General features: G+C 36.6%; 5 protein-coding genes across 14 annotated transcripts; 2 read left to right on the forward strand and 3 right to left on the reverse strand.

Annotated features, from left to right (window-relative positions):
- The first annotated feature begins 27,859 nt into the window (after window positions 1–27,859).
- LOC131157338 (uncharacterized) lies at window positions 27,860–64,747 on the forward strand. 2 transcript variants are annotated; one of them, XR_009137249.1, is made up of 21 exons: window positions 27,860–29,033; window positions 32,659–33,142; window positions 34,291–34,378; window positions 34,493–34,674; window positions 34,911–35,047; window positions 43,753–43,819; window positions 44,482–44,647; window positions 44,757–44,871; window positions 45,084–45,159; window positions 45,265–45,447; window positions 45,980–46,140; window positions 50,324–50,429; window positions 50,770–50,974; window positions 51,081–51,367; window positions 51,518–51,639; window positions 56,812–56,956; window positions 57,046–57,138; window positions 61,228–61,301; window positions 63,423–63,476; window positions 63,562–64,358; window positions 64,456–64,747. XR_009137249.1 is itself a non-coding variant. In XM_058111404.1 (20 exons), the coding sequence occupies exons 1-20, from the start codon at window positions 28,057–28,059 to the stop codon at window positions 63,860–63,862; spliced, it is 4,023 nt and encodes a 1,340-aa protein (XP_057967387.1). In that variant the 5' UTR covers window positions 27,874–28,056; the 3' UTR covers window positions 63,863–64,747. The 2 variants fall into 2 exon arrangements, 1 of the variants encoding a protein (XP_057967387.1); XM_058111404.1 differs by having other exon boundaries at window positions 27,874–29,033; window positions 63,562–64,747.
- Window positions 64,748–65,067: 320 nt separating this feature from the next.
- LOC131157339 (actin-related protein 6) lies at window positions 65,068–69,915 on the reverse strand. 6 transcript variants are annotated; one of them, XR_009137251.1, is made up of 9 exons: window positions 69,087–69,915; window positions 67,841–68,051; window positions 67,704–67,767; window positions 67,211–67,295; window positions 67,071–67,121; window positions 66,910–66,972; window positions 66,680–66,827; window positions 66,362–66,458; window positions 65,704–66,265 (listed from the first exon to the last, which is right to left on the reverse strand). XR_009137251.1 is itself a non-coding variant. In XM_058111407.1 (8 exons), exons 1-7 carry the CDS (start codon window positions 69,782–69,784, stop codon window positions 66,698–66,700), a joined length of 1,302 nt encoding a protein of 433 aa, XP_057967390.1. In that variant the 5' UTR covers window positions 69,785–69,915; the 3' UTR covers window positions 65,068–65,434; window positions 66,680–66,697. The 6 variants fall into 6 exon arrangements, 4 of the variants coding, with proteins under 4 accessions (XP_057967390.1, XP_057967389.1, XP_057967388.1 ...); XM_058111407.1 differs by lacking the exons at window positions 65,704–66,265; window positions 66,362–66,458 and adding an exon at window positions 65,068–65,434; XM_058111406.1 differs by lacking the exons at window positions 65,704–66,265; window positions 66,362–66,458 and adding an exon at window positions 65,068–65,443.
- Window positions 69,916–70,721: 806 nt separating this feature from the next.
- On the reverse strand, window positions 70,722–73,327 carry LOC131157341 (putative clathrin assembly protein At2g25430). The gene is made up of 2 exons (XM_058111409.1): window positions 73,106–73,327; window positions 70,722–73,022 (listed from the first exon to the last, which is right to left on the reverse strand). Exon 2 carries the CDS (start codon window positions 72,991–72,993, stop codon window positions 71,086–71,088), a length of 1,908 nt encoding a protein of 635 aa, XP_057967392.1. The 5' UTR covers window positions 72,994–73,022; window positions 73,106–73,327; the 3' UTR covers window positions 70,722–71,085.
- Window positions 73,328–74,892: 1,565 nt separating this feature from the next.
- Window positions 74,893–88,253, forward strand: LOC131157342 (BRAP2 RING ZnF UBP domain-containing protein 1). Its single transcript, XM_058111410.1, has 11 exons — window positions 74,893–75,358; window positions 75,544–75,652; window positions 75,757–75,871; window positions 76,043–76,140; window positions 77,601–77,707; window positions 77,992–78,241; window positions 78,596–78,649; window positions 80,156–80,299; window positions 80,455–80,519; window positions 87,619–87,673; window positions 87,758–88,253. The coding sequence occupies exons 1-11, from the start codon at window positions 75,006–75,008 to the stop codon at window positions 87,914–87,916; spliced, it is 1,509 nt and encodes a 502-aa protein (XP_057967393.1). The 5' UTR covers window positions 74,893–75,005; the 3' UTR covers window positions 87,917–88,253.
- A 34,209-nt stretch (window positions 88,254–122,462) lies between these two features.
- Window positions 122,463–142,479, reverse strand: LOC131157343 (topless-related protein 4-like). Of its 4 annotated transcripts, none has more exons than XM_058111411.1 (27): window positions 142,192–142,387; window positions 141,894–142,060; window positions 141,592–141,771; window positions 141,333–141,446; window positions 141,045–141,203; window positions 140,753–140,930; window positions 140,535–140,658; window positions 139,985–140,097; window positions 138,208–138,379; window positions 137,964–138,073; window positions 137,790–137,856; window positions 137,588–137,661; window positions 137,340–137,432; window positions 137,095–137,190; window positions 132,524–132,651; window positions 132,181–132,415; window positions 131,930–132,094; window positions 131,762–131,854; window positions 131,435–131,581; window positions 125,379–125,489; window positions 125,122–125,301; window positions 124,595–124,723; window positions 124,401–124,496; window positions 123,760–123,948; window positions 123,336–123,502; window positions 123,032–123,220; window positions 122,463–122,945 (listed from the first exon to the last, which is right to left on the reverse strand). In XM_058111411.1, exons 2-27 carry the CDS (start codon window positions 141,971–141,973, stop codon window positions 122,942–122,944), a joined length of 3,393 nt encoding a protein of 1,130 aa, XP_057967394.1. In that variant the 5' UTR covers window positions 141,974–142,060; window positions 142,192–142,387; the 3' UTR covers window positions 122,463–122,941. The 4 variants fall into 4 exon arrangements, with proteins under 4 accessions (XP_057967394.1, XP_057967395.1, XP_057967397.1 ...); XM_058111412.1 differs by having other exon boundaries at window positions 138,208–138,376; window positions 142,192–142,386; XM_058111414.1 differs by having other exon boundaries at window positions 122,463–123,220; window positions 138,208–138,376; window positions 140,535–140,649; window positions 142,192–142,479.
- Between the last annotated feature and the right edge of the window lie 1,700 nt (window positions 142,480–144,179).

Consider the following 144,179-nt stretch of genomic DNA (forward strand, 5'->3'; position numbering starts at 1 on the left):
TGTCATTCTCATTTTCAGAGTTACTAGAATAATAAGAAGATGATGAGAATGATGATTGTACCTCAAGGTCATCATGTGCCATTAGACATAGATTGGCAATCTTGTCATCACTGGATTCAGATTCTGAACAGCTTGTGTTGTGCGTATCCCAACCGACTTTTAGCGTCTTCTTCTTTTTCTTGGAGGCTTTCATTAGTTTGGGACACTCAGGCTTGATGTGTCCAACCTCTCTACAGTTGTAGCATGTTGGTGGATCTTCCTTTTTTTCTTCATGCTTGACTCTCCTCTTTCTAATTTTGAGTTCTGGAATTTTCTGTTGAACTTTTTATTATTCTTCAAGAACTTTCCGAACTTCTTTGTTAGCAAGGCCATGTTGTCATCTGATTCAGAATCACTTCTTCACTGGAGCAGTGAGATGATGCCTTAAGCGTTGTGGCTTTCTTTGCTTTGCTTTGCTCATTCTTCCTCTCATTTATTGCAAGCTCATAGGTGATGAGCGATCCAATGAGTTCATCAACAGACATCTCTTTGAGATTTTTCCCTTCTGCTATTGTCGTAGCTTTTGCTTCCCACACTGGAAGTAGTTCCCCGAGTATTTTCCTAATCAACTCATAAGTAAGGTAAGATTTTCCAAGTGCATTTAAAGAATTTGTGATGTGTGTGAATCTTGTGTATATGGATTGAATAGATTCATCAGCAGTCATTCTAAATGCTTCATATTCACTGGTGAGTATGTCTATCCTACTATCTTTTACTTCCTTAGTGCTTTCATATGTAATTTCTAATTTTCTCAAATTTCTTTAGCAGAGTTACATGCCATTACCCTATTAAATTCATTTACATCTAATACACAGAAAAACAAGTTCATCGCAGTAGCATTTATTTGTACTGATTTCCAGTCCTCTTCAGTATATTTATCTTCAGTTTTAGGTACATTCACCTCATCAATTATTTTCATAGGAACATGATTTCCCTTAGTAACTATTTTTCATACCTTCCAATCTACATTTAACAGGTATATGCTCATCCTATGTTTCAAATAGGTGTAATTTACACTACAAAAAATTGGTGGTCTAGTGGATGAGTGTCCTTCATCAGATGGAGTTACACCGATGTGTGCCATGTGATCATTTTACAAATGAACAATTACATCTATGTAAACCTGCTCTGATACCAAATGTTAATTTAAGTGTAATCCCAAGAGGGGGGTGAATTGGGATCTTTCAAACTTATTTACCACTTAATCCCGATTTCTAAGTTGAACAAATTAAATGCAAGAATTTTAGGCTGATGTAAATTTATTTTATCAATGAATTCTTTTTATCCAATTAATTGCGTGTGAGATTATTCAAACATACACACATAAAATATGAGTAATAAAATGCAGTGCAGAAAATAAAAAAATAAGGGAAGAGAGAAGGCAAATGTGATTTTATGAGGTTCAGCCAACCCGGTCTACGTCCTCGCCTTGAGCAACCCACTCAAGGATTCCACTAAAATCTCTGCTCCTTAAATTGGGACGGAGCTTCTCTTACATCCGCTGCTTACAAGAGGTACAACTTCCTCCTAATCTGCTGCTTACAAGAGATACAACTCGCTCCTCACATTCGGTTCACAACTCGAACTATAATTACAATATAATATCAAATCTGTAAAACACTCAATGTTACTTCTAACAAAGCTAAGTAAGTACAATTGAAATTCCTAATACATAATCATATGATGAAACTTAAAGCTCAGTATGTATGGAATGATACAATCGTTGAATGAATGATATATGCTTCAACACATAATTTCCCTTTTTATCAAAACTCCCAAATAATGATATGATTAAAAGCTTTGGAGAAAATATGATTCGAGTTCAACTTCTTTAATGCACAAATATCAAATATGATCTTGTCAAAAACAATCTCTATATGTATATGAACACTCAAGATCAATCTCTTTAATGATATTCAATAATAAATGATGAGATGAGAAACTCTTAAAAATAATAAGTTGATTTACCAAACCTCAATACCAAGTTGAAATCAAAATGTGTAAATGAATTCCCTTTGATTTTTTGAGTTGATTTGCCCAAGCTTCATGAGTATAAGTTGGAGTGCAGGCAATCGTATAGCAATATGTTCAAGTCTCTTAATTTTATGTCAAAAAGATGTTCTCTTCTCTTCTCGTTGATCTTGGCTTTCGCACTAGGGTTTAGATGTTCAATATATAGGTATCTTGCAATTAGAATAAATCTCGATCGTTGGATAAAAAAACTAGGTCGCGTGTTCTCTCATTAAAAATCATATTTTTAAACTTTCCTACAGGTTCATACGACTGAGGTTAAAGGCCCAGACGACTAAGTTCCTTAGAGCTTCAAAAAATTAACTTGGATACAAGGTCAGACGACTGAAGTTGGGGTTCAATCTTCTGAAGTGTCGGGTTTAGACGACTGAAGTCTGAGTTCAGTCTTCTAAGGTGCTTCTGTCAGGTTCTGTGTTTCACCATAAATTCTTTAGATGACTGAACTTAATATTCAGTCTTCTGAAGAAATTCTTCAGACGATTGAACGTATCTTCAGTCTTCTGAAGTGCAATCTTTAGACGACTGAACGTTGAGTTCGGTCTTCTGAAGTGACTATTTCCTGAATTTTTTCTTTATAGTTTAAAAAAAATTGCTTTTCTTTCTTTCTTGGCTCTATTATAAAATTATTTTTCGGGGTTTTAAAAATATTTCTAAGTTCATAAATATCTCTTAATGATGTTCATGAGATACACGAGTCCTAAGGTCATTGTAAGGTATATGTTGAGCCTCAAGTTAAATCATATGAAACATGTGAATCCACTAGTTCTAAGTACCAATTCCCATGATGATCTTGAACTTGTCGCTTGCATCTTCATTTTTCAACTCTTTCAGTTCCATGGATTGTGCCAAGATATGTATACTTTAATTTTTATAGCTTCCATGACTTTTCATCCTTCTGTGCATGTTATATATTTTTCATGTTCACAATCTCAATGCATAATTCAAATACCAAGTGATTTGTCATTATCAAAAGTGGATTGGACTCAGAGTCAACAAGTATCTTCTTCCCTGTATTGATGACTTATTCGATCAGCTCTAGGGTACACGTGTTTATTCAAAGATTGATCTACGCTCTGGGTACCATCAAGTGAAGGTCAAGGCAGATGATATCTTCAAGACAATGTTCCGAACTTGGTATGGCCACTATAAGTTTCTGGTCTTGCCATTCAAATTGACAAATGCTCCTGCTGCATTTATGGATCCAATGAGCAAAGTTTTTCATTAGGACTTGGACTAGTTTGTAGTGGTTTTCATTGATGATATATTGGTCTATTCGAGGATTTTCGAGGAGCAGGAGACACATTTAAGGCTGGTACTTCAGATACTCAGAGAAAGGAAAATGTATGCCAAATTCAAGAAGTGTAAATTCTGATTAGAGAAAGTTGTATTCCTTGGGCATGTGATATCCGAAGATGGAATCTCTGTAGATACCAGCAAGATTGATGTAGTGGTAAATAAGGTGAGATCGAAGAATGTTCAGGAGATTAGAAGTTTCTCGAGACTGGCGGGATATTATCGCCGGTTCATAGAGGGATTTTCTAAACTATCAGGGCCTTTGACATGACTAACAAAGAAGAATGCTAAGTTTTAATGAAATGATGATTGTGAGTAGAGCTTTCAGGAGTTGAAACAATGAATAGTCACTGCATCAATTTTGACCATTCCATCAGGGGATGGAGATTTTGTGATCTACAGTGACGCATCCTTGAAAGGACTTGGGTGTGTATTGATGTAGTAAGGGAAAGTGGTGGCATACGCTTCTCGACAACTCAAAGAATATGAAAAGAATTATCTGAAGCATGATTTAGAGTTGGATGCAGTGGTGTACGCCTTAAAGATCTAGAGGCATTATATGTATGGTGGGAAATGTGAAATCTTTACAGATCATAAGAGTTTGAAATATTTCTTCACACATAAAGAGTTGAATATAAGGCAGAGGAGATGGTTGGAGTTAATTAAAAACTATGATTGCATCATCAGTTACCACCTGAGAAAAGTAAATGTGGTAGCTGATGTGTTGAGTCGTAAATAAGGGAGCGCATCTGTATCAGCGATAGTAATTGCACATCAGATCAGAATGAATTTAAAAAGACTCAGTGTGGAGCTTGTAGAGGGTAATCATCAGGCGTTTATCACTAATCTAGTGGTACAACCCACATTACAGGAAAGAATTAAAGTTGCTCAGGTGAAAGATGTGGAGTTAATGAAGAATATAGATAAGGTGTAGAGTGGTCAGGGAGCAGAGTTTAGTATTTCAAATAACGGAGCTTTGAGGTTCCGTACCAAAATTTGTGTGCCTGCAGATGCTGAGATTAAAAGAACCATTTCGTAAGAGGCGCACCGTTCCCTATATATAGTACATCCTAGGAGTACGAAAATGTACAAGAAGTTGAGGTTATCCTTCTAGTGGAACAATATGAAGAAAGAGATTGCTGAATATGTAGGGTAGTATTTGACATTCCAACAGGTGAAAGCTGAGCATTAGAGATCGATGGGACCATTGCAACCACTTCACATTCTCGAATGGAAGTGGGAGCATATTTCTATGGACTTTGTATCGGGGTTATCGCCGGCATTGCATGGATAGGATGCCCATCTGGGTGGTCGTTAATAGACTAACGAAGACAGTCCATTTTCTTCCCATTAGAGTGAACTACTCCATGGGTAGATTGGCAGAACTATACATACAGGAAATAGTCAGATTGCATGGAGTGCCTATATCCATCGTTTTTTATCGGGACCACATTTCACGTCTTAGTTCTGGAAAAGCTTACATAGATCTTTGGGATCCCAGTTGGCTTTTAGCATGACCTTTCATCCTTAGATCGATAAACAGACTGAGAGGACTATTCAGATATTGGAAGATATGCTACGAGCATGTGTGTTGGATTTTGGGAGCAATTGGATGCATTTATGCCACTAGTCGAGTTTTCTCATAATAACAGCTACCAGGTCAGTATTGGGATGGCCCCATACTAAGCATTGTATGGTGAGAGGTATCTATCTCTGTTATATTGGGATGAAATTGGAGAAAAGCAGATATTGGGACCAGAGATGGTACACTGGGCTTTTGAGAAAGTCAAACTTATTCAGCAAAGAATTAAGACAACTTTGAGCCAACAGAAAAGCTATGCAGATACCCGTTGACGAGCGCTAGAATTTGGTGTAGGAGATCATGTGTTTTTGAGAATTGTGCCAATGAAAGGAGTAATGAGATTACGGAAGAAGGGTAAGCTTAGCCCTAGGTATATTGGGCTGCTTAAGATATTGGAAAAAGTTGGCCTAGTTGCCTACATGTTAGTGTTACCCCCAGCGCTATACAGAATCCACGATGTATTTCATGTGTCTATGTTGAAGAAATACATCTCAGATCCATCTCACATAATAAGTTATGAAGTACTGGAGATTGGTGAGACCTTGTCTTATGAAGAAATACCAGTTCAGGTCTTAGATTATAAAAAGCAGCAACTATGCACCAAGAAAATCCCACTAGTGAAAGTACTGTGGAGGAATCATGCAGTTAAGGAGGCTTCATGGGAGTTGGAGGAGGAATGCATCAGAAGTACCCACACCTATTTAGTGGGGGTCCGGCAGTAGTCAGAAAGGAAAGGTAATGGTTTGGGTAAGAAATCATGTATGTAGTAGATTTTTGTGCAGGTTAATTAGTTGTATGTAATAGTTTTGTGTTTTGGTTCATTTTGAGAGAGTTTTGGTTTAGTTATTGTAATCTCCCAGAACCCTATATGTAACCACGGTATTCCTTCGCCATAAGTGAGGGTAATTAATAAAATTTCAGCGATTTTTTTTCTTAAGATTGGTACTATAGATAGATGACAAATTTCAATGACGAAAATTTTATAAAGAGGGGAGGATGTAAAGACCTGGAAAATAGGAATAATAAGAAAATCAGAGGAAAAGGGAGAAATGATTTAGTGAAGGACCAAACCGTCAATGATTTTTGTGGGAGCTCAGAAAACTATCGACGGTTTTGTGTAATCGCGGCCTAGTAACGGTAAAACAGTGAAAAACGGAAGGGTTAAAACCCAAATCGTCGACAATTTTGGGGAAACCATCGAAGGTTTCGTCTAGAAGAGGCTTATATGTTTAGTCCTGCAGCTCATTTTTCTTAAGGAAAATTTAATTCTTTTTTTCTCTCTCTTAGGGCTGCGGCTCTCCTTCCTTCACTCTTCAATTTCTCATCCAATTTTAGCCCAAATCAGTTGATAAACGTGATTTTGGGATCCAGACGGTGATTCTCCGTAGTTTGACTAAAGTAATTTCAAGAATTGGCAGTTCAGGCACAACTCCAAAATTAGGGTAAGGAGGTTGTTTTCGAGTTTTGTTGATTATTTAAGGAATATGCGTTAATGAATATTAATATAGAGTGTTTTAGGGTTGAATTGACTGGTTTGGGGTTTATGAATATAAGGGTTTTGCTTGTACACCACAGGCGCAGGTTAGGGTCCCTGTGGGTTTATCTTTAGGAATCAGGTAAGGGGATAGATTAAGTCAAGTATTTTCATAAAGTTAATTATTGAATATACAATATTTGATTTAGAAATTTACATATGATTTAATATGGTTTCTAAGATTACTGATGTTGAACTGAGGAAACTTTGAAAACAAATTTAATATTATTTTGTCAACAAAATATGTTTTCCTAGACCTAATAATTTATTACATAGTACTCACTTGTGTATGACATGAGTATAAATTTTATTGTAAATAATGGTATGTCAGAATATTTTATGAATTCACAGTACAAGCATGATTTGACCACAGTTTTTAGAAAAAAACTATAATCACTACATAAATTATATTTTCACTATATTAATATTCAGCCGGCCCAAATGTTGTGATATTCAGCCGGCGCAGATGCCGTGATATTCAGTCAGTGTAGATGCCGTGTCTAGATATATTTATAACAAATATCCAGAAATATTATTATTATGACAGATTTTACATAAAATCATGAAACAGTATTATTACAACTATTTATAAAATATACTATATGATAGCAAAACCCTGATGGACTAAGTATGTTATGAGCATGGTACCATAGCTAGCTAGCTAGATTGGACAGTGTAACCCCTGTGTGCTGACTCGAGAAATGTTGCGGAGAGTCGGATGGGCGGACTAGGTTAGTGTTAGCTGACAGTGTAACCCTTGTGTGCCGACCCGAGAAGTGTTGCGGCGAGTAGGATGGGCGGACCAGGTTCATGTTGACCGACAGTGCAACCACACTATTTAGAAAGTGTTGAGTTCGAGGCCGATTAGCCCTGAAGTGTTGCGGAGAGTAGGACACCCACTGTGTGTCAACCCAAGAAGTGTTCCAATAAGTTTTTCTTATCATCATAATACTATTCATTTTATTTATTTATTTAATTAAATATAATATTTATTTGTTTATTATATATATATATTTAGGATTACATTTACACATATTATTTTTGGAGTCGCTACATGATCAAATTGTTTATACTTAGTTTAAACCCTTTTGCTTATGTCAAAAGGGAGAGAATTTTATGAGCAACATGATAAATGATTTTATAACTAAAAAGGAAATTTTTTTAGGGCAAATTTTTTTTAAGGGGTAATTATCTGAGTTTTACTGTGTTTTAATGTTAAAACTAAATGCATGATTATTTGAAATGTCTTTTGTCTTGTGATATGCTCGAACTACACTGCTTATATTTTTTAGTTATACATATTGTTAGGGGGAGTCTTTTCAGGTTGAACCCATTTTACTCTCGTGTGCTTGTCATTATAAAAAAAAGGAGAGATTTTTGACTTTTTAAGTCTGATCACTATTTTGATGCTAACAAAGCACAATAATATTATGTGTATTTTTAAATGCTTGAACAGGTTTATAATTTTTGACTTTTTAAGTCAGATCCCTATTTTTAAGAATGCTAAGTTTGAATGGAATAATGATTATGAGTAGAGCTTTCAGGAGTTGAAATAGTGACTAGTGACAGCACCAATTTTAACTATTCCATCAGGGGATGAAGATTTTGTGATCTATAGTGATGCGTCCATGAAAGGACTTGGGTATGTATTGATGTAGCATGGAAAAGTGGTGGCATACACTTCTCAGTAACTCAAGAAATATGAAAAGAGTTATCCGACGCATGATTTAGAATTGGCTGCAATGATGAATGCGTTAAAGATCTAAAGGCATTATCTGTATGGTGGGAAATATGAAATATTTACAGATCATAAGAGTTTAAAGTATCTCTTCACATTGAAGAAATTGAATATGAGACAGAGAAGGTGGCTTGAGCTGATTAAAGACTATGATTGCACCATCAGTTACCACCAAGGAAAAGCAAATGTGGTAGTTGATGCGTTGAGTCGTAAGTCTGGGAGCACATATGTATCAGCAATAATCACTGCACATAAGATCAGAATGGATTTGGAAGGACTCGGGGTGGAGCTTGTAGAGGGTAATCATCAGGCGTTTATCGCTAATTTGGTTGTACAACCCACATTATAGGAAAAAATTAAAGCTGCTCAGGTGAAAGATGTGGAGTTGATGAAGATTATGATAAGGTGCGGAGTGGTCAGGATGTGACGCCCCGATTTTTCATACCATTTTTTCCCCATATAAATAACACATATGTCACATATCGGCCACATCAACCTCTGATACCACAATACATAACTCAACCCGAAAGTAGGTATCGGATATACAATCATACTCATATACACAACCCTAACAACGAAAGTCATTTCATATATATATATACATACCACAACGAATACACATACCAGAGTATCAACTATCCATAAATACAAGTCTACCACAAAACTCTAGGGGAATCAAACCTCCCTAACTCAAAATACTCACTCTATCTACCCAGGGTATCTGCTCCCTTCTATCTCGGAGCTCTGTCACTAGGCCTATCTTGGTTCCCTAAAATATTTAAATAATTGGGCGAGACACATCTTGGTAAGATGATATAAATTATCTACAGTGTGTGGCAGTATGAGATTCATTATATCATAACATATATTCATTTCAGTAATAATATCTTATGAGAAAATATACCATTTCCACAATTATAATCATATAGATATACAACACAAACTTTCATAAGCTTTTACTTTCATTTCCAAAGCCATACACACACAACCCATAATTACCAGAAAAGTTCCCAAGAATAAGGAAGCTTACCCGCCCACACAAGTAGCTTCCCTCTGCCCTGATATCGTTTGCATCCTAACCCGATTAACTCGGGTTCAGCTACAACTGATACTTATCAGAGCACTCACTTTACTCAGTAAGCCCTCAGGGGGTATGTTTTACTTCGCTTTAATTATTTATATTATTAACTCATGTTATTTTATTTCTCATTTTCTTTCTTATTTCCATTCTCATTTCATTTCCATTTTCATTTTCATTTTCATTTTCATATCTAGCTCATGAGTATCCTCGGCAACCGATCCATCCATGTCTGTAACTTATGGCTGCCCTGAGGATTTTTCTCCACGTCATGCTTCCCCCTATGAATAGGGTTGTACGGCCTGAAAGCTAGATCTAACTGCGATTGGCCAACCCAATTAGATCACAATATCATCTCATATATCCCATTTCTGTAGCACGACTGGCTGGCCAATAACTGTAATCCGGACTTAGCGGGCACAACAACTCTACTATACAACTGAGTCTACTGTCACGCCACACGCTCCACGAGTCTGTGTGGTATCGTCCTCAATATCACAACCCATCATTAGGGTTTTCTTATCCACCCATCAGGGTTATCACTACCACATACCAACAATCATTATGCAGTGTTAGCATTTCATCAATCACATTTCAATATTCATATTGCAAAATTTTACGTTGCAATATTCACATTTCTCATAATCATATTACAGAATTAATGTTGCAATATTCACACTTCGCATTTTCACATTTCTCATAACCATTTTTTTCATATTCACATTTCAATGGTATTTCATCACTTCATTATTCATTTCATCTCATAAATATATATACATTTCTCATTTCACGTAATTCAATATTTCTCAATAAAACATTTCCATTTTTCATAATCATCATTTCTTAGAAGATATACATTATTCAGTACACTTCACTTTCATCATTTTTCACCACTTCAAATCTCATAACTCGATTCACATTTCATAATTTTATATTCTCGGTATGAATAATTTAACCCAATTTCCAAAATATTTCAGTATAAATCATATGCCACACAAATTTCATCTGATATTTCATACCATAATAAATTTCTGGTAAAATAACATATTACCATTTTCACATAATAACTCAATCGATATTTCTCAAAATTGACTGTTATAATTTATTTCCCTTACTTGGCTTACTGAGATTTCACTAAAACACCCAATTTCTACTCCCTTCAACATTCGTAACCCAAAAACCTGAAATTCACATTTTCCCAAATTATTCAACTTAATTCCCAGAATAACTTCCATTTAACATTTCCTAAGTTTTGTATACTCCAAATTAGCTTAAAAACCCTAAAATACAGCATTTACCCTAGTTTTGGGATGGTGTCTCGGAACCCCAAACTGAAAATCTACTTCGCGTATGTTGGAGAGAATCTTCCCAGGAACCCCGTGGTGGTTTCTGATCGCCAATCTAGGCTTAAATGAGGTTGGAATCGAAGAGAGAAGGAAGAGGGGTCGTGGGTTTACATGAGAGAAAGTGTTTATGTTTTATTTAACAAAACACTTGTGGGATCCCTTCTAAAAATGCCCACTGCAAAGAAAATTGTTGTCGATTTTCTTCGACCCTCAGAAAATCATCACCAATTTTCTATTTAATTGGCCCGATTTTTATCCTTTACCCGTTACCGTTCCGTGGTAATTCCAAAATCGTCGCCAATTTTCTGTTCCTTCTAGAAAATCATTGCCAATTTTCTATTAACCGACTTCGTTTTTACCATTTACCTGTTACCGTTTTGCGGTAATTCCCATAACCGTCGCCGATTTTCTGTTCCCTTTAGAAAACCTTCGCCGATTTTCTCTTTTCCCAGCCAAAAACCACTTTTTCCCATTTTATTTTATTATTTTTTTTCCTGAGTCTCTGCATAAGAAATAGAGTTTACTATTTCAGATGATGAAGCTTTGAGGTTCCGTACCAGACTTTGCGTGTCAGCTGATGCTGAAATTAAAAAAGTTATTCTGGAAGAAGCGCACCAACCCCTGTATACTGTACACCTTGGTAGCACTAAAATGTATAGGGATCTTGTGGAATTTTTTTGGTGGAACAATATGAAAAGAGAGATCATTGAATTTGTGAATCAGTGTTTCATGTGCCAATAGGTGAAAGATGAGCACCAAAGATCGGCGGGACAATTACAACCACTCCACATTTCTAAGTGGAAGTGGGAACATATTTCTATGGATTTTGTTACAGGATTGCCGTTAGCACTTCATGGTCAGGATGCTATCTGGGTAGTCGTAGACCAGTTGACAAAGACTGTCCACTTTCTTCCCATCAGAGTTGGCTACTCCATGACTAGGTTGACAGATATATATATATATAGAAGATAGTGAGACTACATGGAGTGCATGTGTCCATTATTTCTGACCGAGACCCACGGTTCACATCGCAGTTTTGGAAAAGTTTGCAAAGAGCCATGGGTATACAACTGACATTCAGTACGACCTTTCATCCTCAGACTGATGGGCAGACGGAGAGGACAATTTAAATACTAGGGGATATGTTACAAGCTGTGTATTAGATTTTGGTGCTAGGTGGATCCAGTACATGCCACTAGTCGAATTTGCTTATAATAACAGTTATCAGGCTACCATTGGGATGGCACCATATGAGGCGTTATATGGTAGAGGATGTCGATCCCCGTTATATTGGGATGAAACTAGTGATAGATAGATTTTGGGGTTGGAGATGGTTCAACAAACTTCAGAGAAAATCAAACTCATCAGAGATAGAATCTGAATAGCTCAGAGTCTGCGGAAAAGTTATGCAGATACTTGCTAGTGAGAGTTGGAATTTGGTGCAGGAGATCATGTATTTTTAAAAATTACACCGATGAAAGGGGTGATGAGGTTTGGGAGGAAGGGTAAGTTGAGCCCTAGCTACATTGGACCATTCGAGATACGTGAAAGAGTGGGTCCGATTGCCTACAGGTTAGCCTTACCACCAGTTCTCTCTAGAATTCATGACGTGTTTCACGTATTGATGTTGAGGAAATACGTTCCAAATGTAATGACCAGCTATAATTTAAATTTTTATTATTATTTTTCCCCCATATATACTGTTATACACATATAAGTTGAAATTACACTACTCTGATACTTTCTATTTTAGGTCTAATTATCCACCCAAGCAGCGAGAAGCTGTAGTCATATATCCACAACCATACATAAAATCTTACAATACCAGAGAGCTAGATTATCCTCAAGTTACACATATATAACCGAATAGGGATACACAAAAATATTTTTTACCTCAAAAGACACTCACCCTATTGACAGGGCAGCATTGAAACCCTCTACCTGCGAGCCTGATCAACTCACCTAACTAGATCACTTGAAAAATATCAATTTAATGGGATGAGACAACGCTTAGTAAGACGAAATATGCTATTGCTAGTGTGTGACAAATGAGTTACAATACTATGAAAATCTAATTCTATACAAGCATGTATAACTGAATCTGCAAATACAGTACAAGTAATATAAACCACCACCTTTAACCATGTTGCTTAACATATTCGTATTTTAGGTTTCTATTCATAATATTTTTAATGTACATAAGTATATTTCCTGTTTATGTGAAACTGTACATACATAATAATAACTGAAAACTTCCCTAGATGGATAACTGTATGTCATGATTTAATCCCTCATGATAGGGTTGTGTAGCCCATAGGTGGGATTTATCACTGGCTGGCCTACTAGGATAAACCACTATACTCAGTCAGTCAGATCGACCCTTATCAACCCATATCTGATGGGGAGCCTGTCCACAACATAGACACGATCGACTTATCTACCACGTATTATCTAAATATGTGGTTGCACTTTGAACTGTATATAGTTACAGTACTCTATCAGTCAGATCGGCCCTCATCAACCCATATCTGATGGGGAGTCTGTCCACAACATAGGCACAATCGACTTATCTATCACGTATTATCTAAATATGTGGTTGCACTTTGAATTGTATATAGTTACGGTACAATGCTCTGTAAACTGTATCTATATAGTCCATTAAGGTCTGATACCATATAGTACGTTTCTATATATAACTAGTTGTTTTACCATGATTCTGTAATAGTTGTATTAACCATGACGATGAAATAAATTATTTCTATAACAACTGTATTTTTGAAATTAAATGTAATTCTGTATGTCATGGTACTGTAGATTGTATAATCATGGTATTCTGAAATTGATGTAAAACATATTTCCTGTCTATATATTCTATAAACATGATCTTGAAAATTACTGTAAAACATGTTTCTGGACTACACTTATATTCTCAAGCCACACAGTAATTTAAAACATATTTAACATAATTGATAAACTATATAAATTTCTACTGTGAATGATAATCTGGTAAAAACGTATAATTTATACTGAAAACATACTAGAGTTGCTTAACATAGCATATTTCTCTTACCTGATTCCTACTAAAATCCCCCCACTGTAACGGGCCTTACACCTGTAGGGCTCCCCACTCAGGACCCTGAAAACAATATTTTCTAGAACAGAATATTACTATTTCTTCACCTACTACATTTCTTACAACTGCTGTGAAACCAAATATTGACAAAAAGACCTTACCCTGAATCTGGGATGAAATCCAACTTCGTCCCACTAACGATCCGCTTCGGCAGACTTAGAAGGAATTTCCCCAGGAGCGTCGTGGTGGCCTCTGTTCGTCGATCTGGCAACTAACGGGGCCAAAATCGAAGAGAGTGAAGGGAGAGATCGTAGAGAGAGAAGAGAGAGGGTTTCGGTCAATTTTCCTGCGTAAAAACTAAGTTTAGCACTATTTATACTGTGGGTTTCGTCGATGAACACAATCTTGTTGACAAAATTCAGAGCTTAGAAAACAGCCTCTCAGTATCTTCTTGTGGATGAAACATGTCGTCGTCGATGAGACCCTCTTGTTCCCTCGTTAACGAATCCCCTGTGTTCGTTGATGAGGCCATGAATGAATTTCTTGGGTTATTATATTGGATCCTTCCCATGTGATTAGTTATGAGGCACTGGAGTTTGGTGATGCCTTATCTTATAAAGAAGTGTCTGTACAGATTCTAGATCGAAAGGAACAGAAATTACGCGCAAAGAGGATTCCACGGGTAAAAGTATTATAGCGCAACCATGCAGCAAAGGAGGTTTCGTGGGAATTAAAGGAACAAATGCGCCAACGATATCCACCTCTATTCAATGGAGATTAGAGATGATATATTAAGAGTAAAATGACTAACAATGTATGTATTGATGACTTGTATAGTGTAAGGCAGAATAGTTAGTACTTTTGGTTTTATGTTATAAATGGTTTTGGGAGAGTTTTCTTTTTCTATAAATGAGTGTAATCCCCCAGAACTCTTTCTTCTAACCATGGTATTCATTCGCCATAAGTGAGGGTAATTAATAAAATTGCAATATTTTTATTTAAGGTTGGAAATGTGATAGATAGCAAATTTCGAGGACGAAATTTTTATGAGGAGAGAATGTAAAGACTCGGAAAATAGAAATGATAAGAAAAATAAAAGAAAATAGGAAAATGGCTTGGTGAGGAAAAAAAGGGGCGGGTTAGAAACCAAACCATCGACGATTTTCTCAACAGTGCTAAAATTAAAGAAGTCCCACGAGCTTCATTTGTAAAATCAAAACAAAACTCTTTTTTTTTTCTCTCTCTCTCTCTCTCAATCCTATGGCCTTAAACCCTTTCTCTCTTCACTTTCGCTCTAATTATAACCCGTTTTGACAATCAGAAGCTATCACGAAGTTTGTGGGGTGATTCTCTACAAATTAACTAGAGCGGATCGTTGAGTTGGAGTTCCGGGGCACCACTCCAAAACCAGTGTAAGTAAGGTATTTTAGGGTTTAATTGTTAATTTGGAGTATATGAGGCCTAGGAAATGCTAAATGAGAAATATTCTAGGGGTTGAGTTTATTAATGTAAGGAAAATGTAATTTCAGAGTTTTGAACTTTGAACGCCGCGAAGCGTGGATTTAGGGTCATTAGCAAGCTTCTTAGTAAGCCAGGTAAGGGAATAGATTAAGTCAGGTATTCTTAGAAAATTAATTATTGAATATACATTATTTGATTTAGAAATTTATATATGATTTATTATAGCTTTTGGGAATACTGATGTTGAACTAAGGAAACTTTGAAAGCATATTTAATATTATTTTGTCAACAAAATATGTTTTTCTCAAGCTAGATAATTTATTACAGGGTAGTACTCACTTGTGTGTGGCTCACACTAGTAATAACATGTTTCGTCTTATTGAGCGTTGGCTCACCCCAGTGTTGAATTATTTTTTAGGTGAACCAGTTAGGCGAGCGAAGCAGGCACACAGGTAGAGGGGCTGTTAGTCTGCCTTGTTAAGGGTGAGTAGTATTTTTAGGTAGTATTTTTGTATGCCCTGACTTCAGTAGGGAATAGTTTTGAGGAGAACAGTGATATATGTATAATTTATAGGATATCTAGACGTTGTGGTATTGTAATTTATGTGGTTATGTTTATGTATGTGGCTTTCCGCTGTTTAGATTAATGTTTGATATTAAAATAGGGGAAAAGATTTTATTTTATTGTCAGGTTGTTACGATTTGATATCAGAACTTAGGTTGCTAGGTTTTGTAGACTTTAAAATGTAGCGGAAGTAACACCAGAGTATAGGAAATGATTTGAGGTTTGTTGTGTGGTCTGGGTACAGGATTTTTCGTGGCGGTTTCTGTGTTTTTCTTGGGGTGACAATTTCAGGAAAACCATAGTAAACTATCGTTAGGTCGTGTGTCTAGGTGGCAGAACTGGATTTTGAGTTAAGATTAGGGAGAGTAGTTAATTATAAATATGAGATTTGAGTAGAATGAAATAGATAGGGTTTGTGCAGAAGATAAGGTTCTTAAGTGTGTTCTTGTTTTTCAGGATGGATCCAGGAAGTAACGGTACGAACACTATGAGGGATGGAGCAGGACCTTCCAGTATGGGAGGTGTCGATACTGATGTCATTCTGCGCAGCGTCACCCAGCAGGTGATGGCTGAGATGACCAAGAGTTTAAGGGAGCGTGGTTGCACGATTAAGCAGTTTATGTGCATGAAGCCTCCATCCTTTACTGGAGGAGATAACCTGATTGTAGCTGAGAACTGGGTCTAGGATATTGAAGAGACATTGGCGGTGCTTCCTTGTTTGGATGAGCAGAAGGTAATACTTGCAGCATTTAAACTTACAGGTGAAGCACTGGTGGAGGTCAGCGCGACTGATAAAGGAGTAGAGGCCGGTTCCAGTACCAGTGACATAGGACCGATTCAAGGAGTTGTTCTTCGAGCAATATTTTTCTTCTGTCGTTCGGAAAGCGAAGATAGCAGAGTTTATGCATCTGGTACAAGGGCATATGACTGTATCCTAGTACACAGCTCGGTTCATCGAGTTGTCACGTTTTGCTCCACATTTAGCACCTGATGAAGAGAAAAATGTTAGGAAGTTTGAAGAGGGATTGAGGCAGAACTTATTTAAGCAGGTGATTGACTTCAGAGATCAGACATTTACGGAGGTTGTAGACAAAGCTACGATTATTGAGAGTGGTATTTAGAGGGGTTTAGCAGCGCAGAGTCAGAGGAAGAGGCCGGTGCCTCAGGGTTACCAGGCTGGCTCTAGTAGGGGTCCATGGAGAGGAGGTCGTGATAGAGGAGATCAGAGGTAGATGACAAGACCTCAGGAATACTAGGGTATGCAGACCTTTCCAGTGTGCCAAAAATGCTAGAGACGTCATTTAGGGGAGTTCCTGACAGGGAGAGCTGTATGTTACCGGTGTGGGAAAGCCGGCCATATGGCACGTGCATGCCCAAGGCCGCAGGACCAGGTTCCAGCTCCTAGGCCATATTGGGGAGGACATTAGGTAGCTTGGGGAGGATATCATGCGCCTCGTGGAGGCCAGCAGAGGAATGTAGTCCCAGCGCAAGTTTATGCTCTGACGCCGGGTGATGTTGAGATTACTGCGGATGTGGTGACAGTTACATTTACTGTTTTATCATATCCTGCTATTGTTTTGTTTGACTCAGGTGCCATTCATTTTTTTGTCTCTACATCTTACGTTAAATTATCTGGGAGTGAAACCTAGTCATTAGATATAGTATTGTCAGTAGATACACCATTAGGGTCAGTGATGAGATGTTAAAGGGTGCTTAGAAGCCATCCAATAGAAATTCAAGGGAGAGTGCTACCTGCAACTCTAATTGTATTTGATATGTGTGGGTTTGATGTAATACTGGTATGGACTGGTTGGTTGCTAATCACGCCAGCATTGATTGTTGTTAGAAAGAAGTAATTTTCAGACCCCCTGGTGAGTAGGAATTCAGATTCGTTGGTTCACGGGTATGTGCTCCACCGCAGCTGGTGTCAGTTATACAGGCGAGCAGACTACTCCGAGATAGAAATTAGGGGCTTGTGGCTTTTGTTAAGGAAGTGTCAGAAAATGAATCGAAGCTTGTCAGTACCCTAGTAGTATGGGAATTCTCAGATGTCTTTCCAAAAGTGCTACTTGGGTTGCCTTCTGTGCGCGAGATGAATTTTTCTATAGATTTACCTCTAGGGACCGCACCGATCTCTAAGGTTTCCTACCGTATGGCTCCAGCTGAATTGGGAGAATTAAAGTAGCAGTTGCAGGACTTGCTGAACAAGGGGTTTATATGACCCAGTGTATCGCCATGGGGAGCTCCAATGTTGTTTGTAAAGAAGAAAGACAGGTTGAGAAATCAACAAGGTTACTATTAAGAATAAATATCCTCTACCCTGTATAGACGATTTGTTTGATCAGCTCCAGGGTACACAAGTATATTCCAAGATCGACCTCAGATCAATGTATCATCAAGTGAGAATAAAGTCAGTGGACATTGCTAAGACAACCTTCAGAACCAGGTACGAGCACTATGAATTTCTCGTTATGCCTTTTGGTCTAACGAATGCCCCAGCTGTATTCATGGACTTGATGAATAGAGTTTTTCACCAATATCTAGATCAGTTTGTGGTGGTTTTTTGATGATATACTTGTGTGCTCGAAGAATTTTAATAATCATGAGGTGCATTTGAGGCAGATACTACAGGAACTTAAAGAGGAAAAACTTTACGTCAAGTTTAGTAAGTGTGAGTTTTGGCTTGAGCAAGTTGTGTTTTTGGGCCATGTGATCTCAGGAGATGGTATTTTGGTAGATCCTAGCAAGATTGATGTGAATTAGGTCAGGCCGAGGAATGTGTAGGAAGTTAGGAGTTTCTTAGGGATGGTAGGTTATTACCGTCGATTCGTTGGGGGGTTTTCAATTTTATGAGGACCTCTCACGCGTTTGACTAGGAAGAATGTTAGATTCATGTGGAATGAAGAATGTGAGCAGAGTTTTCAAGAACTAAAGTAGCGGCTTATCACTGCACTAGTCCTGACAATTCCATTTGGAGATGATGGTTCTATTATCTACAGTGACGTGTCTTTGAAAGGGTTCAGTTGTGTACTAATGCAGCATGGTAGGGTGGTAGCGTATGCGTCCAGACAGTTGAAAGAATATGAAAAGAACTACCCTACTCATGATCTGGAATTGGCTGCGGTTGTACATGCACTGAAGATCTCGAGACATTACTTATATGGTAAGAGATGTGAGATATTTTCTAATCACAAGAGTTTAAAGTATTTCTTCACACAGAAATAGTTGAATATGCGTCATTAAGGATTACAACTGTACCATCAGTTACCACCCTAGTAAAGAAAATGTGGTGGCTGATGCTTTGAGCCATAAATTAGAGGATATAGCACAACTAGCAGCAATAGTTCAGCACTTAATTCAAATGAACTTGGAAAGGCTCGGCGTGGAACTAGTAGCAGATGATCCTCACGTGCTTGTTTCTAATCTGGTTGTATAGCCTACACTTTATGAAATGATTAAAGCTGCTCAAAGGAATGATCCAGAATTGGCAAAAGTGATAGCTAAAATACGGGATGGTCAGGGAGAAGAATTCAGTATTTCTGATGGTAGGGCATTAAGATTTCGCACCAGATTGTGTGTGCCTGCAGATGACATTATCAGGAGGATGATTCTAGAAGAGGCACACAGATCTCTATACACTATTCATCCTGGTAGTATGAAAATATATAGGGATCTGCGGGAGTATTTCTGGTGGAGTGGCATGAATAGGGAAATAATATAATTTTTGCAACAGAGTTTGACGTGCCAGCAGGTTAAAGTTGAGCACTAGAGGTTGGCTGGTCAATTGCAGCCACTTTTTATTCCCGAGTGAAATTGGGACCACGTATCCATGGACTTTGTTACTGGTCTACCGTCGGTGTCGCATGATCAAAATGTCATCTGGGTAATTATTGATAGGCTGACAAAGATAGCTTATTTTCTACCCATTAAAGTTAGCTACCCTATGAACAAGTTAGCAGAGATTTACATACAAGAGATTGTTCGACCCCATAGAGTGCCAGTATCCATAGTCTCGGATCGTGATCCATGCTTTACATCGTGGTTTTGGAGGAGCTTGCAGGAGGTATTGAGGACTCAGCTAGCATTCAACACCACTTTCCATCCTCAGACAAACGGCCAGACAGAGAGAACAATTTAGATACTTGAGGATATGTTGCGAGTATGTGTACTGGATTTTGGGGGTAGCTGGGCTCAATTTTTGTCACTAGTTGAATTTGCTTATAATAACAGTTATCATGCTAGTATCGTCATGGCACCATACGAGGCGTTATATGATAAAAGATGTCAATCTCCTTTTTTCTAGGATGAAATCGGCGAGAGGTGAGTTTTGGGTCCAGAGATTGTTCAGCAAGCGTGCGATAAAGTTCGACTCATTCGAGATAGAATCGGTGCAGCACAGAGTCGGCAAAAAAACTATGCAGATACTCACCGCCGGGAACTAGAATTTGAAGTGGGTAATCATATGTTTCTGAAAATAGTACCACTAAAGGGTATCATGAGATTTGGGAAGAAGGGTAAGTTGAGCCCTAAGTTTATTGGCCTATTTGAGATACTTGAGAAAATTGGGTCAGTGGCCTATTGGCTAACTCTACCACCATCTTTATTCAGGATTCACGACATGTTTCATGTCTCTATATTAAGAAAATACATCCCAGATCCTTCCCATATCATTACCTATGCAGAATTGGAACTCAGTGGTGATCTAGCTTACGAAGAAGCTCCACTGTGGATCCTAGATAGCAAAGAACAGGTATTGCGCATCAAAAGGATTTCGTTAGTGAAAATCTTGTGGATGAATCACGCAATAGAAGAAGCCTCGTGGGAGCTTGAAGATGAGATCAAACAGAAATATCCCCACTTATTTAGTGAACACATCGGTGATGTATAGATTAGAGTAGTAGTAATTTTATTTTGTTTAACATAGTGTAATTGTAATATAGTGTATAGGATAGGTAATATTGTAGTTTTGGGGAAAATTTTCTTTTATAGTTGTAATCTCCCAAAACTACCTATGTAACCATGGTATTCCTCTGCCTTAAATAAGGGCAGGTAATAAAATAAGTAGACCCTTTTGCCTTCTAAGAAGGAGGAATCATATGAATAATAAATTTCGAGGAAGAAATTTTATAAGGAGGGGAAGAATGTAACGACCCGAAGAATTATGGTATTTAAATAATAAAGAGGGAGGGAAATGAAAATAGTAATAGAAGGAAGCAGCCGAGCATTCGTCGACGACGTTGCACTTTGGATGTAATAACCTAAGGAATTTCCTAATGGGCTCGTCGATGAACACAGGGGATTCGTCGACGAGAGTACAAGAGGGTCTCCTCGACAAGGGCATGTTTCGTCGACGAGAAGATACCGAGAGGATGTTTTTTGGGCGATTTTGAATTTCGTCGACGAAAGGGAGAGCTCATTGACGAATTGCTTCTTAGACTCGTCGACGAGATGACGTTGCTCGTCGATGAAAACCGCAGCATAAATAGTGTAAACCTCGGATTTTTACGCAGGATTTTCAACAGAAACTCTTTATTTTCTCTCTCTATGGCCTCTCCTCTATCTCTCTTCGATTTCAGCCCTGTCAGTTGCCGGATCGACGATGAAAGGCCACCAAAATGCTCCTGGCGAAGTTCTCTCCAAGTTTACTGAGGCGGATCGTCAGTGGAATTGAGTTAAATTTCTTCCCAAGTTCAAGGTACGGTCTTTTATTCAAAATTAGGCTTTCCAGCAGTTGTAGGAAATGAAGTAAACAGAGAAATAATGATATTTTGTTCTGGTGAATGTTGTTTTCATGGAGTTGAGTGGAAAATCCTACAGGTGTAGGATAGATGTTCAGTAGGGGCTTTCCAGTAGTCAGGTAAGAGAAATATGCTATGTTAGGAAACTCTTTTACGATTTCAGTACGAATTATATGTTTTTATCAAATTATTATTCAGATTATATATATATATATAGTTTCCAGAACCTGATAATATTAATTTTTATTTGTGTGACTTGAGTTGATAACAGAACAATACTATATTAATAGAATTTGTGAATACCATGTTTATAGTTATTAACATAAATACCATAATGTTTGCATGTTTATAGAATGATGAATTTTTTAGTGTACAGTATACTCAGAAATATGCATTTTCAGTCATTTCAAAATAACATGTTTATCAGTACCATAACGCCCCGATATACAGATATTCAAATAGCAGTTCAGTTATACAGAAATTAGATTTTTAGTTAGTTTATTTAGAATTTCAGATAAATTCTATGGGGTTATGGTTATTTTAGAAACCACAATAAAAACAGTATATTACAGATAATAGTTACCTATATAGTATCAGACCCTGATGGATCAGACAACAGGGCACGGTACCGTAGCTACATATATTCAGTTCAGAGTGTAACCACTTTACTCAGACAGTAAGTGGTATAAGGTCGATCGTGCCCACGTCGGGATAGGCTCTCCATCAGATATGGATTGAGGGGTCTGATTAGATTGTCAGAGTTCAGTTGACTTACCCTAGTCAGTCAGCCAAGATAGGTCTCGCCTTCGGGCCTCACAACCCTGTCATGAGGGGTTAAATCATGACATACAACCATCCAGGGAAATTTCTTAGATATTATGAGTACTATCAGACTTTCAGGAATAGTAGTATTAATATGAAAAGTAATTTCATACAAATTGGCATGTTAAGTTATGTAGTTAATGGTTTTATTATACATTATGTAATATCAACATTTTCAAATTTAGTTATTTATACTATTCTTAAATCAGATTATTTTTACCAGACTATAGCTCAGTGGCCACACACTAGTAATAGCATGTTTTGTCTTACTGAGCGTTGGCTCATCTCAGTGTTGAATTTTTTTTTTTTCAGGTGAACTAGCTAGGCGAGCGGAGCTGGTTCGCAGGTAGAGGGGCTGTTAGTCTGCCTTGTTAAGGGTGAGTAGTATTTTTGAGTACTATTAGACTTTCAGGAATAGTAGTATTAATATGAAAACTAATTTCATACAGATTGACATGTTAAGTTATGTAGTTAATGGTTTTATTATACGTTATGTAATATCAACATTTTCAGATTTAGTTATTCATACTATTCTTAAATTAGATTATTTTTTCTAGACTATAGCTTAGTGGCCACACACTAGTAATAGCATGTTTCGTCTTACTGAGTGTTGGCTCGTCTCAGTGTTGAATTGTTTTTCAGATGAACCAGCTAGGCGAGCAGAGTAGGCTCGCAGGTAGAGGGGCTGTTCGTCTACCCTGTTAAGGGTGAGAAGTATTTTTGGGTAGTATTTTTGTATGCCCTGACTTCAGTAGGGAATAGTTTTGAGGAGAACAGTGATATATGTATAATTTTTGGGATATCTAAACGCTTTGATATTGTAATTTATGTGGTTATGTTTATGTATGTGGTTTTTTGCTATTTAGGTTAATGTTTGATATTAAAATAAGGGAAAAGATTTTATTTTATTAGCAGGACGTTATATTCTTAATTTTTCTTAAATTTTCAATCAAATCGACGATCGGGCACCACCATGGGGTCCTAGTAGCAATCATCGTCATTTTGGCTGGAGTAAATTTTCAATTTGGATTTCTTAGACACCATTCCAAAGCGAGAGTGAGATTTAAAGAATTAAGTAAATTGGTTATATTTGATGGTATGATTATTTATTTGGAATTTATGGGCTTAGAAAATATTAAAATAGTATTATTATTTATGACTGATTTAATGGAATTAGAATTTTTAATTCAAGGTCTGGGTGAGCGACACAGGCATTAGTTTGGGGTTTTTGTTGGCGTAGTTCAAGAAATCAGGTAAGGGAATAAATTAAATCAGTATTTTTCATGGAAATATTTACTATTTTACAGCATTTTATTCCAAGAAATTATATATAGCATAGAATTATGTTTAGGAAATTTACTGTTGTTAACAGAAGATTGTTTTAATACATTTAATCATAGAAAATGATTTCAGTGCATATTTTATGAGTAGAACATGATTTACTTTTGTGTGGCATGGGTATAAAATTTTATAATTTTATGTAATGACAAAATGCTATGTTTTCAAAATAAGCATGCTATCATTGTTTTAGGAAATTATTAAAAACAGTTCAGAAATATGTTTAAAGTATATTATAATGTAACGACGCAAGGGCCGTAATTTATATGAAATGGCGCAAGGGCCATAATTTACATGATATGATATGCTGGCGCAAGGGTCATGATGTATGATATGCTATTTTCATGAAATTATTATTATGTCAGATATTATGATGAAACCGTTATGTTCAGCATACGAAACATAGTATATGATATCAGAACCCGGATGACTTAGTTTAGTTCAGTTTTCAAGAGCACGGTACCGTAGCTATATATATTCAGATTATGATAGTGCAATCATACGATCAGAGTGTGGTAAGGTAGCAGTCGATGTGGCTTCAATGTAGTTTGGAGATGTTCCCCTGGCAGTCCGGACCAGGTGGGGCAGGCCCATCGTACTTACAGATCATAGTTTTTGATCTAACATGGTCAGCGAGCCATTACTAGGTCCCGCCTTCGGGCCGCACGACCCAGTCATGTGAGGGTAATACATCACACCAGCTAACTATCCATCATGAGATTTATTTCACGTATTATACCGTTGTATAAGATGATTTACATGTACAGAGATATAACATGACATGTATGTTACTTTTAAATATGTTTATTTAGTAAATTATCTAACAGTTTTCGTAGATACGATTTATATACAGTATATGATTATGACACATGAAAATACTCATGTTGTCACACACTGATATTAGTTTATTTCCCATACTGGGAGTTGTCTCACCCCAGCTCTAAAACATTTCGGGGAATCTAGGTACATGAGCGGATAGAGCTCCGCGGCGTTAGTGGTCGCTTGATCTACCTTGCTAGAAGGGTAAGTCGCTATGCTAGGATCAGATGGGTTTTTGGGTAGTGACCCTTATTTTGGGATGTGTGTATATTTATATGACTAGTTGTAAAACTCTGGTATTATATTTGGACGATTAGTTTGTTATGTATATAATGTATGTTTTCCGCTGCTAGGGCGTCAGTGATATATAATAGGTTTATTCCCCAGTACCCACAGCTCTGGGTGAATTATGTTTATGGTTATCATGATTACTGACATGCTATTATGTAAAAATATATATATGGTAAATTAGGCAGGTTGTTACACTTAAGGTCTGAAGGAGTCATCCTCGGATGAGTGGCCTTAGTTGGACTAACATCTTCATCTAGTTTAAAAAAAATGTGAATAAAAAAGTTTGGATTTTTCCAAAGAGGATGATCATAAATGAACTGATCATGTCTTTCAGAACATAATCTCAAAAGCTTTTCTTGGATGGGTTGAACATCTGGAGCAGAATAAGAAAGAGGATAGATTCTGTTTATAGGAGTGAAGGGTTTGTATTCTCTTTTGAATTTGATTCCTGAAGGGAGAATCCTTAGGGATTTTGAAAGACAGTAGACATCCCATCCGAGAAGAACATCTTTTTGAGGAAGTGGGCTACCAATAACATGCGTCCAAATGATGCAATTAGGAAGGAGTTTAATCCTAATTTTCTTTTTGGAAATCAGATAAGTGGTAAAAATCTAATCATTTGTAGCTCTGAAAAATTGAGTATGGGGAGACCAACAATTAGAAGGTAGGACTTTAGGATCAACCATGGTCTAATGAGAACCAGTATCAATGCATGCATGGACAGATATAGGTTTACCATATTTTTCGGTGAGAAGCTAGATTTTGACATGTGGACTTATCTGAGATTGTTCATAAGTGAGCAAAGTTTGAACATTAAAAATATCTTCTGAATAAGATTCTTCAGAATCAGACTCTTTTGAATCAGTGAGGACAAGGATAATTTCCTCAGTCATTTCTTCTTGTTCTGATAGGATAGATTCAACATCGGCCTCAAGATCTTTAGATTGCAATTGTTGGGCCAATTTTGTAGATTTTGCTCTATCTTCGGGACATTGTTTTGCATAATCACCTTTCTTCTTGCTGATAAAACATCGAGGAGATTTGTTATGAACCTGTTTTGACTTTTTCTTGAAGAACCTAAATTGCTTTGATTTCCTCAAACCCCTTTTGGATTTATCAAAACTGATTTCTTTGAAATGTTTTTTCTTCTTGGGACTGCAGATGCAATCTTTTTCTTTGCATTTGATATGCAGATAAGGCTTTTTGCATTATTTTGTAAACTTATGATTATGCTTCAACATCTTTAAGAACAACTGATGTGTATCACATAGTTTTTCGAGAGCAAAAAGGGCTAACTGGTGAATTTCTCCAATAGAGATTTCTTTGAGTGATCATGAGAGAGATGAAATCTTTCTCTGCAGTTCTGGTTGGATATCTTCTGGTAAATAATTAATATAAACTTATATGAGATTTTCATCATTTAAACCACCAAGAAGATAATATCGTCTGGACTTTCTCTGATAATGGAAATCAAGATCTTTTCTTTTCAAGGAGCAGCTTCTCATTTCAAAATACTCTTGTCTAACCTCGTTAGCACGAGCGTTAGAGTCTCCAATAAACTCTCGATAAAGAGTTCCCAAAGAATATAAGGGAGTCTGGGATTTAATGAATTGTATCTGTCTATAATCACCAAGACTTTGAAACCAGTCTCTTAATGTTCCAAGAAATCTGGAAGTGAATTCAATAAAAATTATTTCTAAAGTATTCACAAGTTTAGAGAGTTGAAGATCAATACATGCACCAAATTCACCAATTCGATCTCTCCATTTAATTGGAGGCAATTCTTCACAAGAGAACCAAGAACCATTGATAGGATTTTGAGGAATAAAATGTTGAGTAGTCGAATTAGCCTCATTAGGTTCTTCCACAATAGGAATTGTGGTGTCAGATTCCTCATGAAATTCTCGTGTTCTAGATGATCTAGGATCAGTAGAAGAAGCCATCAACATATAGGTGAGATCAGTATTCTCCTGCTTTGAGGAAGACAATGTTTCAATAGAAATATTACTGTTATTGTCATCATCAAAAGGTAATTCAGTTATTCAGGAATGAAGTCTGCAAGTAGAGATGGTGTTTGATCAGGAGGTAAAAAGGGCTTTTTAAGTTTTTGATCAATGAACTTGGAGGGCAAGGGTTTTGCTAGGATTGAAGGTTTTGAAGAAATGAGTTTTGGTGGGATAAGAGAGCGTCTTTTAAAGATTCCAGCCATTGATTTGAAATGCTTGGAATAATCTGGTAGGTAGGATGGAGATGGAGGTGACTAAGAAATCAAAGAGTAAGGAGGAGTATAGGGAAAAGCTTTAGGAATATAGGTAGATGGTGGGGATAGATGATGGTCTTGCTCTATCTGAGATAATTGGTCTTTAAGTCTTTTGATTTCTGCTTCTTTTTCATCAAACATTGTTTCATAGTATCCTGCAGAAATATATTACCTGAGCTCAGCATCAAGACTGTCAATTCTTCTTTTAAGATCAGAATACATAGCTTCAATTTTAGAATCAAGGTGACCAAGACGTTGGTCAATTTGAGTGCCATGATGTATAAGCTTATCAACCTTGTGATCAATGGCAGATAAAGTTGTATTCTGAGACCTGACATTATGAGTTTGCCAGTTCAAGACTTGTTCGGTTTGTGAGAGAAGTTTTCTAGAACCATCTGGTTAGATTTCAGAAGGTTTAATTATTACTAAATAAAAACTTGTAACTATTTTTGTAGTAAAGTGCAATACTATCCTCCTATTCTTTAATTTTTAAAATTTATATGAAAAATGGACATATTTTTAATTATTTTTTAGAATTTTTATATAAATTTTAAAAGATTAAAGATAAAATAAAAGATTTACAATTATTTCAAAATTTAAAATTAATATAATTTATTTGGAACATAATAATAGAATAGAATAGAACAGATCCTTATAGTTTTATATTTTCACCATATAATTTTTCTTGCCGCTACCATTCTATCAACTATATATCGAATTCCAAACACACCCCAATCCCGGTCCGAGCCGAAGACACTGGGCCACTGGTCTAACCGGCCCGGTTGTCCTATTGATTCATTGAATGCGAACGTTCCATTTCATCGCGGTCAGACGTACAAGTCGTTGATTTCACCCTTCAGCCGTCTCTCTGCTTGTCCTCACTTCCATCTCTCTCTTTCTCAACCCGCCATGGTCGCTGGAGAGAGATTCATCAGTAAAACATCCATTAACGGCGATCGCACCACAAAGCTCCACTGTCATATTCTGCATTAGTTCTGAATCTCTCTCTCTCTCTCTCTCTCTCTCTCTCTCTCGTATCGAGGAGACAATGTCGCTGCCAACGCAGACACCTCCCCCATCGCTGGAGTCATGGGACTGCATGCTTCCCGGCCCGCCAAGCCGTAGCAACGGCGGATCCGCCGACCTCAGCTCCTCCGGCCTCCTAGCATTTGCCTCTGGTAGCAGCGTCGCCGTTGTCGACTCCCGCTCTATGCAACTCATCTCCGTCCTCCCCATGCCCCCGCCGGCCTCCTCTGCCCTCTCTCCCTTCGTCACCGCCGTCCGCTGGACGCCCCAGTCCCTCCGCCGCGACCTTCTCACCCACGAACCCTCCACCTCCCACCTCCTCCTTGCCGCCGGCGACCGCCAGGGCCGCATCGCGCTCTTCGACTTCCGCCTCCGCTCCGTCCTCCTCTGGTTCGAATCCTCCGCTGATTCAGTATCCAAATTCGGCATCCAAGACCTCTGCTGGATCCAATCCCGACCCGACTCTTGGATCCTCGCCTCCCTTGTCGGCTCCTCCCTCCTCTCCCTCCACTCCGCCGTCACCGGCCGCTGCTTCTGGAAATATGACGCTTCCCCTGAATTCTTCTCCTGTATTCGCCGCGATCCTTTTGATTCGCGGCACTTCTGTGTGTTGGGGCTCAGAGGGTTTCTCTTGTCTGTGAAGGTTCATGGCGATACTGAAGACGAGGTCGCGATTAAAGAGCTTCAGATTAAGACTGATTATACTGAACTGCAGAAGCTGGAAAAAGATGCAGTCAATGAGTCTGTTTCGTCGCCGGCGCTGGCGGTGTTTCCTCTTTATATGGCGAGGTTTGCGTTTTCGCCGCAGTGGAAGCACATTTTGTTTGTGACGTTCCCGAGGGAGTTGGTTGTGTTTGATTTGCAATACGAGACGTCCCTGTTTGCTGCTGCATTGCCGCGTGGGTGTGGCAAGTTCTTGGATGTGTTGCCGGATCCAAATTATGAATTGCTCTACTGTGCCCACCTCGATGGGAGGCTCAGCACCTGGAAACGGAAAGAGTAAGCGCCAATTTGTCCGGAATTGTTTTTTTTATTTGAATTTATTATTGTTATTTTTCTGTGGATCTGTATGTTTAAATTTGCTAAAATTTGAGAATGCTTTGTAGACTCCATTAGCAAAACAAGTTTCACTTTGAAGTTTACTACTTTCACAAGTTCCACACTGAAATATTGTGGAGGATTAATTTATATTTTTAATGAATTTAGCCAGCACCCATGATAGTAACCACAACCATGGATGGCCTTGCCTATGCTGATGCCTTTTTCTAGACATTATAGCCTCTACTGGAATTGTGGTCAGCTGAATTGATGAGCCTGTGAGATCATTTGTTTCGCATCATCTAGTGGAAAGTATGTGTAAACTGCAATCTTCAGGACAAGCATTACTTAATATTTCCCATCCAAGCACAAGTGATGGGAATACTTCAACAATTTTGGATTTCTTGGGTGGTTTGTATTTCGAATTGGGACGTGTGTTGGTTGAGGAAAATATGAATGAAATAGTGGTAATTTATCATGTGTGATGAAATGAATTTTTGAATTGCTGTTCTTGGTGGGTGAAGCTAGATTGTTGGATGCACTTGAACTTCTATGCATGGCTGGGCGTCTTACAGTCCATTTGGTTAGAGAGAAGTAGAGAGGAGAAGAGGAGAAAAGAAATTGGTTTGTCTCCATTTCTCCAAGAGGATATAACAAGTGGAGAGAAATGAAGAGAAAATATAGTAAAAACCTTCCCCAAAAACTATTAGACCACTCAAAAGTATTAGAATAAAAATTGCTGCTTCAAAATACTATGTCATTTTTATTTACTTGGGGAAGTTCAAAAGGAAGTTAAGGCATTAGCAAATACAGAAAACTGAATGTTCTTGAATTCTTAATAGCTTTAAGAGATAAGTTGCATGCATTATATGTTTTTTTTAGGTTGATAACTTAGGAAAATGCTCATACAGGGTCAAATAGGGTTTATCTCAACTCCAATTGTCATGGACAGTCTCGAACCTTATTTTTCTCACATTTATTGCATACAAGTGGTTGCAAGTGAGTAATAAAAGTGCTAAAGTTTTAAAATATTGACCCAAGATAAAGCTTAGGTGGGGAACATGATAGTAAGGATTTAATAGCTCTTAAATTGTCGGAGGAAATTTCCTTGTATGGGAGTTGTAAGGATGCAAGAAGGTTATGGCACTCTCACTTTATTATAGCTCTTTTTTGGTTCATTGAGTGGTCAGTTAGTGGGTTTCTTCTAATTAATGTAGATGGTGCTTCTAAGCTTATGAGTTTATTCATGATATTTATATTTCATGTGAACTTGGGTTTATTGTTCATTAGAATGATATGGGGCACTTTGCAAGAGTTATATTAGATGCAAAATATGTTTATATACATACATACATACATATATATGTGCGTGTGTGTGTGTGTTAGATTACCACTTTGTCTAAAAGTTTAGGCTATTAGGTTGTGGGTCAACAGTGTTTATCAAGTTTTAACACTTCTCAACATGTGCAGCCTGATAGCATGCGGAGAGATAAAAACATGATAAATAGCGCCTATTACAGGAGTACAATAAATTTTTTTTAAAAAAAAAAACACCACACAATAAAGGCAGGCAATGAGACTAAAACCTCGGAGCTTTGGTAATCAACTTTGGTACTATGTTAGATTACCACTTCACCTAAAAATTTAAGCTGTTAGGTTGTGGGTCAACAATATATATCAAGTTTTAACAATATGTATGTATGCATATATGGATGTATGTAAATGTATTTGATTGAAAACACAGACCTTATTAAGAGAAGAAATAATGTACAAGGAGTGTAAGTAATCCTCCTAATTGGAACGATAAAAACAAAAAAGAGAAAATACCATGAAAACAATGAAGAAAAAAAGACTACAGCTGAAGCTAGCAAAGCCAACTATTCAAGATGGATATAAGAGAAACCCACATTCCCAAAACAACTTTTTGAGTAAAACTGCAATGAAGCCAACAATTCAACTGCAAACACAAATCAGAGTTTCAATAATATAGACATAATTGCACACGTTAAAATGCTCTATTATAATTCTGCTACCTTAACCCTCTAAAATCTATCAATAAGAACTCCTCTATGGACTTAGGACAGACCCAACAATCTCCTAACAAAAGAATTTGTTCCACAAAGTCCAAGCCACTGAAAATGCGTTTCATCACTAGCATAACACAACATAGAGTTGTCAGGAGACAAAGCCTTATACGGCCTTCTGACATGTAGTAGATTGTTGATGTTAATTGGCCATCCTCACAATAGCCTTAACCTTAGAAAGAGTCTTAGCTTTCCACAAATGATAGCAAGTGGGAAAAAAAATGCAAGGACTGAGTCAAGTGACTGAAAGAAGAACTGGAAGAAGAAACATGAGGGGGCGTCCAAAATCCAAACCTTGACATCCTGACTATAGGAGTGATAAACAGAATTCAATAAGAGAAGAAAAAACCTCATCTGCTTCTGTCATTAAGATCTTACAGAAATGAGAATCCCAAGAAATAATATGTTAACAAGACTCAAAAATGAAGAAACAGGTGCATTATGATATAAAAAGGAAGATGAAAAAGTGAAGAAAAGGCAACTGAAAACACTCTCCCCAACCTAAGATCCTCCCAAAAGTGAACCCTACAATCCTTTCTCACTTTGAATTTAGTACAAGGAATGAAAAGGGAAATACCCTATGGGCCTTCATGTGGTATTTGTACTCTAGTATTACCACCCATCCATTTGTTTGCAGGCCAAATTTGCTCTTGCTTACTTGATGCCAAAGAGTCTTAATTTCCAAAGGGAAATGCAATAACCATTTACCCATCAAAGCAATGTTCCTAGACACTAAGTTACCAAGACACAAGCCCTCTCTCCCTCTTAGAACTCCTAACAATCTCTTCAACAAACACAATGATCTCTCCTCTCCCTACACTTGACCAAAGAGAAAATCCCTCATAATCCTCCAATCTATCAGCAACCTGAACTGGAATCATAAACAAAGGAAGATTATAAAGAGGAATCAATTAAAGACAAGCTTGGATCAAATTTTTAAAATGGTAACAATTTCATTTTTTTAAAGCTATTTTTAAAAATAAATCAATAGCTTTTAACCGTGAAAATTTGTTTACTGCTTTGCAACAGAAATAGAGTGCCTTTCATCTGATATAAGAAGCAAATTGAAGCCATGCATAATATTTTTTCAGGTTCAAATCTTAATTTTTTTTGTTTTTTCAGAAAAAAGGTTCTAAATATAATTTTTTTAGTTATAGTTAAACTAAATTCTTTTTCACATGTCTTGTCTAATTTTTAAAAGACAAGGATGCTTTTTCCCACAAAATGAATTATACTATTTGTATTTTTGTGTCTGATATAGATTAGAGGGTCATCTGTACTGGCGTTGATATTTCTTGACAATTTTGTAACGGAACTTTTAATTATATATCCAATGCATGCTTCTTATTTTTGCCACACGTCTCGGAATGTTATCTGATGTCTTTGCGCATCTCAGCAACGGAAGTTTGAACTGAAACTGATTTGTCTGAAACTGAAAGCGAAGTCAATAATATTGTCTATTTTCAACTTAAGAGAGTATACTTATTTGCATATTATCACAGAGGAGAACAGGCACACATTATGTGTACGATGGAAGAGTTGATGCCATCCCTTGGCAGCTCTGTCCCTTCTCCTTCCATTCTAGCTGTAACCATTTGCCAGTCAGATTCCACCCTCCAAAATGTTGGCAAGCTTTATTCTGACGTACAACGGGTTTCTTCTCCTGATGTGGATTTCGATACTCCTTTGGATTTTTATGATGAATCTCTTCTTGTTTCTAAGACACATTTGATCTCCATATCTGATGATGGAAAAATATGGAACTGGCAACTGACTATTGAAGGGGCTGAAGCTGTTCTAAACAATATTACAGACTTAGGCATGGTTGCTGATGATAGTGAAGTGTCAGTTCAAGAGACAAGTACCAACAATGTTGTTACTTCTAGTGCACCTGCATTGGAAGCTGCTACACAGCTGGCACATGTTAATAGCAAGAGAAGTTGCCCATCTCACTCATCTTCAAGCCAGACAGACATGTCATTTAAGGTTGGTTAATGAATGTTACTTTTTATCATATGATGCATCATTTTTTTCTTGTCATTATTGGTGACAGAAACCAATATAATGAGATGAGCGAAGGAATTCCCTGATGTGTCAAGTGTTCTGTTTTCAAAACAGTGTGGAGTTTTATTGGTCAGCAGTGTAATTTATTTGCAGCTCCCCACACCCCAACTGTAAACAAAAAGGAAAAAAATAAAAATATATTTATTATGTGGTCTTACCTAGCTTGGGGCATCCTGATTATGCTTGAGGAAGTGCTAGAAGTGTCTGTTCTGACCACCTGAAGATAAAATCTCAAGCATGATGCATGTAAAATTCATGCAAGGTATGGCTGTTAAGGATTGTTGTGGGTCTTGATAGTTGTAGTTGTAGGCATCAGACATAAAACACAAGGTCTTGTCCATTTTTTGTTAAGCAAAATGCTCGAGTTAATGAACCCACAGCAGTGTTCCCCCTGCTACTCTTTCCCCTTCTCAGATAAGGATTTTACTTGACAACTCCTCTGATGTCCAATTTTTTAATTCTCTGATTATACCTTTTAGCTCTCTGTTTTAAAAAATTTACAAGCCCTCCTATTTTCATAATATCTACTTCTTCAGTTGGTTTTTGATTCTGTTTCATTTGGGATGGCCCTGATTTTTTTGAAGTGAAAGTCAAGAAAATGTGAAAGGCGCGTTATTTAGTAATCACCCTGCCTTGCAGGATAAGATGAGTGGAATATCTTTTCTCTTTTTGGTTTCTATTCCTACAAAATGCCTTAGCCTTCACCAGCCAGCCATACCTCTCCCCCCCCTAAAAAAAAAAAAGCCTGTTCAATCCCTCAATTTGGTTGCACCAAACCTAGGATATGAGAGCTTAGTCAACCCTGTCCTGCTTTAGCCTGCAAATAAACAGATAGTAAAATAAAAGTCTATTTGGAACTAAGTCATTTGTAATAAGATCATTATAATGGTATCTGATTGGTGTGTGTATCATTTATGATGGTGGCTTGATCTGATTGGTCATAGATTGGACTGTTCAATGAAGTGTCTTAATCGCTGACATGTGCACATGATTATATGCTCATAAACTTCATCAAAGTGTAGAATTATGATATATGACATGGTCTATGTTATTTCTTTTTTACTGTGCAGATTAGCCTAGTTGGGCAACTTCATCTTCTTTCTTCTACAGTTACCATGCTTGCTGTACCCTCCCCTTCTCTGACAGCTACTTTGGCCCGTGAGTTTCATTTTGGTGTTTAATTGTTAGTTTTAAAATTTTTTTACGATGTCACCTTTATTGTGAAATACTAAATCTAAGATCTCATCATTTGAATGACATTATTAAATGAAGGTGGGGGGAATGATCCTGCTGTAGCTGTTCCGCTGGTTGCATTAGGAACTCAAAGTGGGACAATTGATGTTGTTGATGTTTCAGCCAATGCCGTTGCGGCAAGTTTTTCTGTTCATAACAGTGTGGTTAGGGGATTACGGTTTCTTGGAAATTCTAGATTGGTCTCATTCTCTTATGTACAGGTATAAAGTATAAACTTATTGTATAACACATTATCATTTGTTGAATGCTGCTTTTTCTTTTTCTAGTTGATTTTCTTTTCTTTATTTTTCTTTTCTCAATTGCTTCTTTTCCCCACCCCACCACCAGACATAGAGGCACACTCGCAAACCCTTTTTATCTTGTTTGATTTTTGAGTTTGGAATTTTGCCTTGCTGGTGTTTTGATATTTTCTGCGCCAATGCATTGGCTTATTTAGGTGAATGAGAAAACTGGCGGCTACATTAATAGGCTTGTTGTAACCTGTCTTAGAAGTGGTCTTAATCGAACATTTCGGACTTTACAAAAGCCAGAACGTGCTCCCATAAGAGCTTTAAGGGCTTCTTCATCTGGAAGGTTGTTATCGAACCTTGACTCTTCATTGCTTGCGTGCATGTGTATTTATGTGTTAATGCCTGTCAGTTTATCGCCTTATCTTTATGGCGTATTCTATCGATAATGAGCTTCTGAATGCTTCTCAAGTATTACCTTCTTTTACCCATTTAATTGTGTGCACAAAATAGGGGCAATTGGTAGCTTGCACATGAAAGAAGTGTGTTTATGTGTAAGTTAGCATTTGAGCAAAAAGAAAAACTGAATTAAGCTTTTATCCATCTCTTTCTAATGTCTTTATGATGGCTAGGTTAGAATTTGATTACACAAGGGGGAAACTAGAATTTTTCTGGAATTATGCTTCTTTCTATGTCTTTCTAATATCTTTGTCATGCGTGTTATATTCTGCTTGGTGACCTGTAGCATATTTTGCTTTTGTTTAACATGTATTACTTGAAGATGTTAAGACAGAACCGTTACATGTTGCAATGATGGCACAGGTCATATTTTGCTTTTGTTTAACATGTATTACTGGAAGATGTTAAGACAGAACCGTTACATGTTGCAATGATGGCACTGTTAGGATCCTACTAATATTATTTATTGTTCTTTTTATAAATGTTTAAGATAACAAAAAATCCCATTAAAAGCTAAGCAGAAGTACAGTAGATGGAGGATAAGACATCCTCTACAGCTCAGCTAACTACAATGAGGCTGCCCTTACTTTGAAGATTGGACAGTGACATCCCCCCAAAAATTTCAAATGAATATGCCTAAAAAGAAGCAAAACAGTAAACTCTATCCAACAGTTTGGTGGAGAAGTCATTCTCAAGCCAGAGAGTCCAAATGATCGCATGCACTTGCATCATTCTAAAAGGCCCTCTGATGCAGGACAACATCAAGGATCAGTTGCCAAGGGAGAAATTAGAAGGAATTGAGGAGGAGGGAAGAGTAAAGAAGAAGGAAGAAGAGAGGGGAAAGGAGATACACTTGGGGAAAAAGAGCTCATGTTAACGTCAATTCAAATTCATCAATAACCTAGCTTTTGCATGGATTTCACGCCCTATTTATAAGAAAGCCTAAAACACATAAAATTACTCATATGCCCTTAAAGATACATAAAATTACAAAAGAACCCCTAAAATATACAGATATTACAACCCTCAAATACATGTAATCCTATATTAATTAAACTGAAAACACGATAAACTGTTAATTAAACCCAACAATCCCATGATCCAATACTTTTGAATTAGACTCCATCAATGGATTACCCATGATCTGGCTTCTTGTCTTACATCACCCTTCCTCTTCTACTTTCCTTGGAACCTTGAAATCTCACTAGCAAAAAATCATACACATTTTGCGGAGCAACCTGCACTTTACCAAAACAAGTGAAAGAGCATTCCAAATTTGTCTCACCTCCCAACAATGAAGAAAAAATGCACCCGACAATGAAGAGAATGGTGCAATTAGTCTATTGCACCTTGGCACAATGTACACATACGTGGGCTTACAGTCTTATAAGGCCTTCTTATGTATAACAAGTCATTTTTATTAATTTTGTTAAAAGTAAAGGTCTAGATGAAAGAAACCTTTGCCTTCCAAACAACATGATACATAGGAAAAGGACTAAGGGTGAGTATTTCCTCCCCTTTTTCCCTTAACTTTTCCTTTTTTAAAAGTAAAAGTTGGGTATAACGCATTTGGTAAACAACTTTTTTAGTTTTTAAAAGCCAACTTTTAACTTTTTTAGGGAGCTTTTAAAGTTAAAAACTAGCTTTTTTCCAATAATTATTCTATTCTATTGTTGTCCTCAGTTTTTTCAACTATTACAAAATTACCAAGACATTAATTACATTTCTTGAAAATACATATCCATTTTAATCATTTTAAATACTTTTAAACACCTTACAACTTTTTTACCAAATACTCAAGGCAAATTTTTTCTTTCTAACAACTCCTTTTTCACAGGGGGGCCAAGCAATCTTTACAACAATCTCAATAACTCCTTTTCACCAGTTCCTTTTTAAAAATCCTTTTAAAAGCCACAGTAGAGCCAAACTAAGCCTAAGGGTTGAAGGTTTCGTAAGAAAGGAACTTGAAAAGTCCCCTAGCAAAGCTTGAACATCTCCCTTTGTTTGAGGAGCAAAATAATCCAACATACTTAGTAAAGAAGTAAGTGCATCAACCTCTCTTTCATTAAGACTCCTAAAACTTTGGAAGTCCCAACAAAAAAAACTCCAGCAAATCCTCACCCACTTCATATCATCTGAAAGCAAAATCCTATTACCATTATCCACTTTACACTAAGAGGAAAGAACAAGCAAGCAACTTGGGAAACAAACTTCCAAGTACTCACATGAGAAACATTGTGACCTCTAGTTTCCCAACCATTCTGATGAACTCCATACGGACCATACTTCTAACGGTAACCTGGTGACATACGGAAGGGGAACCTTCATAACTATTTTCCAATTAAAGAGATATTTTTAGATTTTTAGATACTGAGTTACCTAGCATCCCTAGAAAGGTTAGGTCTCCTAACCACATCCCAACTTGCAAGATGATTCCTCTTATTCCCCCTAGTATTTGACCAAGGAAATCTCTTATAATCCTTTCTCAAACACGTGCCACACTTGTAGGAATTCTAAGAATGGATATATATATATATATATATATATATATATATATATATATATGGGAGTTTTAGAAAAGGGAAGCACTAAGTAAGCCTTCTTCCACCCTTCCAATCAACTTCCCACTTTCTTAATTACTGGGTCCCAAAGGCAACAAGCTGGGTTCCCCCTTGAAGGAAGGCCTAGATATGATAAAGGTCAAGCCACTGAAGCACAACCAGCTAGAGCTACCATTGGGTTGCAAAAGGCAACAGGCATAGGGTTACCCCTTGAAGGAAGACCTAGATATGATAAAGGCCAAGCCAATGATGCACAACCAGCTAGAGCTTGAAACTCTAAGTCACTTTAATCCAAAATGATGCCTGTAGACACCTTAATTTTTACCAAGCCTTTCTGAAAGGACTTGGTGTAACAAAGTTGACTTTGAGCCTAATTGAGCCTCGGTTGTCCCAAATTTTGAGCCCCTTTGATAACTGGAGTCCCATACTGCAATCCCGGTTATCTCAAGATAGTTTTGCAATTTCGAGTCAAGTCCCAGTGTTCTAGAGAAAACTGTTTGAGCCTTTTTCACTATGATTTTAAATTGAGTTTTTCATAAAATTTATTCAGTGCTAGGAAATGTTCATTCTTGAAGTTCAATTTAAATCTAAATGACAATCCTTGACTCAGATTTCAAAATTAAGTGATGTGTTGTTGAAAGCTGAGCTTTAAAGGTTTAATTGAATCTTTTAAACTTTTAATGAGATTTTCAATTGAATGAGTCCTTTGATTTTAAAGTTGGGGTTCTATTTGGATGATAAATTCATGCTTTAATCACCAGGCTCTTTTATGATGAAATTGTTCAACTTGTCCAATCAAAATTGGTTAATTTACTTGGTCAAAATTGGTCAACATTGGGATACATGCATCATTCATTCAACACTGGGCAGGTGTACATACATGCACACACAGCCCACGCGTACGGCAACACGTGTTGACTCATGGTCGCGACCAAGACCTTAAATTGGTTTTCCCCCCGTGTCGGTCAACGTTTGACCGATTCATCATTCCCGGAACCGGCTCACACCGACTCTCTCCATTTCACTTGTATATTATTATTTATGTACTCAGATAATCCACAAAAATCACAAAATTCTCAAAAATCCCAAAAATATTTTCATACTTTGATTTTATTTGCGCTATTATGAAGTTTGGGAAAAATCACAAAAATCACAAAATGTTTTCACACTTGGAAAAATCACAAAAATGTTGTTTTAGGCATAGAAAATCATTTTCATCCCGAACAAATTTCAAAAACTTGCCAAAATAGTAATCAAGTGTTCTAACCGCACTTCAAAAGGTTAGTGGCGACTCCATCACACATTGCTTTTTCACGAAAAATCACATTTCCAAAATACACATCCATTTTTTTTCAGTTTGCAGCCGCACCCATTTTCACCAAAGAGTGGTTCTCTGGGCAGGGTCCGGGACGTCGCGACAACTTGGTAACTCCACTGGAGATACTTGAGAGTCGAGCCGATGATTAATTGAGGATTATTCCAAAATCCAAATCTAATGAGCCTTCTTGATTGCTCCTTCCTTGTTATGTACACATTGTCCATATGATTATTTTGTTTGCAGGTACTTTGCGAATAAATCACAGTAAGTAATTGAAATAAATGCTCGACTTTGCTTGTGTTTTCATTATCTACTGAATGAGCATGTGATTAACTGTGAATGCCCTAATTTAACATGAGATGATAAGCATGTGATTACTTGATTCCATGACTTGTGTGAATAAAGCATGTGTTTAACTCTGAATAATGGATGGATTTGGGGTAGGGGGTGCAAACTGAAATTGTTAAACTCACACACTCTCACAGCTCTATACCCGGGCTTTCCCTTGTTAGGATTAGAAAGGAGTGTAATAGTGCCAGTTTCCATGTGGCATGGTCTATGGGGACCCGCGAACCACTCCGCTCAGTGCGAGCTTTGTCTGGACCTCTGTGAGGGAGGATGGAGTTTCAATCTGGGGACCTTTCTCAATAGGGTCTAGAGTTTAACCACACATGATTGTCCATAATCCCTTGCCTAGGGTAGAGCCTCAGAAAACCCTTCTTCCTCCAGCCAATGGGGGACAACCATTCCCAACACCCCCTTGCGCCAACTCTTCACTCCTCAGTCCTCTCTCAATTCTCTCAGCCTCTCACTCTTCACCCTTCAATCACTTATTCCACATTGAAAATATGAATTTGGGGGGTGCCTCTACTTCTTAATAAATACAACTGAAAGTTTATTTTATTCTGAAGAAAAATTATCCAATTATTATTAAATGTGTATTTATCTTTGAATATTAATATATATTATTAAAATTATTTTCATATTAATCAATTTTTTGGTTTTTCGGTTCGGTTTTTTTTATAAGACCAAAACTGAAACTGAAAGTCGTTTTTCGTAAAAGCCAAAACCGAACTGAATACCAAAACCGAAACACCTAACCAAATTGTCAAAAGGTTCGGTTTTGGTCTAGTTTCAGTTTTTTGGTAAATTTTGTACGCCCCTAGTCACAAGACCATTTCTTCACTCTTAGAAGGCTATGATGTTCTGCCATTGAGAAGGAGCCAAACATTCATTGGCTAAGGTGGTACGGGTGGTACTCATATTTCATTGTGTTTTGAAGATTCAAAAGTTGGTTTTTTGAGTAGTTTGTTCAATTATTATTATTTTTAGGTTAATTGCTTTTTTTTTTTTTTTTATTTGAGAAAGAATGTGCATGAAATATTATTTTTTTAATTGTTGATAAACACTGGAAGTTCAGTTTTGTATTATTTTTTCTTGATTCCTTTCTTTAAACAGCACAAAAGTTCTTTTTTTATTAATATTATTGACAAATTCCCGTACTTTTCATTTGTTTAGGGAAAGCATACACATGAAATATGACCCTTTCTTACTGTTAGAATTTAAATATATTTTACTATTTTGCTTGTTGTTTGTATATCAATATATGCATGTCATTTATAATTGATTTTGGGAATTTGTATTGAATCTTATGATTGAACAATGATCCTCGATACTCAATTCCCAAAATTGGAATTTCATTTCATGATTCAAATTCTGATTTGACAACTATGACTTAACCCATCAACCACCAAGATAAACAAGAAAATAGACAAGGGACCCTCCTAAGTTAATTCCCAAGAAGCCCTAAATCACTTGATATCATTCGGCCTACATATACTAAGTCAGAAACTATTTAAACAAAACCTTATATTTTCCATGCTTCTTATTTGTAACTGAAAGTCTTAAGCATATTTACATGAAGTGGGAACTGGCATGCAGAAGTGGGGAGACTTAAAGGTTAGAAGTGCAAATACATGGTATTGTCAATTTTTTTTTTTTTTTGGGATATGATAGTATTGGCAGAAATATGCACGTAAATACAAAATTCAAACTGACATACAATATTTTCAAGAAGTATGTCCTCCACTGATAGTCTGATACATAAATTAACCTAATTGCATAAAGACAATAATTTTGCACAAAATGCCTCAAAAGCTGCAAAAATATTTTGGAACTTCATCTTTGTTTAATCCATACATAACAAACTATTAAATGTGTGGCCTATGAAAAATATTTTGAGGTTTATAATGGTGTTCTGTCATCATGTAAGCGAGATTTTTTGTCATGATTTAAGCAAGACTTTACCAAAGAGTCTGAGTAAGTAGTGCTAAATTGAGGTTCTAAGACAGATGTGTTGCTTACACCATGTTTGTAGGCTGGACTCGAATGAATTAGGACTAGAATGGAATGAAAAATTGTATAGGAATACATAGGAATAAAGTGACCCCTCCCATTCTATTGCGTTGCATTCCTACTTACTAATATTGTGCTAGTTCCTAGTTATGTATGAAAGGGATTGAGTGATAGAGAAAACAACAGATTTTGAGAATAAGGGCAAAAATGTTTGATGTGGTTGCTATAGAAGTTTCACTCTCCCTAGAAGTCCAAAACTAAGGGTCCATTTGGTATATTTTTTGTTTTTTTGTCCCTCTGTGTGTTTCTGTATAGTCAAGAAACATATATGAAAATGTGTTTGTTTATGTTGCTAATTTTCTGTTTGCATTATCAATTTTCACTATTTTCAAAACAGATTTTATGGTTTTTAGTTATTTTGGCAGCCTGTTGCTAGCATACTTTAATATCCATAATTAACTTTTGTGGACAAAATCATTCATTTCATGCATAATTTTTAATTAAAATAAAAATAAAATGACCATGAGAATTTAAAATCTAATTAAAATATAAATATCAATATAATTTCTAAAAATTTGAAAAAAAAAAATGGTAGTCTTTAAAAAATATTTCACAAAATTTGAAGTGCCATGTACAATAATATTGTTCTTGTAGGCACTAAACAATGAGTTTTGAAATTTAGTAATTCAGTAGAATAATTAAAATTTACTTTTATTGTAATATATTTTTTTTAATTTGTATTTTATTATTTTAATTATGTATTTTAATTGTTTTTTGATATTTCAAGGCAATAAGCATTTGTTCAATCAAAATTTTAATTTGTTTTAGTTTTGGAAACATTAATCAAACAAGTTGCTTGTTTTCAATTTTGAGTTTTTTTTTTTTTAGTTGTTGTTTTTGGTTTCGTTTTCATAATTTTTGACAGTGATGCCTACCGGACTCCAAAATTTGGCCTGATTTCAATCCCAAAGACCTTTCATCCTCACATAAGTATATCTGGCACTTTGGGTCCTCAAGTTGATTTATCAAGGAGCCTTATTTTATTAACTTGGTCAATTGGACCAATTTTTTGTCAATTCATCATGAGTTGATTTGAGGAGACTTGCTTCCATTAAATACATGTTTTTATTCATATAATGCGTAATTATGCTTGTATATGTATGTTTGTGTCTGTGCAAGCAGTGAACTAATCTTTGAAAAAGGTTGTTTTGTTGGTCCAATGATTATGACTTTTAGTTATGAATATGGATATTATTAGGAATATATTACCTACAAATAATATGATACGCTGTGAGAATTTGGAATTTCGATAAATGTTGAACATTCTTGGAAAATGCTGAAGTTTACATAGAACTTTAGATGTTAGGTTTTTGTCAATTCTTGGGAGTTGTGTTGAAACTCTGAAGATTCGAAATTCTTGAGAACTGAAAATATTGGGGTTTCGATGTGATTGGTTTTTTGTAATTATTGGTGTTATTCTTAACCGATTATCTTTTTTGTTTAAACAACTCATTTCATCAAAAATAATTTAGCTTTGGTTATTTTTCATCCTTCTAATATTCAAGAAATTCAACATGTACCACGGAACTCATTTCTTCTAAAATGACAGAAATGTCCTGGTGTTAACAGAACTTTCTTTTTCTTTGTTCTTTTCTGGGGTTGGGGGATTTGTGTGTGCCCGCGTGTGAAAACTCATCAATCTGACTAGTCAATTTTGAGTATACTCACAAATTATACTGTATAAATAAGTGGGTGCTGCATTTTTTGGAGGACTTAAGACTTGGAACTAACACATTACATGGGAATTGTAATGCTCACAGGGGTTGAGACTAGGGAATTTTCTCAAATGAATGCATTGTACTCAAAGTTCGGAAGTTTCTGAGAATTCAGAATACCAGGGATAAAGAATAAGCGTGTTAGATAAGCACTATTTACATTGCAAAGGACTTAAAACTGTTATATTACAATAATAGAACACATTAGTGGCAGAGGTTTAGGGCCCAGGAAAACCTTGGGAAAATATTGAGAAAAATTCCAGCAAAGATTTTCTTTCTACTCTCTCTCTTGGTTGTCTTTCAATTAGTAGTGTGAGGATCTTTATTAATTTCTTGCAAACCAGCTTCTGGAACGTGCTGTGACTTAATAAGCACCCTGTTTTGTGAATCATTAACACCGATGTTGTTCTTAACTTTGTCCATATGAATGTTTTGAAGTATGTGTTTTTTAGAGTTATACTCGTGCAGTAAGACAGTCTCCTGTTTTTCTGCATTACATAGTATTTCATATCTAACTTTTCATGACTTCATGCACCTTTAACCCGTAACAACTGTATCCTGTATCACATTCGTAACTTTACAGGTATCTTCTGATTCTCTTTCGTGATGCACCTGTTGAGGTGTGGGCAATGACAAAGAGTCCCATCATGGTAAGTTGCTTGATTCCTTTTTCTTCCCGTTCTTACATAAATATTTTCAAATAAACATAGATCATCTGTCGGTGTTGTTCGGCTGCCTAGGAGCCAATTGAGATCATTAAGTATCTTGGATTTTGAAATCTATTTGGTGATTGGGAAAGTTTGCTTGATGTAATTAGAGATGGTACAGATTTTTCACTTAATAGCATCACCTGAATTTTGATTTTTCTGCAAAATTCTAGAAATCTCTATCTTCTTTGATAAGAATTGCCATAGAGATTTGATGTTGTTGATGACAGTATGAAAATATGCAACCAACATATGGCAACAACTTGAAAAGAGGTAGAGATGTTAGTTTGATATATTGAGATGCTGATATTCCTATTAACATATTGCGAACACGACAGTTCAATGAATTCTTACCGGTGCATACCAAGAAGCAAGATTTTGGTATATTTTTATTTGTGACAAGTTTTAGGACTACAAGAATTCACAAACTTGCATGTGCATATATGTATATGTATTTTTGAGTACACATATGAGTGTATGCAGGCATGTATATGTGATCAATATTGTAGTGTGGTTTTTTATTTTTTATTTTTTATTTACTGTTATTATTTTTGAAATACTTGATTTCTCTAATAGTATTTCGACAATTTTACTTTCACATATAGCTTAGGTCATTAGCTCTTCCCTTCACGGTATTGGAATGGACACTTCCAGCAGCTCCACGGCCAGTTCAAAGTGGATCTTCTGGGAAATCGTCTCTTTCTAAAGATCGTACAGCTGTGACACCTAGTGGAGCATCTTCCCAAACAACAGCACCTTCAACTGATCCTAGTGAGCTTGTTTCCTTTGAAATGATCACATAATCTCGGCTGCTTAGCTGTTGTTTTTAGTGCATGTTCAAAAAGGGTTCAAAAATGATGAAAATAATTCTTGTTTGCAGAAACTGTGACCTCTGATGGATCTCAAGATGATACTTCAGAAAGTTTTGCATTTGCACTAGTAAATGGTGCACTTGGAGTTTTTGAGGTTCATGGACGAAGAATTCGAGACTTCAGGTGTCTTTTTTCTCCAACTTTGGCCCCTATTTTAAACTCATTCTTTATTTTTTCTTATTTATTACAAAAAGGGGAAAAAAGGAGGAAAATTCTGATCAATGATCACTATGAATTATTATATGGTCCTACTTATCTCTGTTGATTTCTGCTACTTGAGATAGAATTTGATTAGGTTGCTTATCTCATGAAGCTTTCATATTACTCGTCTCCAGACCAAAATGGCCCTCGTCTTCATTTGTTTCATCTGATGGGTTGGTTACGGCTATGGCTTACCGCATGCCTCATGTAGTATGTATCAAATATTTTAGAACTACCACCTTTAATTGGCTGTCTCAGTTTTTTTCTGATCGTTTTCAGCTTTCTAAGTCAGAAATTGACTTTATTGTTTAACAGGTTATGGGGGACAGATCAGGGAACATACGGTGGTGGGATGTAACAACTGGACAGTCTTCCTCATTTTACACTCATAGAGAAGGAATTAGAAGAATCAAATTCTCACCTGTGGTCGCTGGTGACCGTAGCAGAGGGCGTATTGCTGTACTATTTTATGACAATACATTTTCAGTGTTTGATCTTGTAAGCATTAAAACGGTTCTTATTAGGTTTTTGTGCGTGTATGCATGGGTGCGTTTCCAATTTTTCTGTTAATTTGTTATACACATATGGTGGTACATATACTAATCGTTAATCTGCATAGTCTGCCACCTGATTAACAGCCAATGCTTTTTTCATCTTTTCCTGTTGGCTCACTTAGGAAACGAACTGGTAGTTTTTTATATGCATATTTGGCAACTTCTGCCTATTTGATGCATAAAACTTAAATCAGATTTCTATTTTATGCTTTTTCACAACTCTACTATTATGAATATTGTATTTACTGATATGATTTAGCCATTGTTAGAGAGTGGGCTGGAAGCAAGAGCTTCCTGTAAAGCTTTTGGCTTAATGTTGATAAAAATTCCTTATATTGTATATATAAAAGTTTATGTTCTGTCAGATGATATGGGTTTTGGGTTGGTTTGTTTAAAATAATGTGTTTTTGGCCCAAACACCTTAGAGATCTTTTCCTTCATTGGATCCTGAAAATAAATGTGTTCCTCATTTGCAGGATTCGCAGGATCCATTAGCTAATTCCCTTTTACAGCCTCAGTTTCCTGGAACCCTTGTATTGGAACTGGATTGGTTGCCTTTGCGAAGTGATAAAAACGACCCGCTGATATTATGCATTGCTGGAGCTGATGGTAGCTTTCGCCTTGTTGAGGTTAATATGTATGTGCCACAACTCAATGAATTTCTAAACTTTTTTTTTTCTTTTTTTCTTTCATTTACATAAAAATAATATTTTTTTGTATTTATTGTGAACCAAATGTCTTCAGGTACATTTGGTTGCAGGCTTGCAGTTAGATGATGGCATGATGCTTACATGACCTAGAAAGAAAAAAGAAAGAAGCCTGTGCTAATATAAGGTCTCTGAACTCCTCCCTCAGGACATTCCTATGTTACCCATGGGGATGGGGTAGCCTTGACTTCTGTGTGTTCTTGTTTCAACCTTCTAATGAGAATTGAGGTTGTATTGTATCCCTGATTAGTGATTAGTAGGCCAGGATGGGAAAGGCTTGAGCTAAGACACACTGCTTAGATATTGTGATGTAGGACAGCATCAAGGATCTGCAGCCATGAGAGAATGTGGGAGAGAGAGAGAAAAGAAGAGGGGAAGAAGAAGAAACAGAAGGAAGAAGGACGAGAAGGAGACACAAGGGGGAAATCATAGGTTCACTTTCAATTCAAATTTAACAGTAACCTCCTACATTGCTTTCATGCACTAGAAAGCCTCCAACACCTCAAATTACACATATACCCCTAAAACTACATCAAATTACAAACACACGGTACGTATCCCTAAAATACACAAATATTATCAACAAGCCCTTAAAACACATTATCCTACTACAAGAAAACTAAACACAAAAACAGCTAATTAACTAAGCACATTTGGGTTCAAGAGCCAATAATCCATTGATCATCTTCTTTGACATAGGTCTCCAAACGGGGTTGAAATGATCCATCCAAATACCTGCTTCTCATCCTTCGTCAATTCTCTCCTTCCAAGAAAATTCAACTCTGTTGAGTTGGTAAAAGTACCAAGGAGGCAAGGTTACCATCACCGTGAATGGAATCATCTTGCTTCATAAGAAAGGAACCAGTGGTACACTTCAACTTGTTGAGTGGAAGAGCTTGAGATGGCATCAATTTGTAAGGGCTGCAAATGAACCAAGTCGCTCATGAGTGGATTGAGAGCTTGGCTTGATTAGTGCTCGTTTGAGCTTGTCAATTCCCAAGCCCAATTTTTAGGCTTGTTTACTAAATAAGCCGATCATGAGCATGGATGGGTTTGACTCATTTCGGCTTTTGACCAGCTTGATTAAGCTCTGTAATGGGCTCGATTTCAATTTTGAGCACATTAATTTTTCAGTTACTGCTCATTTATTTAAATTCTGCCATTGCTTCATTACAAAGCAACAATAATATGTTTACATTATATTATTAAATTTTAAGTACTGTCTTATCTATAATTCCCCTTCTATATTAAATTTTTACACTACTAATTTTCAGCTCTTATTAGAATTAATAATTAATTATTTATTAAAATTAAATTTAAAATTACAATTACAAAGCGTGAAGTAGCTGCAGGGTGGGGGATGAGATTTTATAGAGATGGGGAGGCTTTTCCCCCTTAAGAATTATTGATGTGGGATAAAATGCTCAAGGTCAGTTGCAACTTGCAGGCCAGTCTCCATCCCATTCTTGTCCCACATCGGAAACTCTTTGAACATTCATCCTCTCCTTTGCCTATAAATTCAAGATTCTCCCACTCATTACCCCATCGATGACTGAGCTGTACATGGTCCCGGCCCCACATGGATTTGTCCTCCAATATTTGAATTAAAATAATTTAATATTAAATATGTGGACTAACCAAGCGGAGTCCAAGTCAAGCTTGAGCTAGTAATTTAGGCCCCAAGCCGAGCTCAAGCCCAGCTTCCAAATTTTACATCAAGCCAAGCCCGAGCCTGAGCCTGAGCCCGAGCATTCCTACTTAGCTTGAACATGCTTAGGCTCTGCTTGTTTGCCACCCTAGGCTTATCGTCAACAGAGAGGGAGTGAGAATTTTCATATCATCATGCTTAACCTTCCTATTAAGTAACCATGGAAGACCCAAAAGGATATGATAAATTTTGAGAGAGGAGTATGTCACATTGAATTGGCTCCACAGTCGAACCAATCATGAAGTTAACCAAGTAACAATCATGGACCTTCAAGTTGGTATTGTTTACCCAAGCAAGTTTGTGTTGGTTGGGATGAGGTTCAACTTCTAAATTTAACTTCTTTCCAGTTACTCTGAAAACTACATTTGTACAACTACCAGGATCAATAACCAAAGTACAAAGCTGCCTTTGACAAATCACCTAAGTTTGAAAATGTTGGTTCGACTCCAATCTTTTTTTTCTTCAACCTTGCAGGAAAATAACATATGCCAAAGCACTAAACAGATTCATGTTGCCATCATCATCAAAATCACTTAGTATTTCTGTTTTAATTTCAACTTTTCAACTACTTGAATGCCATCATCCTCATTATCATCCTTTACCCAATTGCTCAACTGTTTTCTCTCATACAACTCCACCACTCTTCTCAAGTTTGAGGGTTGATGTAGCTCTAGGATGATTATGTTGCATATCCTCTCAATTTACTGCCTCCCCAATTGTAATGAGATGAGTTTGAAGGCAATAGCTGGCTCAACCCTTCCCTATACAAAGCTATCATCACTCTTTCCAATCTATGTCGGCACAAGTAGTCAAATGATAGAACCTACTAGTGTATTTTGTCACTGTAATTTATTCTTTATTCAAATCAAAGAGTTGGAGATGAACACGCTACTGATAATTGAGAGGCACAAATTGCCCTAGCATGGCTCACTTCATCTTATTCCACACCGTAGTCACACAAAATCCCCTTCTTCTGAAGATCTCCTGTTGTTTAATCCACCAAATCTGAGCATTTACTTTCAATTTTGACTCAGCTAAATACTATGCCTCATTCATGTCATACTATTGGAAATAGCACTCCAAGGAATACACCCAATCATCAAACTCATAAGGAGAACCATCACCATTAAAATTTGAGACTTCAAGTTTAATTTCTTTGCTCCAATGATCATTTGGGCACCACACTACTCAAAAGTACAAGGGACAGCAGCTATACCACCTTCTTGTTTTGTAGGAAAATCCATGGACCTTTTACCTAAGGCTGCAACTTTGGTTGTTAGCCTATTCAAAGCATCTGTAATAGTCTCCAAGGCATTCTCCATGTTTTGTACTCTACTGGACAATAATTCCACCTTTTGCAGACAACTCAACACTAATCACCATGTTGTAGTTATATATCACCAAGGATTTTTACAATTTGCTAACAATCCTCAATCTGTTCATGCAAACCACAAACTTCACTCACAATTTCTTAAGAACAATCTTCAAGTAAAACAAACCCTCATAAACAACTTACGAATGGTGATTTGGTCTGATTCTTGATGTTGGATTTTAAATTTCTAGTCTTTTGCATCGAATTATCATGCTTGCTCACTTAATATCATGTCCATAATCAAAATATCGCACTTTAGATCAAAATATCATGGAAGAAACCTAAAAATATTGTGCCTGGAGGCAATTTCTCATGAAAATGGAAAATGCGGAGAGTTTGGGTTCAATCACACATGCTTCACCAGCGCGTGAGGTGTGTGCGCTGCTGGTTGTGACCTTCCAGCGATGGAACTTTAGATGGTGGTATATTGAGGGGTGCTTAGAACAGTGATGATGGTGGTGTGAAGAAATAAGTCCAAAGTGGGGATTTTGAAGAGGTGATGGCTGGAAGATGCTTGGCTGGTGCGTGGAGCTTTGCCAGTGACCGAACAGTGATGAAATTTAGGGGAAAGGGGTGTTTGAAATACTACTGATATCAAGGGCGTCAAGAGAAAATGATTTTACATGTATTTCAGGATAATGAAGATTAGAAAGAATTATCAGAAACCAGAACCTTCCCCCATATGAACATTGATGACTTAGTGCCTCCCATCTTGCTGGTATAACCATATAAGTTGGCTGTAATATTTGATTGAAAATCAATGTTGCTTCAATATGGTGGCATCGGAATTTTGAACATATGGCTGATCTTTGGTTGATTATGTGCTTTGCCATGTGTCCTTACAGTATTTCACTAACATGAAATTAGTGGCTGAACTAAGCGTTTAACATGAAGATGACAGTTTCATGCATTTTTTAGTATAACTGTATAACATTCACCTTCGTAACCCCTTATTCTTGTAATCATTGATATAGGTATCAAAAAGTTGCCCCTATTTTTTCAATACTAACCAGCTTGCTCTCTTTCCATGCAGAAATGACAAAAAAAATGGCTCCAGACCCCAGCCCAGAGCTATTAAAGAGAGGTTCAGGCCAATGCCTTTATGTTCTCCCATATTACTTCCTACACCACATGCCCTGGTAACATTAATTCTACACTTTCATTTTTTTTTTGACTTGTACAAAATCACTATAATTTTGCTTACTCCTATTGCCCCCTGGCAGTTGGGTGATTAATGTAACTAGAGTTTCCTTATTTATTTATTTCTTTGTTGGGAATTTAATATTTTTATGTGTAAAGCATGACATTTATAGGGAGGTGTTTGTCTTTATAATGTAGAAAGACATTCAACATCCAGGATGTTCGTAAAGTCTGAATTTACAGAACTGGTTTTGAATACAACACACACATTGAGTTTTCTGCAATTGTGGTATTTTTTTGAGATGAAATGCTGAACTTGAGTGAATTTTAATTCTTCAGGCATTGCGGATGATCCTGCAACTGGGTGTAAAGCCCTCTTGGTTCCATGCATCCAGAGCTGCAATGGATAAAAGACACTACCAAACTGTAGGAATTCCTTCACCCAGAGGTGATCTTCGCAGTTATATGATAGAATCACAGCCTGTTGGTGACCCTGTAGTTCCAGAGTTGCTCCTTAAGGTGTTGGAACCTTATCGAAAAGAAGGTGGGCTTTCAGTATTTGTTATGCTGGTTCTTGTTGTGATGGTGCTTGTATCTGTGCAATTGGCTAGTTTGTGCTTTCTTAAATTCCCCCGTTTTTTTTTGGCCAGGTTGCATACTTGATGATGAGAGGGTTAGACTGTATTCCACCGCTGTGAATAAAGGGTCTGCTGTGAGGTTTGCATTTGCAGCTGCAATCTTTGGTGAATCCTCAGAAGCAATTTTCTGGTTACAATTGCCTCGAGCGCTTAACTATTTGATGAATAAGTTAGCAAACAAATCTCAGCGGAAAGTCCCTGCACCGATACCTGTTTCAGAGGTTGATGACACCTCTATATTGAGTAGAATAACATCAAAGGGGAACTCAGTGCCAGGAATGGGCAAGAGGGATCCAGTGGTAAGTTGTTCTGCGTTTTGAATGCTTGTATGTGCCACAAAAATTTATTGTTCTCTCTTATGCTCGTCAACTCCAGATCTGCTATGTTTCTAACAATTATGTAGGAAATTGTTTCTGATTTTATTTGTAATTTGGGCTACTGGAAAGCAGCATCATGGTCAACTCAAGTTGATGGCCTTTGAGCAAGAAGATTTGTGGGAAACTGCTACTGAGCGTATACCCTGGCATGAGAAATTGGAGGGAGAAGTGGCTATTCAGAACCGTGTACATGAGTGAGTCTTCGCCTCCATATTATTATGCACAAGTTGTTGATTGTCAATTTTGCTAGTTTTATATTAGTGAGTGTATAATCTGTACGGATTGATGCTGTCTTATAAAGTGCTACAAATGGAATGCATAGATGCTTGCAAATTTTCTTTTTGGAGTATGTGGCATCCTACCCATGGCCCCCATAGGGACCACTGCAGCTAACTATCCCCAGTGCCTCCAATGCAACAACCCCCATCCTACTTCCCTTCTAAAATTTGGGGGAATTCCTCCCCAAAGGAAATGAACCCTTGTCTTCCCAATAGGGAGCCAGGAGGTGAACCACGTGGGCTCAAGGCCTGGTTTGATGCTTGCAAGTTATTGTATATTATTAGATATATTTTCACTCAAAATCTAAGTTTATTTGTTGTATGGACGTTTCTATCAGACTGACCCTGTAGGATGGAGGTCTGTAGTAGTGACTGATGGTTATATGTCAATACCCTCCTCCGTTCAGCATGCTGCCAAATGGATGTCATTTAGTTGCTTGGAAGTCATTGTTTGTAGCTTTTTGTCACAAGCAATTCTGTGAACCAAAACTGTATGTTGAATTGATGTATGTATTGTTATCAAATCGAGATTCATATCGTGAATCGAATATCTCAATTTTGGGGATTGAGAATCAAGAAATGAATTGAATTGTAAAATTCAGTACAAATTTACAAAATCAATTTGAAATGACATGCATATATTGAATATGCAAACAAGTAAAATGATAAAATACTTGTAGATTTTTTTAGGAGGAATTAAGAGCCATAGATTAAACTGTAGGGAAAAAAAAACAAAAACAGAGAATCCTTTAAAACAGAACCAAACAGAAAACAGACATAACAAAAGCCAGCAGAAAGTCTCAAACTAGAGACCACAGCCAATTTTTACAAACAACAAACCAGAAGAGAGTCAGATTGCTGCAGAAGAGTCGCTTCCTTTAGAACTTAAAATTTCAACTTCCTGAGCAATTTTCAGACTAATAAGACGAGTCTGGGTAGGAGCTCTATCAAACAGCAAAGCATTTCTGGGTTTCCGAGTATAGCAGATAGCAACTACTCAAACCAGTTTACTAATAGCAGCCAACTTAGAATTACTGTTACATGATGACCAAGACAAGTTTAAATTCCAATCCATATCATGTCCCAAAAATATTCACCTTCAGCAATGCTTCTTTGTAGATTTGCTTTGTAACTGAGCAACCAAAAAAGAGATGATCTCTAATTTCTATTTCATCATTACAGCTCCTGCAAATTGGATTTATAATATTCCCCCAAGAAACCATCCTGTCCATTGTAGGCAATCTATTTAGAATAGCCAATCATGCAATAAAGGAGAATTTGGGAACATAGTACTTAGCCCATAAGATATTATTCTTTCGAACAGGGCTACCTCTACTTCTTATAATAATATGCCAAGCAGTTTGTAAAGAGAATTTCCCATTTGCATTTATTTTCCTAAGGATTTGACACTGACATACACAATTGGGTAAGCAACCAATATTCACTTTTGCAGAATTCATGTTCTGAGTTAATCTTCTATTCCACACCCAGCTTCTCTCCCATCAATTATTGAATCCACTCTATCAAATATTTGAAGACCAAACTCAACAGGCAATTGCCTACCATAATGCTCAATCAAGGGAATGTGAGAATGCCTATTATCATAGAAAAAAAATGTTGAATGCCCATCTCCTATTTTATACCGAATATGCTGATAAGCAGTTTGTCACTTCTTTAAGATCCACCTCCATGTCCATGTATAATCAGTAGGAATCTGAATTGCCCAAATACTTTTACCTTTGAGTTTAAAGGAGTGATCCAAATGACCCAAAGAAAACTTTTAGATATACAGATAATTCCAAATATTTCTAATTGACATAATACTTTGCCAATCTTCAAGAAAAATCAAGCCCAGCCCTCCTTCTATAGGCTTGCATGCATCCTGCCATTTAACTTTACAGCTATGAGTATACCTATCATTTCCCTTCCAAAGAAAAAACTTAAATCTTTTTTCTTACTTTTTTTAACAATCTTAGGAAGAAATAGAGCAGAAGCCCAATAGCCATAAATTCCCTGCAAGATAGACTTAATCAATTGCAATCTACCAGCATAAGATAAGAATTTGTGAGTCCAAGCTTGAATTCTGGCAGAAATTTTATCAGTCAACATATCACAATCCCTTCTACTGATTCTTTTTGTAGTGAGAGGCACTCCGAGATACTTCAGTGGAAGATGACCAAGAGAGATGCCCAAAATTTGTTGAATTTCAGAAATAGTTTCATTTGGAATCCCAGAACAGTACATTTCTCATTTTTGAGGATTATATTTTCAATCCTGACAGTTTATATTTTGTAAAAGATACACAATGATCTTCTGATGCTATATGCAGAATATATATCACCTTTAGTCAAAATCAGTAGATCATCAGCAAAGCAAAGATTAACCTGCTTTATGTTTTTGCATTTGGTATGATAAGACAGCTGACCTTGACTAGCAGAGTGATAAAAAATTCTGCTAAGAACCTTCATGACTGTCACAAACAAATAAGGGGAGATAGGGTCCCCTTGCCTAACACCTTTTCTGCCTTGAAAGAAACCTTCAAAGAGCAATGAAAACTGTGTAGTAATACCCTCTTTAACCAGGCAGAAAAATCAGTGGGAGTTTCAACACAATCCAGTAACTGAATAACAGACCCCCAATCAACCGAGTTGAAGGCCTTCATCAGATCAATTTTAAGAGCCAATTTAGCTGCTTTACTATTAATGTGATTCTTATGAAGCAGTTCCTGAGCTAGAAGGATATTATCATGGATACTTCTACTGTTCACAAAGGCAGTTTGATTTAATGTGATAAAAGATCCAAACATTTTTGCAATCTATTGGCCATTATCTTAGTAACACATTTATATATCAGATTGGAACAGGCAATAGGCCTAAAATCCTTTGGATTTGAAGGATTTTTTACTTTGGGAACTGGTAAGCAGAGTAGTATTAACTTGTTGAGTCAATCTAGTATCCTTAAACAATGATGAAACAGCAGCAATGACATCCTCCCAAACTATGTGCCAACAGCTTTTGAAAAACAAAGCATTAAATCCATCAGGCCCCTGGTGACTTGTCACCAGAAAAAGAAAACATAGCTGTTTTAATCTCATTTCTGTCCAAAGGCTTACTGAGGATATCCTTCTCACTTCTCAGAATCATTCCATTCAAAACCAAACAATAATCCTTTTAAGATAGTCAGCATTGCTAGCCATAACATTGTTACCTCTTCTACCAAGCAAATCTTTGTAGTACTCCAACATTATCTCTGATATGTCCTGATGACTCACAATTTTTGAGCCATTTTCTGTTTTTAGGGATCTAATTTGAATCTTTGATAGTTTGATCTTCTATCATTAATAGCGAATGAATTGAGCTTTTATTCCTATCACCAAGTTTCAGCCAATTTATTATTTCCTTTTGCCTTAAAATCTCTTCTTCAGTATTAGTCAACGAATACATTTAAATTTTAACAATAAAAAATATCATATTTCATGTGACGCTTTCCCTAAACAAATGAGAAATAAGAGAATGAGTTAGGGAATATATATAAAATAATGAACTTTATGCTGTTTAAGGGAAGGAATCAAGAAACAATAATATAAAAATTGAACTTTGGTGTATCAACAATTTTAGAAAATAATATTTCATGCATATTTTTTCTCGGATTAAAAAGAAAAAAAATACAACAACAACAAAACCAAGCCTTAAGTCTCACTAGGTGGGGTCGGCTACATGAATCCGTTTCCGCCAATTTATGCAATTATGGACAATTTCTTTCAACAAATTCAGGGCTATTAAATCCTTACTATCTCATTCCAAGTTATTTTAGGTTTACCCCTACCCCTTATAATAACTAACTCACTCTTCCTCACTAGCATGCTATGTGGCCTATGTTGCAAGTGCCCAAACCATCTGAGTCGTCCCTCCCTTATCTTATCTTTTACAGGAGTTACGCCTAACTTACTGCGAATATGCTCATTTTTTAATTTATCTTTCTATGTTATACTACTCATCCATCTAAGCATTCTCATCTCGGCAATTTTCACTTTTTGTATATGTTGTCTCTTAGTTGCCCAACATTCTACTAAAAAAATTATAATTATTGAACAAACTACAAAAAAAACTAACTTTTGAATCTTAGCAGCACAATGAAGCATGAGTACTGCCTTAGCTGGTGAGTGTTCTGCCCCTTCTTCTCAATGGCAGAACACTTTACTTATTCTAAAGTGATGAATGGTTTTGTGAAGGCAGCATAAGGCCTAAAGTTCTATTTTCTCCTCTTCCTAGGCGCAAAATTGATGTAGACAAGGCATGGAAAGTAATCATGTAAAAAATAAAAGCAATAAAAAACCAAGAAATGTTGTTTTTGAGGTTTTAAACTAGTCAGGTTTGTCAGGATATGATAGGTCTAGAATCATGTGAATTGATAGGTTTGGATCAATTTGACAGATTCACAAGGTGAATTGATAGATTAGGCAATTATTCAGTTGCTTTTGGATTCGCTAGTAAGATTCGAATCGATTTGGTGTGAAATTGATGCAAATTGTACTAATTGAATCATCAATTGTAAAATTATAACAATTATGGATGTATGCATCATGAGTTTGCCATCTCAGCATGCCCATGTTGTGTCTGGAATGTATTTGGGCACATAGCTGCTTCTATTTTGCATGCACCGCTTCCAATCAACATCCTCAAGAGGAAGGCAGCCATTCTAATCTAAATTCCAATCAAGTAGACTGTATGTCCCTTCCCCCTTATGCGTGAGTCGATTTTGTTAATAGGACTGGGATAATAGGTAAAGTAGCACAAATCATGCATATCATGGTATTTCTTGTGATTTTTTTTTTGTCCATACTGAGGTTCTGAAATTGTTGGATACAATGATATCTTCCCTTCATAAATCACAACTGATATACTTTTTCTTGCATGTGTTAATTTCCCACTTGGAAGAATAGGTACATTGTAGTTGCCTGGTGTGTAGTCAGGCACTTGATGTTCTTCTCTTTCACGGGGGGGAGTTGTAGCAGATAAGCTTCAGTAATTTTTAGAAATTGTTTACATATTTTTTCTAATAATTTCACTTCATTTATTTCCTGCTAAGGCTCGTGTCAGTTGGCAACTTAGAAGCTGCTGTTAGTTTACTGCTTTCTACTTCTCCGGAGAGCTCTTTCTTCTATGCAAATGCTTTACGAGCAGTTGCCCTTTCTTCTGCTGTATCAAGGTCTCTGCATGAACTTGCTGTTAAGGTGGGTGCTTATTGAGAGTTGCTGCTTTTTCAACTTCAAAGTTTTCTAAGTTTTTGCTTTACTTTCTTTGCTGTTGCATGCTTATCTAGGTTGTTGCAGCAAACATGGTCAGGATTGACAAAACATTGTCTGGCACTCATCTTCTCTGTGCTGTTGGAAGGTACCAGGAAGCTTGTTCTCAGGTAGGGCTCTACTTTTTAATATTAAATTTTCTTTTTTGTTCATTTCTTTGCTATTGTGATTAAGATGTAGTTTGCAATCCATATGCATGACTTCTATTTTATTAGCTTGTCTATTCAACTCAACCCAGGTCGACTGGGCAGTCATGTCTTTTCTGCTGCCCCAGTCTGTGTTCTTTTTGGGCTTCCTTTTGCTGCCTTTGGCAAGTTCAACTAGAATCAGTAATTTTCTGATCATCTTCCTCGGCTTCTTCTGAAATTTAATGTTTCAAATATTATTTTTAAGCTTGTCCCACCAAGCCCTACGGCTCGTTTGGTTTGGTGAAATAGTTATTCATTGAATAATACGGAATATTGTTTAAATTTTGGGAATTAAGAGAATAGTTATTCTTTGTATATTCTTAATTTATTTCATTCAACATATAATAAGAAAGGAATAGACATCCCATGATAAAATTTTGGAATATTTATTCCTCGTCTATTCCTTATTATGGACTCATAAAATGTTTGATATTGTTATTTGCTTTATAGTGACAACTAATTGTAACTAACCTACTAGAACTCATCTATTCCAGAAAGTAGACATTTCGCAAACCAAATGTAACCGTAGGTTCTAAATTGCATAGGTCTTTTTGATATTATACAAACACACACGTGTGCATGTTTGTGTATATATGTCATTTTATGGACTTCATTCTCCTCAATTCTGTGCTTATTCATAGATCTGAATGCTGTTGTTAGGGAGACAGCATTATTTTTGTGGTCGGCATTTCTCCATTTCAGGCATTGTTGTGGTTTCCTCTTTATATGGTACCTCAAATAATTCTACAGACATGAGTTTCATTGAAATGGAACGATATAGCCCCGACATTTCTATAGAGGGTTTTGTGTCTGTGCCATGTCAACGTCAGACACTCCTCAAAACACATATTGAACACTATAAGTGTCCATAATTTAAAACCATATAATATCAGACAGTTTTCCAACACTAATTTTTTTAATGTGGTCTACACATTAAAGCACAGTAGAATGCTATATATACAAATTATTTTGGTAGTGTCATAATTATAAGAGAAGAAAAATAACAATGTTGGGTTTTTTTTTTTTTTTATATTACAATAAACTTGTTCATGAAATTTGTATCTTATACATGGGATAGGAAGGTGCATGTATTTATATTTATTGATTTATATTGAGATTTTATCTATGTATATTTGTATAATTTGCAATATATAATGTATTTAAAAATAATATTATATAATAATTAACCAGCATGTCCCTGCTTATTGTACCCCATGTTTTTAGCATTTTCCATGCCTCCATCTCTTTAATGTGTTGTACATGTGTCTGATGCCCATATCCATGCCTCGCAGGATTCCAATTTTATATATAGTTTGAGGCTATTTCCACAGCCATTTCAGCTGAGGCTGCAACTTTTATATGGAAAAAGTTTAAAAGACGATTTATCATTTTAAATCAAACTATATATATTTATATACACTATCTCAATAGATGCACGGTGGTGTAATGGGTCCAAAAATGGAGCTGTCATGTTGTGTGGTAGCGGCAGTGGAGGAGCCTTCACGAGCCACCAAATTGGTTTTATGTCGTCAAATTCCAGCCATTTGGTTGACAGCCTCACCTCAACATTGTTCAAATAAAGACCCAGATAAAATTTTCTCCATTCTGGGCGTACTGCTGGTGTTATGGCTATGGGTGTTGGCATTTTTAGTGCTTCTTGTGAATTTTTTCTTGAGTTTTTGCGTGGGGGTTCTTGTGAATGTTCAGTAGAGACATTGTTGGCCCTAGAGTAGAGTCTAGAGACGGGAGGGAGGGGGGGGGGGGGGTGAATGAACTCTTTCACGTATTTTTGCTTTTCCCTACAAAATATAAATCTTTGCAAGATACAAACAATTATATCACAATATATAAAATATAAATCATGCCCAAGACATAAATAAAAGAGTAGGGAAGAAAAGCTCGACAAAAAAATTTAACTTGGTTCAGCCTCTTGCCTACGCCCACGCCTTGAGACACAGTCAAAGATTCCACAATCCACTATAAGCCTCCTTCACCGGCGGAGATGCCTTTACAAACGGGAGCAAATCCCTATCGCTCACCAAGAGCTGCAAGGTTCACCAAGAACCTTCACATGGGAACCAATCCCTTTTGCTCACCAAGAGCTGCAAGGTTCACCAAGAACCCTCACACTTTGTTTCACCAAGAACCCTTTTACAACTTGAGGATGAAAATGATTTACAACAACAATGCTCCTTGAATGAGCTGATAATAAATACAACCAAAACCTCACACAACTCTCTCAAAGTAATGATTCATAACAAAGTTAAGGAGCAATAGAGAAGTTGAGCACTTGAAATATGAACTAAAATATGGTGTGCTTGGGAATGATATATGAACTATTAAATCAATCTATAAAACAAGTCTTTGGACTTGTATTTGTAGGTAAAATGGGCTACTTGCTGTTTTATGGCCATTGGGCTTGTAAAATAATTGTTTAATTTGAAAATTAGTCATTTATAGCCATTGGGGACTGAATCCCGACACCAATCATCGACTATTTGACCCAATTCGTCGACTAATTTACCCAATTCGTCGACTAATTACCCTAATTAGTTGACTGTTTCAGCTGGACTACATTCTGCCTGAAATCGTCGATGAATTACCCCAAATCGTCGACTAATTACCCAAATCAGAAAAAGTCATCAGCATGAAAGTTGTGTGATTTTTTTTTAGCTTTCCATAGATACCAAGTTTGCCCTTTTTGGATTTTTCTAGCAAAAGTTATGCCCCAAAGGGTGTTCAGGAAATATGAGAGTAGCATAACTTAGGTTTTAAACAAAACCAGGACCAAGTTTTTAAAAGATTATAACACTAAAATGATTTAAAACTTGTCCCATATAAAAATACATTTGAGTAAAGGATATTTTCATAAAAGTCTTTGTTGTGTTTGAAAACCATAACTCTCAAACTATGAAAAACTTATTTTTCATTTAAGTGATATCCTATATACTCTTATGAACTAATATGCATATGCAATTTGCTCAATTCTTGCTCAGTCATCATGCGTGAAACAAAACCGCAAGAGTTACAACAAATACTACCTCAAACACTTCCCATTACATATGATTCTACATTAGCTTCCTTGGATGTGCTTGAGTTCTTCCGAGTGAGTGTCATTTTGATCTTTCTTACTCAAATGTCTACTCAGTCCGATCTTTGCTTTTGATCCAGTACTTTCATGCATTCGTCACTTGTACCTGTACTTAACTTGATCTGCAAAGATAGATTACACTTGGAGCTACAAATAGGTTAATATCATCAAAACACATTAAATATAATTATGTAGCCACTAAGGCTAACAGACATGTCTCTTCAAATCACATTGCAGGCAGGGCACACGCTTCCTATACTTGAAAAAAATGCATAATGATGTCAGGAAAGTGAAAGGCATGAGAACTCTATGTGGTGTAAATGGCTATGCCCCTTTGTTCTGCAAAAATGAAGCATAACAAAGTCATATTCTTTCATGATTCTCTGAACCGTCTCATATGAATGGCTGACCACTCCACTTAATGCAGCATTGATCCCAAATTTTCATTTTTTATTTTTAAAAGGAAAACGCTTTCATTTTCATGACCACTAGGAATATACAGTGCCATGAGGCTTAGTTACCCAGGACAGGTGTTGGGTGTTCTTCAAGATTGAAAATTTCAAAGGGATCTTTGATATGATAACAAGTCTGGGGCTCTTGGGGTGTGATGGCAGTGGTCTGGGATGGGTGGATTAGGTAAGCCTTGATTCAAAGTAATTAAGGTAAAGGCTATTATGTCATTTAGCCATTTTCACCATAAAGAGGCTGTGAACCCTAGCCAAAATGACTATGGAAATAGCTGCAGCCTGTCTATATATATGTATAGTATGCGTGCATGCGTTTATTCATTTGAAGATATTCAATTGACTTGGGTGTATATCTTTGAAAAGAGTTTTTACTCTTTTGAGCAAGGATGTTAAACATGAGAAAAATTCTGACTCTATGCTTTGACGCTAATATCTCTGTCATCTTTGATGCAGCTACAAGATGCTGGATGCTGGACAGATGCTGCTACTTTGGCTGCTACCCATTTAAAAGGATCAGACTATGCAAGGTTTACTTCTTCACTTTATTATTGATTATTTTCAGGGCTTCTACCCTGCAAATATTTTTGTGACTTTCTTTTCTGTCCATAATTCCACATTGTCATTTCCTAGACTTGATGGTGGACCTTGACCTAATGGTAAGAGTGTTACACTCAAACTTTGGAGGTCACTGATTTAAATCTGGGAAATAGTTTCTCAACATGGAGGTGTGGCAGTCATCATGCCTCGCCAGCCCCTGATATGATGTGAGGGCCTTTTGCACTGGGTATTGCATTCCATGTCATCTCTTCAATAGCTTTGTTATTGCATTTATTTAGAATTGGCTGTTCCATGGCACATGTTTCTGCCTAAAATTCAATTAATTCAAAGTCCTACAACTGCAGTATTAACTAGTAAATTTGTGTCTGCTTTTGCTTATCCTAAAAGAGGTATGTGTGTTTGCTTTTTAATTTGTCAAACTTGTTCCTTGTTATGGCCAAGCGATATTTGGAACATAGTTGTCAAGTTTGTACAATTCTCAATTGGAATCACATGATTCTGTTTGATTCAATTCACTAGGCTATCGATTTAATCTAGTGGGCAAATCAAAGTAATGAATTAAGTAACCATGAATCCTATGGTCTACAATCAAATCAAACCCCAACTATTTAAAAAAAAAATCCAAAAATTCACTAGTTTTTAAAGAACAGTGCTTTTTAAAACCTTTCCAAGGGCCTTTAGAATCAAAATAAACAAAATCTTTCTACTTTTATCTCTCGTTTGATTTGTTTTCAAAATTTTGGTTTCCAAAACCTTTCTAAAGAGTTACATTTCCATAAAGTCTCCATTGTACAATTCTCCTAAAAAGTAGTTTATATTGAAGCTCGAAGTGTTTAGATATGGAGACAACACTTCAACATTTCAAAAATGATCCACTTATTCCACTTTCTAGTAAATATTGTACTTCTTTACACAGAGATGCATATGCATGTATAATAGGGCGCATTAGCATTCAGATTTCCTCAATATATGTTGTTTTTAATGTGTTTGTTGAATTTTTGCTGGATGTTGTGATTTGATTGGATTGGCAATTGTTGATTCATAAAATTAAGATTTCATTCAAGATTCATATCCGGTTGTCAAACTATGATTCAGAACTGTTGTTGTTGTTGTTATTGTGTGTCTGTATTGGATGTTTACTATTTGTTTTGTGTGAATGCGTGTGTATATATGTTGCATGTTTACTATTTGTTATGCAATTTAGTTTAGCAATCTTTCCGGTCATCACATGAGTATTTTATGCATGGAAAAATTGGTTATACATTTTTGAGCAAGGTATGTCTTTTTCTTTTTATGCCTCTTTTTTTCCTCCATTTGGAGGAGCTTGCTTTCTTGAAGCTTGATATTGTTTGATTGTTCATGGGATCAAAGATAGGAATCACCATGAGCGCATAAACAATAATTGTGACCCCTAGATTCCCCCATACAAGAGGAATGCATGCACTCCCTATTTGTGAATTTGTGCTTCCAGTGTATATGTACCCCCAATACGTAGATTAATCTCCTCCAATCTGCACAATATACGCGTTCTCTATTTGAAGCTATGCTGTATGAACTAATGGTTGATTCTAGCTTTACAGTTACCGACACAATGAGACAAATAGGATAATAGGAATTATCAAAATTTTTGCATGGAAGGAGTCATCTATTAGAAGTATGATTTGCATTGCCCTGAAGGGAACATTACAGTTGTTGGAGTTGGGGACTATCTTGGGGGGTCTCAGATTCTAATATTAGGAAGGGGTTGGAAGGGGATTGGGATTGGGGATGGTTACCCTCTTTTATGTAGCTCAGGGTCAATGAGCCTCGCAATTGACCATTAAAATAATATGACTTGCATTGGAAAAATTTGCTTCATAAAATGAACAGGAAAGTTTTGCTTCAATCCCCGGCTGTATATGTCTTGTATCTGTGTGCCAGCATGAGGCAAGCCTGACTGCACATGACGTGTGTGTGTATTATTTGATGATTATCTTTCACTAAGGCAAAAAAGTAGGAATGGAGTTAATAAAACTTGGAGACCTAACATGTTCCCATGAATGAAAAATATTCAATCCTACCCAATGAAAATTTATACACTGATCCTACAGGGTGTTGCAAAGGTGGGCAGATCATGTCCTTCACATGGAACACAACATCTGGAGGTACCCTAGTTTTCTTGCTACTTTTTTTTTTTTTTTTAAATATTGTTCGTGTTTGGAAACTGAAATTAAATTTGATTCAATGCAGGGCTCTGATTTTGTATATTGCAGCTGGTGCACTGCAAGAGGCACTGTCTGCACTTCGCGAAGCACAGCAACCAGACACAGCTGCCATGTTCGTACTTGCTTGCCGTGAAATACATACGGATTTCATCTCCCATTTAGGAGATTCAGATGATGAATCAGGGTCTTCAATTAAGGATAGGCAGTTCATCTTGCCTGGGTTGAATCCAGAGAATGAAGATGTTATTGCAGTTGGTGAATGTTATGGACAATACCAAAGAAAACTAGTGCATCTCTGTATGGACTCGCAGCCATTTTCCGATTGAGCGCGTGGAGCAGGTGGATGCCTGCCGATTCCCAGTAGCTTGTCCTTTTTTTTTTTTTTTTTAACTGTGAATACCGCCAATTTTTCACGCAAGCAACAAGTATCTGGGTCAATAGACTCAATACCCATGTGCTGGATTCACTGGCAGGTCCTCCCCAGTTCAGAAGTTTGCAATTCATTACAGTTTTGACTTGGCCCTCCCTCGACCACCTTCCCCAAAGTTTTATCTTGTGGCAGGGCGCTTGCTTTCTGTATTTTCCTTAGGTTTGCTTGTTTTTGTTTTGGGGAGGGATTTGCCGTTGGAATTGTGTTGTAGCTAAAAAAGGGCGATGATGTTTGTGGCTCATAGAAAATTTTGGCCAGCAGTCATATCCCTAATTCCAGTTAGGGCTTTGATGCCAATGGCTTCTCTCGTGGGCATTGGTGTTGGATCACTTTTTATTTTCCATTTTTTGGCTACTTACCAGGGATTTGGCAACAGTTAAAAATTTATATTGGTGAGTCAACCGTCTGCCTATGCTTCCATTGGCATTTCATTTTCTAATTACTTTTGGGATTTTAACATTTTCTCCTGCGTCTGTTGGCCTTGCTCAGGAACATCGTCATTCGGTGGGGTCAAAAGTTGCTCGTGGAGCATAGAAGATTTTTGGTTTGCTTGCCACTGAACGTCTTTGTACGACTTCTACAGAACATAGCGACTATAACAATTTCAAAGGGTTCTCATTAACATTTTCATTTTTCAGTGTCAAACGAGAAATCAGTCCCTGCTCGAGAAAAGAAAATTAAGGATATCTACTTAGTCAAATTTTTTCTTTGTATTAAAAATAAACAAATTCTCTATATGTTTTAAATTAATAAAAATTAAATGTTAAGTATGCATAAATTTGTTCTTTGCTTATTTATTTGCTATATATTTTATTTTTCTCAATAATCAAACATAAAATTAATGTTTTTATTTCCTTTTCCGTGTTTCATAGAACAGGGAATGTATATATTATAACCCTATTTGGCAATTTTTATGAAATCAAATTGACTATTAAATATGGTATGCCAAACGTGATAAACCAAACCAGCTTTGAAATAATTTTGATCCCTAGTAGTTAAAAATTAACCCAAAGATTAATATTAAGGTTGGTTATCCTCTGCTTTCTTGCCATTTTATGATCACAATCAACTCGGAAAGAGAGAATATAGCTTAGGTGATGGTTGGCTCATGAAACTTAAAGCATGCTCCCAAATTTCTACTTCTCTAGGAGACATCCAATTTTTGTTTTGCATTACAAAATTTACATCAAATATGATATTACTGCAACACAGCTTTCTGAACCCAAAATATACATGACAATGGAATGTTGGACACCATAGTTTTGAAAATTCGAAACGATTTTAAGGACTAAACATCACCTGATGAAAATAAACCCACGACCCAAGACTAACATGTTGAGCTATGCATACAAGTTCGGGATAAAGCTAGCTTGCTGGTCCTACCCCCACGCCGTTTTTTGAGAAGACAATAATTCCCTCATCCTGTTACCTTGTTCCTCATAAATGATAGGCCAAAGATGTCCCAATCCTGCAAAATCTATTTATCCAAACATAAGAAAAACAGTTCTCAACTCTATTTATGCCTGTTTTGTATCCAAACGAGGTCCAAGAATATGACCAAATTGCATGCTTATTTTCAAATTCCAAACGTTGCCCAAGAGCTTTGGCCTAAAGGAGGTCATTCGTACATTCTCAACTGTCCGGTTTTCTTAACACCACATTTACTTTCATTGCAGACAGAAAAGCATAATCCAATTGTGTATTTGACACTAGAAAAATTATAGGGATCAAGTCAAATAGAAGCAGAGATAACCTTCTTCAAAAATTAAAATTAAAATTAACAGTACAAGTCAACTAAAAGTATGCAGAATGTCTGGTCTGTCATGGAAACCAGCGGAAATAAATTAGGCATTTACAATTTTTCTGTTCTACTTTAACTAGACTGAACCATGGCTAGAGAAATGAATGGAAACCAAGACCATTTAGACAGTCTGGAAATGGAAATGGCAAAGCCAGGAGAGAGTGTTATATATGCAATATTCAGGTACTGCCATAGAAACAACAGAACTTGAGTCGAAGGCTAGAAGCCAGGAAATTTAGGCTGAACAAACATTCTCCAAAGAATGTTTGCTGAGATTGCTGAAAATAAAGTCCAACAGCATACCAGATGAGGTGTCCACTTAATAGAAGCTGGTAAAAGCGCATCAACAGTAACCAAATCGGAAGTTGCGGGTCGCTTAAATCTTTCTCATGTGAAGAATAAGTCTGATTACACTAAACAAAATGCAGTTCTTCCTCAACTAAAATCATTTCCCAGAAAATATGTATCCTACACAATTTTGGCAATATTGGCTATTTTCTGCACAAGAGGGATTGGAAGCTCAAATTATTCTCTTGACAATGCTTGTGCTAGGAGGAAAATCCAAGACACTAAAACATAGTACTTCACCAGTACCAGCTGACGGATGTTTCAGGATTTCAATTTGCTTGTTCTGCTGTGCATAAAACCATCATGAACTGCTTCCACCTTTCTCCATCCAAGTTACTAACAACTAACCCAAGACAATCAATACCAAGCTGCATTCATTCTCATGCACTGTTTGATTGTCAAGTAGCTAGAAGAAAATATACTTAACAATGTAACATTGCAATCTTTCAAATCGGTTGACATAGATGTTGGGAGACGCCAACATTTCATTTTGATCCTCCATCTTCTTCCCTAAAATAATCGGGAAAACGTGTTCAATAAAATAAAGTCTTAGAATTTACGCACCTCCTAGAATCTGAAGACTCAAACAAAGAATCGCCTTCGACACCGAGCAGATCCAAGCTCTTCATATTCAGATTTGGTGACACACATTGCTTCAAAATCAGGACTAGATGCCAAGAGTGATCCCCCTCGCCACACTCCTAATATGGGACTGAACAAATATTGAAGGTTTTACAAAATGAGAGACAGTGAAATCTCTTAAACAGAATAAGACTTTAAAGGAAGAGTTTTACTCTTCTTGAGTTGTTATCTTCACTTGGTAATCGTCAGGGACTAAAGGCCGGAGCTCTTTTTCTCTACAGATAAATAAATCAAATTTAAACAGAAGCCTGGATAGTCTCCTACAACTAACTTTGACAAGTTCCACCATAGAAGGAGAGTAAATAAAACTTACAGCCTCTCAGCAAATTGAGGAAATAATGTGCTTCCACCAGTCAATATAATGCTGCCCAAAGACCCCAAAACAAAATTAGAAAACATGGTTACTAAACCAAATATCTTTCTCATGTTTGATAATAGTACTTTCTAAAACACCTTTCATAGAGTACAGGGTGTAGATAAGGATGGCAGGAATTGATCGCTCGAACAATGCACTCTGCCAATCCAGCTTGGTTCATTCCTGGCAAAATCAAACATGTCATTTAGAAGGGATCAGTCCCCGAAACTAAACAAGAATCAGTTGAAATTAATATTTTCTTTTCATCAAATTTACAATCCATCATTTATGAGCTCAAGCTTCTTTTTTCTTCACATAGTTTAACAAATTTTCATAAATCATTGTGAGAATAATTTGCAGTGCCACACTTTCACACAAGCATGTCACAAATAAAAAAAGTCCGCAGAATCAAGTCAACTACTGTCTTAAGAAAAAAAATAGCAAAAGTAAAAGTTTTACCATTGCCATTCAATCATTTTGCCAAATTTTATTTTTTATTTTTAAAAGCACACAGACTCAAAAAACTTATCAATACTAAAATCCGAATACCTAACAATATACTTTATTAGAACACGATACAAATTTACATACCCAAATCTGCAGGATGAAAGATCATCTCTGGGACAAGGAAGCGTTCATTTGTGAGATTAAATTCCTGTACAATAGGCAACAAATTTAGAATAATGTATAGTTAAGAGACTGCTTTATAACAGATACTAGTATACTACATTTTTAGTTAAATCGATTTTCCTTCTGTCCTCGAGATTTTCTGTAACTTCTTGTTGATCCACATGCTGCTTTGCACCTGGTGTTGGAGTTCCATTTGGCACATTGAGGTATCTCTGTGCTTCATCTGGATCTTTCACATAACCCTTCATGTGTGTGATGCCATCAGGAAGGATGTATGTGCATTTGAAGAAATTGTCTTTTCCAAGTTTCCTATACAAAATTTAAAACATTGTGAAATGAAACAAACAGTTGCATGCGTGAGAAGACCACTTATAAAATATAATGAAAGAGAACTCTTAATTTTAACACAAATTTTGAGAGAACTTCAAAGAACAATACGTTCAACAACGGCGCAAGCAAAGTAGGGGGGAAGTAAATCTTAAAACTGGGACAAACGTTTTAAAATGGGTACTTTTGATTAACTTGTCAGGGTCCCCAAAAAATGCCATTATGAAAAGCATGTCCATGCAATGAACCGAAGTTTCTGCATGCTTTCATCTGGGAACAGGCATCCCTCATTATTATGCACTCACATGTCACGAGTTTCAACAATTTAGTAACTTTTCATTTTGCTAGGCCGACAATTTGACCAAAGCATGGGAATCAGAGGATGAGCTACAAAATCCAACCATGAAAATATATATAATGTGATTTAGAATATAAAACTTGCCCACCATAATCTCTTTGCCTCTTTTGTAACACTTACAACCTTCAATCTTGACTGCAAGCATAGGTCATGCATCCCTGTATGGTAAAGATGAAATCCTGGCCAAACTAGCACAACTTATAAAGCATTCCTAGCAGATAATAGTGTGATCCGTAGTGTTGCCCTCTGATTTTCTTTTTTCCCAGTTTGATGAAACCCAAACATCAAAAAGCAATTCTTCTGACTTTCACCAAATTCAAATATTAAAAAGATGCATAATTTTTTATTCTTTTTTTAAAAGGTTGCTACCTATATTTCCAACTCATGTTCACTTTTCACTTTTTCAGGGTCAACATGCACTTCATAAAATTAAGATATACCATTAAGTTCACTCCTACCATATGAAAAGTTGTGTATGTTCAAGTTTTCCACTAAGAACAAATCCACAGACGACATTCATATGCTCTACCGTTTGTTTTAATCCTTGTGTGTGTTTGGTCATACCTAATGCAGCAATAAAAGGGAAAAGAAACCAAGCAGAAGCCAATGCATTTAAGTAAGAACACTGCATTTATGTAACAAAAATCTCAGAAACTAACCTGGCAATCTGGAGATCGCGAGCTACATCGACAGAGACGAAGCAGAGTTTCTCCTTCACATCATCCATAATAAAAGTCTCATCCATGACATTAACAGACCTGTAAGACACAAGCTCTTTGAGATAATTGGTGAGGGCCTTACCCCCGAGATCGAGCCGCTTGACGGCGTAATTGACAGTGAAATTCTGGAAAACCGGCGCGGCATGGGTGAAGGAGAAGCCGCAGTCGACGACGAGGCTGCATTGGGTCTTCGAAAGCACGCTTTCGGGGCGGCGAGAGGCCTCGTAGAGGTGGACGAGCGACGGCGAGTCGGCGAGGAAGAGGGATCGGAAGGAGAAGTCCTCGAAGACGAGCTCAAAGGTAGAACGCACGACGGAGGGAAGGGAGAAGAGGGGGAGGGTGAGGAGGAGCGCGGCGGAGGAGGGGTCGGCGTGGAGGCTGTGGGTGAAGAGGTGGGACCAGATCTCGCGCTGGAGGTCGCCGTTGATGAGGTACCCGCGGTCGATGGGGCGGCGGAGGGCCGCAGAGGTGAGGTCCTGACCGGGGTCGTGGAGTTGGTCGGCGGTGAGCCATTTTTTAGAGGAGGAGGGGCGAGCTTGGCAATTGGGGACGACGGCGATGGGGTCGCGATCGCCGCCGATGCCGACCTTTATCAGCCCGCCGCCGTTGTCTAGCACCACCACGTTCGATGACGACATTTCTCTGCTTGCTCTGTCTCGACGATAATGGCGGCGGCGGCGGCGGCGGCGATGGTCGTCGGGATGTGAAACCAGTCCAACAGAACAGCGCCAGTACGAAAGGAAATGGACTAAACACTGCCAAGCGCTAAAATAAATGGGCCAAATCTGTAAGGTAATGGACTTATAAATCTGGGCTTTATGATTTTTGGGCTCCAAAAAGGCCCATTAGACTTGGGGTGGGTTTCTTTTCTTTTGGGCTATGGGCCTATGGCACACCATGGTTGGTTTTCTACTTTCTAGTTCTACCAAAGTAGTAACTAGGTAGGTTAGGGGAAAAAAAAAAAAAAACTAGCAAGGTGCTATGATCTTATCTTATATTTCACGTGTAATCGGAGAAATTTTTTTCATTCTTCATCACAATTAGGTTGAGACCGTAACACAAGACGTCTATAACATCATCGTTGCCATTTTTATTGAAATGTTTGTCTCTAAACAAAGAAAAACATATTGACATAATACGTGGTGAACATTCAAATAAACTGGTCATATAAATTTATAAAACATCTTTACAAATTTTTCTAAAAAAAACGTTTAGAAGGTATTTTTGCAATTTCTCAGTATTCATATATAATAGGAATATAGGATTATTCTTGGAGTGGTAAGATGTGAGTTTAATAATATAAATTTTGGTAAAATAATTAAAATTAATTTTTATTTTAATTGTAATGTCTTTTAATTTGTCAAACAATCATCAATTTTTAATATTTAGTTTTTAGTTTTTGCTTTCATAATCAAACCCGCGATAAAATGATACGAGGGCACAAGCATTAAGTGACAAATCAAAATGCCCTAAGACTACTGAAATAAGATTCATCCATTCAAGAAAGTCTCAAGTCTGAGGGACTTGAAGCATGTAAAACCCTAGGGGGAGAATAACAGAAAACAAAACAAGAAATTACAAGAATTAGATACCTTGCCACTTGCCAGTGAATATTTACAAGAAGATTGTTTCCCAAAAGCATGAAGCAAGCTTGCAGAATCAGTTGTCAACAACCTACAAGCAATTTGAATTACATAGTATGTATAATATATAAATATTTTGGAAAACAATATTGAAACAATAACACATCATCCTTCGGTCTCTACAACATCAAACCTCCATTCTTTCACTCCCTCTGGTGCAAAAATTTACACAAATTGAACAAAGGAAATCTGTAGAGAATATCTGAAGTCTTCAAAAGAATAGAAAAGGTAAGCATAGGTATACTCTTGTGTACATATTCTAGCAGGGACAAATTCATCCAGTTCATGAGTAATCATCAATAGGGAGTGTAGTAATACCCTCCTGGTTGTCCCATGCCATAGACCGGGGGCATCCCATAAGGCGTCATCGGTTGTGGAGCAGCGCCGCCGTAGGGGGCAAAGCCCCCACCAATCTTATTCAAACCCACTTGGCCTTGCATTCCATCCCTTCCATACCGCTGCCACGCTTGCTGTTCCTGCACAAGCAGCTGCTGTTTCTTCTCCATGTCTGCTATTTGCACATAAGAGGGAGGCGGCACCACAAGAGATGCAGCAAATGGGTCGTGCCCCACGGTTTGGACAGTGCCATCCGGAGCGGGCAGTGCCAAAACTGGGGTTGCACTCTTGCCTGATCCAGGCAAGGCCACACTGCTCGCGCTCCCACCGGTCATTTGAGCCGTACTGGTGTGCTGGTTCACTGCCCCCTGATCATACATGCCATTCAACAGCAATGGATCAAACCCTCCTGCCAATGCAGCTTTCTGTCTGGATAGATTGCTAGCCGACTCCACCAGTGCCAATTCCCAGTCTGCTTTACCAGTCTCAGCCGCAGGTGTCTGCCATGCCGAGGTGACTACAGGCTCTCCATTCGATGGGAATGCTTCCCATGAGCCATTTGCATTCGAAGCTTGTGGTGCAGAGAATAGAGCCAAGGCCAGTTTGTTACCCTGGGCATCGGCGGTAACAGCTTCATCCCTCAGATTCACCAAGTCTTCCGTCTCCTGTTGAGGCTGAGGCTTAGGTTGGGGCACAGATGGTGGTGGAGGAGTATAATTCTCCGGCGGAGGAAGGGCCTTTATCTCATTTGTATCCACTTGTGGCTCCTCCTCCTCCTTAACCACCGGTTGGTTCACCTCCACCCTTCTCTCAGGGCTCTTTGGCCTATTTGCCCTCTCCCTCAAAAACCCCTCCAGTGTCTCCAAAAGCTTGTCAGTGATTCTCTGCACTTCCGGGTACTCCAAAGACCTCGCAACCCCAATGTCCTTGCACCAACCATAAAACCCCACAAGCTCATCAATCTGCTTAGCAGCCCTAACATAAACCTCAAAAGCCTTAACACAATCTTGGTACTCCATCTCCAGAAACCGATCCAATAGCACTGCCAATGCCTCGCATATGTCAACATAAAGCTTGAAACTTTCCTTCACGATCAGGTAAAGCGCAATGAGCACCATCCTTGTGTTCTTGGCGGAACCCGTCGGCCGACAAGCCAAGAATCGATCAAGAAGCCGCTGTAGTTGAATCATCTTCTCCAAAACCCTCTCAGGTTTCATCTCCCTCACCGGAGTCACCTCTTTCCTCTGCTCCTGCCCGTCTACCTCATTCACATCGCCATAAGATCTCGATCTCCGCCGCATCCCGTAATTGGGTTCATCCCCCCTGAAATTTTCTCCATACCCAGATTCATACTCCCTCCGAGGCCGATCATCGGTGGCGGCGCCGCTACTCAATTTCCTCTCATACGCCATATACTCAACCCTCTGATCGAGATACAGAGCATAAGTTCTGACAAATCCGGAATGATCCCACGAATTCGAATGCGCCTCGTCTCGAAACCCGGACATGTTCAAAAGCCGAGTCCCTCTCCGAGTGGCATACAGAATCTCCTCCTGAAAAACCCAACCCCCATCGCTCAACAGCCTATGCACGAGCATCAACGCCTTCAGCGCCACGATCCAATCGCGGGTCTTGTTCAAGCGCTTGGAAATGGTAATCACGCACGCGTTAACGTATCCCCTTGACAACGAAGTGAGATTGAGAATCTCCTTGATGTATTTCTCGCCCGCTGGGTCGTCGTCGTGGCTCGTCGCCTTCACGATTAAGACTTCCAGGTCCGGCGCCATGTTTCCGGCGACTTTTGCAATGCTGATGCTCGTTTGATCCTTCACCGCCCCGATCGCCTTCCGAATTGTACTGGGTGCCATCGCCGCCGGCGTCCAGGTGCTTCAAGTTTCTGATATAAAAAGATCAAAGATTAAATTCATACCCGCAATTGATAGGAAGCAATGGAAAAGCAGGGGCAGTGAATGTGCTTACCGGTTTTTTCTGATCGACGGCGGAAATGGTCGGTCCCGGCAGAGGAAATGAGAGATCTACTGAGTGGAACCGACGGCGGAGATGGCCGTACAATCGGAGAAACGGCGAGAGGTACTGTGGAGATCTGAAGAAGAAAGTTGTCCGCAGTGGAACAGAGTCTTTATCTTTTCTCTTCTCCCGTCTTTATTGATTCCAAAACAGCGCCTGGAGACGTTGCCAAAACGCGTGGTGCGCAGGAAGCTCGTTTGGCTACAATACGATGTCGTCTAGCAAATTAAAAAAATTTCCTTTAATGGATTTTATATATACTTTACAAATAAACTTACTAATGCCACACCATATTTATTATTTAATTTAATTATTTCACATATTAAATAATAATTTTTTCTTTCAAATTTTATTTTGCAACTAAAAAAAAAAAATATGACTGTGATATTTTTTAGAATGTTATTAACATCTCCCATGAATTTATGTACTTCTATTTTGATGTTATCCCAATTATATCTTTTAACCGTTTCCTTAAATAAATTTATTTTCATTAATTAGTGGGTCGAAAGTTTCCTATTTTGCCGACTTTGTTTGCAATTATTTTTATTATACCAAAATTTATCACCTCTCCCACGATTGAAATTCTCACTCTGATTTGTTATGAAATAAACTTCTTCTTTTATGGCCATTATAGAAAATTATATTCTACGCTTGTATCTCTCGAAAAATAAAATGTTTCAAAAGAGTTTTTTAATACTGACGTAATTTAAGAATTAGCTAATTAAAGTGTGAAAATGATATATCTATATATATTTATTTATTTCTTGGTGCAATCCAGCCTTAATAAATGTTGCAGTGTTTAAATGATTTATGCATATAACATTTTCATTAATATTTTAAAATATTCATAACTACGATTTAAGATCTAATGTTGAGTGTGTAATAAAAAAAAAATTTCAGCCATATAAAGAAATGTTCGATCTCAATCTTGCAAAATTTTTATAAAGAAAATAAAGAAAAATACTATGAGACTAGTTGATATGCTACATTTATTTTTCATTTACTAAATATGCTACATTTATCATGGGATGACAAATTAGCCAATTCTTTATTTTATTTTTTGTCCTTTTCAAAAAATTAAGAAATAAATTTATTATTTAATAAATAAAAATGAAACATAAAATATTAATTTTTTAAAGCAACAAAAAGTATCTTCGAAAATAAATTATTGACGTTGCATTTGAGAGAATGAATTTCCAAGTTTAGACAAAATTTAATATAATGTAAAATTATATTAAATTTTAGTTTAAAATTAAGAAATTATATTAAAAATATAATTTTATATTATATTAAATTTTATATCTTATTTAAATACATATAAATCTAAATTTATGATGTTTTTCAAACACAAGATAAAAGTTCAATTGGCCAAAAAATCAATAATAATAAAAATGTCATTGGATTCTTTAAAAATGTTCTATTTTCTAAACTATTTTTTCCTTTTTTTAACAAAAAAAAAATAAAAAAATAATGAATATGCCCTATTCTTTCTTTTTTTCACCTTTCAAAATTTAAAGAATAACTTTATACGTTGTGTTCGAAAGATAATAATAGTGAGGAATAAATTTAAATTTATATAAAATATAATATAATTTTATATAATATTTTATTTAAATTTTTAAAAAATAAATTGAAAGCATCTTCCGAACAAAAATTTAATTGGTCAGAAAACAACAGTACCCACCCCATAATTACACGATGGCATTTTTATAGAACTATGAAAGCAATTCCTTTTCTTCGAGACTTTTCACTCATTGAAGGATGCCAATGATATTTTAAATATTGCGAAGAAACGTTTTTTTGGATAATTCAACGAAAGAAACGGGGTCAGAATTCCCGCGAATAACTACCTATGGCTACCCTTATCAAAATTTCGCAACCGAGTCATCTCCGATTCCACCGAGTCAGCATGTTCGCTCTCCGAATCCACTCGGTGGACACCGACCACCCCATCGCCGGAACGTCGGACTTCGTCTCTCGAACAGCAAACCCTAACCCTAACCCTAACCCTAGCGTCTTGGAGCGAAGGGGCATCGTGCACCTCTTCCGCAGCGAATCGCGTCACCCGGCGACTTCGCTGCCAAACCCTAGCTGCCGATCCACTCTTCTCTTCGTCGTCGCCGTCCCTAACTACCTCTCCTCGGAGGAATTCCTCTGTTTTTGCGGCTCCTACCTCGACCACGCCTCCGAGGTCCTCATCCTCAGGTACTTTCATGTTTGCTTGGTTTACAGTTTTTTTGGTTCCCGTGAAAGCCGTGAGAGATGAGGGAAAGCAATTTGGACTTCTACGCTGAGGAAAAGATGCAGTTGCACTGTTTCTTTCGTTTGGAGCTTAAGATAGCGGGTTTTTCAAGACTTTGTTGAGCTTTTGTTTCTTGATTGAATTACAGGAATGACGCGATGGAAGATCGGTACAGTGTGTTGATTAAGCTCGTTAATCAGTCGGAAGCTGACAACTTTTACCGTAATTTCAACGGGAAGCGGTTTTCGCTAGCCGAGGTCAGTGATCTTTTTGCATTATATTAATTCATTTTTTTGTGTTATTGATCTGAGTTTTAAGTTTATTTTCCTTTTTTTCCCTATTTTTTATATCTAAATTTCAGGCGGAGGTATGCCATATTCTCTTTACTCTTTCTGTAGAGTACACAGAGTCGGCTGAGATTGCTGGCATGCCTCCAACTGGATTTGCTGAGTTACCCACTTGTCCGGTATGCCTTGGTGAGTGACTCTCTACATAGTCCTTTCTTTTCTTTTAAGAGTTTATGTAATTTATAAGTGTAGCTAGGATTAAAGTGACTCCTGATTTTTTTGCATTTTAACTAACTTTAATAGCAAGTATAATATCCTGTGAGTTGCACACTTTTGTGAAATATTATGTTTGAATGTCAGAAAGATTGGACCAAGACACTAGTGGAATTCTGAGTACACTATGTGATCATTCATTTCATTGTTCATGTGTATCAAAATGGACTCATTTGTCTTGTCAGGTGAGCAAGTTCTTCTACCCTTTTTTTTTCCTTGGTTATATTAACTGCTCTGAATTATTTTGGTGTATGGAATTCATGCAGTGCATTGATCTAATTGCATTACATTTGGTTTTGTTAATGTCTGTTGAACACTACATAGTTTCAAGGAGGAGTTTGTGGGTACAAGTTGGGTTAATTTGTCCATAGTTCCACTGGATTGCTCTAACACACCATATTGTGTGGGATTTTGAAGCTTCAGGTCCATTTTGTATACCACAATAGGTTGTGAAACTGATAGTCCTTTCACTTCGTGTTGTTTTACCGTTGTGAGGGTAAATCACTGTAATCTTAATCTGCAGCAATGAAATTGACCATCTTTGTCAGGATTAAAGTTAACAAATGACCTACTTTAACTTTGTTTTGACAGTTTTGTGGAATTTAGTTTGAGACTTTGTATTGATTGTGGCCAAACTGGTTATAGAAGTAGGTGTGATGTACCATGTATCTTCAATTCTTCACTGTTTCTTTTATTGGTAGGCTTGTTATTTCATGTTTAATGGTACTTGAATATGAGGCTTTCCACAGAAAGACTTTTTTATGCACTGAGAATGTCATCAGCTTATTACTTCGCACTTTTCCCTTGGTGGCTTTCGTGATTTAGTGTGTTTTTGTGTGAATAAGCACCTGCAAGGTTGAGGGATTAAGATGCTTGTTTTGTCTCAATTTGTAATTAGTAGATATCCGTTGAAGGGAATTTCAGATTATTTATCAATATTCTATCAAGCTCTGCCTTTGTAACAAGTACAATTTGGGTTTCTGAAGAGAAAAGGGATGAAGTTGTAAGATGATGTTCCAAAATTTGGGACACCATAGCTCATGTGCTTTACATTCTCATGTCCACCTTTTTTTTAAGATAAACAAAGGATTTTTATTGTTCTTTTTTAATTTATTTTAAGGTAGGAAAGAAAGGGATTGCAAAAGAAGAATACAAAGAGGGTAAGATGTCCTCCAAAACAGAGAAAAATAAAGTGAGCAGAACATATCGGTGAAACAAAAGCCTTAGAATCTCTTTACATATCTACCAGAGACCGCCCTTGAATACCAAAGCAAAAAGAGAAAAATACTTTACTGTTGTATTGAATCCATGCAACAGGGGATCATGTATAGCTCTTGATCTTTTGGAGAAAGGCATACAATGGGAGTAACTGAGAACTGAGTAACTTCACTGTTGTATTGAATTTTTGAACTTTTTGTTATATTTTTTGTTCTTAGACTCTGTGTAACCATATATTCTGTTTTATTCAATATTGTTTTTCTCTTAGTTTATTTATTATTATTATTATTTAAAGTTTTACTTGGTGTTGCCGCTATATATACAATCTGACAACTGTTTTTTCTGACTCTTAATATTAATGTGGCAAAGAAAAATTTTTGGTGATCAGGGAAAGGTTTCTGTCTTAATGGTGATCTGTTATTATCAGGTTTGCCAATTTTGCCAGCAGCAGGATGACAAACTGACCTGCTCTGTTTGTGAGACATCAGAGAATCTCTGGGCTTGTGTGATATGTGGTTTTGTAGGATGTGGAAGGTAAAACCTTGGTATTAATATTTTTCTCCTCGAGTCTTGAAAAAGCTGCTAAGCTTTTCTCATTAGTCTTGAAAACCAACCCTTAGGCTGTTTGGATTTGCATGTGTGTGGAATTTGGTCAAAACTTAGTATTATTTTGCTTAAAATTTTTATCCAAATCCACATATCAATCTTCCAAACGTGGATTTAGTTTATTTTTCATTTGATCAGCTATACTTCACTCAGTTCAATTGGGAAATTTGAAGCCTTCCCCCCCCCCCCCCCCCCACCTTCTCTGAATTTAGATACAAAGAAGGGCATGCTATCAGGCATTGGAAAGATACACATCATTGCTATTCTCTTGATTTAGAAACACAGCAGGTTTGGGATTATGTTGGTGATAGTTATGTTCACCGGTTGAACCAGTCAAAAGCTGATGGCAAATTGGTACCAACAAACTTGCGTTGTATGTCATCTGAAGAAGATTGTGGTATTTGTGGATGTACTGAGGATTCTGGAATTAGTGGGACCCTTTTTAGTAGCAAAGTTGAAGCGGTACATGTTTCTTTCATTTTCTTATCAAATCATTGACAGGCTCTTGTGCACACACATGCATGCACACATTTCCACCCCTTCTACTGATCAGAGTTTACTTTAAGAGTGTTTAAATCCTAATTCATTCTGTGTTGGCTCGGCATATGTTCGGTTTCCCTTGGCGGGCTGTGCTGTATTAAGGTCTTGAAAACTTTAATGCTGCTACATGTTTCTAACAATGAGATGCTGCACTTCATTTTCCTTTGGCATGTTTTGAGACCATTGAACAACACAAGCTGGTGTTATCTATAATATTGACTTTCATTGCTGAAGGCTGACTTGCATTTTCTAACTGATTCTATTGCTTGAAAACAGATTGTGGATGAGTACAATCATCTTCTTGAATCACTTTTAGAGACTCAACGACAAGTAAGTAAATGCAGGCCCTCTTAGAAAACCTCCCCACTCTTCCTTTTTGGGTGGAATACGTGAACCATTCTTCTTTGCATAGTAGAATTTGGAAGTCTTTCAGTCCATTGCTGATCTGATACTGACTGTGTGGTAAAGTTGGGGAGAGGTTGCCTTAGAGAGGTTTACAACTCATCCATGAACGAACTTACTATTGTGGGATTTGCATCATCTGATCTCTATTCAGCCAATGTATTGAAACTACTTTTTTTATATTGCATACTTAGTCACCTTCTCAAGGCTGAAATCCCAATTGCCACATCGAGTGATTTGATCTCGCAGCTTACAACTTAGTAACATTGATCCTCTCACTTGTTTCTCCATGTTCAAGGCGCAGTGTATGTGCTTCAACAGGACTTGTTGGATAGCTTTCTTATATGAAGGGTGTGCAAACATCCCATCCTAAACCTTGATCTGGTTGAGCACTGAAACCAATCCTGTGCTCCACTATCCAAATAATCAGAGGAACATTTTCTTGTTCCCATAATCCCATCCCAATAGAAGCACTCTGGGTTACCCAGATAACTGAACCACCCACCATAACATTTATGGCCATTTAAGGCAAGCTCTTAAATTCAATTTCAAGTAAAATTTTGAGGCTATAAAATTATAAAGTTTCAATGGAAATTTTGTTGTCAATGTCGATTTTGATTTCAATTTTTAAAAAATGATGGAAATTATTAGTAAAACATGGAATTCTTTTATAGAACTTTATAAATTGTTAATAATCATAGTAGTGCAAGATATGGAATTAAACATTATAAATAAAATGCGTCAATGACATGTATATGGTGTATAAGGTGCAATAATGTCATATAATAATTATATTAAAAATATTCAATTAATATAAATTAAATTCATAATTAGTGTAATGTTATTTACTTCACAAATACAGATAATTAAATGGTCAAATAAAATGTTGTATCTAATATCTGAGTTTAATTTTTATACAATTTAAAAAATTTGAATGGTTTAATTCATATCCTTGTTGTAATAATCTTTAGTTAAAAAAAAAAAAAGAAGATTAATTAAGAGAGAAATTTAAATTTGGGTTCTGAATCTCAGATTTTAAATTAAAGGAAATTTAATTTAGTTAAAAATTTGACAAATTTCACTAACATTTTGAGATTTTGATAAATTTTGGATGATTTGTGGAAATTTTGATGGAAATCAATTACTGTTTTGATTTTGAGGGTGGTGGAAATCAGAGGCTTTGATGGAAATTTGAACAATTTCATGAAAATTTAAGACCATGATTTAAGGAGTGTAATTTAGACTGTTAGGAATGCCTGATTGGGTTGCATTTATTCTACGAGATTATTTCTCTTCAAATGTACGTTCTCCCTATCACCCGCCCTCCCCCCAGCCTTCATGATCTTGTTGTCTAATTTGCATGTTGCATGTCCTACCGAGTGACGTTGAATCCTCTGAAAAGGGTTTATATTCATACATTTATTTTTTTCCCAGTATTATGAATCTCTCCTTTTAGAGGCCAGAAGTAAAAAGGAGAGTTCCATTTCAGAAGCAGTGGAGAAGGCTGTGACATCGAAGATGCAGGATATCCAGTGCAAACTGGAGAAATGTGTTGAGGAGAAAAAAGCTGTTGCAGATGTAAGTTCTGTTCCGACACCCTGTATAATTTCTTTTGTATCTGTATATTTTGCTAAGGTTCAGCGCTGTAGGTCAAATTACTAGCTCTTGTTTTTCTCATTTGGACATTCCTCACCAGTTTCATCCTGTGACAAGCTCTTTTAATTATGCCTTAGATCAATCAAAATCTTATCAAGAACCAAGAGCTTTTGCGGAATAAAGTCAAGGAAATAGAAGAGAGGTACGTCTTCCCTCCCCTGGATACCTAAATGTGGCTTTTTTTTTTTTTGAAGAAAGAAAAGTAAGAAGAGTATATTAAACACAAAGGGACTACATGTCAGAGAAGACAAAGAACAAAACCATAAAGGGGGTTAAGATGACCTGCCTCTTGCATTCTGAACAATATTCGTAGTAAGAAATTAGTACTAGTACTGGTAGAATGATGGGCAAACTGGTATCTGGCTTTCCGCATACAGTAGATAGAAGCAGACCAGACCAGCTTGAGTTTTCTGGAGGCTGAATTGTCTGAAGAGCAATACTTCACAATCCAACAAAACTCTTGGTTTCAGGTGGGAGCCAGCTTGGGAACATAAAAAACTTCATAAGTTCTGCAATGAACAGAACTGGAGAAACTGCAGGAGAAGAAAACATGGTCTCTTGATTCATACATTTTTTTACAGTTAGGACATGGATCAACAGAAGGATTCCATTTATGAATTCCATGCAAGATTGGAAGCTTATTAAGAATAGCCAACCAAGCTGTGAAAGGGAACCTAGGGATGTGGTTTTTGTCCCAATTCACTGTACTGCTTCTCTCTCTAGTTTGATGCCGGGCTGACATTTGAGAAAAAGGTTCCAGTAGGAGAGGGAGACCAGAAAAAGCAATCAGGAACTAGAGTTGAGCAAGATACCAGCAACAGTGTCCTTGAAGGATTGAACTGCATTATTTGAAGTATGACACCAGTGCCATTGTTCTTGGGGGTTAATAGCAGCGGCCACCAAAGAGTGAATTGGACAGCCAAGGAGTTGAGAAAAGTAAAGACTGAGAATTGGATTTTCTGTATTTGGGTACTAACAACATTTGAGGAGACCATCGTGATTTTGAAAGCCAGCTGCTACATCCTACGTGAATAGTGTGAAACACTGTTATATAACAGGATTGGTGCCTATTGCCTCCAAATACCATTGCAGGATGATATCTTGGACTGCCCCAATTCACATCCATTTCGTTTGCAATAATATGTTACGATACAGTTTGCAATGGTCCATTATGTTTTCATTCTGGCTTTGAATTACTTAAAACAGTTCTTCTATACTCATATTTTATTTTTTATTTTTAATTTAAAGCCTTTAAAACTTGAAAATAGAATTTCTAAACCATATGCATTCTGTTTGCTATTAAATAGTCAGCAATGAAACCTAAAGTAAGATTAAATCAATTGAAGGCAAAACCAACTGTTTGTTATGTAGAAGAGTAAAAAAAATATATTTTGAAATTTTTTTCTTGTATGGGTTGAAATTTTATATTTGTGGGGTAAATATACCACCTTACATTTTTTCTTTTTTTTTTTGAAAAAAAAAAAAGAAAATCAGGAAGACAATCTTAAATTTGAAGGCATAAAAAGGCAGTCCACCACTCCACTGTACTGATGAACCCTAGTTATTGCATCTCTGGAGTTCAGTTTTTAAATAAAACACTGATTGGGAGGGTTGTGGGTTGCAATAGAGATTGCATAACAACTGAAGAAATGGAAAATGGGTGAATAGCATTTGGGAGACTCTGATTGGGGTCAGAGTCATTTAGATGCTGGGAACCTTATTTGCCAGTTATTTCCTAAAAATGAAGCTAGGAGGATTCTTGGAAAAAGGCTGGATTGAGTGGTTTGATGGCTGTTGGATGTTGGTTTGGTGGCATTGGCAGTGGGGTGTGGCGAGGTCACTGATCTGCCAAAGTCTTTCTGGGTGACAATGGTGGGTTTGCTAGCACATTTGTGGAATGATGAACTGTTTTGGGAAATTGGGAAAGTCTTTGGCGGCTTTTGTCAAGATCGATGAGGCTACTAGGGCAAGGAACCACCTCAAATGAGCAGGAATTATGTTACTTGCCTGGAAAACCTAAATTCCTGTCACTATTGTTGTGAAGGAGGGCTTTTGGGTGGAGGAAGTCCAATTATGGAAAAAAGTAGGCCCTGAGATGATGGTAGGGGTCCTAGGGGATGCACTCGTAGTCGTAGATCATTGTGGGCATGGGGAGAAAAGGCATTAGGTGAGAAGTGGAAGGCTAGTAGGTGAGAAGGCCACAGTGGGCGTGGGCCTGACAGTGGGTGTTGGTTGAGGCCTCAGGGGCTTAATCAGAGCATATCACAAGATGATTTTGTTGGTGGGCCTTGTTCAAGCTTTAAGAGCCCAATCCAGAGGCATTGGTGGAGTCGTGAGGATAAAGGAAAGGGTGGTAAAAAAAGCCCCCATTCGAGTAGTCTCATAGGTCTGACTGGGGGCTCGGTTCCAACCATTCTTTCTAAGGACAACCTCGCTCCTAGCGAAAGATCAAAGGCCAGGGAAGGAGAGGGTCTTACCAATGACAAATTGCCATTCGATGCTTCTTTCTGTTGATGGGGCTCAGATGATTGTAGATGTGAGGAGAGGAGTAAAGTTGAGGTTGAGAATCTAGCCAAAAGAAGATGGGGAAGCCTGGCGAGCAACACGGAGGTTGAAGAATAAAACTAGTACAACTATTGTTCAAGTAGACAAGTGGGAGGGAGGAGTAATGCCTGTAAGTCCCTGTGAGAGGATCGAGGAAACTCATCTTGATAGGGTCCACATGGGTTAGGAGAAGCTCAGGTGCATTGGGAAATTTTTAAGTTTGTCAAGGATGGCTGTAAAAGTGAGGTGTTGGAATTACTTCTTAATTTGTGAAAGAACAGTACTGATGAATATAGAGGTAGGAAGCAAACTTTGTCAAAAGGAGGGATGGGGAAATCAAAAGACATAATTATAAGAGAAAGGCAAGCAGGGATAGGGTGATGATGGGAGGAAAGGGGGAACTGGAGGGCAGACATGATTTGTAGCCAAGCGAAAACGTGGAGGACATTTCTAGAGTGGCCATCTACTTTATTTGGTGTGAACTTCGGAAAAATTGTACACTGGCCACTCGGTTCAATGGAGCTTTGTGGGGACACAGGAGGATTTTTATTATGGGACAATAGATTATTCAGTAAACTCGATGCTGAGGTAGGACATGAGGTTTCATGCTTGCTTAGAAGACAGTCAGATTAAATAGTTACTCTCAAGCGTCTATCCACAGGAGGGTAGAGTTGAGGGGAATCTTTGGGCTGAATTGAAGTTGTTGAGGGCCGGATAGGAGTTGCCATGCTGCATTGGAGGTGACTTCAACCCTATTAGGTTTCTATGTTAAGTGAAGGAAGGCAGAATATTAACTCTAGTTATGAGAGAATTTTCTTCATGCAGTTAGTTTATCTTTCTTATATGGAGGATCTTTCACTTGGTTGAGAGATAGAAAGGCAACTTATTTGAACAGACGCAGCATTGGTGTCCACCAGGAGGAGATTTTTCATGATGACTAAATTATCCTTACTATTGGCTGATTGGACATTTCTTCATAGTAATATTACATGCTATTATTATATATAATAAATTAATTACTATAATAAAAAAAATAGACTTCAATAAAAAGGAAAAAGTAATATTACTATTATGTTACAATAAGATAATACTTTGGTTGAAATTTTGAGACCATATTGCGTCCCATTACTTTGGTTAATTGGGTAATTAAGTGTTGAATTTTTTTTATTTATGATAGTTGCAATTTTTAGGACATGTATTTAGTGTAATTCATTTTCTAGGTTCTTGTAGTGAAAAGATAATTATTCTTCATATATTATTCATACATGGGACAAGGGTATAGTGGCGAATGCTTGTCGAACCAAACACACATGGGCATTCCAAGTACATTCCTAGGAATCTTGCGACATGAACCAAACATAAAATTCTCATGAGTTAAGCTTCCCGTTTCTTTCCAAGAATAAGATTAGTAGAGATTTCATCCCATTGGAATATTTTTATTTTGTGAACCGAAAACTATGTTATAGCAACCTATACAAAAAGAATTTTAATAGGAGGGTCTTGTTGAAATGGATGGAATTTTCAATGACTAGGGAAGAGGATAAAGCTTAAGCTTGGTTAGAGGAAGAGGAGATGTTGGTGGGAATATTGTAATATTGTAATTAATAGTGTTGTCATAGTTTAATATTACGGTAATTCAATTTTGTGGATATCATAATAGTGCATACAATAATATTTATAGGTTAAAATACATTATTATGTCATTTAATGAATACAATGACTAGAAGTGTGTAACCAATAAATAACATTAATACATTATGTGATTATAATAAAATTTGATATTATATTATTATAACATATTATTATTATTTCCATTTTCTGTTACTTTCAAGTTTCAATATTATAATAATAATTTGTTGCTATAAATATCATAATAATATCACATAATACTATAATTTGTTGCTATAAATAGCATAATATTATTACATAATACTTCAATAGATGAGACATTTATGCTTGACTAACCAAAATCGGAGGGACAATTTAATTCCGCGTGGAAAAAAAAAGGGGGGATGCCCATAGGAATGTAAAATATCCATGGGTCAGCATAGGAATTAGATTCCCTTATTTGTGCTATCCTTCATTCTTAGAAAATGTGAGATTACCACGACATTACTCCCTAACCCTGAAACAAACATGGGAATGAGATGCCAGTTTCACGAGCGAAGCTTGTTGAGGGCATTATGCTTGCGTGTGACCACTGCCCTCTTGTGCGTATTGAGTGGGTGACCATGATGTAAATACTAGTAGGCTTTACTACTTGGGTAGGGTAATGCCTTTGTGAGAAAAGGGGAATGGGACGACTCGGTCTTATTGATGTTTCCTAGTGTTAGTCAAATTAGCATAGAAAGCTCTTTATGGGAAACTGAATGTTCATTAGTCTTGTAAAATTCTCTAGCTATTGAAATTGTGTTTAGAACATTTGCCTCCTCACTAAACACCTCTTCACCTGTGCGTTCACTTTCATGCTTGCTTACTGCTTCTTCATAATTGGTATTTGATAGTTATGAACATGTTTGGTGAGTTTGCGGTTTACTTTCGGCTAATTAGTTAGACTTGTGCTCTACAATGAATGCCTTTTACACGGTCTAAAGTATTCAGCCTGTGACACATAGGCATCACATTCTCTATAGTTCATCACTTCATTCTACTAACATTGTTCGACAAAGATGATAAATTTTATATTGGGTTTAAAATGCTACAGATAGGAAAATTTATTTTTATTTCATTTTTTGTTACTTTATGACCATAAATATAAATGAATGATTGATAATCATACAAAATCGGTTGATAAGTAGATGACTATTATGATAAGCATGTGATAAATAAGTTAATGTAATGAAATATATTAGGCAAGTAATATAATACATGATTATTCTATTAGGCACAAAAAGAAACATTTTAAATTATACGGATTCTATTATTTTCCATAGTCGGAGAATGAAGTCTCTTAAAATCTTAATTAAGGTTTACTGAATTTGTAATTAATTTACATAATTATATTACATAATCTTTGTCTAAGTTTTATAATCATAAAACTTATTATATTCCTTATATCTACAAAAATAAATAATTGTGTATTATTCTCATCTTCATTATCATCTTCTTCTTCCCATTCTCTTAACATAGCGAAATATTGGATTAATATACAAAAGGAGATCAGAGAAAATGAGAAGAAAAGTGGGCAAAAAATAAAAAGTAATTTTTGTGCTGTAAGGTTCTGTGGTGGCTTGTAGTGTTATGGCCATGAGTAGTGGTGTTGAGACCACAGAAAAAAAAAAAAAAAAGGGAATCCGTTACTAATGAACATAATGGCCACGACTGCTATTAAATTGCTCTGGATGAAGTTTTAGAGACAGTGTGTTTGTGGAGCCTAGAATGCTTTCGTTCTCAGAGGCAGATATTTGATGCTGCACTTGTAGCTAATGAGCGTCTGGATGCTAGTTTTAGAAAGGCAGAGCCAGAATTTTCTGTATGGAAGTTGAGAACGATGACAATAGGACCATGTGAATTGAGATATTTTCTTTATATGCTAGAGAGGCTCGGCTTCAGGGCTAAATGGAGAGGAGAATTAGTTCTTGTATCTCTTCTGTAATGCATTTACTCATGGTTAATGGATTCCCTAAGGGCTTCTTTGCCACCTTGAGAGGCCGCATTCCCCCCAGCCGTGGCTCCACTTATTTATCATCATTATGAAGGCCTTTTCCTGTTTACTGAGGAGAGCTGCGGGGTGTGGTTTCAGCAGTGGATTTATTACAGAGAGTGGCTTGCTCTTCAATGCTGATACAAATATTTTTTGTGAAGCTGATGAGTATCAGTTGAGATTTTTAATTTCTGGCATTCTTTGGTTTGAAGCTTTCTCAGGTTGAATGGTGTGTAGGGAAGAGTGGGATTTTTCCTCTGGGGAATGTAAAGGAGATGGACTAGTTGGCTGTCAACTTGGGCTGCAAGGTTTGATAAAATCTCCCAATCACCTACCCAGAATGATCCCTTTCATAGTGAAGGCTGTGTGAGATAGAGCGGTGCAGTGATTCAGAAGAAGACTGGAATGGAATGTTTTCAAACCTGGACTCTGATAATAAATAACGCAGAATGGGAATGAATTCAATTTTGGGGCTTGATTGTTGGGATCATTCCCAATGGGTCGTTCATTGAACCTGGATTGTCATTCCTGAAATTCTAGATTGAAACTCAACAAGAATGTGGGAACTTCAATGATTTTTTTTTTTTTTTTTTTATTTTCCTTTTAAGTAATATGAACATGAGTTGAATGAACTATTCATATTCCCAAGAAAACCGGCAATGTAAACAAATACATTTTCATATTCTGTTTCTTCACTGGACAGACAAACAGAAAATCAAAAATCGATAGAAATTATACTGAACAGGCCCTTAGGATTCTTAACCCCACAGATTACCATACTGTGTTCCAAGCAAGTACTAAGAAGTAAGAAGTGAGAGACTGATGTTAATTTGTTAATTACTCCTAACATTTTCTTCATAATACAGTGGCTTTTTGGTGATTAATGCTTGAAGTTGTGGCATGGACAGTAATAATATTGGGAATTCCTCTTCCTTCAATTAAATATAAATAAGATTAAATGTAAAAATGTATGGTTGTAGGCAGTGTACTCATGTTTTTTGTTCATCTCTGACAAACTAAAATTGTTTCCCTTCTTTTTCTTCTCTCTTTTTAGTGAAATTTCATTGCTAAGGTCGAGAGATGAAAAGATAGGAGACCTGGAAGAGCAGGTGTGCTATTTATTATCTTTCAATCTAAATGTTTGCATCAACCTGAGGAATGTTTTCATTAAAGATTTACTTTATCTGTTGCAGATAAGAGACCTTACGGTATACATTGAAGCCCAGAAAACACTCGATAACTTGACAGATTCAGATGGCGTCAAAGGAGGAACGCTCTTACCAGTACCGTTGAAACAATCCTCCCCATCCAGTAGCAGAAGGAATGCAAAGTCGAATAGAAGACGGAATTAATATTTGGCCTCCTTTCCAAACACATTCATCACCATATTGTGTATACCCAAAACAGAGTGCATGCTTGTATGACAACATGGAATAGGCAATGGTCAGTTCTCTAACTATTCTTGTAAAGCAAAACTTGTGTTCCATGATGAAATCCTGTGAGAATTTTGCTGCTGCACCATCTCGCAGCACATGCTGTGGTGCTCTTCCAATGTTGTATGCACTTGACCTAAACAGGTTGTCCCAACTATTTTTTCCTTGTTTTAGTTAGGGTTTAAAATGCCCTTGGAAGGTCAAATTAATTGTAAAAGAGAACATTCTAATGATTTTAGGTTTGGCATCATCCAAATTGAAACCTGTGCATTCATGGATAAATTACTTTTTAGTGTTGACGGGACTTCATACATGTAAAGTTCAATCTGAAAATAAATAGCATGTCTGTGGGCGATTGTTCATATGCCAATTGAAGCAGGCTTTTGAGAAAAATAGGTCTTATTTTTGAGATGGAGCTTGCCGGTATTATTTGCACATAAGGTGGTAATATCATGATTTTTTTGGGACTTGTACAGGTAAGTCTTTTTGTATGTTTGTAGTTCAATATATATATATATATATATATATATATATATATATATATATATGTCTGTGCGTGTATGCGCGTGTGCCACATCAATTTAATTTAGTAGAACTGACTTAGACACGTTCACTAACTGAGGTAATTCGAATTATACCTACTTTTTAGTTATATTTAGATTGTATTCGAGAGTATAGATTCCGAATTTTAGATTTGGATTGGGTGAATTTAAATAAATTTTAATGCAAGTTTATATTACATCTTATCTGAATTTAAATTCAAATTAAGGCCTCTTCAATAATTTCCAATTGGCATAATAAAAACTTTCGACCATCCATTGAAAAAGAAACTACCCCTCAAACATCTAATTATTTTTAAAGATCCCCAAGGTCATTCTAAATTTATGATCCTACCAACTCAATGTGCACAAAACATATATGCCAAATTTAGAACAGGTATAATTTATCAAATACATCAAATAACTAGCTATGCATACTACTACTAAGCAATAATTTCACCTCATATTTTTTTATAAAATGAAAATAGTGTCAATAGGAGTTTTGATAAGTGAACATGGAAAGTGAATAAAAAAAAAAATTACAAATTCAATTTCTCTTCATGAGATTGGGATAACAATATCATTTTTTTATGGGCAAAACTCTTATACCGAGTACCATTTTTTCCTTGTTCTATGTCATTCATTTGAAAATTTGATATCAAAAATATCTTTTAAAATTGTATCAAAATCAAAACAAGTTTTAACTGATAAAAGAACTTGTTGAAGCACATAAAATGATCTAGTTATTTTAAAATTTTATATGCAATATCATCGGCATCGTAACCCTCAAGTTGTTTTATATTGAATTCTAATATTTGCGAGTAGATGATTAATTTTGTTTTGCGTGTCACATCGTAATATCAGAAAAGAAAAAAAATAAACATAAATATATATTCATGGATCTACCAATTAAGACCAAGCAACTTATGTAACAATATGTATATATGTATATAATAAACACACACACACTTATTGATCTCTTTCAATTAAGATCCAAGCAACCTACAAATATGAAATTATTATATTTGTTCCATATCAATTCGTCTCTCCCATACGCAATCTATGGTAGATGAAGGATAATTAGTACCCTCATGGTGCTCTTCAGTTAATGGAAGCAGAAGGGGTGGGGGAGACCACAGTTGGCACTACTCGTAACTCACACTTATATTCACTCTTTGCGGTCTCTTTTGATACATTGTCTGTGTGCCCCATATTGGTAGAAAAATTGTTTTGAATTTTTTCTTTATTTGTCCCACATTGGTGAAAAGTGTTTTTTGGACTTAAGGTTAAAGTTATAGAAAGAGCTCAACTCTCCATTTGTAAAACACACCCCCAGAGTTATACTTTGTCAAGAAGTAGTGGATTGATCCTCAGCATCCGAGAACGTAGGTAATTTTGTACCGAATCTTGTTAAATTCTTCACTTGTTCTTTTTATTGTCTTTTATTATTAATTTCTGCATTACTTTAGTTTCTTATATATTCAATATCATTATCAGAGTTAGGTTGAATAGTGTTGATACGAAGGTGTTCCTCTATTAGGATCCTCAATTCCACATTTGATGCCTAAGAAAAACTTTATCTAAGTGAGTGTTCAGTGACCATTGCGGGTCAATCGCTCCTTGGAGGTCGACCTGGTCAAAGTGGAATTTCAATGGATAAAATAGAGTAGACACAGTTGTTACGTACTATTCATCATAGGCCTTTTACTTTGTTGGTTGCTATTGAGTATATAGAAAATGGAAGAAACTAGTGCAATAGTAGAAGAAACTCTATCCACACAAACTCCAACCCCTTCGGCTTCGACATCATCGTCAAAGACGATAGCTAATGCTCAGTTTGAAGTGGAGAAATTTGATGGTACCAATAATTTTGGTATGTCGCAATGTGAAGTAATGGACATCTTATATCAGCAAGAATTGGATATTGCTTTGGATGATGTGACAGAGATTGGGAAAAGATCAATCGTCAAGCATGTGGTACAATTCTTCTGTATCTCGCTAAAAATCAGAAATATTGTGTTATCAGGGAGACATCTGCAAAGAAATTGTGGAAGACATTGGAAGATACATTTATGACCAAAAGTCTGGAAAATCGGCTCTATTTGAAAAAGAAATTGTTTCACTTCCAGTATCAACTAGGTATTTTGATTAATGACCTCATAAATGCTTTCAATAAAATTTTAGCCGATTTTTTAAATTTGGATGAAAAGATGAAAGACGAGGATAAAGTCATATTGTTACTGAATTCTCTCCCTGATGATTATGAACATTTGACCACCACTTTATTGTATAGGAAAGATAAAGTTACTTTTGATGCTATTTGTACTACATTGATTAGTACTGAATGTAGAAAGAAGGATCAGAGGGTCTATAAGGAAACAACAGACACACTAACAATAAGGGGATGTTCTTAAAGTCATATGCCTAAAAAAAGGAGTAAATCTCATGGGAGGAGTAAATATCGTGGGAGACCTGCTAAAGATGAATGTGCCTTTTGTCATAAGAAAGGACATTGGAAGAAAGATTGCCCTAAATTACAGCAAAAGAATAAGGGCAAAACACATTCTAATGCCAATATAGCCAATAATGATGGAAGTGAGTCAGATTTTTCTCTTGATGGAACATTTTCGTCACATTATTTTGGTGAGTGGATTTTGGATTCTGGTTGTTCCTAGCACATGTGTCCCAATAGGGAATGGTTTTCTAATTCTAAAGAATTAGATGGTGGGGTTGTTTTTATGGGAAATGATAATACCTATAAAACAACTGGAATAGGATCGATACAATTGAAATGTCAAGATGAAACTATTAAAACCTTGACTGATGTTAGGTATGTTCCAAACTTAAAGAAAAATATGATTTCATTGGGTGCTTTAGAATCTAAAGGGTTCACTACCACTTTGAAAGATGGAACCTTAAAGATTAAATCAAATGTGCTGGTGGTGATGAAAGTAATAAGGAAAAATAACTTGTATTATTCACAAGATAGTACAATTATTGGCTTAGCAGCTGTTGTTTTTGAGAAAAATACAGGTTCAGATACAACTAGGTTAAAGACATATACGATTGGCATATGCCAGAGAAAAATCTTTGCAACAATTAGCTAAGCGAGGTTTGTTGAAGGGTACAAAGGTGTGCAAACTTGAATTTTATTAACATTGCATTATGGGAAAACAGACTAGAGTGAAATTTGACACTACAATCCATTAGACTGAAGGTATTTTAGACTACATCCATACAAATGTATGGGGGGGGGGCCCACAAAAATGGCTTCATTGGGTGGTATGCATTATTTTGTCACTTTTGTTGATGATTTTTTCAGAAGAGTTTGGGTGTGTTCTATGAAGCATAAAAATGAAGTGTGTGATATTTTCCTCAAGTGGGAAAAATTAGTTGAAACTCAAACTAGCAGAAAGATTAAACAACTCAGATAAGATAATGGCGGTGAATACACGAGTGACCCATTTATGAAGGTATGTGAGGATAAAGGTATTGCTCGACACTTCATAGTTAGAGATACATCGCAACAAAATGGGGTGGCAAGACGCATGAATCAGACTTTGCTGGAGAAAGTTCGATGTATGTTGTCTAATGTTGGGTTAGAAAAAAGGTTTTGGGTTAAGGCTATTAGATATGCGTGTCATCTCATCAATTGTCTACCATCATCTATAATAGGGGAAAAACACCCTATGAGATATGGTCTGGAAAGCCTGCTAGTGATTATGATTCTTTACATGTATTTGGTACTATGACTTATTATCACGTTAAAGAGTCTAAGTTAGATCTAAGAGTCAAGAAAATAATATTCTTGGGGATAAGTGTAGGAGTCAAAGGATACCGTCTTTGGTGTCTATAGACAAAAAAAATAATTTTAAGCAGGGATGTGACTTTTAATGAACTTGCGATGATGAAGAAAACAATACGCAAGGAGTCACGAGTTGAAGAGAATATCAGTGGTACTCAATAACAGGTGGAGGTTGAGACAATTTTTGGAAACCCAGTGAGAAATGGGACTACACAAGGCAACTCTTCAGTTATGGTGGGGAATAGTGTACAAGAAGAGGAGATTTCAATTCTAGAATCTTCACAGCAACAATAATCAATTGTTTCTTAGAGGCCAAGACAAGAAATTTGAAAACTTGCTCGGTATACTAATATGGTGGCCTATGCACTTCCAGTTATGGATGATAATGTTCCTTACACTTTCAAAGAAGCAATGAGGAACTCTGAATCAGACAAGTGGAAAAATGTAATGGATAAAGAAATGCAATCTCTTCATCAAAATCAGACTTGGGAGCTAGCCCAGCTGCCCAAGGGTAAGAAAGTAATTGGTTGCAAATAGGTTTATGTAAAGAAAGAAGGATTTCCAAATAAAAATAATGCTCGTTTCAAAACTAGATTGGTAGCTAAGGGCTACGCATAGAAGGAAGGCATTGATTATAATGAGGCATTTTCTCCAGTTGTTAAACATTCTTTCATTCGAATTTTGTTAGCTTTGGTAGCACAATTTGATCTTGAACTAGTTTAGTTTGATGTAAAAACTCCATTTTTACATGGTGATTTGGAAGAGGAAATCTATATGACTCAGTTAGATGGATTTCAGGTTGCTGAAAAAGAAAATTGGGTATGTAAACTGGGTAAATCGATGTATGGTTTAAAATAGTTTTCAAGACAGTGGTACAAATGATTTCATCAGTTTGTGATGGGTTAGAAGTACATCAGTTTTTGCAGACTACAAAATAGATCTTTTATATATTTACTCTTGTATGTTGATGATATGTTGATAGCTTCAAAGAACAGGGAAGAAATAAACAAGTTGAAAAGTCAGTTAAATCAAGAGTTTGAGATGAAAGATCTTGGCGGAGCAAAGAAGATACTTGGTGTAACGCCCCAACCTAGGCTAGCCAAGGAGCACTGTGTCTCTCCTCCTCCACTTGGACCATACAATAGGGGGCGAGCCTTATCGGCCTAATGATTGGTCCCATAAACCAACACGTGTCATTTTCAGTGTGTTTTGTCCTCACTCACACACTTTCTAAGAAAACTTCTCAGAAGGTCACCCATCCCAAGATTACTCCAAGTCAAGCACGCTTAATCGTGGAGTTCTTATGGGAAGGCACCCAAAAAGAAAAGTGCACTTTGTTGATATGGGTAATAACATTAAATCCTTTTTAAGCATTTCTTCCACGGGGTATCACATTCTACCCCACTTACAGAACGCAACTTCCTCGTTGCGAACCCATATTTCCAAACCCTAGCAATGTGAATCTTATCACACTTCCGGCTAGGTAATTGCTCTGATACTATTTTGTAACACCCCAACCTGGGTCTGCCAGGAAGTACTGCATCTCTCATCTTCCACCTGGACCAGACAACAGGGGGCAGGCCTTATCGGACTAATGACTGGCCCCACAAACCAACCTTTTTAGTGTGTTTTGTCCTCACACACTTCCTGAGAAAACTTCTCAGGAGGTCACCCATCCCAAGATTGCTCCAAGCCAAGAACGCTTAATCGTGGAGTTCTTATGGGAAGGCTCCCGAAAAGAAAGGTGCACCTTGTTAAGTAAGAGATTTTAGGATTTAATGGGTTGTTTGAAGTTGAAATCTGGAAAGTATTATACAGAAATTGTTATGGGAAATGAGTTGACTGATTTGGTAAAAATGTGATTTTTAGACTTTTGAACTATGAACGCCGAGGAACGTCAGATTTAGGGTGTTATTGGACCTCTCAGTAAGCCAAGTAATGAGAATAAATTATTATAGTCGATTTGAGAAGTACTGATTGAGTAATTATGTGAAAATGGTATTATTATATTTTGCCTTAAATTTATTATGATACAAATATCAAATAAAATTTGTGTGGCATAAGATTTATATTGAGGTATGTTTAAAACTGGGTTAAATGATTTACCCTGAGAATTATGAGATTATGAAATGTGTATTGAAACACGAGGTTGAAATGTGGAAAATGATGAAAGTAATTTGTATTGAAAATATATCTTCTAAGAAATGATGAAATGTGAAATATGAAAATGTGTTTTTGAGAAATATTGAATAATGTGAAATGAGATATGTTTATGGTAATATGAGATGAAATGAGTTGTGAATACTGAATTGCGGAAACTGAATTGAGAATACTGATTATGGGAATATTTCAATGTTAATACTGCAATGTAGATTTTGAAATGTGAAAAAGAGAAATGAAAATATAGCAACGTAAATATTGTAATATGAATGTGATATGAGTATACTGAAAATGTGAACATTGCAATGAGAATAATGATATGTGAATACTGGTATGTAAATATGAATACGAGAATATGAGAATGGGAAATAATGCAATGAAAAATTCTGCAATATGAATATTGAATTGTGAGAATTGAAATGTGAAATTCTGGAATATGAATACATAAATGTGAATGATGAAATGTCAATACCGCATAATGATTGCGGGTATGTGGTAGTAACCCTAATTGATGGATATGGAAACCCTAATGATGAGTTGTATTATTGAGCACGGTACTGTTGCTAGTGGAGATAGTGCAACCTCACGGACTCAGTGAGCGTGCGGCATGACAGTAGACTGAGCTGTATAGTAGAGTTGTTGTGCCCCTTGAGTCTGAGTTATAGGCCGATCAGTCATACTATAGACACGGGATATATGATATGATATTTTAATCTAATCGGGTCGGCCAACAGTGGTTAGATCCAACCTTCGGGCCGCACAACCCTATTCATGGGGGGAAGCATAACGTAAGGAGATATCCTCAGGGCAGCCATAAGTTACAGACACGGATGTATCGGTTACGAGGACACTCATGAGCTAGATGTGAAATGGAAATGAAAATGGGAATGAAAATGAAATGAAATGAAAAAGCGTGAGTTAATAATATAAATAATTTAAGCGAAGTAAAACACTCCATCTGAGGGCTTACTAAGTAAGGTGAGTACTCTGATAAGTATTAGTTGTTGCCGAACCCAAGTTATTTGGGTAAGAATACAAACGATATTAGGGCAGAGGGAAGCTGCTTGTATGGACAGGTAAGCTTCCCTATTCTCAGGAACTTCGCTGGTAAACATGGGTTGTGTATAAACAGATTTGGAAATGAATTAAAAACTTATCAAAGCTTGTGTTGTGTGTATATATATATATATATATATATATATGATTGTAAATGTGGAAATGGTATATTTTCTCAGAAGATACTATCACTGAATTGTTTATATGTTATGATATAATGAAACTCATATTGTCACACATTGTAGATAATTTATTCCACCTTATTGAGATGTGTCTCACCCAATCATTTAAATATTTTAGGAAATCGAGATAGACCTGGTGATAGAGCTCCGAGATAGAGGGGAGCCGATACCCTGAGTAGTCAGGGTGAGTGTTTTGAGCTAGGGAGGTTTGATTCCCCTAGAGTTTTTGTGGTAGACTTGTATTTATGGATGGTTGGTACTCTGGTATGTGTATTCGTTGTGGTATGTATATATATGAAATGACTTCCGCAGTTAGGTTTGTGTATATGAGAATGTTTGTATACTCGATACCCACTTCAGGTTGGGTTATGTTTGTATGGTATCAGAGGTGTTGATGTGGCTGATATGTGATTATATGTGTTATTTATATAATATGAAAAAAAAATGGTATAAAAATCGGGGCATCACAGTTTGGTATCTGAGCCTAGGTTGCTAGGTTCTGTAGACTTTAGTAAACAATGGAATACAATACCAGAGTATAAGAATGGAATTTTGATGAAAATTGTGGATGGATAGATTGAGAAGTGAGTTAGTGATTGTTAGAGGAAGAGATTAGAATTTGGGGTTTTGTCTTGCGACTTGGAGGTAGGAGTTCTAGGGTTGTTTCTGTGTTTTTCCTGAGATGACAATTTCAGGAAAACCATATATACTATCGTCGATTCTTGTTTCTAAGTGGTAGGATTGAATCTTAAATGGGGATTGAGAATGTTAAGAGAAATGTATGTAGTAGAGTATTTTGTGGGGTTTTAGTATGCTGGGTGAGTTAGCGAGTTATGATGAAAGAGTTCTAAAATCGTTTATTTCCATTTGCAGGATGGATCCAAGGAGTAGTAGTGCACATGCTAGGGGTGATGATGCAGGGCCTTCTAGTATGGGTGACGAAGATCCTGATGTTGTACTACGTAGTGTCACCCAGCAGGTGATGGCAGAGATGGCTAGAGGTTCATAGGAGCAGAGCTGCACGATTGAGCAGTTCACGTGTATGAGACCTCCATCATTCTTTGGAAGAGCTGACCCACTTGTGGCTAAGAACTGGGTCCGGGACGTAGAGGATATGATGACAGTTCTTCCATGTACAAATGAGTAGAAAGTTTTATTTGCAACATTTAAGCTGACCGGAGAAGCAAAGCGCTGGTAGAGATCAGCGAGGTTGTTGGAGGAGTAGAGACCAGACCTTGTAGTGGTGAGGTGGAGCCGCTTTAAGGAGATCTTTTTCAAGAGATACTTCCCCGCTATAGTCAGAAGTGTGAAGGTAGTGGAGTTTCTGCACTTGTCGCAGGGACCGATGACAATACAGCAGTATGTAGCTAGATTCATTGAACTGTCTCGGTTTGCTTTGTATTTGGTACCACGTGAGGAGAGAAAGGCGATAAAATTCGAGGAGGATATGAGGTAGAGTCTGTTTGAGCAGGTTATAGGTTTTCAAACTCAGACATTTACAGAGGTAGTGGTTAGAGCTATCGTGATAGAGAGTGGCCTTTAAAGAGGCACCGTAGCACAAAACCAGGGAAAGAGGTCCATGCCTCCGGATGTTTAGGCAGGGTCCAATCGAGGGCCGTGGAGAAGGCAGGATATTAGAGGTGGACGGAGACATGGAGGAGGAGATTAGGCAGTACAGGGCAGGTAGATGCTCCCTTCTTGCCCCATATACTGTAGGAGACACTCAGGAGAGTACCGAGTTAGGGAGATAGTTTGTTATCAATGCCATATGGTGAGAGACTACCGAGCACCGCTAGCTAGTGCGCCTGTTCCTAGACCATTCATAGGAGGTCATCAGGCACCTTGAGGCGAACAGTAGAGGAATATTAGCCCAACACGAGTCTACGCGCTGACACCGGGGGATGTAGAGGCAGTAGGAGATGTTGTGATAGGTACAATTTCAATTCTATCATTCACAACTACTGCTTTGTTTGATTCGGGGGTGACTCACTCTTTTATCGCCCAAGAGTTTGTTAAATTTTATGGGTTAGAAACACAGTAGTTGGGGGTCAGTTCGTCAGTGGCTACGCCGATAGGAGCTGTGGGGATATGTGAGAAGGTACTCGAGAGCTGTCTAGTATGCATTCAGGGGAGGTCGTTATTAGCTAATATGGTGGTCTTAGATATGTATGGGTTTGAGGTGCTACTTGGGATGAACTGGCTAGCTGCTCACTATGCTAGTATAGATTGTCATCAGAGGGAGGTAGTGTTCGGACCTCCAGGGGGACAAGAGTACAGGTTTGTGGGGTCTTGTGTGCACACCCCACCACAATTGTTATCCGTCATTAAGGCGAGGTGGTTGCTGCTAGAGGGTTGTCAGGGTTATGTGACTTGTGTAAAGGAGATATCAGAAAGGGAGTTGAGGTTAGAGGATATCCCGAAAATGAGGGATTTTCTCGATGTTTTTCCCGAGGATTTGCTGGGACTACCACCTGACCGTGAGGTAGAGTTTACTATTGATTTAGTTCCAAGGATAGTGTTGATTTCGAAAGCGCCATACAGAATGGTACTGACGGAATTAAAAGAATTAAAGGAACAGTTGTATGAACTATTGGATAAGGGATTTATTCAGCCCAGCGTGTCACCTTGGGGAGCACCGATATTGTTTGTGAAAAAGAAAGATGGGTCGAAGAGAATGTGCATCGACTACCGAGAAATTAATAAAGTGACTATCAAGAATAAATACCCGCTTCCCCGCATCGATGATTTATTTGACCAGCTACAAGGGACACATGTTTTCTCAAAGATAGATTTACGGTATGGGTATCATAAGGTAAAAGTTAGAGCAGAGGATGTTTCAAAACGGCATTCAGAACTTGGTATGGCCACTACGAATTCTTGGTTATGCCGTTTGGACTGACAAATGCTCCTGCAGTGTTTATAAATTTGATGAACAGGGTCTTTCACCAGTATCTGGACCAGTTTGTGGTGGTATTCATTGATGATATACTGGTATATTCAAAGAGCATAGAAGAGCATAAGGAACATCTGAGGATAGTGCTTTAGGTGCTGAGAGAAAGAAGATTGTATGCAAAGCTTAAGAAGTGCGAGTTCTGGCTGGAGCAGGTTACCTTCCTTGGACACGTGGTATCCAAGGGTGGTATTTCAGTAGATTCGAGTAAGATTGAGGTGGTAGTAGATTGGGTACGACCAAAAAATGTGTAGGAAATCAGAAGTTTCTTGGGATTGGTTGGATACTACCGTAGGTTTGTTGATGGTTTTTCTAAATTGTCGGGTCCTTTGATGAGGTTGACCAGGAAAAGGGTGAAATTCGAGTGGACTGATGAATGTGAGCACAGTTTCCAGGAGTTGAAGCAGCGGTTCATCACTGCACCGGTGTTGACGATTACTTTAGATGAAGAGGATTTCGTGATTTACAGTGATGCGCCGCATAAAAGGCTCGGTTTTTTTTTTATGCAGCAAAGGAGAGTGATAGCGTATGCCTCTCAACAATTTTGAAACTCATGTTCCTATACCCATCAGCGTACGGTAATTAACCGCCCCTAGCTATTTTACAAAACCTGGAACATTTTACATACAACAGTTCATTCCACACTTATTTGAGTATACAACAATCATATCATTTTCAATTCGAGAAATCCAGTTTAACAAAAATATAGGTATGATCATCTCAATACCACAATTTTATAAAACATACGATTTTCCAACAGAAATAGAGATGATACCCGAAACCCCCAATTTTTTCCAAAAACTGCAACCTGAAAATCTTGCATTTTCACCCGATAGATTTTCCCAAATAAGTAGCCAAAACATATATACGATCATAAACTACAGGTTTACCGATCCTGATTTCAAAAATAACTGATATAAATAGAATCCCCTGACCTTTTTCCTGAATACCACAAACCCAAACTCTACGGCTCCAAAACTACGAACCAAGTTCCCAAAACCTAAACATCTAAGAACTATACTTCACTATAATTCTTACTACTACATATATACCATAATGAAAACAAAATTGGACCCTTACCTTAGTTTTGGGTCAAAACCCGAAAATTCCTTGAAATGAACTTTTGATCTGCTAAAAACGTAGAGATTCCTCCCCTGATCCACGTAGTAACGTTAGATCGTAAAAATCAAGCGATGAATAGCGAAGAATCGAAGAGAGAATGAGAGATTTCACTGGTTCTAGAGAGAGAGAGAGAGGTTTTGAGGTTTCTTAGCAATGAAGCAAAAAAATATTCGATTTATAGACCCTTGACCAAGTCCAATTCATCGACAAGACGGAGCCTTGGTCAACGAATCATCTACACATTTCGTCGATGAATCGGCTCCTTCGACGACAAACACTATTATGATATTTTCAACTCGTTTCGGTATCTCTTCGTCAATGAGGCTCTGAATTTCGATGACGAAGAGTATGAGGACCTTCGTCAACGAGAACAATGGCTTCGTCGATGAAGCCTGCTAATTTACCTTTTTACCTTTTTCTCATTTATTCAATCTACATATCTTGGGTTGGGTTCTTACACGATACGTAAAGCAGTGTTTAATATGTCAGCAAGTGAAAACAGAGCATCAGAGTGGTGCAGCGAAAGCACGATGGAAGTACATCCTCATGGATTTTGTAACAGGGTTACAGTCAATATTTCACCCCCAGACTGATGGAAAAACAGAAAGAATAATCCAGATACTAGAAGATATGTTACGAGCTTGTGTGTTGGATTTCGGAGGAAACTGGATTCAGTATCTACCATTAGTAGAATTCACCTATAACAATAGCTACTAGGCTAGTATTGGGATGGCATCATATGAAGCATTGTATGGTCAAAGGTAGCAATCTCCACTGTATTGGGATGAAGTTGACAAACGGCAGATTCTGGGGCCTGAAATTATTCAACAGATTTCTGGAAAGATTAGACTTATTTGGGAAAGAATTTAAATAGTACAGAGTCGGCAAAAGAATTATGTCAATACTCGCCGACGAGAATTGGGGTTTGACGTAGGGGATATGATATTCCTTGTTAGAATTGGTGTATTCCCAAGGGGGGGGGGGTGAATTGGAATTTTAAATTTATTTCCTAGGTTAAACTAGATGTCAGTTGAGTATAACAACCTAGGGTCTTTCTATTCAGTTCCAAATACGCTGATGAATATAATATGCAGAAATTTAAATCAAGCGCATCATTTACATAATAACATACACGTGCGATAAATATAAAGTGCGACAATATACACAACACATGATATGTTATCGAGGTTCGGCCAATTGTGCCTACGTCCCCGCCTCTAGCTCACAAGCCCAAGGATTCCACTAATAGCTCACTTAATGGTGGAGCGACACCGATTACAACCAAATCAAATTAACATAGGGCTGAACTCAACCTTAACCAGGTCAATTAGTGAGGCTGACCTCAACTTACACACCTTAACAGGACGACGCACCTAGCTTTCCTAATCGGGTCTAAGCCAATCCGGGACTATTCCAGAGCTAGTCTCCCTCTTCAGGCCCGTTCCTGGAAATACAAAAAATGTGTATATAATCAAATGGCACAGTGATTTTTCTTTCATGTAAAACAAATATGTACCCAAATACGCGCAATAACATACCCCACAATATGATTCAATATGTAAGCTCAGTGTGGTTTAGATAGTTCAACTCTCAAAGATATTTTCTATCAGTGTAATGCGTACGTGAGAGTGTCAAACAAGCAATCTTTGTTTCACAATATATTCAACCAATAAGTTCACACAAAGATGTCAAGTCTCAAGTATTTCAATCAGCAGAATGTCTCAAGCATGCAAGTATCAAATGATGTATATGCTTGGTTTGCAAAGGATATGTAATCTTTGTTTTCAGAAAAAATTATATGAGTGAGTAAATATTGCAACAAAGATCACTATCACACAAACAAATACTTCTTCAAATATTTTCCAAGATAAAAGTACAATAGATATTTGAAAGTATTTTGAATATATTTTGCAACCAAAAACAAATACAATCTTCTCAAGATGTTGCAATGAAGGTGCAATCTTAGAAGATCAAATGAAAGTCTTCTTAGGATAGACTTATTAACAAAGTCTCCTAAGAATACTTAGGTTTAACTCTCAATGAAAATAAATCAATCAAATATGAATGGGAGAGCAAACCTATTAATATAAACACTCAATCAACTTACAGAGGATTTAAGAAATCGAAGAAGGTAAGCATGAGTGAATGGGGATTGGATATGAGTATTATAGGTTTTGGGATTTTCAGAGAATTTCTCTTAATCAACATTTTTAATCCCATGTGAATTATCCCAAATGATGGGGTATTTATAGACACCCCTTGAAATATGACCGTTGGGGACCTATTGGAAATTATTAGGAAAGTTTAATGACATTTCAAATATTTTAACCCTGTTTAAAAAATATTTAACCGTGGTAAAAATCAGGGCAACCCAAGAGGTCCAATCGACCAGAATAGTTTTGATCGACCAAGGTTTATATGGTTCGGTCGACCAAGGGGTTTTTGAACTGAGGGCTCGATCGATCGTAAGTGGGCGATTTCTCATTTCTCCGAGGTTCGGTTAACCGGTCCATTTTGAACTGGCTGGTTCGGTCGACTAGACCGTTGTGATTTTTCCCGAGGACCCTCGGTCGACCAGGTAGTTGGAGTACAATTTTTGCTCGGTCGACCAGATGGTCAAAAAGTTGACCCAAGGGGGTTTCGGTCAACCAAGGCCTTGGTCAACTGTTGACCCAGACCTGTTTCAATCGACTAGGGCAAAATGAACTACCTTGACCGGTCAACCGAAAGTGCACCAAGTATGCATTTCAGTCCTATCTTGAAACACACAAACCCTATTCAGGTGCTTAACAATCAAAGGTGCAATGGTGTGTGTCCTAGGGTCATTTTTGTCCAAAATAAAGACACCGAAAAAATCCGATGTCGGTCGACCGAAGGGTGTTCCCTAAGGTCTGTCTAAGGTCATTTTCATTTTGAGCTTACGTATTAAGTCATGCAGGTGATGCATGCAATTATTACAATTAAAGCTCTATTTACTATTACAGACCTTTCCTACTTAAATATTACAGACCTGAATATAAATAACAACAAATGAATTATATCTAGGGTCTTTGTTTTCCTCCGGGTCTCCGAGTGCCATCATAGGATTCTACCAAGATAAACCTGCACATCAACTCAGTAGTCATTAAATACCTGAGTATTTGTTATAATCAAAACAGGGTATGACCCATAGGGTCAACATTCCTGATAATTGCGTACTAAGGAAAATCATGTTGGTATAAGTGCTAGTTAGTTAATTTCGAGGACAAAATTTTAATAAGGATAAGAGAATGTAACAACCTCAAAAATAGTATGCATGGAAGTGTAAAAATAAAATAAAAATTATTATTAATTAATTAATTAATTATTATTAAATTGAATTGATTAAATAAATAATATGTATATATATATATATATATATATATATACATATATAAGGATAAAGTAATATGTATGTGTATATATATATATATATATATATAATATTAATATAATATAATAATAGATATTTATGTATATGTATGTAAGTAGTTCATGAAGTATCCCAAATCAAAATGTTCAATTGAAGATTGAAACAGAGACCCCCCTCCCAACCGAATACTTTCTCTCTCTCTTTCCTCACCACTTCTGTAAAGATCCGGAGAATTTATAGTAATTAAATAATAAAAAAGAAGAAGGAAAGAAAAATTTCAAAAAGGGACTTATAGGGTCTCGACGACGAATGCAGGGATTTCGTCGACGATTATTCTTCTAAGGATCGTCGACATGGACATGTGTCTCGTCGATGAGAATTTACCGAGAGAGGGGGTTTTGCAGAGCTTGAAGTTCATCGACGAGGGATTCGTGTTCTGCGACGAACTCCCTTTATAGACTCGTCGACGAGGAGACGTGTCTCGTCGATGAATCCAGGTTTATAAGTAAGCCAAAATAGGATTTTTTAGCAAAAAAATGCACAAGGAAGTCTCTTTCTCTCTTTAAAAATCGACCCTCTCCCCTTCTCTCTATGATTTCAGCTTCGCTTTTTTTCGGTTCAAAGATCGGAAGCCGCTATGCTACTCTTAGGAAGATTTTCTTCAAGTCTGCTGGAGTAGATCGTTGGTTAGGCCAACTTGGGTACCATCCCAAAATTTGGGTAAGTTGAATAATTGGGTATTTTCAGTTGTATCATACTTATTTGAGTTTAGATTTTTAGTTATATGGGAATATACTAGAATTTTGTGAAGTAAAATTTGAGTATTATATTTTCAGGAATAGGGTGTTTTAAGACCCTGCAGATATGGGTTAGGAACTCCAGTGAGTATTTTTAGAAGCCCAGGTAAATTATATTTCAAAAATTTACAAGTACGTAGGCTCATGGAAATATAGTTGATTTATTGAAAATATGCATGTGTATTATTTCAGGATTTTGGGGAATAGTACACCATGAGCGTGAAGATTAAGTTGGAGGCGAGCCTCCCAGCTAGTTAGGTAAGGGAGATATGCTATGCTAGGAATTTTAGTAAGTTTACCAGGAAATTTTGTGTGTGTGTGTGTGTGTCTATATATATATATATATATATCAGTTTATTATTTAGTTTTTCCAGAATATGAGTTTTATTATTTGTGTGGCCTGAGTAGATATTTGCCTGATACAGAAATTATGTAGTTTTCTAGAATATCATGATTTACAGTATATACTTATATAGACAGATATTTATTATACAAGTATTACAGATATTTTACAAACCAATATTTTACTTTAATTACAGAATGTCATGTTTTCCAAAACCATAACACTCAGACTTTACAGATTATTCAGTCAGATATTATGGTCAGACATACATTTATTTTATTTAGATATTACAGTATTTACAGATCAGATTTATAGTGTTATGGTTATTTTGGAAACATGATAAAAACAGTAGGGTAATTATAGTAATAGTATATACAATATTAGATCCCTAATGAATTACTTCAGACAAATTCAGTCAGCAGAGCACGATACCGTTTCTATTTTCATATTAGAGTGCAATCACATATCTCAGATAGTATGTGGATTCCTTCAACTGTTTCTGAAGAGTTTACAGCCTCCCCAGTACTCTGGATTGAGGGGGCTCGGTTTGACAAGGTAGTTACTAGTTTCGTGACTAGGAGAGGACACAGTTTGGCCGAGCTGAGAATTGGTAAAGTATAGTTGACTTACCTAGTAGGCTAACCAGGATTAAGTCTCGCCTACGGGCCGCACAACCATGTCAAGAGGGGTTAAATCATGACATACAATTTTTCAGGGAAAAATCTCAGTTATGTACATGTATATAGATTTACATAATTTTTAGCAAATATAGTATGATACTAGAAGTATGAAAGGTAGAAAACTCAGATGATACAATTATACTTTAAACTATGATAAATGTGAGTTATACTTTATATTGATTTACCAGCTAACACAATCTCAGATATTGTCATTATAGTATCTATGCAACTTGGTCGCCACATACTAGTATTACCATATTTCCACTTACTGAGCGTTGTCTCATCCCAACAATTTAACATTTTTCATGTGAACCAGCTAAGTGAGCGGATCAGGCTCGCAGATAGAGAGATCTTTTTTTTTGCCCTACTTATAAAGTAAGTGTGCTCAGGGGATTGCATTTAGAATAGATGATACTAGTGTGATGTGTAATATATATAAATATATGGTTTGGCAATACTGAATTCTAGTATTGTAAATATGGATGTATGACTTTATGTTTTCCACTGCATAGGTGTGTTGGTTTTTGTACAGGGATACCTCAATGCCATTTGGGCCTAAGATGTTATAGCAGGTAACACAGGGGTATCAGAATAATTTATAATTTATATGAAAAAAAAATGGAGTCATTTTTGGGTCATTACAGTTTGGTATTAGAGCCTAGGTTGCTAGGTTTTGTACACTCTAGAGTACAACGAAAAACAATACCAGAATATAGGAATAGAGTTTGGAGAAATATAGAACAGGATATCAATGAATTAATGTTAGGAAATTAGCATGAGAATTTAGGGTTCTGTTCTACGGTTTGGAGGTAGAGTTTTAGGGTGGTTTCTGTGATTTTACTGGGATGACGATTCCAAGAAAGTCATAGTAAACTATCAATGATTTCTATTGTCATATGGTAGGGCTCGACCTTAAATTTATGATAAGAGGTAAGGGGTATTTTAGTTAGTATAGTATTGTAGGGTTCATATACTCAGAATAATTTAGTAATATTGCAGGATTGGCCCAGGAGGTAGTAGCACTCACGCTAGTGGCGACGACGAAGCAGGGCCTTCTGGTGTAGGGGGCGGGGATTTAGATGCTGTGTTATGTAGTGTGGGTCAGCGGGTCATGGCTGAGATTGCCTGGAGCTCCAGGGAGCAGAGAGGTCCATCTCTAGCTCAGGTGTGCACGATAGAAAAATTTACAAAGATGAACCCACTAGCATTTTTAGGAGCGGTTGATCCTGCAGCTACAGAGAACTGGATGCATAAGATAGAGAAGATTTTGATGATGTTTCACTGCACCAATGAGCAAAGGGTACTTTATGCCACGTATAAGCTGACAGGGGAAGCCGAGAGATGGTGGACCACCACTAGATTACTGGAGGAGCAGAGATCAATTCCAGTGCCGATGACCTGGACCCTATTCAAGGACATAATCTTTGATAGATACTATCATGCCTCGATTAGAGAGGCTAGAGTACAGGAGTTTCTGAGCTTGTCCTAGGGATCGATGATAGTCCAGCAGTAAGCGGCGAAATTTATCTAGTTGTCGCATTTCTGCCCTTATATTGTTCCACATGAAGCTAAGAAGGTTAGGATGTGTGAGAGGAATCTGAAGCGAGATATTTATAGACAGGTGACAGTATTGAGGATACAAGATTTTTCAGAGCAGGTTGACAGGGTCATAAAAGTAGAGGAGGGTTGGTCGAGAGAGACTGAGATACAGAGCCAGAGGAAGAGGGCCGCACCTTCGAGTTTTCAGGCGGGTTCTAGCCGAGGCCCTTGGAGAGGAGGTAGATCTGGTAAGGGTCAGAGACAGAAGGTAGAGCACAGTGGATACTAGGGTGAACAGTCTTATTCCACCTGCCCCATATGTGGACGGAGACATCCAGGTGAGTGCCGGTTAGAGGAGAATGTATGCTACCGTTGTGGGAGACTTGGCCATATGGCTCAATCATGTTAGATACCGCCGATTTATGCACTAGCTCCCAGACCAAACCGAGGTGGTCATCAGGCGCCCTGTGGAGGCCAGTAGAGGAACACGGTGCCGGCGAGGGTATATGCATTGACGCCGGGAGACACCAAGACTATTGGAGACGTTGTCACAGGTACACTTACTGTATTATCATATAAAGTGATTGTTTTTTTTTACACGGGTGCCACCCATTCCTTTATATTGGCGGGGTATGTTAGAGTAACTGGGGTAGAGGCACAGTTATTAGATGTAGCGTTATCTGTGGTCACGCTGACGGGATCTATGGTAAGATGTAGGAAGGTGCTTTGGAACTTTCTAGTAAGCATTCAAGAGAAAGTACTACCAGCTGATCTCGTAGTACTAGATATGCAGAGGTTTGATGTAATACTGGGTATGGATTGGCTAGCAGCTAATCATGCCAGCATATATTGCCATAAAAAAGAAGTGATTTTCATACCTCCCGGGTAAGCAAGAATACAGATTTGTGGGTTCACGTGTGTGTGCCTCGCCACAGCTAGTGTCAGCTATTCAGATGAGGAAACTGCAGGGTGGTTGTCAGGGGTATGTTGCCTACATAAAAGAATTGCCAAAAGAAGAACTAAAACAGACTAATATTCCAGTAGTTAGAGAATTTTCAGATATTTTTCCAGAAGAATTTCCTGACTTACCACCAGACCAAGAGATTGAATTTACCGTCAATCTACTACCAAGGTCGACACCGGTATCTAAAGCACCATATCGTATGACTCCAATCGAATTGAAGGAACTGAAAATCAGTTACAAGAGTTGGTGGATAAAGGATTTATCAGGCCCAGTGTGTCGCCCTGGGGAGCACCAGTTCTATTCGTGAAGGAGAAAGATGAGACCATAAGGTTGTGTATAGATTATAGGGAGATAAACAAATTGACAGTCAAGAATAGATATCCTCTTCCCAAGATTGACGACTTATTTGATCAGTTCTAGGGGACTCAAGTCTACTATAAAATTGATTTGCAGTCTGGTTATCATCAGGTGAAAGTTAGAGCAAAGGATATTTCAAAAACAGCATTCTAAACTAGATATGGGCATTACGAATTTTTGGTGATGCTGTTTGGGTTGACTAAAGCACCAACAATATTTATGGATTTAATGAATCAGGTGTTCCATCAGTACCTGGACCAGTTTGTTGTGGTTTTCATTGATGATTTACTGGCCTACTCGAGAAGTTTTGAAAAGCATGTGCATCATCTGAGGCTGGTGTTGCAGACATTGAGAGAAAGAAAGTTGTACGCAAAATTTAAGAAATGTGAATTCTGGTTAAGCCAGGTTACTTTCCTCGGGCATGTGATCTCTGAGGATGGTATATTGGTAGACCCAAGTAAGATAGAGATAGTGGTGAGTTTGGTAAGGCCAGGAAATGTTCAGGAGGTTAGGAGTTTTTTGAGTTTGGCAGGCTACTACCGACGTTTTGTAGATGGTTTCTCCAGATTATCAGGTCCACTAACATGACTATGAAGTTTGATTGGACCGATGATTGTGAACAGAGCTTCCAAGAGTTAAAGCAGCAGTTGGTTTCAACACCGATACTGGTAATTCCATAAGGGGAAGATGAATTTGTGATATACAGTGATCCATCTTTGAAGGGTCATGGATGTGTGTTAATGCAACATGGAAAAGTCATTGCCTATGCATCTAGACAGCTTAAAGAATATAAGAAGAACTATCATGTTCACGATTTAGAATTAGTTGCAGTGGTTTATGCTTTAAAGATCTGGAGGCACTATCTATATGGTGGAAAATGCGAAATCATCACGGACCACAAGAGTTTAAAGTATTTCTTTACCTAGAAAAAGTTGAATATGAGGTAAAGAAGGTGGCTGGAACTCATTAAAGATTATGATTGTACTATTAGTTACCACCTAGGGAAAGCGAATGTGGTAGCAGATGCTCTGAGTAGGAAATCAGTGGGACCAGCACTGGCAGCTGTAGAGATTCAGAACTCTATTCTAATGGATTTGGAAAGATTAGGCACCAGTCATTCATTGCTAACCTAGTGATTCAGCCTACGTTGCAAGAAAGGATTAAAGCTAGCCAGAAATTTGACCTAGAGTTAGCGGAGTTTATAGAGAAAGTGCAAGACGGACAGAACGAGGATTTCAGCATATCAAATGACGAAGCCTTGCGGTTTGTACCAGACTATGTGTTCCTGCAGATGCCGAGATTAGGAAAACTATATTGGAGGAGGCTCATAGATTCCTATACACTATACATCCAGGTAGTATTAAAATGTATCGGGATCTACGGGAATCCTTTTGGTGGAGCGGCATGAAGAAGGATATTACTGAATTTGTAAAGTAGTGCTTGAGGTGCCAGCAAATAAAGGCTGAGCACTAGAGACCCGCGGGACAGTTGTAGTCATTCTTCATTCTAGAGTGGAAATGGGATCACGTCTCTATGGATTTTGTTACTGGGCTACCACCATTGCGACAGGGGTTGAATGCTATTCGAGTGATCGTTGATCGTCTGAAAAAGACCGATCACTTCATCCCTATTAAACTAAGCCATTTTATGGACAGACTGGCAAAAATATATGTTTAGGAAATAGTTCGTGCCCATGGTGTGTCGATGTCCATAGTCTTAGACCGAGATCCCCAATTTACTTCATGATTTTGAAAAAGTTTTCAGGAGGCTATAGGAACACAGTTAGCATTCAGTACTGCCTTTCACCCTCAAACGGATGGTTAGACTGAGAGGACGATCCAGATATTAGAGGATATGCTTCATGCATGTGTGCTAGATTTTGGGGGTAGCTGGACCCAGTTTACACCATTGGTTAAGTTTGCTTACAATAATAGCTATCAGGTCAACATCGGCATGGCACCTTACGAGACACTTTATAATAGGAGGTGTCGTTCTCCTCTTTTCTAGGATGAAGTAAGCGAGAGGCGAGTTTTGGGTCCAGAGATAGTGCAATAGGCGTATGATAAAATCTAACTAAGTAAAGAAAGAATCAGTACAGCTCAGAGTCGACAGAAGAGCTACGCAAACACTCGCCGCAGGGAGTTAGAATTTGATGTGGGGGATCGGGTATTCTTAAAGGTAGCTCCTCTAAGAGGGATTATGAGGTTTGGGAAGAAGGGCAAGCTGAGCCCTAGGTATATTAGTCCTTTTAAGATACTCGAGAGAGTGGGGTCAGTTGCCTACAAGTTAGCTCTGCTACCAGCTTTGTCTAGAATACATGACGTATTCCATGTTGCTATGCTAAGGAAATATGTCCCAGACCCGTCCCACATAATCAATTATGCGAAAATAGAACTTAGAGATTCATTAACCTATGAGGAAGCACCAATACAGATCTTAGACTAAAAGACACAGGAATTGCGCACCAAGGAAATTCAGCTGGTGAAGGTTTTGTGAAAAAACTATGAAATAGAAGAAGCTTCGTGAGAGCTTGAGGAAGAAATTAGACAAAAGTACCCTCACTTATTTAATGAATTATAGTATTAGTCAGTGTTGTTTAGATAAAAACAAAGTTTGTTTAGTGTAGAGTGATACTTATGTGGTTGTATTTTGGATTATAGGATAGGTAAAGTTTTAGTTTTGGGAGAATTTCCTTTTATGAGTATATTTGTAATCTCCCAGGACCTTGAATGTAACCACGGTATTCCTCTGCCACAAGTGAGGGTAATTAATAAAATAAATAGTCTATTTTCTTTAATGGATATTGTTCAGTACAGATAGCAAATTTCGAGGACGAAATTTTATAAGGAGGGGAGAATGTAAAGACCCAGAGAATTTATAGTAATTAAATAATAAAAAAGAAGAAGGAAAGGAAAATTTCAAAAAAGGACTTATAGGGTCTCGTCGAAGAATGCAGGGATTTCGTTTACGAGTATTCTTCTAGGGATCATCGATGTGGACACGTGTTTTGTCGATGAGAATTTACCGAGAGGAGGTTTTACAGAGCTTGAAGTTCGTTGACGAAGGATTCGTGTTCGGCGACGAACTCGCTTTATAGACTCATCGATGAGGTGACGTGTCTCGTCGACGAATCTAGGTTTATAAGTAAGCCAAAATCAGATTTTTCAGCAAAAAATTGCGCTGGGAAGTCTCTCTTTCTCTAAAAACCGACCTTCTCCCCTTCTCTCTATGATTCCAACTTCGTTTTTTTCCGGTTTGACGATCGGAACGGCCACGCTACTCCTAGGAAGATTCTCTTCAAGTCTGCTGGAGTAGATCGTTGGTTAGGCCAACTTGAGCTCCATCCCAATATTTGGGTAAGTTGAATAATTGGGTATTTTCAGTTGTATCATACTTATTTAAGTTTAGATTTTAAGTTATATGAGAATATTCTAGAGTTTTGTGAAGTAAAATTTGAGTATTATATTTTCAGGAATATGATGTTTCAGGACCCTGCAGATATGGGTTGGGAACCCCAGTGAGTATTTTTAGAAGCTCAGGTGAATTATATTTCAGAAATTTACGAGTATGTAGGATCGGGGAAATATAATTGATTTATTGGAAATATGCTTATGTGTATTATTTCAAGATTTTGGGGAATAGTACACTGTGAGTGTGAACATTAAGTTGGAGGTGAGCCTCCTAGCCGGTTTTTCCAAAATATGAGTTTTATTATTTGTGTGACCTGAGTAGATATTTGCCTGATACAGAATTTATGTAGTTTTTCCCTAACATCATAATTTACAGTATATACTTATATAGACAGATATTTATCAGAAAAATATTTATCAGACAAGTATTATAGATATTTTACAGTCCAATTTTACAGTAATTACAGAATGCCATGTTTTCCAAAACCATAAGACCTAGACTTTATAGATTATTTGGTTAGATATTGCAGTCAGACATAAGTTATTTTATTCAGATATTACAGTATTTACAAATCAGATTTATAGTGTTATGGTTATTTTGGAAACATGATGAAAACAGTAGGGTAATTATAGTAATAGTATATACAGTATCAGATCTCTGATGAATTACTTTAGACAGATTCAGTAAGCAAAGCATGATACCGTTTAGACCTGGCAAAGTGGATCGGGTCGGTTTATCCGTGGCGGATAAGGCGGATTATCGGGTGAAAAAAACATAATCCATATTTGACTCATTTAAGTGGCGGATTAGGCGGTTTCGGGTCGGATAATTCATGGCGGATGGGCGGATAATCCGCCATTCTCAAATATAATTTTATTAATAATTTATTTTTGTCATAATAATTTAAATTGTATACGATAACTTGCAATTAGTTTATGTATTAACTTTTTTAGTAACTATATCAATCATTCAATCATTTATACTAATTAACAACTCCTAATTCATGCAAGTAAAGCTGTAAGCAATAAAACACAATAAATTAATCTCAATCCAACTCAAAATAAAAACTCAAACTGTGTGACTCGTGTGAGTCTAAAATCTAAACATTATAATTGTTCTTATAGCATGTGAGTTTCTTTAAATACAACTATTTTCAAATCGTGTGAATCTCTCAAAATAAAACAATCAACAAACTAAAAAAAATCTCAATCCATCCTTCAAATAACTTCAAAATCATTTGAATGCCTTGAATTAATTGAAATGCTTTCATTTGTGACATCAAAGCTTTCATCTTCTTCTCCTCGTGTGCCTATCATGAAAGAATTCAAAATATAATTTAAGTTATGAATCGAATAACATATATTGAACTTATTAATTAACATCTCAAAAGTTACAAGTTATCAAACTGGAAAAAAAATTACAAATAATTTATTCAACACTACAAGTTAAAACAACAAATAAACAATAATTTATCGACTACATAATTTTCAAAGATAAATAGAAGCACTAGCTGCACAACCTGTGCTAGTGTAGTAATATTCAAATAAGGTCAAATAGAGTAAGATGATACACTAGATGAGGTACGACCTGCTCTTTCAGCTTGAGCAATATCTTCAGCAAGTTCTTCCTTATCTACAAAATCTTCAACTGCATTCAAATTTTAAAATATAAATAAATATTGCATAATACATAGTATTTATAATAACATAGAAATATAATTAAATAAGCATACCTCCCCGACTATACAGCCAATCACGAGTTAAAATAATAGTTTCAGCATTATCAGGTGTAAGAGAACTACGTGACATATTTATCACTTTTCCTCCAATACTAAATGCTGATTCTGATGCAACAGTTGATATTGGAATTGATAAGATATCTGTTGCCATTCGAGAAAGAATCGGATGCCTATATTCATGACTCCTCCAAAAGTCCAAAATATCCAATTCTTTATCACAATCTACCATCCTATCTCTAAAAAACATTTCTAGTTCTGACATTGGAGCTTCTTCATCTTCCTTAGCAAAAGCTTTAAAACCCTAAAAACAAGTATATAACAATAGAAATATAAAAGTTCTATAGATGTATAATAAAAGTAAATAAAATTTGTACTTTAAAAAAAATCTTACTTTTAGTGTCACGTCAACTGATGTTGCAATAGGTGTCATATGACCACGATCATGACTAATAGTTGCTTCAAAGGAAGGCATTTTATTAGAAGTCAAAGGGGAGTGGTGCTTCACATACTCATCAAAAGGTGAATGCATCTCACGCTGAAAGTCATTTACTCGATCTTTCCAAGACATTGGTTGCACTTCTTTTAAACAAAAAGATACAAATTGTATTTTGAAACGAGGATCCAGAATAACAGCCATTGCCAAAATTTTACTATAATCTGACCAGTATTTGTCAAATTTCCCTTGCATTTGAGTAGCCACATTCCTTAAAAAGATATCATCACCCAATGCTGCATTAAGTAAAGTTACTTGTACCTTCCATACTCCTTGAAAGTACAAATTTGCAGTTGGATAAGATGTCCCAGAAAAAAGATTTGTCAAGTCATAAAAAACCTTCAAGAAACTAGCAATTTTCTCAATTTCCTTCCATTCATCATCGTTTGGGCAAAACTTGAAATTCTCCTCACTAAACCTGAATTGGCAAATAGCATCTCTATAGTATAAAGCACTTTCAAGCATCATATAAGTAGAATTCCACCTAGTAGGACAATCTTGGCGAAATCCTCTCACACGTGGCACTCTCACCTTTTCACAACATTCATGAAATCTAAACTTTCGATGTTGTGAATGCTTCACATATTTGACATAATCTCGTATTTTGTCCACAGCGAAATGAGATAATTTTAGGCCATCTTGGACAATGAGATTCAATATGTGAGTGCAACAACGAACATGAAAAAATTTTCCTTCCCTTACCAAAGCATTTTTCAAGTTCAAATTAGACTTCAAAAACTCTACAAAATAGTCATTGGATGTAGCATTGTCCAATGTTATGGAAAATAGCTTCTTGTCCATACCCCAATTCACCAATAAGTCCATGACTTTGTTACTAAGTGCTAGACCAATGTGTGGAGGAGGCATGCTTGAAAAACTCAATACTTTCTTCTGAAGCTTCCAATTTTTATCCACAAAATGTGCAGTTAAACATAAATAGCCATCAGTATTTAATGAAGTCCATAAGTCCGAAGTAAGAGAAATTCTACTAGAATTATTCAATAAAAGCTCGCGAATGTGCTTTTTTCTTGAAAAAAATCCTCATAACATCAGCTTTTGCAGTATTTCTTGTCACAAATTTTGTCTCTGGATTTAATTATAAAGCCCATTCATGAATTCCTTCATACTCAACAAAAGAAAATGGCAAATTGTGTCTCACAATTGCCATTGCCAACTTCCTACATTGTACAACTTGATCAAGTTTTCGTGTATGCAAAGACAACTTTCCATCACCTTGACTCATTAGGATTTGTTTCAGATCATTATTTTTCTTTCCCATGCATTTTTTCATATGACAATGCAAGTTTGATGTCCAAGAGTTCTTACTATGGTAGAGATATTTCTTAGGACAATACTTACATTGGGCATATTGTTTATCTCCACTTTCAATCAACTCAAAATCTGTCCAAATACTAGATGTTTTTTTCCTAGCTCTTTTTACCTGTGGAGTTGTTTCTTTTGTAGGTTCTGTGTTTGATGAATCTGGCAACTAAACTTCTTCTTCACTCATTTCATCATTTTGATCAATTGAATTTGCTATTGACAGAGACATTTTTTTTTCCCAAATCCTTGTAATGCACTGCAAAAAATTATGAAATGGGATTAAATGTTTACATTGCCCAGCGAAGGATTAAATTCATCTTGAAACAAAAACAATGCTACTATGCAGGCCTACAACAATAACAAGGCAGAGATGTCAAAGTATTTAAAATGACAAAGGCCTACAATAATAGCAATGCAGAAATGTCAAAGTATTTAACATGACAAATAATGTAGTTGCTAGAATTAAATTTCTTCGGTACCAAGGCTGTAAAGGAGGAATTAATGCTTTTACTAAGGACTCCATTATCAAAGAATTGCACTCAACCTATTAGCTAAGACTTTAGTAATAATCTCAAGGTTGATAGATGCATTAAGAGAACTTTATTTTTATACGCCTATATATATTATATTGTTAATTTTTTTTATGATAATAACATGTTTTCTATGAACAGTACAATTTTTATATTATGATTGTTTGAGCAACAGACACTAACCATGCATAGGATTCATAGGAAGAGCATGGATTTTTAGGACATAGATTTGGATATGCATTACTTTGAACAAATCATAATACAAAATTGTGTTGAATTTATTTCAAAAATCCACACAAATTCAATTCCATGTTCCAAAATCCATGCTCTCAACACTATCCTTGCAAATCAAAGTTTGGTTCCCGAAATATCTAATCTTAAGAATAGAATAAAATAAGACAAAAATTATAGAAAACATTTACTTGCACTACCTAAAATATTGTATTCTTCTCATTTTTATTCTCATCTTTACCCCCATTGTCATTGTCATGCATGCATGTTATGGTTTACTGCATGTTTAGTACATAAGAATATAATGAAATCAAGCGACATGAAATCATATTTATTACTCAGTTTTGTCATTCTCTTCATTTACATTTTTCATTCCATCCAACTCTTATCAATTTACACGACAGTATATTTAGTAATGTTTTGCAATGTCAAATTGTATTTCCTGTAAGTGTCTATGTTTTACAAAAATGAGTTTTTATTTTCAAGAAAGCTAGAAAAGGATTTCTTCTATTATTGTTTTCCAGCTTTTCTGCACAAATACTAGAAAACTACAAAGCAAGGCATGTCATCTTTTGTAATTCTTTGAAAAAATAAAAATTATTTTTCACAACTAAATGGTCCTTTAACTTTTTTCAATGACTGGATTGCAGTACCAAATATGCCCACAAGGGAAACATCCATGCATAATTAGGGGAAAACATAAACACTTGCTGTGGCAAGCCTGAGTTAGAGATCCACTAAGATATTGTTACAATTTGCAAATACCAATTCTTTAAACAATTTGCAAGGAATCAATATTTAATATATTTAAAATTAAATAAAAATAGAAGCATGGCTCATGGATGCATGAAGAAGAAAAGTAGAAAAATAAAATAAACATACAATACACAGTGACAGTGGAAGTGTGGACTGTGGAACAGACAAACAGGGGTGGAACTGTGGAACAGTGGAAGCCTGGAAGGCATAAACCTGAGTGGAGCTCAGAGGGACTACCAGTAACCAGACTACCTTCTGAGTTCTGAGTTCTAAAGCCCCCTCCTGCTGGTTCGAAGCTCCTCGCACCTGCTGGTTCGAAGCTCCTCGCACCTACTGGTTCGAAGCTCCTATTGGTTCGAAGCTCAAAGCTCCTGGCACCTGCTATGGCGATTGCGTATCCAAAGACTGGTTCAAAGGATCGAAGAAACTCACGACTCGGAGGGCCGAGGGCAGAGGGCTTCGAAGGGTCAAAGAAGAAGGGTCTTGTGCGGCGCCGACTGGTTTCCACTTCTCCTTATCTGAGTGATTGAGTCTTTGTGTCTGTGGCTAGGGCTCGAATGGGTGAATCGCGAATGGGGCTGACCTGGGGGGGGGGGCTAGGAGATTGGGAGCCTGGGGCTGGGAGTCTGGGAGGGCCGAGGGAGACTCAAGAGTCAAGAGGGGCACGCATGTGGGCTGTGGGTGCTTGGGCCGGGGCATTGGGCCTTTGACTTTTGGGCAGTGCCTCAGTGGGCTGGAGCGTGGAGCCGCCGGACCGGCTAGCTTAGGCCTTAGGGGCAGTAAGCTGCTTTTATGAGTTAATATTTAAGCGGGTTGGCGAATATCCGCCAAATAAACCCAACCCAACCCGCTAAGGGGGCGGATATGAAAATTAAAACTCATATTCGACTCATTTAACAAACGGATGATCATGAGTCGGTTAGAACGGGTCGGATACGGTTCGGATTAATGGATTTTTATCCATTTTTCCAGGTCTAATACCGTTGCTATTTTCATATCAGAGTGCAACCACATATCTCAGATAGTATATGGATTCCGTCAACCGTGCCTGGAGAGTTTGCAGTCTCCCTAGTACTCTGGGTTGAGGGGGCCCAGTTTGATGAGGTAGTTACCAGTTTCGTGCTTAGGAGAGGACGCAGTTTGGCCGAGCTGAGGATTGGTAGAGTATAGTTGACTTACGTGGTAGGCTAACCAGGATTAAGTCCCGCCTACGGGCCGCACAATCCTGTCATAAGGGGTTAAATCATGACAGATTTACATAATTTTTAGCAAATATAGTATGATACTAGAAGTGTGAAAAATAGAAAACTCAGATGATACAATTATATTTAAACTATGATAAATGTGAGTTATACTTTATATTGATTTACCAGCTTATACAGTTTCAGATATTGTCATTATAGTATTTATGCAACTCAGTCACCACACACTAGTAATAGCATATTTTCACTTACTGAGCGTTATCTCATCCCAGCAATTTAACATTTTTTAGGTGTACCAGTTAGGCGAGTGGATCAGGCTCACAGATAGAGAGATCTTTTATTTTTCCCAGCTTATAGAGTAAGTGTGCTAAGGGGATTACATTTAGAGTAGATGATAATGGGGTGATGTGTAATATATATAAATATATGGTTTGGTAATACTGAATTCTAGTATTGTAAATATGGATGTATGACTTTATGTTTTCCTCTACATAGGTGTGTTGGTTTTTGTACAGGGATATCTCAGTGTCATCTAGGCCTGAGATGTTATAGCCAATAATACCGGGGTATCAGAATAATTTATAATTTATATGGAAAAAAAATAGTTTAATTTTTGTGTCATTACACCTTCTCACTCTCTCTCCTCAATTTCTCCCAAATTTTCAGCCAAATTAATGATCAGATGCCACCACAAGGTTCCGACTTCGATTCTGAGCAAGTTAATCACAGCATATTTTTGATTTAGAGATCCTATGCACCACTTCAAGGCTAAGGTGAGGAGTACAAATTATGTCTGTTGTTTTAAAAAAAAATTAATCGATTAAATTCTAGTATTTAATTATTAAATTGTAGTATTTGATTATATTAGATTTTTGGAAATATTCCTGAGATTAAATTAAATTGTAGGATTAGATATTATTAGATTTTTAGAAATATCACTGGGATTAAATTAAATTGCAGGATTTGATTATATTAGATTTTTGGAAATATTCCTGAGATTAAATTAAACTACAGGATTAGATTATATTAGATTTTTGAAAATATTTCTAGGATTAAGTTAAACTGTAGGAATTTGATTAAATAGATTTTTTTTTTGGGGAATATTTTGGAATTAAGTTAAACTGCAGAGATTTGATTAAATTAGATTTTTGGGAATATTTTGGAATTAGATTAAATTGCGGGAATTTGATCATATTGGTGTTTTTAATATGTTAGAAATTAAATTTAAATATGGGAAGTGGATCAAACCTGCTTTTTTAGAATTTAACCGATTAATGGGAGCGTGTGAGCTTAGGAATATTAAGATAATTGTAATTCTGGGGTTGAGCTGATTAAACTGAGAAAATATGACTTCAGGGTTTTGAGTTCCGAATATCGTGAGCGTTGATTTAGAGATTTTAGCAGGCACCCTCTCAATAAGTAAGTAAGGGGAATAAATTATAACAAATATTTTTGGGAAATTAACTAGTTGACTTAAAGTATGTGAAATTGAGAATACTGTATATGGTTTTGGAAAAATTATGATATGGATATTTTCCCTATGATTATTATATTATGATTATCGGCCTAAAATTGTGTGGCATGAGGAATATGAAATAATAGTTTTACACTGAGAATGCGATTGACACTAAAATATATGATTTGCACTGAGAAATGATGTTATGAAAACCACAGATATGATTTTATATGGTAATAAAATTATGAGATATACAAATATGTTTTTATATAGATATGATAATATCTGATATACTAATATGTTTTATGTAGATATGATAATATGAGATATAAATATGTTTTATACTGAAATGATGATATGTGATATACATAAATGTGTTTATATAGAAATGATGATATCTAATATACACAAAGATGTTTTATATAGAAATGATGAAATAAGATATATATAGACATGAAATGAGATATATACAAATATAATGAGAATTATACAGATATGATGAGATATATAGACATGATGAAAAATGAATATAGAAATGTGGAAATGAGAACCCAGATGGACTAGAGATATACAGAGTGCACGGTACCGTTGCTAGCATATGTGTTAGTGCAACCATGCATCTTGGATAGAGTGTGGCAGAGACAATCGATTGGGCCTGTGAATAGTAGAGTTACCCCCTAGGGTCGGGACCAGGATTGGGTGGGCCAATCGTACTACAGACGCGTTTAGTTTTGATCTAACCTGGTAGGCCAACCACAGTTAGGTCCCGCCCTCGGGCCACACAACCCGATCATGTGGGGTGAATACATGACGAGGTGACATGAATATCCTCAAGATGGTTTTTCATTACAGACACAATAATTGTATGTTACAATATGATGAACAGTTATGAGTTACAGACACGTTGTGCTATATGCTGGTGGATACTCGCGGGCTAGAATATGAATATGAGAAATGAAATGAAAGATAAACAACCATGAGTTACAAACGCATAGTGTTGTATACTGGCGGATACTTATGAGCTAGAACTTGAATATGAGAAATGAAAACTTATGAAACTATGTTTATATATATATGATTATGAGTACATATCTGTATATTTTTCTCAATTGATATAATTATTTAAATAAATGTGTTATGATTTACCGAAACTCATGTTACCACACACTGTCAATAATTTATTTCATCTTATTGAGAGGTGTTGTAACGCCCCAACCTGGGTCTGCTAGGGAGCACTGTGTCTCTCCTCGTCCACCTGGACCAAACAACAGGGGGAGCGGACCTTATCAGACTAATGACAAGCCCCACAGACCAACATGTGTCATTTTCAATGTGTTTTGTCCTCACACATTTTCTGAGAAAACTTCCTAGAAGGTCACCCATCCCAAGATTACTCCAAGCCAAGCACACTTAATCGTGGAGTTCTTATGGGAAGGTTCTCGAAAATAAAGGTGCACCTTATTGATATGGGTAGTAACATCAAATCCTTTTTAAGTTTTTCTTCCACGGGGTATCACATTCTTCCCCACTTACAGAACGCAATGTCTTCGTTGCGAACCCATATTTCCAAACCCAAGCAATGTGAATCTCATCACATTTCCGGTTGGGTAATCAACTCTGATACCATTTTGTAACGCCCCAATTTGGGTTTATCAGGGAACACTGCGTCTCTCATCCTCCACCTGGACCAGACAACAAGGGGCGGGCCTTATCGGACTAAGGAATGACCCCACAGACCAACACATGTCATTTTCAATGTATTTTGTCCTCACACACTTTCTGAGAAAGTTTCCTAGAAGGTCACCCATCTCAAGATTATTCTAAGCCAAGCATGCTTAATCGTGGAGTTTTTATGCGAAGGCACCCGAAAAGAAATGTGCACTTTGTTGATATGAGTAGTAACATCAAATCCTTTTTAAACCTTTTTTCCACGGGGTATCACAGGTGTCTCATCTAGAATTTAACATTTCAAAAAATTAGGACAGACAAGCAGAGAGAGCTTCAAGGTAGAGGAGATCTTGTTACCCTAGTATTCAGGGTAAGTGTTTGGAGTTGGGAATATGTTTTTGTATAACCCCTAGAGTATTTTGTGAATTTTTGAGGATGCATATGTATATGTAAGGAGGTTATAGCATTCTGATATTGTATATGAGTCCCAGACACTTTATGTATTCTGCTGTTTGGATAGTATGTTTTGATGAACAAATTTCCCGATACCCCACTTTGGGTCGGGTTATGTTAATATATGGTATCAAAAATTTTTGTTATATAATTGATTATTATTGTATAAAAAAAATTGTAGGAAATAGGGTTGTCACACTTATAGTATCAAGTTAACTAAAAATAAGAATTTAATCATAAAGCTAATTAAGTAACTCACATAGTTTAATAAGACCAGTCCATCTTGTAGTTGGTTCACCTCAAATTACAAGTTCGTAAAAAAATTCGAGTTTAACTTGATTAAGTTTGATTTTATTACAACACTATATTAAATGTATGTAAAATAAATAGTAAATACAATATTAAGTCTTTATAAAATATATAATATATTGACTTATATAATATAAAAATAATTATATACCAAAAGATTAATTAAGCTTAATTAGTCTTGCAAGTAGTAATAAAACTCAAAACTCCACTCATAAAGTTAATTCAGTAACTCAAGTAGCTTACAAAACCACCTTTACTTGCACCCTTCCTCTGCCTAGATCATGCAAAATATAGATGGGCATCTCAAATTAATCATTTTTTAGATGCTCATAGGCCTGAGACATGTAAAGGTCAATATGAAAATAATTATAAGTGAGGACCAATATGAGTATACATTGATAATTAACATAACCATCCAGAAGATCAATGTTCTAGTTACAGAAATAATCTCTCCGAACAGAAAAACAAAGTGAAAATCTGCCCCACATAAGTTCCTTGATATCCCGCTAGTACTACGCTTTTTAAGTGTCATTTTTTCTTCAATGGTAAATTGTCAACACATACCCAGCCATATCCCATCCTACCCTTCCCAAAGAGTTTTGAACAATCTCAAGCCTCCTAAGAGACTATTTAGGTGTAACATTGATTCACCAACATGTTTGGTACAAAAGAGTACAATCGAATCGAATTTATAAATTTGATTTTATCATACTTCCCATCTGAATTCTCCTTTCCATCACACTCGAGCACACCCAGTTATGAATAGAAGACTATAAAATTTGAGAAAAAATATTTGTAGTTAAAAATAAAAGTAAGCTATTTCATTCTCACCTCATTTCATTCAACTACTGCACACATACTGGTCAAGCAGCCAACCCACTGGTTTTCAACAGAAACTCTTAAAACAAATGCATTTCCAGATATAGGAAGACGCAGGGCAACTTTGAGCTCTAACGACCAAAGAGAAATTTCGTGAGGAATTTAACATCCCAATAGGCAGAAATTATGTATATGGTGAACGTGGGAGCTGATTAGGTCAACCCCCCCTACAAAAATTCTCATTACAAACAACTAAAATGTGATCTTATTAACATAACAAACACAAAGCAGCAACTACCAATGTCTCTACTTACAAACCCTAAAATTAACAAATTAATTAACATTTATCTTCTTTGGAAATAAAAATAAAATAAAATGAAATTCAAAGGGGGAAAAAAAATTTTGATCAATACTTCCTGACCAGGCTAGCCTCTGTCATTTCCTCCAATTACCTATAAGTTAAAATAGATCTTTCTCTTCTTCTTCGCTGCCTCTCCCAAATTTACACCACAATTCATACCCCTGCGATCATCCTAGAAGGAAGCAAAACCATAGCACCATTCCTCGGCCACAAAATGATCATGATGCCATTGGTGCCACTTTGAATGAACTCTTACCAGGTTTTTGAGTTCAATTGTGCTACCACTATAATACCCTAAATTCCAAAACCTTACCTGAAATACAATTATGACAGGACCAGGTCACAAGGAAGAGGTATGCGCATGGCCTTTGGCAAAAGGAATGCCCATTGGTTTGTTACCTTTGATCAGAACCGGCAGCACCAGAAGTAGAGCTTGCTCCAGCACCGTTTTCTGTTGGAGGTGAGGTGCCCCATTTACCCTCTGATTCTAATGGCTCAAGTATATAGACTCCACCGTCGGTGAGTCCTAATGCAAACTGACTGGGTTCGGATGGATGTGCCGCAATGACAAGTGGGTACACTCTCAAGCTGTTAAAAGAGTATCATCAGGCATTCAAAGAAATGTCAACTAAAAAAATCATAAATAAATAAATAAATAGGTCCAAACTTAGTGTCTTCGGTGACAGCAGATAAAATAACAGACCTTGGATTGGGAGGTAAATAGGACGTGGGGTTTATTCGACATCTCAATCTTAGTGTTGAAGCTGTTAGAACACCCACACTCCCGTCTTCAAAGCTAACATATATTAACTGGCTATCACAGGAATATGTAGCATGTGTAATTGGACCACTGGCTTCCCGAGGAACCCACTGCTCAAAAAACATGATTTTATATCAGCCAGAATCTTAAACAAAGATAATCCCAACTCACGTTGGTAACATGGGAACTGAACCCCACACATAATCCTCAGTTTCCTGAATGTTTGCACGCGCACGCATTCAAAAATTATAGAAAGACAATCACAAAGCATCGAAATCATGATCACATCAAATCACCAAAGAACATCTGATGTCCGGGAGTTTGAATGATTAAATCCTAATATTTAGGAGGGGAAAATCGGGTTCACCTGCTTGCGGCATTCTAGTTTCGGTGCTTCATAAATGGCTATCTGTGTTTCATGAATTGCTAGTAAATGTATCTGATCCTGGTGAAATTGAACACGGGTATCTGCAAGTGCAGCAGCCACTCTACCACTTGGAATCTGCAAGAATTTGCTTGACTGCTTCTCCCATCCATCTGTGCTCCAAACACATAGCTGCAGAAACAAATATGCATAATTGCTGGTGAGCACAAGAAGCAACACTTTGCCAAGTTATCAAAGAGTTTTGGGATCTGAAGGATGATATGCATGAGGAAAAAGATAACATGATATTTGACTTGAAAGAAAGTAGTGCAAGAACTGAATAAATGAAGCATAGACAAAGATCCAAAGTATGGAATCATTACATACACCAGTGGAATTCATTTTAGATATTTCCCCAGTGGACAGTCCCTTTCAAATCCCTAATCATGAGGCCTCCACAAAAATAGTGTGACGTAACTAGCTTAATTTCAGCTGCTCAAAAGTGTTAATTCTAAAACACTACTCAAGTGTCACGCGGAGATATCTGTCTTTTTGGATTCTTCAAAGTCGGTTACTTTGATATTCAATGGTTAACACAAGCACACAGACATGCACACTCATGAGCACACAAACTTATCTCTCACCTGAGAATCAGCTCCTGATGATACGAGCACATTTAAAACATGGGAGAAGGCAAGACCTGTAATTCTTTTCTGATGTCCTTTAAGCTTTGTTTTAACCTGTGTAAATTAAGCATGCAAAATGCCAAATAATCTCAGATTCAACATGCCCATAAACAGATTTACTGCACACAGCTTCAGTTTAAACAAGGGATGACCTCATCAACCCGAACATTGTATATTTGGATAGAGGAGTCCTCCATGCCTATGGCAATAATGTTATTATCTTGAGGATGGAATGCCAGAAATGTTGCAGCAGGTGGTGGGGGCATGAATGTTGTCATAGTCTGCATTTGAGTAAGCAAAGCAATGAATGCAAGTATTTAACAACAAAGAATAAGCAATAAAAGATATCATGGGAAAGACACAAGTGCTGCCCACCTATAGAAAAGTCACCCAGTAGACTTGGTCAATTTCCCTAAACCTATAACCAATTAATTCTTTCCTTTCATTACTCTGGAAATTTCACCCGTGGCCAAACCCAAAGGCAAATATGGCTTCCACTGGATATGCCCAATAGCCAAAAGATGCAGCTCAGGAGATTATATCAAGTATTTACTAGTATAAATATTTTGGATTAACAAACAATAAAATCACAAAAAAAAATACTGCTTCAAACCAAAAGTAAAGAAAGAGTGAATGCTATGGAAAAAGAATTAAATACTGCAAGGAGGTTCTCGTTTACCTTGAATGTCATCATATTGAATAAAGAGATTTTCCCTCCTGAAGCTGACATAACATAAGAATCATTCTTTGAAAGGGCAAAGCATGGAACAGCATCTTCAGGATTTGTGTCACTTATATCATTTGTCATTAATATTCCACTGGTAGGTTGCCAAAGTTGTGGTGCTACACTAGTTGTCGCCTACCACATGTCCATAAACAAGAAGACCATGAAAAATGTGACAGAATATGCAACCTCCAAAGAGAAAACTTCTGTACCTTTACTGTTAAATTTCTATCACTTCTCTGCCATTTCCAGAGCTTGTGTACTGCATTAGATGCCAGTGCCAATATGGCAACTCCAGAGTTCGTATAAATCAACCTACAAACCTGAAATGTTTAAACATTTGTTAGAACAATGGGAAGAAAAAAGTACATAGAAACCGTTGGATTCCACTCTACGGAAAATCTTAATCTGTTAGATAGGGAGTCAACAATGTATCAAGGAATGCTGTACTTGAAGAGGCAAACCAGTAAACTTAAACAGGTGCACAGAACATAAACAAAATAAAGTGCAGGATAACAGACATAATAGAGGAAAATATAGATTACAGAACTTGGACACAGGACAAAGCTCTAATACCAAGTTAGATTACCACTTCCCCTAAAAGCCTAAGCCATTAGGTGGAGGCCAAGCAACCACTAAACAAAATTACCCACAAGTTGAAAACGAAAAAACTGTCTAAAATGATTGTTTAATTCTTTTTTCCTTTAATAGGAAAAAATTGACAAGAGAGAAGAATTTACAATAAGTGAAGGATAAGAGATCTTCCTAAAGAGACAAAGACACCAAAGAGATTATAATAATGCTCCCCTCCAGTTCCTATGAAGATCTGACAAAAGTAAACTCTGAAAAAAACCAAAAGACGAGGCCAAAAAGACACAAAGAAGGGCCACTCTATCCCAAAGGAAACAAAGTCGATTTTACTAGCCATTAAAAGTCCTCGCATTCCTTTGTGTCCAAAGACTACAAAGGAGGGCAAAGATAGCAGTACAACACATCTCCAAAAGACCCTCCCTTCCTTACTTCTCCCAAAGCTTCTGTAACACAATTTAAAGAAAGCTTCAGCTCTCTGTAGGAAAGCTACAGCCTCACCAAAGACTGAAAACATAACCAAAGCCCCTTAGCCATCCCTTTAGGAACAAATAGTCGATAGTTTCATTTGAGTCATGGCACATGATAGTCACTTTGTGAGACCGCCTTTTCTAGAAGAAATCATTGAGATATTAAGCCGGTAAAGTACCGAAGTCTACATGAAAGCTATAATTTTGAAGGTAACCTTTGCCTTCTAGATAAAACTATTCAAAGTGAAAGTACAAGGACTCAAGGATCTCACAAGTTGAGAGAAAAAAATATTAAGCAGAAAAAGAACCAGAGAAATCCCCCACCCAAATCCTCCAATCATCTCTCACCATGGGAGAACAAATTTCCAATACACTCAATAAAATAGATATATCATCAACCTCTCTCTCATTGAGATTCCTGAAAAAGAACAAATCCCAAGAGAGAGAGAACCCCCTCCCAAATTGCAGAAATCAATAATTGGAGTGTTGTGTAACCTTGACATTCTAAAAAGACAGGGGACCAAAAGATGCCAACGAAACCTCGGCATCTAGATATCTTCCCGAAACCAAATGCTATTTCCATTACTAAACTGGTAACAAGTAAGGGAGTAGAATAAATGGGCTATATGAGAAATGAATTTCCAAGGACTTGCATGAAAAGCACAACCACTTTCTCTACTATCCCACCCATTTCGATGCACACCATATTTACTTCTAATCACCATGTGCCAAAGGGAAGACCGCCTCCAAGGGAAACCTCCAAAGCCATTTTCCAACTAGTGATTGGTTTTTAGAATCCACATACCCAAGTCCAAAACCCCTTTCAGACTTGGGTCTTCTTCCTATCCCAGCTAACTAGATGATCTCCTTTAAGTCTTACCCTCCCCAACTCCTAACCATAAAAAATCCCTCAGAATCCTCTCCAAGGTCTCTGGCCACCCCAACTGGAATTTTGAAAAGGGAAAGAAAATAGATAGGTATATTAGAAAGAACGACATCAATAAGAGGCAATGCGACCTCCTAATGATAAGTAAGCCCTCTTCCAACCACCACCACCCCCCACCCCCCAAAAAAAAAAAAAAAAAACCTACTCGCTGCTCTCTCCACTACTAGGTCCCAAACCGAAATGTGGCTAGGATTACCACAAAGGAGAAGACCCAAATAAGTAAGAGGCCACTCCAAAACAGGGCAACCTGCTAAGTAAAAGCCAAACAATATAACTCCATCAAACCTAAGTTGATACCCACTACTTCACTCCTTGAAATGTTAATTTTAAGACTCGAAATATTCTAAACTATTTTCAATAAGGTAACAATCTTGCAAAAATTCAGAATACTATCCTCAAGAAAAAGGATGGTGACATCAGCAAATTGGAGATGGGACACTATGATCTCCTCCCTACCTACCTTGAGACCCTAAATGACATTGAGACCTTGGGCATGATTGATCATCCTACTTAGTACATCCACAACTAAGGTAAAGAGAATCAGGGAAAAAGGATCATCTTGCCTCAAGCCTTAAGGCCTGAAACCACTCCCTCGATTGACTATTCACTATAACCGACGTTGTCACTGTGGAGGCACCCTTTTATCCACTTCCTCTAAAATCCCATTGATGGCACCAAACCCTTAAGGCCAACATATGATCCAAGAAACTCCAACTAACCATATTGTAGGCTTTTTCAAAATCTAATTAGCGTAGAACACCCCCCCACCCCTCTCCTCGCATCCTCTAGATTGTTTAATTCTTAACAGCAACATTTCATCAACAGTAACCAAGATAGCAATCAATTTGCAAATTATACTACCAAGTGTATCAAAAACACAAAGTGCAACAAACCAAATCTCAATTGACATATTTAAGCCTATACCATATATTCTTCAGCCTACACTACAACACACCTCTCCAGCGCCATTTGTCATCTTTGTTACACATCATCAAAATCAACAATTGTTTTATCAAATATGTTAATAACCAGACCTCTACGTGAGGCTAACCTAGTCGTATAGTAACTTGGGATGAAATACTCATCCTATCATAATCATCCAACCACTTAATCCCTTACCTTTTGTTTTTGGATAGGTAAAAAAAAAAAAAATTAAAATAGAGAGCATACAAACAGGCAAAGCAATTACAAATGTTATTAATGTGTGACACAAGTTATGACAAATGTTTAAACGGTTTGCTACATTTGTTTACAGATTATAATGCATAAGAAAATAGTGTAATCTACTTTATAATATCTATAATTGTTGGGCTAAAATGTCTACATTTTTAGATAAATCAACTAAAACACAAATTATCAAATGAAAAACCAAACCATCAGTTAGTTTTAGATCAGATTGCTCTTTTGCAACCTCAATTTTATGACTTTGGTATTGGCCTTCTTATAGACAAAAAGTAACCAGCCTAAAGCCACCATTTAGCATAAAAATATTATATCATGGACCAGAAAATAATACAAAATTAACATTTAATTAATTTCCATAAAAAATAAACTAAGGATCAATTACTTCTTAATGATATTTATTTTACTTGTGCGCGCACTAGGAAGGTGGCACAACTAATGCACAAGTGAGACACAAGACATGGTTTTTTAAAGAGAGACAGAGACGAGCTATTAAATAATTGATACTTAATTTCAATGAGGATTGATTTTGCAAATAAAATTATGATTGAACATAATCCACTTTGCCTTCTGGTATATACACGCACCACAACTTCATATTATTCTCTGATAATGAGGCCCCATGTGATGCTCTAATCAGCCAAATGCACATTAAACATTGTTGTATACTCAATAAACTTCGATTTGAACATTAACAAAGGAAATGCAAAGATACTTATGTGCTCATATAATGCTGACTTTATCAGCCTGAAGCATGGAACTAACTTATCAGCCTGAAGTAGGAAACTAATGTTTGGAAATTGTGCAAATTAACATCCAAAAAATAAAGCTCTCCCTCATATTTACTGCCAGATAGATCCAAGGAACCCAATCACTGATAAACCCCTTTTATAGGTTTAGAGCAATTTTATTGAACAGGATAAAATTTTCAATTTTTTGTTGAGAACAATGACACCCAAATATTGGGCCGTAAGTAGAATCCTCATTCCATTTACCATGACAAAGGCAACTCATTAAATGTGCAGACCCTTCATGCTCACACAACCACACAATAGCTTCCCTTTACTAAGCCCACCCAGGTCATTTCCAAACTTCTAGACGATTACTTTCCTCTACGTGATATTCCTCTAACAAAACTCGGAAGAAAATTACGAAGTTGTGATGTGGACCACATTAACAAGAAGGCGACTTTTTGGATTAGTTGAGTTTGTTTAGGAGTTACTCATCTTGGAATTGCAGATCTACCTACGTAGCCTCCTCTATTTTTTACCTATTTCTCTTATATTCTTAGAGTTCAAAAAATAAAATGTCCCTCCACTGTCCTCTTTTTTTATGACCACCTCACCACCCTTCTTTGCAAGATAACATTGAGCTTCAAAGCATAAAGCATGAATAAGTATATATACACATACATTTGGTTAAGAGCATCAACGAGTAACTTTATCATTACCACCAATGGAAGGGATCCCCAGATTAGGCCAGCTCTATAAAGCAAGCTGAATCCCAATTGATGAATGAACTTCCAATCCATTTTCCCAACAAAAAATCCTTCAAACCAAACACGCCATCTTTTCCTCCACTCTCTAATCCCCATTCTGCAAGACCTCTCTGTAGTGCAATTTTACCATCAAGCTTTTTTCCTTTCCTTTCCTTCTTGTCTTCCAACACCTCTTCATGTACATCATTTCATTTCATTTCTTTTTTATGTAAGTATATTATAAACAATTGTTAGTTTGTAACTAGTGCCAACCATAAAGATGTGCGAAAAATATATTAAGTTAAAAATATAAATTTATTTATGTGCATGCATGGGTATATTGCCCCTACTGAATGAAATTTCAGGGTCCACTGTTATGAATTCTTTTTGCATCAGCACACTTGTCAACGAAGATACATATTCACATGTTTTCGTCCCAAAATCCAATGTACTAAAGTTTTAATTATTTTCAGCAAAATTTAATCAATCTACATGTAACACATACTACAAGTACTGAATGTTATCTCAGTTTCTTTAGTCGCAACACACGATCACCAAGAAAAAGCCAGTATTTTCTTATTTTCACTACATTATTCACTATAAATGTAATTTAAACTAGAAATTATAAATATAGTGAAAAATGAACTATAAGATGTAAATGCATAGCTACAGAATGTGTTTTTATCTCCAGATTAACTGTAAGAAAATACTTCAAAATTTTGAAAGCATGTAAAATATGCAATATTGTATTAATTTAATAAGGGAAGAAATTTTATTTGAAAGCTAGTTATCAAGGGAATACAAACCAAATATTAAAGTAAATCTCAAAATGAAAAGTTTAAAACCAATTGCTAATTACAATGAGGGAAAACTTTTGGAAAGGGTGTTATACTCGAACAAAAAGGCCACTCATTCAAGTCAGAGACTGCCTCTCCAATTGTGGAGTTAAGGCTAGCTTTTACGCACTGAGTGTAGCATTTTTGGTTTCTTTTTGGGCTTATAGCGCTGGCTGTTTTTTTTTTCAAAATATCACCAGTGTTTGGAGTGCTTTATTAAGATGGTATACTTCTGTTTTTCTATTTTATTTTGTTAGAGGACTCCTCTCTCTCTCTCTCTCTCTTTTCTTTTTAATGAAGTTTCTTTTTCTATCCAAAAAAAAAATGAATGAAATAACACCAACTTAAAATTGATAAGATTTGGACCATTTGGTATAGGAAAAATAGTGAAAAAATGACAGAAAAAGAGGGATCAAAAACCACTTTAGGCATTCACAGCCAGCAACACAAGTCTCTGGCGACTTGGAATAGCCACTATGGTATTGTAATAGACCATAACATCAGCTCATTCATCTATGATTTTTTTTTTTTGGGAGTGGGGGGGGGTTGCGCTCCGAGATATTGCCCTGTAAGAGTCCAGGGAGCAATACTTTAGAGCTATGTTGCCTATATTAAAAAGCAATATGAGCTTGTATAATAAACAGCATATTAGAGCAACTGCAAGAAATCCAGGCATTTTAAGAATTGAAGATAAAAAAAAAAATGATAACAATCCAAAATAAATGAATAATGCAGTAACTTCTAATAAGCTTGCGAAGTGGACCCATACCCTCATTGCTGATAAATTATCAAGGAGCTTCAAGGAACGACATTGTGATCGTTCATTGATTTCTGTCAATTTCCAAATCCTAGATTTGTCTCCAGACTCATCAGCAATTCTGGGTTTTACATCAACCAAATTTCTGCTATCACTGTTCTACAGAAACTCAATAGGAAAAAGCTAATTAGTGGAAACAAGTATGTAAATAAAGGGGCATCCAAGTAGGCAGTTGACACATTACCATAACATGAAACAGCACAAATTAGGTTAACAAAAACGCGATGGATAAACAAAGAAGCTTGCTCAAGCATCAGGGCTCCTTTTGTTCATACTCACCATTGCAACCATGGCAGCCACCGGAGCAGGGCGATCTCCAATGCTTGTCCCAACAGTTGCACTAGCAGCACTAAATGAGCTGATGGCAGGGGCCTGTACATAAATTATGCATTTAAAACACATGGTCAAGACTAACAAAAGATGCGCCAAGTTTCAAAATCGGTTTACCTTCATAACAGCTGCAGAAGCAATCCTAGAAGCATCAAATGAACGATTCTCCATAGTTCGTAGCAGCCTCATACCATCTGTGTTTGCCAGAATTTTTATACCATTATCATTTGTTGAAACAGCCAGCAGTATCCCTTCCTTGTTAAATCGAATAGAAGGAGAAGCCTGCAGATATTTAAGACCATTATAATTAAGAAGCAGCAAAGATTGTCAGAGACACTGCAATGGAATGAAAACGGTCTGATATTTACTGGCAGTCCACCATCTGCATCAGTAGTTGTTAATAAGTTCACATTGTCCATGTCCCAAAATTTAATCATGAACTCATCACCAGCAGCCAAGAACCGATTCTTAGTAGTATCAAACTGCACAACCCCCACAGACCGCTTCCCAAGACCATGATATGTGCGCTTTACCGCTCCTTCACTTTCATTCCATTCCACAATGAATGAATCTCCTTCTTTGTTAGTCCCACATGAGAACAACCTAGAATTGTCCATATATATGAAATAAATAGTTGAGCATATCAAATAATAGGAAAAACATCCCATCCCAAAGAGAAGGAAATAACAAGAAGAGAGATCATAGATATACCTTGTTCCATCAGCACTGTATGCCATTGTTGTAGATGAATGACCTGGTGCATCATAGTCAACTCTTGAACCCATGTTATCATACAACCATGCCTTTATTTTCCCATCAGTTGCTGTTGAGAAAATAAACTAGGGAAGAACAACCAAAAAAACAAAAAATCAACATAAAAACCAAAGAAAAGTAATTGTTTCATCATGTGATATACAAAGAATGGTTTAAAAAGCAGTCAAAACTATGATTCAAGTTCACCTCACTGTATGCATCTGCAGAACCACATCAAGGCATGTGCGAGCGCGCACACACACACACACACACACAAACACAGAGAATGAGGAGGTGAATTTGATGGATTACTAAATATTATCCATGAAACTTTTTTCTATAGGTTAAAAATGGAAATCATTTTGAGGGTGTTTGGCTCAGGTTATTTTGCAGTATTCTGGAAATATGGCCTCTCAAATATTGGTTACTCAGCATCTTGGATTCAGTGGCAATGCAAGATGCCCTCCAAACTTGGATATAGAAATACCACTTCTCCCTTAATCTTATATTCCCAAAAATCCTGATCAGTAAACGAAACAAAAATATTCAAATAAAATAAATTCTATTCTCAGGTATAAGATACCAAAGTGAGTGATTTCAAGAGTGCATTTAGGACAAACCCAATCGAACAGCCCTTTGAGCTATTTTTAATTTAATTTACCAAAGAAAATATCTTTTCTTGATTTAGAAATGCCTCAATATCTTCTCTTCTTTTTTATTACAAGTCTAAATAAGCATACCCAAGCATACAACATTTTACAACACATGCTGTACCACATTGTAGGTAGTATAGCTTTGTTGTCATATCAATATTCTGTTAGGATACTAAGATTTTTTTGAACTTCTGACTTCTAATATTTTGGAATTTTTGAAATCACATGATTTATGCAAGACCATCAACAATTTCATGAAAACTGAAAATCTAAAAAAAACTTCCGCCCAGTTATCCTTGACATGCGAACACTGGAAAAAGAGGTTCTTCTCAAGATGAACACATTTGCAACATCTCCCACAAGTGTCCATGATCTGCTATAAGCAAACATTCAGACAATTATTGTATAATTTTAATCCCTAAAGATAACATTTCTCAATTGAGTCCTCATTTTGATTCTTGAGATCAGAAGGAGACAAACAAAAGTGGAAACCTGTAGAGAAGTGAAGGGTGTATTTTTTTTTCACAAGTTGGATCGACTTCAACTAATGCACTATTTTTTTTTAACATGCATACACAGACATACACAAATTTAACATAAACTCAAGTACCAAAAAATAGTTAACATAATTTCTTAATAACATTTCAAAACATACAGGCATGCACTCATAGAACGAAAATCTCAAAAATTTATGGTAGCAAGCTTCACCAATCTACAGTGTTTTTCCCCCATTTTCATTGCAACCATCAGCTTGTTATTGATTCATCCAGATGCATGCTTAATATTTTACTAGTTAAGATGCATATATGTTGCATAGGAAAATTTTACTGCATAAGATAAATAAATGGCAAAGAATACCAAATTTTCAAACATGAAATAATCACAGCAGTCATCTGCATGCTTTTGGTGTGAAGAATTAAGCTAGCATTCAAATCAGAATGGCAAAAAATGTGCAAATTTGGTCCTGAGCCCTTTTTTTAGCAGTTGATCTATATTTTCTGATTCTTTTGGGATGCAATTGATTTGTAATATTGTGATGATTTTGTGTTGTGATTTGTACTCTTTTAGTGATTGCTTTTTACTGCTCTAATTTATAGCACTTTTTCAAGTATAGCCCAAGCTCAAGCACTTCCTCTTCAGCCCTTGTGACACTTGACTTTTGGGCTCATGAGCTTAATCAATTTTAAATATATAATAGATCATGTGTATTGTGTAGTGACAACATGAATATAGGACTCAAACATGTGTCTTTGACTTTGAAAAAGAGGTCCCATGCCCTTACTGTTAGGTATTACTCCTGCTTTCTGTGAAAGAAACATCTGCTATATTATTTATTAATTAATAATATTGCATATCCTAAACTATGAGCTTAGGTTTGCATTCTCTTCATTCTAGCTGTAAAATTAAGTGCTAAGTGCTGAACAGTAAATTTAAATATGATTTCGTGAACCAGTTTTGAATTGAACTTAAATCGATTAGTGAATCTAAAATCTAAATTATCTTAGCTGCTTGATATATAATATCTGATTGTTTTGTTATTCAATTTTAACCTTCTTAACGCTTAGGGGCACAGATAAAATTAATAAGAAATTGCATAAGCTGAAGTTCTTAATTTAACATAAATAATATTCTCTTGCAATATATTTATTAATAATTATAAATAAAAATAGAATTTATTGTTGTACAAAAATAAAATTTATTGTTTTAATTTTAATCACTTGGATATTGAGTTTTTTGTCATTTTCATTTTTTATAAGGGATAAAATTAGAAAAGAGCGACCCCACCTAGTGGGACTAAGGCTTGATTTTGCTGTTGTTGTTGTTATAAAATTAGAAAAGAGACCTTTGAATCTGAATCGGGCATGTTTCAATGTCTGGTTCTATCAAAAAAATGTTAAGAAAATTCAGAGCCGCCACCAAATGCTCTGATGCCTAACCAATTCCCTTATTCAGTGAATCACTTTAGAGATAGCCTTTATTCAAAGGCCATTCAAATCAAAAAAATGCCCCCTTAGTCTAACCAGTTCTCTTACTTAGTGAACCAATTAAGAAATAGCCTCTATTCAAAGGCTATTCAAATCAAACAAACGCCCCCTTAGCCTCAATGTCTGAATGTGCAAAGAATTATGCTAGCATTCAAATCAGGATGGCAAAAATGTGCAAATTTGTTCCTATGCCCATATTCTAGCAATTGATCTATATTATTTTTCTTTTGGGATGCTATTGGCTTGTAATTGTGCTGACTTTTCGTTTTGATTTATAATTTTTAAGTGGTTTTTTTTATTCCTCTAATTTATTGTACTTTTTCAAGTCTACCCCAAGCTGCTGAAGTACTTTCTCGTCGGCCTAGTGACACTTGACACATGGGCCCCCTTAGCCTAACCAGTTCCCTTATTTAGTAAACCAATTAACAAATAGCCTCTATTCAAAGGCTATTCAAATCAAACAAACACCCCCTTTGCCTCAATGTCTGAATGTGCAAAGAATTAAGCTAGCATCAAATCAGGAAGGCAAAAATGTGCAAATTTGTTCGTATGCCCTTATTTTAGCAATTGATCTATATTCTTTTTCTTTTGGGATGCTATTGGTTTGTAATTGTGATGATTTTTCTGTTTTGACATACTTTTTTAGTGGATTTTTTTTACTCCTCTAATTTATTGTACTTTTTCAAGTCTACCCCAAGCTGCTCAAGTACTTTCGCTTCAGCCTAGTGACACTTGACACGTGGGCTCATGAGCTTGATTAATTAGTTATAAATATATAATAGATCATGTGTATTGTGTAATGACAACATAAGTATAGGACCCAAACATTTGTCTTTTAAAAAGAGGTCCCATGCTCTCACTCTTAGGTATTATGCCTGGTTTCTGTGAAAGGACATCTGTTACATTGTATATTAATTAATAATATTGCATATATACAGTATGAACTTAGGTTTACATTTTCTTCATTCTAGCTTAGCCTCAACCTTGTGCATTAGCTTCTTTTCTTTTTATTTTGCATCAAATTTCCTTTTTTTTTAAATAATAATAATAATAATAATAATAATAATAATTTTCCATTCACCAACCAGATTCACCACACCACCTTCTTGTTCACCTCTGATGAAATTCCTTCAGATCTTAATGAATCATGTCAAAATTAACTCTTGTTCAAGCACAATTAATTAAATATAGAATAGCTAGAGTTTTGAGTCAAGTTTCAAGGGTAAGATTTCTTGTTAATTCAAGCTCGAGGAAATGGTGATACACTTCCTTTCCTAATCAAGAATATTGATTTATGGGAAATATCATAATCAATTAATCATCCCATATGAAGTGTTTCAGTTTTTCAAATGAACGATTAGAAGACCTATTGATCATAACAACTGATTGCAAAGTTGATAACTCCAACCTTTCATTTCATAGATGTGGATCTTGGGCCTATGAATGGAGATATTCCCAAAACTCATGAAGAAACAAGTAAGTTGGATAAGAAGACCAGAAGAGAATCAACTTGGACAAAAAACAATGACTGGGAAAAGGGAAACAAAGTGATACAGACAAATCATTTTGTCAATAATCCTAGACCATTTATTTTCTTTAGATAGACCAAGCAATCAAATATTGATTTATACAATCCTATTTCGTCGGCTCATGATTTGAACACACTTTAGTTTTGAGATTTTTTTTCCAAACAAATATTTCACAGTATTCATATTATGATACACTATATAACTTAAGATTAATATATTTTAACCATTTCATCAATTGGATGTGTGTGTGTGTGTGTGTGTGTGTGTGAGAGAGAGAGAGAGAGAGAGAGAGCTAACAAGAGAACAAAAATTCTATATTCACATACTTTCATCATTATAATACAATGAACGAACAAAAATACCTGAATATTTTCCTTGTGATGAGGGCAAACAGAATATACTGGTGCTTCATGACCCTCAAAAGTATACTGTTTAGCACCAGTGACTGCATCCCACACCTGCAGAAACACACAACTCTATTACAAAAGCACAATCCACTCCATCCCATCAAAAGCATTAACATAACAAAATAAACCTTAATGACAACTCTATTACAAAAGCACAATCCACTCCATCCCATCAAAAGCATTAACATAACAAAATAAACCTTAATGACCCTGTCCTCCCCACAGGTGATAACACACAGCTTGTTTGGATAAGAGAATGCAAGATCATTGACACTACCAACATGAGCTTCAATCTGAATAAACCAGGAGAATTTCACAGCAGAAAATCATGTCAGCATTTAGCATCTACATTGACAACATACAAGAAAAGTAGAAAGGGAAGCTATCCATGCTAAACAGCTGCGTAGAAAATTCAAAAGACCACAATGAACTGATTGATGGCACATACCTCAAGATGATTTCGTAGATCATCACCACCTTGGTAGGAGTATAAGTGCACAATGTGCTTGGAGTATGCAATGCCTGGAATTAGAAGCAAAAAGTACCAAAACAAGAAACTAACTAATTATCATTCTTAAACATTTATTTCTAGCATGAAGCAATAGGCTCTTAGGTGTGAAAAAAGTATCAAGAACTCCCATTGGACATACCAAAAAGGGTGCCATCAGGACTCCACATCACACGGTTAATTGATGCATAATCATTATTCAGAGATGCCTATTACAAAACAAGAGAACAGCTACGATCATATTAAACCCTCGTTTAATGATTTTAAGAAGCATTAGGTGATCGCTTCATATTAAAATTATTTAGAAATTGCAAACCTGCAGAGCCATTGAACATGATCCAAGTTCCCAAACTTTGAAATTTCTCATCACGAGCCTCTCCCGGCTACCAACATCCCATAACATGAAGTCACCCATGTTTGTTCCAACTAAGATCAAAAGCCATTCATCAATAAAAGACAAAAGAACACATCTACAGTCCAGACTCCATAAAGCTATTAATTTCAAACAACAAGAATCTAAAATTAAACATACATTTATTCTTCAAGCCCTTGGGACTTACCAAGCAGTAGAATTTGTTGCACTGGGTGGAAATCCATACTCCTGACAGAAGAACCCTGACTAAGAGTCATAACAACTGTCTTGGGTAAGTCATCAGAAGAATATGAACTTTGACCGTGGCTCTGACCGGGGTATGCAACAGGAAGAATATTAACAGGCAGATTATTAACCTGCTAAAAATTTATGTTAATGATGGACCAAAATGAAGTGAACTTGCCACATGATTACTTTAAAGGCATGATGCCAATGTTAGGCTTCGCAGTAGATTTTCCCAATTAGCAAACCAAAAAGAATGAACACAATAACAAAGCAACAAAACTTACAAACATAGTTACATGCATACCCTCCATGCCCCACCCCCACCCCCACCCCCCAACTTTCACACAAACAGGGAGACATCAGAACTATAAAAAACCTGATAGAAACAGAATTCTCTCAAACAATATTTAACTATTGACTGGATAGAATCTACAGAAAAGACATGGATGAGAGCTAAAGATGAAAGGAAATCAAACATTAAGCCATGCATCGGCTCATTTTCACTGAACTGCCATTTAATAGAGGCTGCACTCTTAATAGCTTAAAATTCAGTTAAACCAGTCTTGTTTAGTTCACCTTTAACTGGTGCTCAATTACCAATCCAAACAGATATCTTCCCACTGATTGATTCAAAAATAAGAGATATATTCAGAAACTCAGTTAGAAATTTTTGGCCCTAGAAAATATAAGTTCCACAACACTTCGTAACAAACTTTCCTTATCTCCCCAAACCCTATCTTATATACATATTTAGTGGTTTGTTACTCAACAACTAAAAAAATTCAGCACTCAAATTTTGAGACAGTTTGAACTATATTCAGAACCCAGTTCACAAATTCAGAACTTAATACCTAACCATATCAAACAATTTCCTTTTGTCAATTTCACTTACCTCCTTTGACATGTTCCTGCAGTTTCATTTGTATTACATTAATGACTTTATGATGACTTAAGCAGCACTTGTCACAACCCCTTTTAGATTTGGAAACTAATAGGCACTCTATCAATGACTTGTTATTTTTCACCCCTAAAAGATATTCTGGAATAACCAGGAAACAGGTGCATTCCAAAAGTATCGTTCACTTAATTTCCTAGTGACATCAAGCCTTACCACACTCATATTGCATCATTCATATCAACTCATTTAGCTCACTTTGGTTCAAAGAATGTCTATTGATAAGAATAGGCTAGAATACAATGTAGTAATAAAAATTGTACAAGAATATAAAATGTCGAAAAACTAATGCCAAAGTCTCTGTTATTCCATCCACCATGGGACATAATACAAATAGGCATTACCATAGAAAAATTTGGGGATAGTTATTCTTTGTTTATTCCATATTATGAATAAATAAAAAAATTTGCACTATCAAACATTGTTTTTGTAAGTTATCAAATCCATAATAATTTAGCACTATCATTTGCTTTATGATAATAACATTGTTTTTGTAAATTATCAAATCCTTATATTATGCCCATTCTATTCCCAAGGACAAACATTCCACAAATTTTAGTTTCAAGGATGCTTTCCAGGGATGTAATCAATCTTGCCGTTAAACTTACCATATGAAATCATACACACTGGAAAGAAAATGAAAGAAAATTTTCAAAACCTCAGTCTCTCATAAGAACCCCCTACTTCTACGCAATTGCAAGAAAAACACATCTCAGAACTTCAAAGAATAATATCACATGCATCTCAAACCCAAGGACAAAGATGAATCCAAAAGCTGGCATACTTCATCTGATATTCCAAAGGGTCTTGGTCTCTTCAGCACGTGTTCAGAATCTGCAGTCTGATAGTCCAGGGCTGGGTTATTGGTAGGAGGTGTTCTAGGACGCTTTAAAATAGCTGTTATCAAATCAGACACATAGGATAAAAAAATATCAGTTTAAGTTAGGCTGCTGAATCTAGCAGTAAAGCAGAATGGAAAAGGCACATGTATCGTGAACCTGCCCCCCCCCCCCCCCAAAAAAAAAAAAAAAATTAGAGAAAGCCAAAAAAAAAACTTTTTTTTTTTTTTAGGGGGTCATGCTTGACCAAAATTGTCCATTTTCCTTTTTTCGTACCCAATTATATATTACGCATGTATCTTAACAGTTGGTACATTTTCAGCTACGCTTATCAGCTTATATTATATCTGTGGAAGTAGATGGCAGTGTAACAGATTTGCAACTCAAAATGCATCCAATACTCTGTTGAGTTGCCTAAGTCCTTAAAATCTAATAATAGCAAACAAACAATAGGTCAAGAAGTAAGCCGGTTCAAAGGATTTTTACAATAAATACCTGCATTATTAGGTGCAGTCAAACCTATGGGCCCCGCAGAAGCTCCCGGGTGAGGCACAGGAGACGGATTAGATATCCACCCAGCAAGAGGTGTTGGCATAGGAGCTGGTGCAGGCTGAAATGGCTTGAAGAATAAACATCACAAGTCAAACTTCAAGAAATGGCATGATAAAATAGCTCAATTCCATAATACACAGAGTGAACATTTCTCGACTTACACCATGAACACCTAGAGCAGGGAAAACCCCCGGCTTAGGAACAGCACCCATCAATGGATTTGTGACAGGGGATGGGGCCCGCGCACCATTTGGCTGTCCACAACTATGGTCTACAAACAGGGTCTTTATGTCAGGATTAGGCTTTGGATTCTTGCACAACTGATGCTGCCAATTTAAACTGCAATCAACACAGACAAATGTAAAGAGAAACAAAAAACACATCTTAAATTGGAAAAAAGTGCTCATCTATAGACATGCGTGAAAGATAACAAGAAAGAAATTTCCTAATGACCTCTGATTAATTAGTGTCCTCAGTCTAGAGTTCTTCAAGCTAGGAAATTGAAGCTTATCGCGAAACAGGGGGTTTGCCTCTATTAACTTCTTCAGTTCATTAAGCATTATAGCTCTAGCAGATTTAGTATCCCCATATTTAGATAGCTGCTCGTTATCTCTGCATGTTAGCATATTTCCATCAGGACCCATGAAAGAGTACTGCATTAGAAATCACCTTGAACGGCATAACAATGAAATACGAATCAGTCAACAATAACAATGTTCACAAATACAAAATCTTCCACACCTGAAGTTTTCCAAAGTCAAGAGCTGGGTAATTTCTTTAAAAAGATCTTCATTAAAAGCTGAAAACACCTTCAAATCTTTCACTAAAATGTCCACAGCTTTTGCCCGATCCCGTCTAGAATTAAGGAGAATGAAGAAAAGGTGGAATTTAAAAGCTTGTTTCAATTACAAACGGGGTTTCAGAAAGTTAAAAAGAAAAACCGGGAAGTTAAATATACGAGAACATATATATACAATTTTGATGAACCTATATCACCTACTTGTCTAAAGCTTCAAGGTACTTCTGCTTTCGTATCTCAAAGAAGATCTTCATGGAGTATCGGTTATCATCAACCTTTGTGAAACCTGAAAGGTACTTCTCCACCTCATCCCACTCCCCATTTGTCACCGTTTCCTCGAAATACCTCATGTTAAAGAAAAACCCCGACTCTTGCTCCAATCTTCACACAAATTGAAGGGAAAAAAATAAACTTAGCAAAAATCAACAAAACCAGCACAAATTCAAGAAAAAAAATGACAAGGCAACAAAATTCAGAGCTGAAGTACGCAATTTGATCCCTACTTGTGAACAGTCTCCTTGAATTTCTCCTCATCGAGAAACTGAAGTATGAGAAACACGAGTTCTCTGCTAAGAGAGGACATGTTGGAGCTCCCCGGAGCTGACCAAACCCGCCTCGAAGATCCAAACCCCCAGAAATCAACCGCCGCCAGAGAAACTAGCAGAAATCCCTAAATTTCCCGCAGAACCATCAAAATCAGCAGTTTTCAGTTCCAATTGCTCAGTTCGCCGACAGCAACGAACAAAATCTCATCCACAAACAACGAAACACGCATAAATTACACATAAAACTAAAGCTCACCTGAGTGAAATTGACAGCGATATCGACAGGACAGATCCGCAGATTTACAGAAGAGCAGGACGAAGACAAGAACAAACACAGGTCGTTTCACTGCTCTCCCTCCCCCTCCCTCCCTCCCTCTCTCTCTCCTCTTCCTATGAATTTTCTCTCTCCTCTCTCTCGCTCAGGCTTCTATTTATACACACAGCGAAGGGTTTCTTCTTGGGGTTAGAGAGAGAGAGAGAGAGAGAGAGAGATAGGAAGCGGAGGAAACAAAGGTATCAGACAAAATAAATAGCGGAAAAGAAAACGAGACGAGATGGAGTGAGATGAAAATTAAATGATAAGTTCGTGGGGATATGATAACTTATCTGCGGCGGTGGATAAGTGACTGTGCTTATACTTGATTTCCATAAGCTATCGTGGGTATTTTTACACATATTAGGCCTGGAAATGGATTTATTTGCGGCTGGATTTCCGGGTCTCCAAAGAGGAATACGTGGCGCGTGACCCACGCGCTGAACGTGAGGTGGGCCTAAACCTCGTCATTTCTTAGGATTTTGCAAACGTGTCGTCTAACTTTTGGCTTTATCTTGTTATTTTCCATTACGTCCCTGCATTAATGGTTAATTTCAATCACTATTAGAATAAGTTTGGAAAACATGGGCTTGGACTTTGGCCCACCTTCTCTTCTCAAAAGCAAATGAATTTAATTTTTTAAAAATAATTTAAAAGTTCTAAGTCTTAAATTAATTTTTTAAATATTATTTTTTTTATGGGTGATGTGAATTTTTTTAATTATTAATTTATTAATATATTAATTATTTTTTAAAATAAATATTTATTTTAATTATTTCAAATATTTTAGATGCTAAATAATTTTTGGACAAAAGACTCCAATCTCCCCTAAAGTTTGGCAAAAAGATAATGACCTTCCTAAAAGTTCAAAAATTTCAAGAATCTCACTAAGGTTGCAAGAATTCCAATGATCTCCCTTCAAATTTTTCAAAAAGACACAAATATCTTCTTGTATTTTGTAAAAAAATAAAATTTTTTTTTTTATTACAAGTTTGTGTCTTTTCAACAATTCTCAGGGGAGGTTCATGACATTTTTTAAATCTCGGGAAGTTCTTTATCTTTTTATCAAACCTCAAAAAAATTGGATATTTTTTTACCCATAAATTTTCTATTTAAACACTCAAAAGGTTTATTTTTCGGTTATTCTTTTAAAGTTTCTTTTCAAAGATGAGTTTGACTATTTTTTTTATTTGTTAAATTATTCTTTTTAAAAATAAAAATAGAAAATAATATGTTTGATCAATAAATTTGTCTTTTTAAAAACAAGTTTTTAGTTTTTTTAAATGCTTTGAAAAGTTTTAGATTTGTTAACAAGTAAAAGATAAAAATTAGAGGTTAACATATCATTTTACCATTTTACATTCTTGAGTTATTTCAAATAGGTTACAAATTTATTCAAATATTAATTATATTTTCTAATAAAACGCTTTTCAAAAATCTTTTAAAATATTCAGCTTTTTTTAACAAATTATTTGTTAAAATTTGTGTATTCCCAAGAGGGAGGTGAATTAGGTATTAAAAAATTTCCTCTTAGGTTTAACGTCCAGTAACAGTATTACACAACCTAAGGTATGTCTATGCAATTATAAATTCAATCATTCACAATAATAAATCACAAACATTCAAGTGCTAAAATTTAAATTGCAGAAATTAAAAGCAAGCACATGAAATGTTATCGGAGTTCGGCCAATATTGCCTACAGCCCCGTCTTAGCTTGCAAGTCCGAAAATTATCACTATTGCTCACTTAACGAGTGGAGCGGCACCGATTACAACCAAGTCAAATTATCAGGGTTAACATCAACATTTACACACTCTCCTTACGAGACGGAGAAGACTCTAACAACTGATCCTTACAAGTTAGATCAAACCCCCTCGGCCACGCCTGGAATACAACAATGAAATACAAATTTGTGTACAATTCATAGTGCT

The sequence above is a fragment of the Malania oleifera genome, chromosome 6 (genome assembly GCF_029873635.1).
Source record: "Malania oleifera isolate guangnan ecotype guangnan chromosome 6, ASM2987363v1, whole genome shotgun sequence".
In the NCBI taxonomy this organism is placed as follows: Eukaryota; Viridiplantae; Streptophyta; class Magnoliopsida; order Santalales; family Ximeniaceae; genus Malania; species Malania oleifera.

What these genes read in the sequence shown, in the direction of transcription:
- LOC131157339 (XM_058111407.1), bottom strand. Translation starts at nt 69,784, where the DNA reads ATGTCGTCATCGAACGTGGTGGTGCTAGACAACGGCGGCGGGCTGATA. An exon ending in CTTTCATCCTGCAGATTTGG is followed by an intron (nt 67,296 to 67,703) that starts GTATGTAAATTT and finishes TGATTTTGCCAG; the next exon opens with GAATGAACCAAGCTGGATTG. An exon ending in CACCCTGTACTCTATGAAAG is followed by an intron (nt 67,122 to 67,210) that starts GTGTTTTAGAAA and finishes GTCTTTGGGCAG; the next exon opens with CATTATATTGACTGGTGGAA.
- LOC131157343 (XM_058111411.1), bottom strand. Translation starts at nt 141,973, where the DNA reads ATGTCCTCTCTTAGCAGAGAACTCGTGTTTCTCATACTTCAGTTTCTC. An exon ending in TCCTGATGGCACCCTTTTTG is followed by an intron (nt 137,662 to 137,789) that starts GTATGTCCAATG and finishes TTCTAATTCCAG; the next exon opens with GCATTGCATACTCCAAGCAC. An exon ending in ATGCAGATGGTGGACTGCCA is followed by an intron (nt 132,095 to 132,180) that starts GTAAATATCAGA and finishes AAATATCTGCAG; the next exon opens with GCTTCTCCTTCTATTCGATT.
- LOC131157342 (XM_058111410.1), top strand. Translation starts at nt 75,006, where the DNA reads ATGGCTACCCTTATCAAAATTTCGCAACCGAGTCATCTCCGATTCCAC. An exon ending in TTAGTAGCAAAGTTGAAGCG is followed by an intron (nt 78,242 to 78,595) that starts GTACATGTTTCT and finishes GCTTGAAAACAG; the next exon opens with ATTGTGGATGAGTACAATCA. An exon ending in TTTTAGAGACTCAACGACAA is followed by an intron (nt 78,650 to 80,155) that starts GTAAGTAAATGC and finishes TTTTTTTCCCAG; the next exon opens with TATTATGAATCTCTCCTTTT.
- LOC131157341 (XM_058111409.1), bottom strand. Translation starts at nt 72,993, where the DNA reads ATGGCACCCAGTACAATTCGGAAGGCGATCGGGGCGGTGAAGGATCAA.
- LOC131157338 (XM_058111404.1), top strand. Translation starts at nt 28,057, where the DNA reads ATGTCGCTGCCAACGCAGACACCTCCCCCATCGCTGGAGTCATGGGAC. An exon ending in TCTCATTCTCTTATGTACAG is followed by an intron (nt 34,675 to 34,910) that starts GTATAAAGTATA and finishes TGGCTTATTTAG; the next exon opens with GTGAATGAGAAAACTGGCGG. An exon ending in CGAAGAATTCGAGACTTCAG is followed by an intron (nt 44,872 to 45,083) that starts GTGTCTTTTTTC and finishes ACTCGTCTCCAG; the next exon opens with ACCAAAATGGCCCTCGTCTT.